This window comes from Prunus avium, chromosome 3 (assembly GCF_965620075.1).
Source record: "Prunus avium chromosome 3, drPruAviu1.hap1.1, whole genome shotgun sequence".
Lineage (NCBI taxonomy): Eukaryota > Viridiplantae > Streptophyta > Magnoliopsida > Rosales > Rosaceae > Prunus > Prunus avium.
This window is the reverse complement of record NC_142286.1, coordinates 33648945-33750124: the sequence shown is the minus strand read 5'-3', so window position 1 is coordinate 33750124 and position 101180 is coordinate 33648945. Positions and strand designations below refer to the sequence as shown.

The following is a 101180-nucleotide window of genomic DNA, read 5'->3' as shown; positions in this document are numbered from 1 at the left end:
AATTTACAGCCTTTGAAATCTGAGAGAGACAGAGAGATAATCAAAATTATAATTTAGGGCTCGTTTGTGAATGTTTTTGTACGGAACACTTTTGTTTATAAGTATTTTTTTTAGAAACGCTTTTATTGGAAGACCGTAAGTTGTTTCAAGCACTTGGAAATGGTGCTTCTCTAAAAAGCGCTTTTGATTGTCAAGAATGGCGTTCAGCCCTTTCAAAAGTACTTTCAAACATGCCTTTATTATGTCGTAAAGATGTAATTAACCATGAAATGGAAGTAGAAATCTTAATCTTACTGCAGATTAATTGCAGAGGAAATGAGATGTGGGGTTGTGGAGGTGGGTGTGGTCCACAGAGTGTAAGTGATCCAACTGGCTACGCATAAGGCATCCCACCAGCCTTTTGATGTACTGTTACTATATGTGCGCGTGTAAAATTTGCACTTATTTATTAGTTGAACAAATTATTACGTAGTTGAAAAAATTAGCCTAACATGATGGATATCAAGTCAATGGAAAAAAATGCAGCAAATGCTTACCCCACACACCAACTCAGAAGTCTAAGATGAATGTGTGTTTTTCCTTTTTGTGGGTTAAAAAAGTGTATTTGTCATCTGGAAATCAAAGTTATATAGCAAATAACTCAATAATTAAGTATGAAAAAGTTGTATGGTTTATGTGGCTGTTTGTGAAGATCATATTTGGGTTGACGTCAAATGAAAATGTGATTCAAGCTTTATGCGTCACGCGCACACGCACGACTGATGCTAGCATTTCTCGTTGAAACATTATAAGTTAGTAATAACTTACAAAATGTACGTAAATGACATAATGTGACATTAATCACTACATTATTGTTTGACAACTTGGTTTTTCGATAAGATTCGTAGTAGATAATAATCATTTTGTTTTGTTGAATTAATGACGATGGAAGTGGAATTATTCTACTCTTAATTATAATAATAGCACAGAAGAAACTTCATCTCCAAGTAAGAAATTAGAGGACACATTTGCTTATCTGCTTGCTGTGCAAGGAGACAGAATGCTCTAATCTGGTCAATGGGGGGATAGAAATTCTAGTTTATTTCAAAAGTAGCCGCTACACTTGACCAAGGCCACAAAACTTTACATTTTGTACGGTGATGACAACAAGTTTTATCACTCTCCTTAAATTTTGTTCTCTTTCATTCTTTGGCTTTTCTCACATATTTAAATCAAGATGATTGGTTCAATATCCTTTTTTCCCCTTAAATTAATTTGACTCCAATACCATATAATACTATAATACAATACATGATTTTTTTCTTCAGAGAATCTCGACGGTAGGAGGGAATGTTATATTTTTATGTTCTACGTGCTACAGAATTTCTATCGCTCAAAAAATTTATAAAGGAGCTACTGAAATGCAAATATACATGCCACACAAAATGAAATTTGGCAAAGAAGATTGATTTTTTTACGAAGTTCATAACTTTCCTTTTTGGTCAAACGTATCTCACACTGCCAAAACATTTATTCTCAAACTCAAATTCAAATTTGTTATCAAACTCAAATAACAATGGAGATTCATGACTTGTAGACTTAACTTTGATCCTCATGCAAACAAAATATAAATTTAAAAAAATGACTTCATACTTGATTGATAAGGCACAAACCAAACTATATATACAGAATTGTACTAAGCTGACATAGATAGATACTAAGCTGAGAAATCTAGTCACTGCTCAGCCACATAGCAACAATCTGACACTTTTTCAATTAGCTTTATCTTATACAGGGAATAAGAAGAAATGAGCTTTCTCGCGGGAAGACTAGCCGGGAAAGAGGCAGCATATTTTTTCCAGGAATCCAAACAGGCTGTGGGCCGTCTTGCATCCCAGAAAACCCCAACCCAGAAGAAGCTCCCATCGCCGCCTTCTGAAGCTTCCTCGGCTACTGAGCAGGAAGCCCAAGCTGACGTGCTTCCCGAGGTGCTGAGGCACTCTTTGCCCTCCAAGATTTTCCACCAACCCTCTGCAATGACGTCGTCCCTGGACACAGGCTCCAAATGGGTTCTTCAATCTGATCCCAAGGGTGGCTATTTTGTCTCTGCTGAGGCTCTCAACCCTCTAAGGGCTTATCTTTCACTGCCGCAGGTCACTTTTGGCCCCAAAAGGTCAGTTCTTTTTCGTTATCTTCTCCTTTTGTCTTCTTAATTGTTCAATTTTGAGTTTGGTTGGTTGCTAGAAAATGCGAACTGAGAAATTGAAGATTCTAGGACTCTTTTGGTGGAATTGGCTTTGTGGGTAATGCTCAAAATTGTTCAATATTTTGTGAATTTGCAAAATTTTGAAGCTTTATGATGAATATTCATGTGGAAATTGAATACCAAGTAGTGTCTGGAAGGAATGCATATGAAGGAGCTAATCAGTACATATATAGGGAGTTGAAATCAAGATGAATTTGCTTTGGTGCATACCGTGCATTGCTCTAGCTTTTATAATGTATCACATTGCTGAATGCAGGTGGCAACTGCCCGAATCAGAGAGCTCGGTGTCAGCCTCAACGGCTAATGAACTGCGCCGAGACAGGCACACCACCCCCATTAATCCGGAAAAGTTGAAGGCTGCAACTGAAGGGCTTACACAAAGTAGGTCCAATATTCTCTTTTATTCATATCGTAATGCCTGAACTAGATGTCTATGTTAACATGATCACTAATAAAACAGGGTTGATTGAAAGAAGGTCAAGAAGGTCTCTTGCTGAAGAAAATATCTTATTTCCGATATATCATTATACTACTTGTGGAAGCAAAATATCTACGGATACTAGGTCAAATAATTAAGCCAATCAATTTGGGAATTATTTGGCCTAATTGGGAGTTATTTGATTTAATTGGCAATTATTCGATTCTTACCCTAATTAGGGATTTGATTTAAATCAAATCTCTAATTACGTCAATCTCTCCAAATTGGGGAAGAATGATTCCCTTCCATCTGTGGAATTATTCTTCTGAAACTATAGCCTCCGAGGCTCCTATAAATACATGGCTACACCAAGACTTGAGGTAATTCAAAACCTACGTCTAAACTTCTGTCTGAAACTCTATAGAAATTCCATCTCACAAACCCCGCCATAACTCTCTCTCTCTCACAAGGCTCCGACCACCACACACGGCTCCGGCCACCCAGTTCACACCATACATACATCTTCGTACCCTTTAGTTAACTATTGTTTTCCTACAAACACTCGAACTAACTTAGGCATCGAAGGGCCTTTGGCCAACATCCCCGGATGTGGTCCTCTTATTCCAATTTGTTTTGCAGGGAGAAAGAGACGGCGAAGGGGAAGACGGAATCTTAGACGAGGATTTTCGCCCCATGAGAATATTCGTCTAAGATTCCGTCTTCCCCTTCGTCGTCTCTTTCTCCCTGCAAAACAAATCGGAATAAGAGAACCACACCCGGGGTGTTGGCCAAAGGCCCTCCGATGCCTAAGTTAGTTTGAGTGTTTGTGGGAAAACAATAGCTAACTAAAGGATACGGAGATGTATGTATGGTGTGAACCGGGTGGCCGGAGCCGTGTGTGGTGGTCGGAGCCTTGTGAGAGAGAGAGAGTTATGGCGGCTAGGGTTTGTGAGATGGAATTTCTATAGAGTTTCAGACAGAAGTTTAGACGTAGGTTTTGAATTACCTCAAGCCTTGGTGTAGCCATGTATTTATAGGAGTCTCGAAGGCTATGGTTTTGGAAGAATAATTCCACAGATGGAAAGGAATTATTCTTCCCCAATTTGGAGAGATTGACATAATTAGGGATTTGATTTAAATCAAATCCCTAATTAGGGTAAGAATCGAATAATTGCCCAGATAATATCTGGGAAACTTGTTGTTTTTGACATTGTGTTTGTATCCCTGCGTTTCAGTTCTTGTCTCGGTACCCTGAAAGACAATTCCCATATTTTCCTAATTCTGAAAAAATCAGGAGATTTGCTTGTTTTCTGTGAACAAAGTCCTAATGTGCAGTGTCTTCTGCTTCTCTGTAGTTGGAAAGGCATTCGCAGTTGCAACAGCAGTAGTATTTGGTGGTGCGACTTTGCTATTTGGAATGGCTGTCTCAAAATTACAGTTACATAATGTAAGTACAGATATGTTAAGTCTTGTTCCCCCTAATTTTCCAATTACTGTGTGGTATCCTTATTCTGTGATATGATGATGAAAGTTACAAAGACAGTCTTACTATGTGGTGACAATTTAACCTTAACTTGGAATTTGTATTAACAGAGTGAAGATATCCGAACAAAAGGGAGAGACCTTGTCGAGCCAAATTTAGAGATGATTCAGGAGCAACTGGCTCCCTTGAGAGCGTGGGTATGTCTTAAGTATTGAATGGGATTGCCTTCTCTTTCCTGCATGGATTTTCATTTGCACACGAACTAACTTACAGCTGCTAAATCCAGGCTGAAAAAACGTCGAGGAAATGGCGCTTGGAAAGGGAAGAAAATATACAAGAGAAGCCTATTATTAAGGCACTTTCTAAAATGTTGGGTGCAAAGACATCCAATTGACATTATCATTACTTATTTTTTGGGTTATAATCTTTGTAAATAGTTCTCAGTGGCATTGTGAATGGCCGTGGCTACGAAGTTTGGAGGGTGGCTGGACTGGCGGGGAAAGGAAAAATGATAGGAATAGTGCTGTATGAATAAAAGATGCCTTTCCTTGAGGGCATGATGTTGTATAAGTTATACTAGTTTGCCTGTATATACTTGTTTTGGGAAGACTCAACTCTTGAGAAGCCTTTTTTTTTTTTTTTACTTGGATTGTAATATTAAAAACCACTCTCCAGTACACAAGAATATGAATGTTTATTCAAAGAAACTGTAATTTGATGTGAATATAAGCATGGTTCCAATTACATTGTCTCAGTCCCCTGATGTTTCTTTTTCCTTTTAACATTCCTTTTTCTATTATCTTCTCCGTTCAACACCCATTGGTCCTGGCCAGTGAGCCGTCCCAAATTGAACTTTTATGAGGGAAGCCAGGTACCTATCCAAACGCAGCTGCTCCCTGTTTCCAGTACCTCATGACTTATAATCTAAGCCAGCGCCATATTTCCAAGCCTCAAGACGTCGCTTCCACTCATACTTCTCCTTGGATGGAAGTGTGCTTAAGAAAGGCCTTGAGAAATATGCAAACAGTGACAGTGAGATATATATTACATTATGTTAACATATTGACCATGATCGTCAAAAATTATTTACCTTACTACAGGATCAGCAAAAGATGAGAGAAACGTATAGTATCCCAGCATGAAAAAATGTCCAGACCAGTCAAGAAGCACAGGAATTCCAACCTGAAACACAACAAAAAATTTAACACTTTGTTGGTCTGAAAATTAGACCCGATGGATAAATTACAGAAAAATGAAAAAAAAAAAAAAAAAAGGATTCTTAACTCTTTTCTTTTTTTTGTCAGAACAGGAATTATTAACTCAGTGATTACCTGCTTGAATATTGATGGAATAATTTGAGGTTTAGTTAACATGACAAGGCCTAATGTCTTAGCAAGAGGTCCAAACTGCACAACATCCTGTCACAATACATGCTTCTATAGTTAAAAATTTGAAACCAAGCCTGCCATTACAGACATAAAGTTCAGCCAATTGATCAACTCATATCAAATCAAATGAACAAATAATAAAACAAGAAAATTACCTGAAGAAATGGTCTTAGCACTGGATCGCCGAGCCTCTGAAGAAAACATATTAATTTATAGGGAAACATGTAAAGGAGGTATATGCATGGGAAGCAAAATCAACAAAAACAGAAAGAAAAATAAATAGTCCTACCTGCATACTTCGGAAATTCGCATAAAGAAGCTCATTAATAAAATCTGGTGACACATTAGACTGTTGCTTTGCTGACATTGCTCTTTGAAACAACCATGAAGCACTTAAGTTGGGCTGCGCTACATAGATTTCAAATCTCAATTCAAATTCAGATATTCATGAAGAAAAAAAGAGACAAAAAGCCAGGGTTACCCTTTGGCCAGGGATCAGAAAGTCACCAACCATGTAAGGATTCAGCAGGGACAAGCTGTATGAATCAAGAAGATTGTCGCTCATTGCTTCATATATTCCTTTTCACCCATGCAAAAAGATAGATCCTGCTAAGTTTCATCCTCGTACTAACATTTGCACAGGTTATCAATGTTTGGACACAAACTAAAGAGAGTTCATCGTATTTTTCTTCCTCAATGTTAAGATAAGAGTTCCATCTGTGCTTTGGAGTCATTAAGTACATACCGGTTGACAGTCTCTTGAGGTGCCTAGTCAAGCTTCCGAAACCACCAAATGAAACAGGTGATTGTATTCCACTAGCATCACCAAACTGCAGAGAATTATTTTATCACACTTCATCTTTTTGGTATTCTACCATAATTTAGAGGTGGCTTTGTAAGTGTATAATTTATAACACCTGTAGAACACGATTAAAAGCTGCCGGCAGCGGGCTGTCAAGTTCACCATTCCCAGTTAAGAATTGAAAGGTGTCAGATAGAAAGAAAATAACTATCCACTGTATTTAACTTGCAGAAGGTATGAGAATATTTTGCATTCATGGAATAGTGATGACAGTCTTTTCTGTGATCAGATTTTGGATTGTGTTACAAGTTAAATTACAGATTTACCAGCTTCTTATCAAGTCAAATTTCAATTAGCATACCCTCTCCTCAATGGCTCACATTTGATAACCTAACATACTTTTAGCAACAAAAATAGACTCTCATTGCAGTTCAAGCAATACTTGCATCATTACCTGTCACAATATGTAGGGAAAATGCCATATAGAACCCTCTGTATCTCCAAGTCATCAAGAGAGACCCCCTGCATATTGGGCATTTGTGAATGGTTAAGAGTTGAGCTATAAGGCAAAATCAAAGTAACATCCGAACATTTATCAACTGGAACTTTTACTAACCTGATATTCTGGCATCAGTTTCCAATACTCTTCTAACAATTCTTCCAATTTCGGAGATTGGGGTTGAGGAGCAAGATAAGTGAACATATAAGTTGTACGATCTGCAGGACCTGAACCAGCTGGAAATGCCTGTGAAATGTTCAGAAAAAGGTTGATTCTGTAAAATTAAAAAAGGAAAAAAAAAAAAAATTCTCATTTTGACGTTACCAGCAAACTACAAAATCCAAGTTACCTCCCAAAACAATTGAGCTTCTGAGGCCCCGACCTTCTTTACCAATGAACTAGTATATATAACATCACCTGTAGAGTTATCCTTAAATCCACGAGCACAGGATCCAACAACAAGGCAAACACCATCTGGTTTCCTTCCGGATCTTATCTGTCAATTGAACCAACACTGAGTGTAAATTTCAGGCCCGATGGGGTTATGCATTAATTTGCTACCTAAGTTCAACAATGATCAATAGACACAAGATTGAATTTGTGAGTTTACTCTTTAACATCTTCAAATTCTAAGGATTAGTTGCTCACTTAAAAAATGCAAGCAACACACACAAACACACACAATACTGTAAGCCAAAATGTGTACTCATACAGCAACCAATTATGCAGAAAATAAAAAAAAACCACCTGTTTTACAATGGGAGAGAAATTCCCCATTGCATCAATGACGAGGCGAGATGACAAAATGTTTCCCTCATTGAGTTGTAAGACCTAATGAAAAGTGCGAGGAATTCATGTTAGTCAAATGATATAAAATTGTTTTATGTGGCTATACTATTGTCAAAATACATTCATCTCTCAAACAATAGTACAAAATTTTGTGACAATTCTTATATTTTCTAACATGCTAACTAGCATAAGTCAGATAGTCTTTTAAGAACCATAATTGGACTTTATTTTAAAAGACATCTTTTTCAAGCATACAAACATAATATTACAGGAATCCTTAGTTGTACAACTCATAAAAAGGCACAAGAATGAACTGCTTAGAAATTGTTAGAAACTCACAGCCGCATCTTCATAAATGGAAATGCTGGACACACTGTTGCCTTCAAATATGACTCCACCCAGTGAAATGAAACGATTCTTCACAACCTCTATAAGCTTTGCTGGTCTGTGGTTATACAAATGTGTGATTCAGGGTAAACAATTAGAGTTGCAATGAAATTACAATAGCCAAACAATTACAGTTGCAAACCATCATTCGTTTCCTGTCATTACTGATGAATCATGATCCTATCAGGCTATCAGTCCCTCTACTAGTTGGGGAGAGGAAAAGGTAAACCAGAAGATTTGTTTTCTGATAACAAAATAAATGCAACCAATAAGAAGAAAAGATAACTCACGAAACACCAAGATTAAGAATGTCTTCAACCCAGATATCACCCTTGCCCTCAAAGCCGCATCTGTTCTGTGCAGTTCATGACATGTCAAAAGAAATGGTTGAAGTAGGTAGCTTGCTAGTATTTTGCATGACTATGCAACTAAAATAGAAACTTCTGTGCATGAAAATTCCTTTGCAGCAAAATACCATGTTTGGTATTACAAGCAAATTGAGCTGTGAATATGTGGTTTATTATGCATTTATGAAAATTTGTTGGGTTAAATAACTTCTAGCATACTAATTACAAAAATAAGCACTTTTTATAATACGTAGGGAAGAGGCCCCTTTAAGTGAAAAAGATAAATTCACCTAATTATTAAAATGAACTTATTTGATCTTTAAAACTATTACAAATGTACTGTAGTCAAAGAACTTACAGGATTGAATTTAGCTGCAGTGACTAGTTCAATGTCATCTTCTACCAGAACTCCGATTTCTACAAGTTCCAAGAGCTCTTTCCTTGAGATATTCCATTCTTGTTCCCTCTGATCATTGATGATCAAACTATCATAGGCACAATTACTAGAAAAATTCTATAATTAAACAATTCTTACTCTAAAAGAAACTTCACAGAGCAGTTTCTTACCCCCTTGAGCACATTTCTCTCAACAATGCCTACCCGAAGACCTTTTGCACACAAGGCTGTAGCTATGAAGACTCCCAGAGTTCCACCACAAATTAACACATCAAATGTATCTACTGCTTTGTCAGCCAGATCAGAATTGCCAAAAAAACCAGGAACACTCGAAACCACTTTCTTTGGTTCCTCCACAACTACAAAGAGACATGTCAAAATAACCAAACTTTTCAAGAACTTTTCATACATTAATCACAATCCCATTACAGATAATCAATGAAATAGTGTGCACAGCACCTGTTTGAGCAGAACAAATACTAGACCAAAGTTGGTCTAACCTCTTCAAGGCACTATATGAGTATGCCCCACCAGCACCACCAACTTCCCCACTCACTGATAAACTCTCCATTATCCTCTGCAAAAAAGTATTAACTTAAAACACTCATTAACTCAGTTGACATATACAATGATGCAATTCAACCCTTCAGAAACAAGAAGAAGATGAAGAATATATGAACAACAAAGAAATGAAATGTGGGAAATTAAAGAAAAGGGTACCTGGGTTCTTGAGGGAGGGGCCTGTGTTTGCAAGCAGAGGCATCTGCCAGCTCTTGCTCTTCTCTGAGACAGTGGGCTCTGCTTTGGGCCCTGAAACAACCCATTAATGAGTTGAACGTGAAGCAACGCCATCACTTGTAAAATTATGAATACAAAGTGATTCTCACTTCTTCATACATACGTCTTAACATTCTCACATTGTTTCTCAGCCCCAAATCTATCCGTTCCCCAGGACTGGACACGTTAACAAATAACGACCAAAACTCACTTTATTTTCCTTTTTCCAAAAATAAATAAAATAAAATAGAAAGGTAACTGAATATCCGGTTCCCGGTAAAAAGTTAACTGCGGCTGAGAAAAATAGGTCACGGGTGCGTGATGTAATCAAAGCCCTTGTAAGTTGTAAACAATTGGTATTGGATAAACCTTGGACAAGGGGGTTTTAGTTTCAGAGCTGCCGCTGCTCAGTCTCACTCTTCTCCTCTCAACTTGAAGGTTCCGTTTAACAGGTAAACACCCACAACTTTCTTCTTCCCAAATTTTGTTTCTTAGGTTCTCCTTGGTTTCTGGGATTATCTTTTCCTGTTCATTTGTGGTGGGAAGGAATTGAAAATCATGAATTGAAATATCTATAAATGCTCTGTCTTGGGTTCCAGGAAATGGAGAACCTTTGACCCAATAAAACCCAGATAATCTTGCTTGTTCTCTTGGCTGGAGGATTTTCTTTTCCTGGTTGTCTCATAGTTGTGGAGGAAAAATCATTCTTAGAATCTAAGTTATATATTTGTCTGAAATGTAGGATTAGGGTTTCAGGGGATTAGTCCAAATATCTGTTCTCCTAATGTTTTCAAAATTTGGTGATTGAAAAATGTAAATGATGTAATGAACTGTCTGGATGTGGAAGGAGCTCTTGGAACTTTTGCACTTAGTAAGCTGCAACAGGACCATTTTCTATAAATATGATGTGGAAGAATAGCATTTTTTGTTTATTTGTACCGACTTTGCATTTGGGATTTGGCTACCCAGAGTGAATATCTTAAATTCAGAGATCATGATGTTGGTTTTGCTCTTGTGGTGATGAATTATGCAATGCCTCATTGTTTTCAATTCCTAGCAGGCAATCAAGGCAGAATAACACATTGTTATAAACATGGCAAGTGTGATCATGGCCCCAACCTTCAGCTCAATCTCAGTCAACAGAACCGGCGGAGATTGCAGTAAGTGGAGTAGTACTAACAGACAACGTCGTGGTATGAAATTAAAGGCAATGCGGATAGAGAAACCTCTGGAGGAATTGTACCAAGTGAGAGTGGAACGAAAGGTGTCACCGGAGAGACTAGCAGAGCTTGGAGTTTCAAGATGGTCAATGTGGAAGACTGGCAAGTGCAAGCTACCATGGGACTGGCAGGTGGACCAATTGGTTTACATCGAGGAAGGAGAGGTGAGAGTTGTGCCTGAAGGAAGCAAGCAATATATGCGATTTGTTGCTGGAGATCTTGTTCGTTACCCTAAGTGGTTGGAGGCTGACCTCTTCTTCAATGGTCCATACCAAGAGCGTTACAGATTCCGAGCCTATGGAGATGATTAATAGACTTTGAGTATGTATTTCGACAGTGACATGTATGCTCTTTTAGCTTGTTTGCCTGTTATGAGCTTTACCATGTCAAATGCTAGGGTGAACACTAGTTTGTCAAATCCTAGCCTACATGCCCAACTTTCAAGTATTCACCTGTATCGTATATGAGTTCTAATTCGTATATACTGCAAAATGAATTGGCTTCTGCATCAAGTTCATAACAAGCTTAAACAAGATTTTGGCAAGACCTATCTTCTGGAAATTCCTGATGCTCAAAGCAATTAGTCATGTGCTGGAAATCCATGAACAACGGTGTTGACCAAATTTATTCTATAAAAAGACCCTTGCCGTAGAACTATACTGCTGCCTTTTGGCACCTAAGCTATTTGTCTTGTTCAAGAGGCATATGGAGACTAGCCAAGGACAGGGTTTGGTCGCAAATCTCCTCCATACCCCTTGAAGAGAAGGGTAATAGAAGAGTAAATACTTACGACTAGAAAGCATAAATCACAGCAACAAAGATCCGATTTGGAATAGTTTTTTATTAAACAACAAAATCTACCATTTCTGGCTTGATACATTATGAAGATCCAAAATAAGTATCAAGGCTGCGGCTCCAGGAACACAGTCCATTAGCCTGGACAGTTGATCAAGCCTAAGGATTACAACATATACCCCAGAGAGATAATACATTGCTTGGGTTGAAACAGATCCAGAAAAATGTAGTTAAACTTTCGCACCATTATACAACAAATATTATCAGGAGTAATAATAATCATTCATCCTATAATAACGAATCCTTTATATTACACACATCTCAGTACAAAAGGAAGCGTGACCCGGGAGAAATTGCAAAATCCACAACAACCCCCCACCTCCGCGTTTATCAGCATACAGAGTTACAACAAGCCGGAGAGAAATGAGGCTGGGTCCTACCCACTTTTGTCCAATTACGGCTGATTTGGGTAAACTGTATCTGCAAATTGCACGGGGTCTCAACTCAACTACCTGAAGTAGCCCGTGGTTTTGGGTTAGTAGCAATGGCAACGGAGGAGGCAAATCTTGAAACAAGCACGGCCTCATTGCCCAAAGCCTTGGAGGCAGCCACATCTTCTAAACGCTTCCAGGTTGATTCACGTTTGTCCTGTGTTTCTTTCTCTTTAGATTCATCTTCTTGGAAACTGAGCAAGCACTCATCAAAGAGTTCTTGGTCGATATCTGAGAATATCTTTTTCACATTCAATGTCAAACTCTGCACAGCTTGGTTCCAATGACTCTGTGTGTTTTTTTCCAAAGCTGGAAAGATTATCGGCAGAATCACTTGGCGATTCTGTGTAATCAAAGTTCTTATGTGATCGTTGTTCCACAAAAACAAGGCACGCTCAGCTACCTGCCAGTAGAAAAGAAGTTAAGACATCTCATTACGTAAAACTAAAATAATAATCCAAAACTCAGATCATAGTTATAAAACCGTACTTCGACCAAATAACAAGAGTTATAAAACCATACATACACACTATCTTGCACCGAAAAACCATCTTTTCAGTTACGAAACGCTCAAGAGCATTGCATCTGAGTAAGAAAGGGTGCTTAAGTCAGAAATTCCCACATGAGGAACATTGAATCTGCATATCATGCTTACCTCTGAAAAGCAGAAATGCTTATCACCATCTGCCTCCCAAATTGTACACTAGCAAAACTCACCAACTAATGACACCTATAAGACTATCTTCATATAAACTGGCCTTAAGTGCAAATGCATCTTGGACAACTATTACATCAACACATCAACCCAGATTCCAATGAACCACAATCTTGAAGTATCCCAACAGATCTGATCAAGGGAATATTTTCACTCAACCAAGCAGCACAGATAAATATGCAAAGAAGCATCTTGTGAATAAGGAGACAAAAGCTTAATTTCACATTAAAAAAAGTGGAATATTTACAGATTTGTTAGAGACAAAAATCCCAATAAAACATTAAAAGCCTCAAGCTTTAACACATCCAATACATCTCACAAAACCAACTGGGTGTCAAGTTGAAAAGGCAACAATCTAGAAAACTCATCATTATGGAAAATCATTCACTGGAAGAAAGATAATGAAAATTGATAACTATTAGAAATATTAATAAATTATTGAAACATCGTGTCCATGTGCATCCACAGATAACACATGGTTGAAACAAGAAAGCCAGTAAAAGATAAATATATCGTTTGAATAGTACCTGAAAATGTGAGCTGTTGAGGCAGTGACCAATTTGACGGAATAGAGGGACCATACAGCGCTGAAATTCTGATGCCTGGGTAGCTTCCAGAACTTCTTCTAGTTCACCAAGGAACATAACTTCCTTCGAACTATTAGTTATGGGCCAATACTTCAGCAGTCCTCGAATCACGGTATCAGCCAGCTTGGCATCTTTCTCCACAAACTGACTGATGCAATATGAAAGTTGCTGATGGTACATAGATACACACTTGGGCTTATGAAGGGGAATCAAGGCACGGACAAGGAACAGCTTGTGCTCTTCCTTCAAAGGCAACGCGAAACCATTGATTATGCTGCCTAAAATTTCAAGCAATTCTGCAATCCCATTGTGCTTTTCAGTCTCAAAAATGAACCAAAAGAAGATATGGTTGATGGCCTTCCTAATGAATGGTCGATGCACCATGAACTTCCCATAAATGCGGTGGAGGATTGTCTTTAAGTATTCTCTCTCTCTTTGGTCCTCAGAGTCAAACAAATCAAGTAGTCTCAACACAAACGAATGGTCAATGTATCTTTTAGCAAGCTTGGCATCCGTCTCTGGCGAAGCCACAAATCTCAATAGAAATTCATACACAATCTGAAGATGAGGCCAAGCTGGTTCCATCATTTGGTCCTCTTCGTCTTGGTCATACATTTCAGGAAGCTTGTTATCAGGATTAGAAGATGAAAATGTACGAAACAAATTGGCTGCCACCATCTTTGTAATCTCCTGCATTGCCACCTCATTGAACTTTGAAGTTACGGATGAAATGTAATCAACAAGTTCAAGTAAAGTTTGCCGCTTGATGTCCTTCTCCTTGAGATTCTTCGAGGGATCATTAAAATCAAACACAACACAGCACATATTCAATTTCTTAATAAAATGATTCTGCCTTTCTGAACTGGGAACATCCCTGAAACTCGGCAAAGCCTCGTAGGCTCCAGAAGACAACAAAGGACCCAATTGGGCAGCAATGGGAGCTGATTTCTTCGAGTGGTTGGATTTAGTCGAGCTCGATGAGTGTGGGGCAAGAGTTCCATTGCTCGAGCGTGAAGCGCCTGAACCCAAGTTTGAAGATTTTGATGAAGACGAAGTAGATTTTGAGCTGTGAAATGAATTGGGCCCATTCCCATTGGCCCCTCCGTCATTATACGCATCGTTTTGCGATGATTTTGAGGGTTTCCGAGGTATTTTACCCAATATCTGTTTGATCATATCTACAAAAACCTTGACCCCAAACTCTTTCTAGCTCGGAAACTAATTCAAATCATTGGCATTCTCAAAATCAAATAATACAAGTCATACGAGGTGACAATTTATCAACAGAAATGAAAACCCTATCAGATGAACATGCCCTAGATGATTCTTCTGAGCACAAAATTCTCATAACTTTTGACAAAGAATTTAAATTGAATAACAAACAGCGGGTTCCGAAGAAATTGAAGATATACACAAGAGAAATTGACTTACATTGACTACATGAGCAAAGGGATCCGAGAAAGTGCGAGAAAGAAAACGAGAGAAAATGAGAGGTAAGAACTAGAAAAAGCCTGAACTGGAAGTCTGGAACTCGGGTCTTCAACTGATAAACCCTAATTAAATCTAATTGCGCACTTAATTTGAAGAGAGAGAGGCAAAAGCCTAAAGCAAAAAAGAATCAAAATTTGAATTAATTAAACAAAAAAGCGAAATGTCTGTTATAAATACAGGAGTATACCCTCTACATGTCTGTGCAATCTAAAAGCTCTTTGTAAAAGACTGTAACTTTGCTTTTATCGTTGTTTCGATTCGATGGAGAAAACGAAAATGGAAGGGAAACAAGGGAAATGGGAATGGGTGGCTCATTGTGTTGCCATTTACACAAACACCCTTTAAACAGTGTTGTCTTTGTTCATCTTTATTTATCTCTACAAAATAAATTTTGGATTTAAAAAAAAAAATTCTTCTTGTTAATAAAAATGAAAAAACATTGACAATAATGTTAAAGACATACAGTCCTCCAGTCTATTTGGATGAAAAATAAAATTAAGGATTTAGATATAAAAAGTTTTATATTATGCATATGTGAATTAGGTCAGTTGGTTAGGACAGTGAGTCCGCCCCCTTTGCACCTAAGTTCGAGTCTCACTCCCGGTTGCACCCAAGTTCAAGTGTCCCTACTCATAGATAAGATTAATTTAGAGTACTTTACAATGTCGCTTATATAAAAAAATGTTTTATATTATTAATTTTTTCTTCTTCTTTTTTTTTTCGGTCTGAATTATTAATTTTTTCATTATACTTTGAAATTCACATATAAATTTAATTTAATTATATAAAGATGATCCTTCTTTAAAGAAAATGGGTAACCACCCCATTCATTTTAGGCTTAATTTGTGGTAGAGAAGGGCTTGTTGGGGGAGGGAATGAGACGCACAGATACATTGATAAAAAAAAAAGGTAAAGACTCATATATAGATATACACAAAACATGTATAGAAAGAAATAGGATTAGGTCAATGCACTCAATGGTAGAAGTTGTCACGAGTATAACTGTAAAAGGTGAATTGCTTTCTTAATGATAGAAGCTGCAAACGTGCACAAGTTTGCACCAAAGGAAGATTGTATGGCATGGAGTTGGGGAACCTCTGCCACAGATTTTACACCCACTTATCAATTTTATGTTGAATAAAATGGAATTTACCTTCGTCCTCTCAATTATTTTTCCTTTGTAAGGATGCAATTTAGGCCTAAGGCTATAAGGAAGGTTGGGAATAAGATTTTAAAAATTTTAATGTTATCAATTTATTCTCTCTTTCACATGCCACATCATTATTTATTTATTTTTAATACAAATAATAGTCTCAACTTATAGAGAAGAGGGGTTTCTCTCACACACACACACAACTAAAATACCATGGGAATTCGAATGTGAGACCACTTGTCTGTAACTCAAAGCCTGTTTTCTTTTTCAAATAAATATGTGGAGATCCATTGGAAATGCAAAAGAACAAGTTAGGTCTAACAAATTAGTACAGTCAAAAGGGCCACTACAAAGTTGGCACCCGGGACCACTCTGAAACATATTTAAAACCAAACACATCCTATAATGAAGAGATGTACAACGAACAAAATTTTAGAATAAATAGAAATGTAAATTAAATAGTCTGGCTGGCCAAGATAGAAGATCCAATCATCAACTTGGAATATAGTAGAGCCATCCATAGCATTAGATCAAGATGCCCTCTTAGACATCTCATCTGTTTTCTGAGAACAGTCAATACTTGGGGTCCAATATCAGCAAATCAAACCACATAACCACAGAGAGAGAGAGATGTAGAAAGAGTCAGCAATACACAAATGATGTGAACATGTACCATGGTAGCATGGCTTAATTAAAATGACCATAAAGCTTTGTACTAAGAGCAAGATGTGACTCAACAAGAATCCAGGACATGATTCTTCAAAATCTGAGACATGCACAAATAACATACAACACCGGTTAACCATCATACAGTCAACAAAACCTGCTGTTATGATAATGACAATTCAAGATGATCTTCCGACAGGTGGTACGGTTGCACATTCACAGGTCTGTGTTGGTAGTAGATCTTGGGGGGAAATGGCATGAAAATTGGCTGGACCTCAAGCAGGCTGATAGAATAGAACACAGTTCCACCAGCCCGTAAGATCAACCCAGTGGCAAATGATGTGTTTAAAAAGACAAAGGCGGGAGCAAACCCATCAGTTAAGCCAAATGGGTGTTCTAGTTAATCCTGAAACTGCACCCGCCATGCCTCGGGTCGCACACACAGAACCCTATTCCAAAGCTGCATCTCTGGATCTTGATCCACAGATGCAGCTCTATCAAGAGCTGCTAAAGAACCCCTGCTTCCCCTACTTTTTCTCATCCCCAAAAACAGAAAGACAATGAAACAAGGGGGAAAAAGGGCTAAAAAAAACTAAATCAGTTGCCATTGCATGCATACTAAGTAATGCCAGCAATAAACACATCACAACAAATCCAAGGTTCCTCCTACATCTTTGATTTGGTGTGTTCTCATGTGTTCTGTGCTTAAATATGATTTTAATGTCTTGCAAGGACAACACAGATCTCAAAGTCATTGCCTAGGTCTAGCACACATACAAACATTGATAAAACTAAAAAAATCCTTTGGATTGTGCAAGCACAGTATCTTCTCTGCACTGTACATTTCCACAACACACAACACTGGAGCTAATGCCAAAGAAGTTGGATACCTCCTCGCTAAGCATCACAATCAATAGGTCATCTCTTCCTGCGCTTTGGCTCCACCTAAAATAAAATTTAAAACATAACACCGTCATGGTTAATCAGCCATGATCCTTCATTGAAGCAAGGAAACCTATAGAAAATTACATCAGAATCAGTCAAAACGTAATGCTCTGGTTAAGACTTCACAGAACAATATTGTGCAGTTTTAACAGCATTACCTAAAATTAATTCCAATAACCAGCACGATATCATCATGACTATAAATAGGACCTCTCTTTCTCTCAAAATTTTAATTTTTCTTTATCCACTATTATTCCATAGATTAGTCATAAAGTCATCCAACAAAGTCGAGCAAGGAAGTCCAAGTATTTTAGGTAAAGACAACATCTCCAACATCCACACAGGTAGAACTCAAGGTTCTGTAAACTAATTTCCAAATGAGCTTGCTTAGAAGATTGATGGTAACTCCTTTCCTAGCTTACAAAAGAGGTAGAAGCCTCATTTTTCCAATTTTAAATTGGCATCAATTGAGGAATAAACACCGACTACGAATTTAAGTCATTAAAATTCTCTATAATTCATCTTCTTCTTTTTTTTGGAAAAAAAAATTTCAATTGATTATGGCCAGTGATGCAACCTTCAAGCTTAAGAGGTGGGGCAAGGGTTATTCTATATCAAGAACGTCTTGGAATCATATGAACAAAACACACAGAATTCTCACCTTAGCCTCAACAGATGGTGATACTGGGAATGTATTCAAGGATCTTTTGGCATCATCATCAGATGAGCAGTCAGAACACAAAAAGTGCTCCAACTTTTTTGCATCTTCAATGGTCATACCCATACAAGAGGGATGAAACCTGCAAAATATGCACGCAAAAAAGGAAGCATATCTGTTATTACCATTTATACAAATCTTTAATTGTTAGTTTCAAATGAAATCACCAACAAATAATTATGTTGCCAAGGCAAAGGCATTGCCACAGTAAAAAAAAAACACCATTACATAGATTGTGAACATTAATGAGACTGTCAAAAAGAAATTATTCCACTATTTTCAAGAGTTTTAACAGCAACCAACCACTATTTTGTTCACAATTTGGTCCATCTGATCCTATATTAATTAAGCAATATGATGGGCTTTGACAAAAGTAACATAAGTAAAGCTTAACATAGAAAAAGAAAATCATAAAGCACCAATTCAAATTTCCAATCCAATTTCTCTTGATATTGATATTTTTATCAATATTTCCATAAAGAGTTCCCTAATTTCAAACCTTCAATATATCCACTACAATCAGTATTTAAAACCTTTCCTTACATCAAGCTCTCAAGAACCCGCCAAACAATCATCAAACTTAATAAACCAAAAGAAGACTGTGTGCAAGAGACGCACACTATATTAAGAAAACATTTATAGTCTTAAATTCTGCAAATTGATGGTTAGAGATTATTGGAAATGAAGGTAGAAAAGGAAATCAGATGAGCCCCCACTCACAATACAGCTCACTATTGTTCGTAAAGGAAAAAAGAGAAATAACTAACTTCCAAGTGTTGAGTGCTACTGAGAATGAACCAGTGCATAGGTTCTGAAACCCAAATATGGTCAATAAGACCTGAATATTTGCTGTTAATTAAATGTCGTCGTGAAACATTCCACATGTTTCACCAACTCCAATAAGATAAATGTGAAGCTCAATGTGTTTGCCATCAAGAGGATCTGAAATTTGGACAAACATCTTATCTCATAATCTGCAAAACCTCAGTAGCAAATGAATTTAACAATCATCACCTTCTACAAATGGAATCATATGGCACTAGCAGTCACAATTTCCATTTTCTATTCTACACGCTGCTAATTATGAAAGCTTATAAAACGATAATTGCCAAAGAACTCGATGATTAATGGAAAAAAGTGCATACAAACTTTGAAATGGATGAATAATACCAAGCATAAAAGAAACGAATGGTGTGCATTTACCAGTCCTTGCATCCCTCACACTGCACCATAAGGTCATCCGGATTGTATGGCATCTCACATTTACAATACCTTCAACACAAAAAGCAAAGTAACATAATTTCAAAATCCAACATCACCAATCAAATATACATGTGTGTTTTTCTGTGAGCAGGAAAATAGCCAACCAAAGCCAAAAGAACACATTGCTTACACAGCCACGCGGTCTGGGGTGAACCCTCCAGTGGAAGCCTTGTACTCAAACCTACAGAAGTAATCCTCGGCTCCCACATTCTCAAGCTTAGTGTAGTTCTTGAAGGAGTGCACCGTACACTTCCCTTCTATAGTGTGTGCACTCTGCACATCATAGTGGTCTGATAGAAACAGCTCCTTGGCTCCATGGAACTGTCTTCGCCCTCCGATGGACTCCTCAGGTCGATAATACCATCGAACCCGAACCTTCACGTTGTTGCGGTGGTCCGCTTCGATCTTCTCCACGCGTGCCACATATGGAGGCTTATCGGAGTCCGATGGTCGCATTAACACACAATCACCAGCTATGGCAAGCACAAATTCAATCGAAAATCAATGCCACGCATAGCAGAGAAACATGAACTGTATAAAATGTTAAACAAAATCGATTCTTCAGCACCAAAAAATTGAAAAAACTAAGATTAGTTATGGGTTTTCAGAGCTTAAAATTGAAATTTTGAATCTGGGTTTTACAGAAAACTTGTCTATATATGTAAAGATCGAAATTTTGGGTTTCTCAGAGCTAGATTTAATAAATATCAGACAATCTTGGGTTTTCAGAAGCTAAAACTGGAATCTAAATTCTGGGTTTTTTAGATAGAGAGAGATGTACTTCGAACGACTTTGGTGGTGCCCTTGATGGTGTATGAGTCCAGGTCCTTTTTTCCAGGTTTGGTCTTGGCCATGAATGTTGTGCAGCTCGAAGTTTTGCGATTTCAGAAAGGCAGACAGAGACAGAGACCAATAAGCTGATTTTAGGGAAAATGTGAGCCAAATGAGGCGAGATTGTTGTATAAAGTAAGGAGTTTAACTTAGGGTTTTGTCGATTAGATTGAGGGCTTTAGATGGTAAGGGTTTAATGAAGTAAAAAGGAAACCCTAGACGTGGAAGGTTTAAACAAACTGGGAAAGAGCGGAAGAGAAGAGTGCTCGGAGAGAGCGATAGAGAGAGAGAGCTTTTCCTTGGGCGGATGCGACTTGCGAGGATGAACACAATGTATGTCATATCATCATGTATCATCACCACCATCATCAACATCATCATCCATTCTTGCATACATTCATGCGCAATTATAATACTAAAACAAATGTGTTTCTTTGCTTTTCTTTTCTTTTTCTCTTTTGAGTCTATTCTTTTTTTCTCTTTTATATTTATTTTGTAAATTCATTTCTTTATTAAGAAAATATGTGGAATTTAAACTTTGGAGCTCTTTCAACATTCAGTTGGAAATTGATTACATATTTACTGGTTTCTTATTTTGTATTTAGGTAACTCTCTAGTTTCATTATTTAATGTGACATATATAGTACTCATGCACTCTTCTCTTCCTAGTTAAAGCATACCTTGACAAAAAAAAAAAAAGTTAAAGCATACCAATTTAATAAATTCAAAACTAGAATTCAAAGTTTAATGCTTAAGACTTAAGTAGAAAGCTACTTCTTACTTACAACTGTTATCATGAGTTGTATACATACAAGGTTACCAATCTATGACTTTTGACCAAACAGGTGATAATATTTTATTAGATCAATTAAAAATGTACATAGAAAGTCATCTCGATTAGCAATACAACAAACATGGGTAAAGCTTCCTAGTGACCAGAGTCACCTCTAGGGCTGAAATGATATGGAGAAAAAAATCGCAAAGAACTTGTTTAAAAACCCTTATCTATCATCTAAGTTGTCCTCTATCAAATCAGTTACATTGAGGATAAAACCTAGCCACTAACTGGCATAACTCTCTTAGGGAAACTAGACCACCTAGCAAATTCAATAATTTTCTGGGAATTACAAGAGAAAACCAAACAACTCATAGGGTTTTTGGAATTTAAACTACACCAAATATAAGAAACCAAACAACACTGACTAAAGGAGCAGCAACACTTTTCTCTATAAAATGATGCACAATCAAAGCCATCCATATCCATAACAGTGACAACCATATTTGCAATAGGAGAGAAGAGCGTCATGGTATGCCAAGGCACGGGAGAATACCAAAAATCCGACGGGGAATAAATTCCTAGATCAGAAGCTTTTGGTTCTAACTCTCCTCCACACTCTGTCACATGCCTTGGTGTGAAAATCGATGGGATTATAGCCAGCTACAACCAAGTCTGAAAAAATAAAAAATAAAATAAATAAAATAAATCAAAAGGAGCAAAAGGAAAGCAGGGGCAAGGAGGAAGGGAGGGGAGATGGGAAGCCACCAACCCCAAAGGGGGTGGCAGCCTTGGGGTCGGTGGCTCCGAGGGTTTCTTCGCTTGTCGCTTGTCGACTCCGAGGGAAAGTTATTATTTTGTTATCTATGACTTAGACTTTATAAACCTAAGTAACGAATGACAACATTTTTGTTACCCACAAAAAGTACTATAACTCACATACTAATAGCTACTTACCAAATATTATATTAATAGTTTTTCCTCTTTCTTATTCTCTTTTTGGCCAATTTATTTTATTATTTACTCTTTTGCAAACTTTCTTCCTTTAATACGATAAAATGTTAGAGGTGAAAGAGCTCAACCAATTAAGCTATAATCCATTGACAACAACCTATTACTTCATTAAATAAAAATATATTCACATTTCATACATGTATGTAAATAAGACAACACATATTTTTTTGTTAGTTGCATATTTACATAGCTTTAAACAAACTCATTTTTGAATTCGAAATGTGTTATTTAGAAGGAAAAAACTTGACTCCTTAAAACCGAGGAGGAGCTTCTCCTCAAAATAAATGAGATTTTGATTCAATTTCATTTAAGTTTTTCTTTAATTTTCTTTGTTTAAAAAAAAATTGGCAATTTTCCATTTACTTTTTTTGGTGAAAACCAAGGTATCCCCCGCGCGATTGCGGGGACTAACCCTCAAGGTACTGTCGGGCGCAAAGCGGGGACCTCTCCCAACAAAGTCTGCTCTATTCGCAAGCGCCTGAGATCGAACCCAGGACCTCTTGTTTAAAGGATCCAAGCCCCTTCCACTTGGACCAACTCCTGTTGGTATTTTCCATTTACTTTGAGGATAAGCTCCTTCTTAATTTTTCGGTAAGGAGCCGAGCTTTTTGGAATATGGTAGGTTTATTGCCATGTTCAATTGACATACAATTTTTTTTAATTTTAAAAGTTGGATAAGAGGTATGACCTCTACCATTATTAATAATATTTTGTGTTAATAGGCGAATATGGTATTAAGAGTGAAATTTGAGTTTACATAAATAAAGGTTGCGATAAGAATTGGTGCCCCTGTCATTATTGATGATAGATGAATATAGTATGTATCGTGCCATTCTAAACAATCATCATCAACATGAATTTGTTGATTTTATCTCAACTCAATAGGTCGCTAAATTAATTTATAGGTCGACTTTGCCTTAATTAATTGGAAGATTAAGTTATAAGTAAGGCCTAATTTGAAGAACTAGCTTCAATAATTAACATATCTTATCCGATTTAGATACAGAATTGAAATACAAAGCATGTAAGCAAAGTGGTAACAAAGTCAAACCAACACGTTAGTTTGTCATTTTCGTAAGCTTTTTTAAAACTTGTGTCTGGTGGTCTCAAATGTTTAATTTTTATTTTATTAATCTCACAATTTAATTTCAACACTATCTCCCAACACAAACAAGATATTTTAATTCTTATCTAAATTTTCACAAATTAACGTTAATAATCGAACTAAAAATGAAAAAAAAAAAAAAAAAAACCCATAGCGGGCAAGGTGGTGTGAAATATCACGTGTGATGTAGAAAAAGAAGACAAAACCATTTGTGCGTGCTTTGTTCCCCTTGTGCAAATGCTTGCATACCACTGGACCAAAACCATGCTTGGCCAAGCTGAAATTCTAAATGTTGGTAAAGAAATCAAGGTGCTGAGAATATATCAAAACCACATGCTTCTGCTAAAAGCACTTTGGAGAAGCTAGGGGTAGGACCACATTAGAAGACTGTGCCCACCTAATCAAATTAAGAGTGGTCTCAAAATGTCAACAAGTTAGAGATGTAAATTAATTAGGATACACCAAATTCTTAACATACATACATGCATCTAAGCCCAGTGATAATATCAAAGGGGAGTCGATGTGCTGTTCATGGGGAAGGTGAGATTGTTGTCCATGTAGAAGTGGGGATGATGATGAGGATGAGTTGGATCCATCACTGCAAATTGAATATCCTCCGAGGGCTTCCAATGGCGTTTCCTCTGATTGATGAACCAGTTATTTATCTGCTTCAGATCCAGACATGTAGACTCTGCCAGTGCTAGCTTCTGAGCTTCCTGCATATACAAATTACAATTGACCCTTCATAATATAACGTGTAATGTTCTCTTGTTAGAATTATGTTATGTAACAAAAATATAGATTAAGTACAATATATCGCATATCGCACTCTTGTAAGACTTAGGTTATCAAATAGATACTTATTTCGTCAGATTTGAAGTACAGTTTGGCAAGACAATGGACCAAAACGAAGATTAGTATAGACTGAGTATAAGGTGTACCGATGGATAGGGCCATTTGTAGTGTCTACTCCACCAGTCAAGCAACTGATGCCGGGCTTCCTTCGGCAACTTTCCATTCTTTTTCTTCTTCATAAACTCCTGCTTGAGGCTGCCCAGATATCCAGTGTATTTGCGCAAAAGCTTAGCTTTGATTTCCCTATCTTCAGCTCGAGGGTCTATGCAACTCCCATTCATGGTGGCATCAACCTCTTCTGGAGACCCACTTCTCCCAACAATATTATCACCACTGCTAGCTGATCACGCATGCCACAAAATCAGCGCAGAACAAAATTACTATAGATGAAAATATAAATATGCATATAGTAATTATTAAGTACTAATCAAGCCTAATCAAGCCACTGGCTATATACCCAAGTTAACACGAAAATGAGTAACCCTAATCACAGTAAAATCTTCCGAAAGACTTAATCTACCATAATTACCTCAAGCAGTCTTCCTGCTAAACTTTACAAGCAAACACCAAACACCAAACTCAAGTTTTGAATTTCAATTGCTACAGTTTTGAAATAAGCTTAGAAAGAAAGAGAAGAGAATCAGATCAGGACCGTTTGATTTATTTGATCAGATCCATTCTAAAACAGTTCAAGTTGCAGCTGAAGATGCAGGAAAGAAACATTGGAGGAATAATATGTATATAGATATAAGAAGGTGATGTTAATGACAACCAGAATCTGAGGAAGAATGAACTGTGAGAGCTCGGAGCTGGGAGTCGATTTTGGAGAGGAAAAGCATGGCTTCTTTGAAGGGTTTTGTGAGCTCTTCCTCGTACTTAGTCAGCATCTCGCAGTAGGCCTCCATGAACTGGTCCAGCGCTGGGTCTGGATCTCCTCCTCCTAAACATGCTGCCTCAGAATTGTGAGCAGCAGTACTGCAGGCCTGCTCTAACCTAGCCACCACTTCAGGAGGTGCCCCAACCTAATTAATTAATTAGAATTTCCCAAACAACATCAGACAACAAGGACATGCAGACAGAAAACAAACCAAAACCTACGAAAAATGAAAAATAATATATTTATTCCTTTCATGGACCACAAAACTCCCTCAATCCCTTTTGTAAACTGGGTATGTCTCTGAGTCAGAGAGAGAGAGAGAGAGAGAGAGAGAGAGAGAGAGAGAGAGTTTGAAGATCATGGGGTTTGAAAATGAATTAAACTAGTGATCACCTTTTGGCAACTGACATAGGAGGCCAAGAGACGAGGGAAGAGAGGATGAGCCATAATCTTGGCTTTCATGCTATCGCTGCAACTAACCATCATCTCCTGATCAGTCGTCTGATGATCACTTTGCAAGTTTGGATGGCTGCAACCCACCATCAAAGGTAGAGAAAGAAACTGTGCCTTACTACTACCAGTTCTACTAGTGTTGTTCCCAAACCCCATCATCAGACCACTATAAGTAACACCACTATTATTATTACAATTGGTTCCTCCTCTCTCCATCTCTCTCTCTCTCTCTCAGTGGCCCGGAAGTGGAACTTCTCTCTTTCTTTCTCTCTCAGTGGCCTGGAAGTGGAACTTCTCTCTTTCTTTCTTTCTTTCTCAGCAGAGGAATTGCCTCCCGGTTTTTAAGCTAAAACTCCATATGTGACAGTCTTTATGTGTACAGAAAAGCAAGGAAAGAAGGAAGCAAGCCTCTCCTCTAAATTACACACACGGACAAAGACACAGTGGAGATCTGTCAGAAATTTACATGACTGATATATATATATATATCTGTAAATTAAAAGGGTTGATAGATTTAGACCTCCCTCGGAAATGGCTACTTTTCTTTTCCTCCTTTCTGTACATAAACAGTACTCTCTCTCTCTAGACTCTAGTATAACTTCACAATTACATATAGTGTACTGACAAAAAGAGAGAGTTAGAGTTCTTAAAAAATGAACAGAAGGGTGCACGCGGAGTTAACGTGTACCTCTGCTCAGAATGGAGAAACCTGAGAACCTTTCCTTCCCGATGAGATTAATAATCAAAACTAATTTTTATTTTCATCTACATATATCTATCTCCTCGTTTATTGTACTGCCACTGGTGCTGCGCTGCAGACTGACTGAGTTTGAGACCGCCTTTTTCTCTTCAGTCCTCAGTGGGAACTTGGAAGAAGAGAGAATAATTAAAAAGAGAAAAAGGTCCTTAATTAATGTGTGCTTTTTTATAGTTAAAACTGTGAATCTAAATTTGACCCAAAAAATAAAATCTGTGAATCTAAATGAATAGTTTACAAATGCACAAGCAAAACAAACATTTTTTTCTCTTAGTTCTCTCCATGGAGAGAGCATGGTAATTTCTGACAATTCAGAAAAAAACAAACTTTTTTTTAACGGAGATGACACTGTTTTGTTATTTTCGACTGATAACACAATCACACATGAAAAAATTAATTTACACACCTTTATGCTATTGATATAAGATAGTAAAAAGTGTTATTCCTATTGCATGCTCCAATTAATGCAGAAAGATTAATGGCCGGCCTCTGGTGTTTGGTCCAACTATCTGCTCTCCTCGTGGCCTACTCTGATGTGTTTATGATTGATGGTAAATGATCAAGATGTCAACCGTCCATCTTGGTGATTGATGGTATTTCATAATCTATCCAAATATTTTAATATTCTCTGGTGATTTTGGATTGTCCAATACTCTCCCTGGCCCTATATGTATTTCTCTCTTTCTCTGTCTTTAATTAATTAATTTCAGTTCAGCCTTAAACTTCTCCCCATGACTTAATTATCTTCTCTCTAAGTAGAAATAATCCACTAATAATTAGCTGAGATTAAGATCATAGTCACACGTTTATATGCATTTGTTGTGACATGCATTCTTGCTAAGATTAAGATCATAGTCACACCGTATTCCTCTCTCTTAAAATTTTTTTTATAATTCAAGCGATAGTATAAACCACAAAAAGGAAACTATATATATCCCTTTGGCTTTCTCTCCATCTGAATATACAGAATGAAAGTAAAATATCGTCAGGGGCAGTCATATCGCACGGGTCTAATTCATAATAATTTTTAAGAACAAAAAGAAGTGGGCTTTGGGGAGCTGTGGAGAGGAGAGGAGAGAGGAAGATAAAGAGAAAGGTGATGAGAAAGTTAGTGGGACACACCAAACGTCCCTTCCATTTCTCCCTGGCTCCAATCTTCTTTCTAGTAACTTTTTGAGAGAAATGCTAGCAATTTCATGCCCACTGTGAAGTTAAATATTACGATATGGAGATGGCAATATTGCAAACAATGCCTAGCTAAGCAAAGTCCTTGTTGGCATACACAAAGAACCCTCATAGTACGTACCCCAATGGAGCAAGCAGCATATAATGTACTTTTCCTTACACTGTTGAGAGAAAAAGAGAAAGAAGAACTTACTGGGAGAATGGTATTTTGTGTTTGTATGTGTTTCTACACTAAAATTCAATGTTATACCAAAAGAAACAAGTTTGTTGAAAAGAAAATATTATCGCAAATGTGGATTATATTAGTTAGCAAGATAGTGTGCTTACAATCGAGTTTGAATTCCCCTTTTACGTAGATTATAGTAGTTTTAAATATGACTGTCAAAAGAAGAAAAACAAACATTTAAAGATAAAGATGCCAAGTCATGACTCATGACAGCTCATTTAGTTTGTTAAGCTGTTATGTTTGTTACAGCAGGTTGTTAGGGAAAGTTTTGTATAGTCTTGGTTATATATATACACCTCAAATGTAAATGTAATTAACAAGAAAAGTAAGTAAATGAGAAGAGGATTATTCAGTAAAATCATTCTTCTGTTTTCCTTTGTTTCTCTGGTTTCTTTGGTTTCATTATGGTATCAATCGCCACTGCCTCACGGCATTCTTCGATCCTAGTCTCTTCCGCTTCTGTGCTCCGATCTCTGGTTTGATCTCTGATCTGTAAGCAATTGTTTGTTGCTGTTCTTCGATCTTGTTCTCTGTCTCCTTCATCTCTGATGGCGTCACCTCTTGAATCCTCTTCTCCGATTCCGTCAATCCCCACTCAGAATCCCCATTCTTCCTTTTCAAACCCTAATTCGCCCCAAACCTACACTTCTCTTACGATTCAAAACATCGGTAGCATGGTGCCGATCAAGCTCAAGCGTTCGAATTATCTGCCTTGGTGTGCTCTGTTTGCCCCAATTCTTCGTCGCTACAAGCTTCTTGGACTTATTGATGGAACTGAGCCTTGTCCGGTGCCATTTTTACCAGATCGATCACTCAATCCTGCTTACGAGAGTTGGTATGAGAAGGATCAGAATCTTCTCATCTGGTTCAATTCAACACTCTCTGAGGAAGTCATTCCGTTTACTGTTGGTGTTTCTTCGTCCAGAGATCTGTGGCTCAAACTTGAGCAGCGCTTTGGTGGTGTTTCTGATGCTCATATTCATCAGCTTCGTTCTCGTCTTCAGAGTATTCAGAAAGGCTCCCAATCCATGGCTGATTATCTGCAACAGATCAAGGAAATTTCTGATTCCCTCACTGCAGCCGGAGCTTCGGTTTCGGATCGCGATCTTATTGCTGCTACACTGGCTGGGCTTCCTGATGAGTTTGAATCATTCATTGATTCTATCATGCTCCGTCTCTCTTCAACATCTCTTGATGAATTACATGGTTTATTACTCACAAAGGAGCTTTCCATGACTCGAAGGAAGAAAATTGCCTCCTCTGCAACCACTGAACCGTTTCATGCTCTCTCGGCCCAAGTCTCACCGCCTCTTCTTCCTACACCACCTCAGGCATTTGTTGCTCAACATCCACCACTTCAAAACTCTTTTCGATATAATTCCAATCGTGGCAGGAACAATCAATTTTCCAACAATCGGGGCAATTATGGCAATAATCGGGGCAACTACAATTCTGGCTCTCATCGGGGCAACCACAACTCTGGCCTCCCTTCTGGTTTCAATCGTGGTCATAATTCCAACTCTCGTGGTTCCTTTTTCTCTGGTGCTCGTGTTCCTTGCCAGATCTGTGGAAATACAAGTCATGAGGCCATAGACTGCTATGATCGCATGAATCCTGCAATTTCTGGTAAAATCCCTCCCACCAAGCTTGCTGCAATGTGTGCGCACTATACATCAAAGCCCTCTCCTTCCTGGCTCATTGACTCTGGCGCAACTTCTCACATTACCAATGACATCTCCAACATCTTTTCTCCATCTCCTTACACCGGTGAAGACAAAGTCTATATTGGTGATGGTAAAGGTCTGTCCATCAACCATATTGGTTCCTCTTTGTTACATACTCCCAGTACTTCCTTTAAATTGAAAAATGTACTTCATGTTCCTCAAATGAAGCACAACTTGTTGTCTGCTTTTCAATTTGTCAAAGACAATTCATGTTCATTGACACTTGATTCTGATGGATCCCTTGTCAAGGATCGTTTTACGGGGAAGATGCTTTTGCGGGGACCAGTTAGAGATGGATCCTATCCTTTGCAAAGCTCTCCTTCACCTGGTACTGCTTCTTCAATTTCTTCATCAGCATTTGTCAGTATTAAAGCTCCAGTGCAGATTTGGCATCGTAGATTGGGTCATCCCTCCTCCAATATTTTTCGAAAAGTGATTTCTGGTAATAAGCTTGCCCTGCAAGGTAAATCCTCAGTTGATTTCTTCTGTTCGGATTGTGCTATAGCTAAAAATCATAAACTGCCCTTTCACCCTGCTGGTTCATCTACTTCCCATAGTCTAGCTTTACTTCATTGTGATGTATGGGGACCTGCCCCTGTAACTTCTGTGAGTGGTTTTCAGTATTACCTGCTGTTAGTAGATGATTACACCCGATATAGCTGGTTCTTTCCTTTGAGAAGGAAATCTGAGGTGTATTCTACCTTTGTAACTTTCAAGACATATGTGGAAAATTATGTTGGTAATCAAATAAAGGCTATCCGTTCTGACTCAGGGGGTGAATTCACTAGTGCTTCTTTTCAGTCTTATCTTAATTTGCATGGTATTTCTCATCAGTTCAGTTGCCCACATACACCTGAACAGAATGGCTGTGTAGAACGAAAGCATAGGCATCTTGTCGAAACAGCCAGAACATTGTTCGTAGCTTCTAATGTTCCTAAAGTCTATTGGGTTGAAGCTCTATCCACTGCTACTTACTTGATCAACAGGTTGCCCATTTCTGGTCTTGCGCAATCTCCATGGGAGCTTTTATTTCATACATTACCAGATTATACTAGGCTAAAGGTTTTTGGATGTAGTTGTTACCCCTGGTTAAAACCTTATGTTTCCTCTAAACTTGATGGCAAGAGCAAGCAGTGTGTTTTCCTTGGATATAGTTTACAGCATAAGGGTTATAGGTGCTTAGACATGACCACTGACAGAGTTTATATCTCTCGACATGTCTTATTTGATGAGAAGTCATTTCCCTTTACTGCCAAGTCCGCATCACCCTCTGATTCTATCCCTCCTATATCTCCTGTTATTTACCTGCAATTTCCCATTCCCAACTCACACTCTGTCTTACCAAGTTCTCCCTACATCCATCCTTCTTCCCATACTCCTAATCCTAGTGAATTTGTATCACCTCACAATTTTAGCCCTTTGCAATCTCACTCCTCTTCTCCATCTTTACCAGGTCAAAATATTCATCCTATGGTTACTAGATCAAAGAATGTCATTTTTAAGCCTAAAGCTTATACTGCTACCAAACACCCTTTATCATCTTCTCTTGATTATGTACCAACAACCTATCATCAGGCCTCTAAATTTGCTTCATGGAGATCAGCCATGCAAGCTGAATTTAATGCCCTCCAATCAACTGGAACATGGATCTTGGTTCCTTCTTCTTCATCCCAGAATGTTGTAGGCTGTAAATGGGTCTTTAAAATCAAGAAAAAGCCTGATGGGACCATTGACAGGTATAAAGCTCGGCTTGTTGCCAAGGGATTTCATCAAAAAGAGGGCTTGGACTATCAAGAAACCTTTAGTCCTGTGGCAAAGCCTGTCACTATCCGAATTTTGTTAACTTTTGCTGTGCAATTCAATTGGTTTCTGCATCAACTCGATATTAGTAATGCCTTCCTTCATGGTGATTTAAAAGAAGAAGTATTCATGCATCAGCCACCTGGCTTCAGTGATCCAAACTTTCCAAATCATGTGTGTCAACTCAAAAAGTCCTTGTATGGCCTCAAACAAGCTCCCAGGGCATGGTTTGATAAATTGTTTCAAGCTCTCAAGTCTCTTGGTTTCACTCAATCATCATCTGACGCATCTCTCTTTGTTCTCAAGGTTCCAGTTCTTGTTATTGTCCTTGTCTATGTGGATGACATCTTGGTCAGTGGTCCAGATTCATCAGTGTGCAATCTTTTCATCCAGAAACTGAGCTCTTTGTTTCCTGTAAAGGACTTGGGTCCCTTACATTATTTCTTGGGTCTTGAAGTTCAACGAACCAACGAGGGACTCTTTCTCCATCAGGGTAAATATCTGATGGACTTGTTACAAAAGACAAAAATGGAGGGTGCTAAGCCTTGTTCTACACCTCTTGGAACTACCAAACTGGATCACGATGGTACACCTTTGGAAAATCCCACAGAGTATAGATCCATTGTGGGAGGCCTACAGTATTTAACTTGGACTCGACCTGATATCTCATTTGCAGTTAATCAAGTCTGCCAATTCATGCATGCTCCAACTGATTCACATATGCAGGCAGCCAAGCGAATACTTAGATTTCTCAAAGGTACATCTTCACATGGTATATGGTTTCATAAAGGTCCTCTCACTCTATCAGCCTACTCTGATGCAGACTAGGCTGGCTGCACTTTTGATAGGAGATCCACGGGTGGATTTTGTGTGTTTCTTGGCTCCAACTTGGTGAGCTGGAGTGCTAAAAAGCAGCCTACAGTCGCTCGTTCGTCTACTGAGGCTGAATATCGATCCCTGGCTCACACTGCTGCTGAAGTTACATGGATTTGCAAAGTCTTTCGCGATTTTGGTTTCTCCTCCTCTGTTAAACCTACCATTTGGTGTGATAACATTTCTGCTATCTCCCTTGCATCAAACCCTGTTTTTCACGCCAGAACCAAACATGTGGAAATTGATTATCATTATATCCGGGAGCTGGTTCTTGCAAATCTGGTTACAGTTCAGTATGTTTGCAGCCAAGACCAGATAGCTGATATTCATACTAAATCTTTGTCTAAGAATCGGTTTCTCTTTCTTCAATCCAAGCTTTCTCTTGGAACTCCTAGTCTTTCCACGCTCAGCTTGAGGGGGTGTAAAGATAAAGATGCCAAGTCATGACTCATGACAGCTCATTTAGTTTGTTAAGCTGTTATGTTTGTTACAGCAGGTTGTTAGGGAAAGTTTTGTATAGTCTTGGTTATATATATACACCTCAAATGTAAATGTAATTAACAAGAAAAGTAAGTAAATGAGAAGAGGATTATTCAGTAAAATCATTCTTCTGTTTTCCTTTGTTTCTCTGGTTTCTTTGGTTTCATTAACATTGTCATCCACAATCTCATATTTTGAAAAGAAAAATAGATTTCGTTTCCAAATAGTATAGATGCATGCCAAAAATTCCACTTATAATTGGCATGTTTACTTATCATGAATGAGTGCTAAAATGATCCTAACTCTTGCTCTTCATGTGTTTACTAACACATAGGTATCAAAATGATTCCAATCTTTGACGTCGCCTGCGTTTATTAACACATAAGGAATCAAAATTTATATGAATTCTACGTTAAAATCCGTAATAAAATTCTCTCAAAATTATAAATTGGATCATATAGGAGGGAGTAATTGTTCCTTAATTCCCATATCTAAGTTACCCGATCCATTGAGTCATCATGTTAAACCCTTCTAAGTGGTGCATAAACTGCGAATGCGGGTTGCAGCTATCACACATTTCGTGTAGTGTCAAAATATGATGTTTGTAGTGCCTTATTTTTGTTGGCCTAATACCATGACATTGGGTTTCGGCCAACCATAATTGTTAAACATCAAATCATTTGAAGAAAATACAAGAGTGAAAACAAAATAAACAGCATTAAAATGAAAGGCATCTCATCAAATGAAAACTCATACTCCCAAGTGATTTGATGATTTCAACAACAATCTACTTATCAAACTCTACTTCGTACGCTTTGCAAAAACAGATAGTCATTGCATCAAAAAGCATAAACCGGTTGAATGGTTTCATAGCTAATTTTTCAAATTCCTTAAATATAACATAAATTCATCACAGAAAATAGATCTGTGTTTAGGACACATGTACTTGAATATGGCTCTGGAATTGATCAGTGCAACCTCCTAGAGTTTTTGGATAATAACAGAATTGGCTATACCAGCCTGCTCTATTGTCTGGTCCAGATCAGAGAGCTGTTTCGGAGGGAACCCCATCGTCTGCAGTCGGTAACTTCTTGCCCCATCAGGTCTTGATGCATCAATAAAAGCATGGATGTCTCTAATTGTATGGTGGTAGTTGAAGCGAGATACCATACGCGTACCATCTGCTAACCTTAGCTGAATAGAGGTTGATGGTAATGACTGATCCACAGTTAAGCCCATTGAGGGCAATGGAGCAGCTCTTAGGGGAAGATCAGCAGCAATTGACTCAGAGGTAGCTGCAGCAGAGGTAGAGCTGCTCTCACCTAAAGTTCTTCCAACACCCTGAAAAGAAACATGCCGTTTCACTGGTTCCTGGAACAAAGCTAGAAAACATCAGAAAGAATGAACCAGATGCAGATTAGTAACATATATAAAAGTAGGAGAGAACTAAGAACAAACAGGGTATTCTTCCTCCCGCCTCATAAGATTAACATGAACAGCAGTCCTCCTATTGGCTGGTTCAAGTTCTTTTGGGCACTCAGACTTCTTGATGCTCTGCAATCATAACAATGAAACATTATCAGGACTCAGAAGAGAGATCAAACTAGAAAAAAATACAAAAGCAAGTAAAATGAAAACCTATAATTGCAAGAAAAGGTGAAAGGAGAGCGACTAATCAGAACTTAAGAAATTTGTACACATAACAATTAATTGCAATATTTTGAAAGTTTCATTTGGGACAAGCTCTAGTTTGGCTACCAACTGCGCTATTTTCAACCCACTTAACAAAATAATGAGATCAAAACTTGTGGAAGTAAATTTGAGAAAGATGTTTACTCATCCCAAAACCCCGGTCACGTGACAGCGGCACGTGCCTAGAGAATCCCGAGAATACAACGGCCAATCGCAAGATTGTCATACTCCCAAGTATTCCCGAAACACGTTAAGCCCTTTTCAGTTGATTTGAAACGGGTTGGATTAAAGTTTTATTTAGATTTACTCTACATACTAAAAATTCAAGTTCATATCAATGCACTAGGAAAAGAAGCTGGCAGACTCATACAAACGACCAAACCATTTTTTCTTTTTCAGAAAGAATCATAAAATTCAAGAATAATTCAACCCATTATAGAGAAGCTTCATTAAAACTTACTTCCAAGAAAGGTGCATTTTCAGGATCATCCAGCCTCCGCAACGGACCGTCATCTACAGAAAACCCATTCCTCCAGAAAGTAATGGTGTGAATAACAACTTCAGGTGGCTGAGGTGCAGCAGTTGGAACAGTCTCCCCTGAAAGCAGTCTAGCTGTCCCAGTAAAACTTTTTGAGCTTGAAGAAGGTTGATGGGAGTCTATAGGTCCCTGGGCGGCCGCTAACTGTCTAGCTTGACTGAAAATTGAATCCACATCACTGCTTTTGGTAGGGTCTTGGACAAGCATTCCGCTGGAACCAACAATAGGACAAATTAAAACTAACAAATATTAAATGAACAATTGCAAAGAACAAAACGTGGTAGCAGGTCAACAAAAGCAAGAATGTTGAACCAACTTGACAATGATTGGAATACATTTTAAGACAACTCCTTAACCACAAAACATTGATTCTTGGTAGTAAGACTACCTACAATTGGGTCCCTGTGAGGCTAATTTCCCTAGGGCGTTCTTCAGGCCGAGAATAATCTGCCTAGTTCAGATGCATTCCTATTTTCTTTTGTTATAGACAAAAGACAACAATTGGAATTTTCTTTATTTTACTGACCTTCATTTTTCTCAGCGACCAAACATAATTTTCAGCTTATCTGTTTTGGTTGCAAAGAAAACGAATTTTCAGCACACAAACACAAAGCATTACATTCCACATTATGCATTTTGTCGGTTCCCGAACATAGGGTTAGAGCAACTAACTATCCTTATTCCTTATTAGGAAAAAAACCAGTGATTTTCCTCGACATTCTCGGGAACCAAACAAGAACTCGCAAAAGAGAGTACCTTTTCTCGCCACCAGTGTAGTACTCCTGGGGCTCATCCGAATCACTGCCGGACCCACCCTTTGCCGGCCGATTCAGATCGGAAAGCGTACGTATGCCACGTGGACGAGTCGCAGAAGGCGGCTTGGTATCATCAGCCTTATCTTGGGCCCCACTGGAGGCGGCGCGCTTCGATCGAAGCTGGTAGGGAGCGCGAGAGGGAGTCGGAGACGGCGAGCGAGAGCGCGGCGGCGATTGTGAAGGAGAGTAGTTGGGCGAGTGTGAGGGCGATGGCGAGAGCGAGTGGGAGGCCGGGATTGGATACGAGCCGGCGTTGGTGGGCGCGTCGGCAGAGACGGCGACGGTGTTGTTGTCCAAGAATGTCGAAACGGCGGCATCGAGGTCCCAGTTGTGGCTTTCGAGGAAGAAGAGGGCTTCTTGTTTGGAGGCGGAGGTGATCTCGCAGAAGGAGTTGATTACGGCGTCGTTTTGGGGATTGGATTCTTGAGCTTCAGTTTCCATGGCGTTCCACTCTTGATCGGATTCTTTGATTGCTCTCCAAGACTTCGGAGTGCAGAGTGTGATGTGGGAGAGAAGGCATTTGTGCTATATGTTTTATATCTGTTCCTCGTTTCGCTTTATGAGTGAAACGACGCCGTGTTGCTTCTCATGTCTGTTTTCCGTCGAATAAGTGATTAACGGCATGTCGTTCCACAGGCATTATTTCATATATAAAACAAGAAAAATCCATAATAATTCCAAAATCCACAACGTGCGTGTCTAGAAGTTTAATTTGACCTAATAGCCATTCAAACGAAGTTTAATTTGTTATATTTCATTCACAACAAAAAGAAAAAGAAACTGTATGATTAAAGTAAAGAAACTAGTTTTATATTTTAAAAATAAAAATAAAAAACCAAGAAAACCTATCCGACGAATTTTCATTGGCACAGATCTAAGCCAGTAAATATTGGCCGAATTGGACCTCTCTCGACGAAAGTTTCATCTGTCGACAAATTTTCATCAGGAGAGGTCTAATCCGACAAACTTTGGCCGAGATAGATCCGTACCGACGACATTTAGTCGGGAGAGGTTTTTTTTTAATAATAAATATAAACTTAGTATCTTTATGTCAATAAATTTTTATTTTAAATTTTCTTTTTAGTAATTCAATAAAATCTTAGCCTTATTTAATTTCAGTAGTAATTATGTTTTAATTATTATTTATTTTGTGAATAATTAGTATTAAATATTTTAATTAACTTCAGAAATTATATTACTTAATAAATAGTAATTAGTATTAAAAAAAATTTAAATACTAATTATTCACTAAGTAAATAATAATTAAAATATAACTACTAATTAAAGTAATTAAAAAAGAGAAATTCAGATTATGACATTTCAAGGGTATAGCCGAACGGCTATACGTTTAAAATAATATGTTTATGGAGTCTAGCCGTCCAGCTGTAATTTTAAATATTCTTTTTATGACGTATAGCCGCGCGGCCATACTCTACTTTAAAATGTTCTATTTAAGTAGTACGGCCGAGCGGCTATACGTTTTAAATATTATATTTATGGAGTATAGCCCTGCGGCTATATGATTTTTTAAAATATTCTGGTTATGGAGTATAGCTGCGCGGCGATACTGTTAAAATATTCTTTTATGAAGTACAGCCGCGCGGCTGCACTGACTTTTAAAATATTCTGTTTATAAAGCATAGCCGCGCGGCTATACGTTTATAATATTCTATTTATGCAGTACAGCCGCCTGGCTATACCTTTAAAATATTCTGTTTATGGAGTATAGCCGCTCGGCGATACTGTTAAAATATTATTTTTACAACGCAGCTATACTCTCTTTTAAAATATTATGCTTAAGACGCAGCTATACTCTCTTTTAGAATATTTGAAGTAGCACAAAGCCCTGCTCCCTTACAAACAAATAATTTCATACATTCGTAGAGATATATGTATTCTTATAATGTGGCTCATTTCATTTGATCCTTGGCGTGAATTAACACAACTTGGTAAGAATTGAACTTTGACAAGATTCTTCAAGCACTTTATAAAATTTTCATTCGACCTGCAAACAGAAAACTCAGATGTTAAGGGAACTCCTAGAAGGCATTTAATGATGAAGAACGAGAAATGGGGTTTGTGTGTGTGCATTCACACATTTTAAGTTACAATTTTTAACCTACATAGTTGTTACTCTAAGGGGAAAAGAAAACTACCGGCTTTGAATGTTTAAAGACAGTCTAAAATGGGCCTCTTTTTATGCGGCACTTGTATGTGCATGTGAGCAAGCAGTAAGAGATGGATCATGACAGGAAACTTTAATTTCATTTTACTGTGGTGGCCGCCAATCTGGTTGCTGTAGTTTCTAAAACAGTTATATACTAGGATCTGGGGAAACAATGATCTGAGCTACATGCTTGGAAAAATCATTGCAACTGCAACTGTAATTCAAAGTACAGTTAAGATGTTTTAAGATGATTGAGTTCCCCTTAAAAATATGTTTTCATTAGACATGGCATAAAGCTTATGAACCATCTCTGGAATAATCAGTCAAAACAATTCAGTAAATTTCATTATTAAATAGATGGATTGATTGACCAATCAATAGTAATCATCCTCTTCATCCTGACAAGTAAAATAAATTACCACATGAGTTCATGTATATCGACTGTTAGCATCTCCACTGTCGGAAAGGCGAGGAACCACAACATGTCCGCCTCGAACTCTTTCTAGAGCATACGTAACCCTCAATGGCCGACCAAGCAATGCCTGCAAGCAGAACAGAACAACATCAATCAGAAGATGTTCTTAGACAACAAAATTGGGTAAATGACAATTATAACTTCTGCATCACCTTTCCATCCATGGCATCTCTTGCAACCTGGGCATCATCTTCCTTGGTGAAATTAACAAATCCAAAGCCTCTAGACCTTCCTGAGTCTCTGTCATACACTATCTTCACTACAATACAAACGTGCAGCTGATTTAGTTTATAGAATCGATTCTGTCAATTATTATATAAAAAATTCAACTTTGCAATGCGTAACTTCTAACTCATTGAAAAATAAGTGCTATCACTTGGACCTTTCATCGAACACATAGATGACTGATGAAGAATATGTAAATTGGGTAGCCAAGTTAGTTCATAAAGCAGGAAACTTTACCTTCAGTGACCTCCCCGAAGGAAGAGAAAGCGTCTTTCAAGGACTTCTCGTCCATCGACCATGACAAGCCTGCAAGACCCAAAAGCCATATCACCATAGAAACACACCAAAACGAAAATTACACGACTTCCAACGGGTATGAGAGTAGGGAGAGACCTCCAACGAAGAGCTTATTGTTCGGGCCAGTAGAGGAGGAAGAGGGTGGTGAACAGAAGAACCGCCAACGTAAATTTGGGTTTTGGGTTGTTGTTGTCGATGGTCGTCTAGCAAGGAATGTCAACAAAGTGTTGTTCCTCATTGCTCACTAGCTTCTCTGCCTCTGACTTGTTCCTTCTTTTTGTGCACCTTTGAGCTTCTGGGTTGGGCACTCTACGTAAATGATGTGTTTAAACCCAAAGCATTGGACTTGGACCCACAAATTTGGGTTTGGGGGCCTGGCTATATTCAGGTCCATGCCACGGAGGCATATACTTGGATGCCAGTGGGTACCGTCCGGTTTAATTAGTTGAGCTCTTCGTCCTCAAAAGAGTACTTAAATGGACATACGTGAATTAGGCCAGTTGACCAAGGCAGTTTAATTAGTTGAGCTCTTTGTCCTCAAAAGAGTACTTAAATGGACATACGTGAATTAGGCCAGTTGACCAAGGCAATGTGCCTCATTGTACCCGAATTCAATCCCCGTCCCGAACATCACTCTTTCAAAAAGAAAAAGGTACTTTGATGGACTCTCTAATTAATGAAAAACAATGTCTTTTTTATAGTGAGTAGTTTCTAAGCTTCTGTTGTTGAGATGATTATGTAACGATAAAAAACTTTGCAAATAGGCCTATCCATTTGTGCCCAAGCTTGAAAATGTTGCTCGATTTAATCTGAACAATATTTACAGTCAACTTTATTACTCCTCATTAACGAGGACAGGAAAGTGAACTATCTGTTCTTTTATAAGCCAGGTACAGTAAGGCAACAAAGAGAGTTAAGGCTACAGATAAAATAAGGAAAAAGAAAAGAAACCTATTAAGCAACTACAAGTCAAATGGATCCGAGTTCCAGTTGATACATGTTGGCTGAAGTTGTTATTGTGGTTTGATAAAACTGAAATATGACATTGATTTTCCTTGTTCCTATGCTTGTGCTCCGAGTTCCAGCAGAAGAGTGTTGTTGATAGCATTCGCTGCTGGACCAAGAAATTGAATCGGACCTGATCAAAAGTGAAAATGGAGTAATTCAGAAACCCGGCATTTATATTCCATAAACCTCCACGTCTAAGGCACAATCCATACTACTGAAATAGGAGCCAAGCTGGGATATGGCAAAAGAAGAAGGGTTATGACAAACCTGGATTAACATAACGATTCTTAAGCGCCCACTCGTCACGAAAAGATGCAAATTTTTTGAATGGAGCGCCTGAAATTCCACCAGGAAAGAAATTAAGAAAGTTTTAAGCAGTGTACCATGTTACTACAGAAGATAATTGCTGGCAGGAGGCATCTTCAATTTATAGAGGCAATAAGATAATAAAAGTTCAGAAAAATGTTTACCTTCAAGTTCCACCATTGCTTTCTTAATCACAGGCTTGAACTTCCCTGCAAAATTAAAACTCTCAAATTTTAAATATGCTTTGATTGGGTTCATGATAAGGGCATTTCTAGGTTCTTAACTCAAAATGCTTCAGTATCATGATGTGTCACTGAACATATCGGTGGTTCAGATCTTGGGGTGAAGAGTCTAGTAATAAACATTATATAAGAACATAACAGGTTTTGGAGGGAGTAGTTAGCCTAAATTGAATGGTGAAAAGGTGAGTGGCGATGTACCATGTCTCCGTTCCACATCCATTAAAGAAGTCAGTGCTGTTCCCCCAACTGTCCATTGCTCCACTGGAGCAGCCAAATTTCCCACCTGCATACACAATTTAAATTAGGCAAACACTTGGGAGTTACAAACACAGAAAGAAACTAACTTGATTAACTAAGAAAAATGAAAGAATAAATAGTTGATACTAAAACAATTATAACTTACAGAGGAAATCAACCCAGTCTTTCCAGAATGAAGGAGGGCTCCAGCACCAAAACCCAATGCATAGCAGTAGTTTGCATCAAAGTTCGTAGGCAAACCACATCTACCCTCATAACTACAAAGTAAAACATTAAGTATCATATAATATCTGATACCAGGAACAAAACATACGGCAATATGATCCACGGTATCTTCTATGAAACATTACAAAAAATGAGAACTGAAGGAACCAGAGGCACAAATATGTTGGTACCCGAAGAAGTGGGTCTTTCCTAAGAAGTCCCGCTTATATTTACCCTCCTGCTTCCGCTTGTCCAGTTCAGTTTCTACCATCTGAAGGAGCATCTTTTCTGTCTCTATTTTGGCAACCTAAATTCTTAACATTGTGTAAGACTTAGGAAAATGCAATATTCCAACAAAGTCCAACAGATATGGGGCAAAGATATGACAATAAATAGAATATACCTGCACATTCCCATGTGGATCTCTTTCAAGCAGTAGTTGCTCCTGAATTGTTGGAGGCAAAAACTCGAAAAGCTCATGAGATGGGGTCTGGAGTTTCTTTTTCCACACCCCTGCTTCATCAACAACATCATGAGCTAATATTTCATTAAGCTCTGCAATTAGTTGCTGTACCTGCAAGTTTTATGGTAACACCAAAAGAAAAAAACAACTATAAGAAATCCCCAGCTGTCAAAAATATGAGAATAAAGCAAGTTATATCATCTCACGTTATTCAAAATGATACCTCCGGAATAAAATCAATCAGGCCCTCTGGTATAAGTATGACACCATAATTAAATCCAAGTTCTGAGCGTTTGCAGATTATATCTGTTATATAGTCTGTTACACTCTTGAGTGTCTGCTTCTTGGCAGCAACCTGCCGTGAAACGAAACATTGTGAAGTCACAACAGTATAAGATATATAGAAACTAAAGGTTTAACCCTGCGTTCTTCTAATTATAAAATGGATGTATGGAAATGAAACCTAAAAAATTATCAGTAGCCCCTCAAAACTTCAAGATATTTTCTTCCATATCTCACTACATGTGAAGAAAAATTTGAGGACCCAGAAAAGGCAATATCAGCAGGCACATTTCTAGATGATAAGTCACTACCTCTCAGTTCGCATTTAATTAATCAACAAGTCAACAGAGAGCCAATAACTTTGGAGCATAATTTGAAAAGTGATTAAAAAGAATAAAAATATAAAAAGAGAGCTTGGCCTATCAAAAAGTTGGAAGTTGGCTAGAATCATTTTCAATTATATTGTAGCTAATTGGCAGAGAGAAAAGGATATTAGAAAATACTTCTTCCCCAATAATTGTAACGTTTGGATGAGTCTCCAGAGCACATTCCAAGGTTATATGAGAAGCTGCACGCCCCATAAGCCTTACAACTGCAGAAGTAGACAATTAGGAGAACAATCAAGAATAAACATTCATGGTATGAGTTCATATGCATGGCAGGGGGCTAAACACATCACATTACAAAAATCAGGTTGTGCAACAGAAGTGGCACTCCTATAATTGGATAAAAATAGAGAAAACCAGATTCTATATACTAATTCACCTAGCTATAGTTTAGGTAAAGATGGATACTTTTTATTATTATTTCTCCCCCAATTTAACCAATGGTTACTACTAAAATAGGACTTAAAAATCACAAATTTCAGGATTGGCTTGGAGAACCTGCTAGCTTTCCAATACAATGAACTTGTCTTGAAGTAGGTCACTTCAATGTTGAATTTCAAGTACTGTTTGCTAATACTCACCCTTAATCTATAAAAATAAATATGTAATGTGATTCCTAAAATTTAAAATAAAATTAAAAAAAGTAATGTGAAAAACTGATAATTTTGTAAAACATTTCCTCACAAAAACAACAAATAAAGCATGACATAGTCCGAACTTTATTCTTTTGCAACCAGAGCACTTACAATGGTAGTATTTCCCAGTTGAACGGGCATCTGTCATTACATTACCAATCATTTCTGAATATAACTGCATGTTAATTCACACACACAATTGTGAAAAATATTGCACTGACATAACAAAAAGGATACATTGTACAGCATAAAGTTGGTTGTATCACAACATCAAATGATAACCTAAGAAGTACCTTGCATGCAGTGTCAAATCCAAAACTGACAGGCACTTCTTTGCTTTTCAGATCACCATCAATGGTTTTTGGACATCCAATTACCCGTGTCTTGATATTTTTACCCCTAAAAGTTAATAGCATAAGAGATATATCTGGATGATTATACAAGTGTAAATACTAAAGCATATGAACATAATCTCTAAAGAAACTAAGGAATTGCATAAATGCATAGACATAGCAGATCATTAACTTGAGGAGGGATAACTTGTACCTGAAATGTTCAGCTAGAAGGCAAGCATTAGTATTTGAGTCATCCCCACCAATGACCACAAGCCCATCCAAATCAAGCGTCTTTGCTGTTTCTTCTGCTTGCTTAAACTGGAAGGCATACAACCAAACTTCATTACCATATATCTAAAATCTGATCCAGGAGAAGACAATCTGTACAGAAATGAATTTGATAAGCATGTGATCAATTTTGTAAGAGCAATTAAGTAACCTGTTCGGGAGTTTCGATCTTGTCTCTGCCGCTAGCAATCATGTCAAAGCCACCCTGTCAAAAGAGTCTGTGAGAAACAAATTTCTGAAAGTAAACTTGTCAAACATGCTGCAAACTAGATCAAAGTCTTTTACAAAGAACATATTATAGAAGAGCAACCTACTTGGCCAAATATTTCTTACCACACAAGAAAGGAAAGAGTGCAGAAGATTAATTGATAATCACAATACAGAAACAAAGACTACCTGATTTCTGTAAGGATACACAAATTCCGCAGACAATTCAACATATTTACCCTTCATGATACCTGCCGGACCACCCTTAAATCCATACACTGTACTTCCACTAGTGCGGTGCTGTAAGTAATCTAACCACAAATACGGGAAAAAATAAATTACTGAAATTATTTATTGCAACGTTTTAACTGAAGTTAAAAGTTGTCTAAAGCAAAGCCAGAGCCTGACCAAAAATCCCAGAAATGACATTGTGTCCACCAGGAGCCTGTCCTCCAGAGAGAACCACTCCAATCTTCAAACTTGTATCCTTTGAAAGTACTGAAGAACCACCTGGATTTAGCACTGCTGAGGGCTGTCCAAATAGGTTAGGAAACAACTTGGCTATCTCTTCTGAAATTACATTGAACAAAATCATATTTAAAAAACAATATGGAAATCCAATTATCACATTATAGACCAAGTCAAATTTCAGAAGAACAGTCCATGAACTATGATATATGACTTAGAGGGAATTTTAAAAAATCTCCCATATATCCCATTTTAAGAAAAAGTTCAGAACTTCGTATCAGTCTGGTTTTGGAAGACTGGCTGCATTAATTAACAAGTATTTTTTTAGCAATTGTAGTAATTGGGTCTTCAGGATGAAACCTGACAGACGTAAACAACATGTAAACCAACCGGACAGTCGCCGATCATATACATAAGCGAAACGTACATACATGCACAGTGCCCAAATAACATAGACAATAAGACATAGCTTGTGTAATAAATGAAGTGCATAAACAGTTGATAAAACATTAAAGAGGGACCTGGGTTTCCAGCAGCAGAGCTTTTAGGGCCATCGACGACGCTGAAGGAGCTTTTGAGAACAGAAGGGAGAGGAAGCGAAACGTCGAGACGACTGGCCTGGACCTCGCTGTACGAAGAGGTCAATCGACCAGGCACCGCCTTGAGGTTGACAGAGGACGAGGACATGATCGCCTTCAAACTGAGAGAGACTGTGAGAATGAAGAAACAGATAGATGGGTTTCGGAGCGGTGCTGGTTTTGGCTTTTGGCTTGTGAAGCGGAAAGTTGCTTTATGGATAATGGAATCTAGTATACAGCTTGGTATGTAGTCAAGCTTTTATTATTATTTTAGTACCCAAAGAAAAAAGTAATGTTGTGATCAATGACACTAGTAAACTGTTTGTTTTATTAATCTAAGATCATTTTTAAGTCCTTAAGTGGGCGGTATTATAGGATAGAAAAGCCGATTGACGCCTGAATGAATATGTATTGAATTTAGTTAAATGTGGGAAATTGGAGCAAAGAATCAATCATCTTATTGAGGAACTTGTGACTACTAATCTAAAACCACAAATTCTATTTGTGCATTTGGGATTGGTTGGCAACCTCCCAGGAAAGGGATGTCAATTGCTCAACTCTGTTTTGGTTTTACAGGCTGGTTAGTATTTGCCTTATTTCAAAAAGAAAAAAAAGAAGGTGAATATTGCATTGGGTTGGAAATATATGTTGGGCTTGGTGATAGACCCAAACAAAAAGGCCCCCAGTACCAGCTACGCCTACAGAGCAAAGGAGCTAAATCAACGTCACCACTCAGTCTTCTTCTACACAAGGAAAGGCGCTATCCCTCGCCGCCGTCATCACAGGTAACAACTCCGTCGAAAAACACAGTTGAGGTTATATATATATATATATTTTCTCTCTGTTTCTTCCTTATTTTGAGTTTGTTTATCTGCTCTTTTATATTTTTCTATGCTCTCGTTTTTTGTTTAAATTTAGTTATAGTTCGTCCATTGCTGGTAGACGTTGAATCTAACATTGAAAAATCTGATTTTGGGTGATATGAAGATGAAAAGGTTTGTTCTTGAGAAGATTGAGCTTAGTCGACAACGGGCTTAGTTTCCTTCCACCTTTAGAGATTATACAACATCGTAATTTGTTGCATTTGTTCAATTCTAGGATTAAGTGATCAGAGATTAGGATAATTTAATAATTTCAGTGGAAAGCATTAACTTTTTAAAACTGGGTACTAATCCAAGTTCATGAAAATTCAGCTTAGTCTCCATTTTTCCTTTTTTAATGGATCGTTACATGATGTGGTGGCTTTGTTTGAACCGTGAAGTGGGTTGTGGTAAAATGGAGAGAAATTAGTGTTTCAAGGTCACTGAGCTTGGTTTACAAGTGGGTCCTTGTTATGCTTTTTTTGTTCAATGATTTATCAACAAATGTTCGGAAATGCTAGAAAGAGGGGACGATAAATAAATGGATTCTAATGTAATCGAGGCAGATAATTTGCATTAGCCAGTTTTTAATATTTTGATGTTTATCTTTGCAATGCTGCTTTAATAGTGCTTGAAACCCTTTAAGCAAAGCTATACCATTTTCTAGTAAACTGGAAATCTTCTATAGATAAATAGTAAGCTATGTTTAACGGCACGATAGAACTTGTCTTCTTTTTGCATAGACTTTCTGTCTTCCCAATTTCTTATGATTATCTTCTTTTTGGACCTTTCTTCATTCTAATGCAGCCATGTATTAGTAAATTTTACATATATTGAAGTTATGGCTTAGGCACCACTTTGGGATGTGTAGGTCGGAGAAGAAATGAATGCTTTCAAGGCTTTTAAAGCCAGTGTCCCAATTGCATGGAGCCCTAATCTATATATAACTTTGGTAAGGGGAATCCCAGGAACCAGGAGACTTCACAGGCGTACTTTAGAGGCATTACGTCTCCGCAAGTGCAACCGAACTGTTATGCGATGGAACACTCCTACAGTTAGGGGAATGCTCCAACAGGTTTGATATAAGCTCACAGTGGATGCATTCATGGATTAAGGCATCTCTCCTGTCTGTAATTGATAATGTTAGCATGTTATGTTTTCACACAGGTTAAGAGATTGGTCGTGATTGAGACAGAAGAGATGTATAAGGCCCGCAAACAAAATTTGGAAAACCACCGAGCTCTACGTCCCCCTTTGGTCATAAATCACCTACCTGCTTCTGCAAGTGGTTCTTCTTAATAGCATATGTAATTGTTTAGAGGTCAGCTTTCAGCTTCTTAGATATGTGCCTCTTGATTGAGGGGACTAATTTTCCTATAGTGTATTTTTTATAAGCAGCCAAAGCTGGATCCAGTTGTTTATCAATTTCTATGTTTGGCTTTGTACCTCAAAATTTGCTGTGGTTCTGAACTAGTGAATTCATACTGAAGCAAGTACTATTGCAACTAAGCAGGGCTTCTATTTGCATATGCAGTACGGTGGATGGTTTGATTTGATGAATGGCTGATTTTCAGACTTGCGTCATGGATCTGTTGTTGTGCTGCATTTTTTTTTTTTTTGGGATAAATAAAAATCTATTATCACATTGCATTCTAGATCACACCGTATTTAAGTTTTAGACTGAGAGACTGCAGACCAAAATAGGATTAAATATCTAATAGGGATTAATAAGCATGATACAAATTATCTTATCTTTTTTTTTTTTCTTTTCTAGTTGTTTAGAACCAGTATTACACAAGATCCTTTTGGAAGCATACGTTCTAGGGTCCTTCCTTTGCCTCAATTCTTATTATCTCTGCCATCTCTTCAACTCTTATGTCATTTGAGCTCTTGTGCTCCTTTTTGAAACTATCGTTAGGGCTACCATGCTGCTGGCCTTTGTACTGGTGTCTCATTGCAAACGCAAGAAACGCTAAGAAATTTAAAGCTCCGAGCACTGCGAGCAGCAAGTAGAAGTAATCCACCCTTCCCTTGTTCAAGTTACTCCTCAGCCAGCTCTTCTTAGTCACTTTGTCCACCACAGTCACCAACAGAGTGCTAACATAGAACCCCATTGAGATGGTGCTTAAGAAAAGCCCTGTGCTCATGGACTTCATCCTGTCCGGTGCCTCTCTGATGAAAAATTCAAGTTGTCCAACATAGACAAAAGCTTCTCCAGCACCCACTAGGAAGTATTGTAGGACAAGCCAGAAAGCACTTATTTTGGTATTTTGGTGAACAGCGAATTCCCTTCTTTGTTTCTCTACTATTGCTGCAGCAATCATAGCAGCCATTGATAAAACGAGTCCAATTCCAATCCTCTGAAGGCTTGTTAATCCTTGGGCAGTGTTGGTGAGTTTTCGAGCAATGGGGACAAAGAGTTTCTCGTTTAAGGAAGTAAACAGGAGAATGGTGATGAAGAGAAAGGCAGAGAAAGAACCCGCAGGGATAACAAAGGAGCCTATTTTTCGGTTCATGAAGGTGGCTTGTTCAATGGTGAAGGTAGTCATTTGAGAGTAGACTGTCCAAAAGAGGATACATGTCGACCAGACTGGCATGAGCTTGAAAACCAGTTTCACCTCTTCAACTTGGTTCACTGTGGATACTATCCATGGGTTGCTTCTGTTTCCTTCAGCAGAAGCATATTCATCTAGGATTGCAGCTTTGTCTAGACACCTAACCATTCACGTGCATAGGGAAACAAAACCTTTGTCAATGGCAGTGAAGAACCTTAATGAGAAAGTGATGGTTTTAGTTGGATTTGATGCATGATATTACATGGTTCATGACTTTCTACATAAATCTTAGATACATTAGATGATTTACATAAACTTACTTGAGCCTGTGTGTGTGGGGGATCTTGGCTTCTTGGTATTGATTCAAAAGGCTTGGATGAGCAGGATAAGGATAAGCCCTCTTCTTCCAAGCCAAAAATATCACCCTCCATATGACAGTTAAAGGGCTGCCTTGAGGCTTATGGAATCTATAAAACGGCGTCCCGGAGAGCAACACAACAAGTGCAATGATCATCGCCCCTGCCGATATTCCATAACCCAAACCCCTGCCAACATTATCTTGTACATACACCAGCACAATAACAGCAAACAGAGAGCCAATGCTAATGCCAAAGTAGAACCTGTTGAAGAAGAAGATCATGGACTTCTCTTCCCTGGGGTCTCTGGCATCAAATTGATCAGACCCAAAACCTGAGACATTGGATTTTATACCACCACCACCTAGTGCTGTAGTATATAAAGCAGCATAGAGCAGAGCTAATTGCTTTCCATTGGCCTCAATACATTCATGGTGTTGCTTTCTGTAGTCATCACATGGAGGTGGTCTCATGCTAGGAATGGATGTTGCCAATGTCAACAAAATTATCCCCTAAAGCAAGAAAATTCAGATTTTTCTTTTCTTTTCAAAATAATACAGAATTGGACTTGTAAACCAAAGTGACTGAAAACTTACCAGACCAGTTATTGTTGCAGAAAGGGCAACAGTCAAGTACCTTCCCAGTTTAGCATCTGCTAGAAACCCACCAAGGAGGCCAAGGAGGTTCAAAGTGCCCATGAAATTGGTCACTATGGTCGCAGATTTTGCAGAAGATATATGCAAATTTCCAACCAAGTAAGTTACTAGATTCATAGATATGCCCATCACACAGATCCTCTCAGCCAGTTCAATTCCTGCAGCATGGTGATCGTTTAGTTAGCATTAAGCATGGGATTAAGAAGAGAAAGTTTGAGTGGAAGTTAGAATAAAGCACCCAAAATAAGCCCTGCAGCAAGCCATCCACCGGTTTTGGACTTGTCCACAGGGTTCCCTCTAAAATCCACCACAGCTCCATCACTTGCACCTTCTTTCTCACCATCCCTTGGTATCAAAACCTGTTGAAATGTAGGGAAAAAAAATTGTTTAAAAAATCCAAAAGAGGGAACTCATTGAAATTTCGAGTTTCTGGTATGATATTTGAGTTGTTTGAGTTAGTATGTAGCTACCATCTTTCAGCAGAGAGAGAGAGAGAGAGAGAGAGAGAGATTTTTCTCCTTTAGGATTTGCAGCAGAGCAGTAGAAGCATGACAGTGCGTGTATGATTGGGGTTATATATAGCACTGTAAGGACTGTGTTTTACTGGCTTTGTCATCGTCTCCACAATTTCTAGTGGTTAAGAGCAGCTGAGCTACACCACATTTTTGAAGCATGTGAACACTTTTAACATACGTATATATGTTTTGTGGTTTCTATGCTTGCAACCCAAAAAATGGAAAGTGACACTCCTTCTGTCCTTCCTTCCTCTCCATCATTGCGAAATTGAGAGTTGATAAATTCAAAACAAAAGCACCTAAGCTATACGACACACCTAAAGAGCAGTAGATTTTTGTACGGGACTCATCCACATGCTAAGGCTACTTTTTGTCGTATGGATAATCAAATGGTCCACACTTCGTATGTTTTCATGTAATCACTCATAAACTATACGTATCAAGTAAACTCGGATATTTTCACGTCGACAAAAATTAAAAAGTAATTTCTTTGAGGATTTGACAGTTGAATTCTGTTGGTGTAATGGTATAAACTACTATTTTTCACAATTTGGTATATCAGTATATTACGTGCTTGATTTGAATCCTTTTGCCTTTGCAAGCGTTCCAATCTTCTTGACACTTGACCGGTCATAATGTCACATCTGGGATGATCAATAAAACAAAAGCACCTCAATAATAATTTTAACTTTACAATCTTAGAGATATAGCGAAAAAGAATGAGCTACTTTTGTTGGACTGGCCAAAATCGTGTACAGGTGGAGTATCTTTTTCTCCAGATCATGTGACAGTAATGACTCATACCATTTCCTTCTTAGATATTGATTATGGGGGTCCGATTTACTAATTAGCATTGAGCAATCGGACTCAGTAGTGTCTAACTGTTTAAGTTGTCATTGAAGAGACCTTAGTGCTCCATAGGAGGGCTTCTCCAGTATCAGAGAACATCAAACATCGAATATATTAAGTTTAAAGACAATATCGGTGCAATATAAGAGCCGAACCATGTAATTTAGGATTGAACATAATCCGAACATAGTGTAAATTTATGTTCATGTATCAGCTTGAGAATCGGGTAGCTTCCATTTGAACATTACGTGAACCTTTGGCAAAATTTGGCAGCATGTGGTGGGTGTCTATGCATTTCCTGATAAACATGAAAGTCACATACGTTGATCAATGTCCATGGTCTAAAATTGAGAGGTAGCCTATAACATAATGACGGACAATAATATGTGAATCGTAGGGCTGTACTTTCTTTGTAATCTTGGTCTATCCAATCCCCATAGAAAGAAACTTTGGCCCACTTCAATTTCATAATCAATGAAGAGGTCAGATAGAGACACAACTGGAAGTACGAATTCCACCATGTCTTTTTGTGCTTTTGTTTTTAATATATAAGCGATATTCTCGACCATTCTAAATTACTCTAATTTACAAAAATGGGAATTCAAACAATTCGAACTTGGGATTTGAATTTTATACTTCCATTCCCATTTACAGTCTTACTTATTGAAGAATATAAGTTTCATATCGGAAACTTAACTAAATAAAATACTACATATAATAAATAATTTCACTACTAATATCACCGAGATCTTTTGTGATAAAACCTCACACTTATTGAGCTTTGTAGGTTTTATTTTTTTATTTTTTTAATGTGGAGCTTTATACTTAAAAGGTTATGCTATAAACACTTGCAACAATGAAGGGTACAAAATGGGCTAGAACACCTCTGTTCAGCCACCATTACAAAGCCAAAAAAAAAAGGGCTTATAACAAATAAACCCAGCACTCTGTTTCCCCAAACCATATTGTATATCTAATAAGAAGCAACCAAACCCATATTTTGATCCATCTTTTGGACCTCTACCTTTGAAAACTTAGCAAAAACACCAACCAATGGAGCTGTATTATATGTACAGGCCTCAGTCTGCATATAATTGTCCCTTTGGTCCACAAAATTATCTTGACAATCAGGCCCTCCAACCAAAGCCCCAACCAGAACATTTGGGTTAGGCTCTTCCCTGCCATACCAATTGTCATACCCTTGGGTGCACCCAATGAACCCCTTGTTCTCTCTATACGACTCAACAGAGGCTCCTCTGTGGTGCACCCTTTGAGGGTATTTTGGACCATACCCCACCAAGTAGCTCATGTTCATTGGGTTGGAGCCCAAAATGTAATCAATCTGTGATTTTGCAAAATCAAGAACTTCCTCATGGCCCACCATTCCTCCATGGCAGCTGAGCTTCTGGTTTGAGCTTTTGAGGAAATCAGAGTACACTGTTAGGAGGAAAGCAGCTGTTGAAACATACTGCATGTTGTTCCATTGCCTTATGTACAACAGCCCTGCTGGTGTGCGCTCCACATTTTTTGTGTCATTGTTTTTGTTTAGGCATGAGCAGATGTAGTGCTCTGCTTTTGATCTGTATAGCTCTAGAATGTGAGAGTGTCGCTTGTGTTTTTCTTCAATCAGCAACTGCAGATGAAACAATGAACTTGCTTAAGGAAAAAAAACATGATTAGCCCCTAAATATTAGGGTCAATTACTATGAAAATCCAAAATTAATGGGGTAGAGTTTAAAAGGGTCCCAGGGACAAAATATGCATGCATGATGCAACCCATTTGAATCATAGTTCTAGACCATCGCATGTGACCCATGTGTTACATTATTTTTCAGCCATTAACTATTTAGAACCATCTCCAACTGCAAAGAAAGGGATTCGAACGGACGGAATCACTGTTTTATCAAATTGACCTAACTCACGTTTACATCTCTAATTTGAGGGAATCGAACAGACGGAATCACTGTTTTATCAAACTGACCTAACTCACGTCTACATCTTTAATTTGGGTTTTTTTGATATGATGTGGGTCTTTTGATAATCAAACTGGAGAGGCTGTACCTCGTCCAACAGACGAAGAGCCTTAAATGAAAGGATTGTATCCACTCAGTTTCACAAGTAGGCCATCCACATGCAACGTTTTGGGCCCCATTTGCGGAAGGTTGAAGACAAAAACTGATTTAGATCCAGCGATCTTTACCACCATGATGACATCTACTAATCTGAATGCCCGTCGTCTCTACTCAGGGATCGTGGGATGACCTATGTGCGTTCTGTAACCGCTTAGGCTTTGCCACGTGGCACGCCTTTCCTCAGAACTTCCATGCAAAAAAAGCATCAATTTTGGCACATGGCTTTGTGGCAGAAGATTATTTCCTTTAATTTTGTTCTTGTTAAATCCTCGCTATGTGCCTTAATTCGGGCTCACTCCATGGACGAACTTTATAAAGTAAAAGCGTGATGTAAAGTTTCTTTTATTATTTCATGTTTGAATGGTGGAAAAGCCAAATCCCAAAAAGATTTGTGAGGGTAAAATTGAGGCACCTATGACCTAGACAACAACACTCAAATTGAAAATTTGAAAATTTGAAAAGCCAGAAAAATCAAAACTGGCTAGCAACTAGGATCAATTCTAACACTAGATATAAGTTATGGCGTAGTTATTGATCACATTGTTTATCGCATTATTCTCGAATTTTTGTGAGCTCTTAAGAAAAAGATGTGAGACCCACCAAAAATAGTAGACGCCGCACTAATTTTGTGGAAAACTAGAATACACCTCATTTTCATATATTTTAAAATAAAAATATGATTCGTAAATATGATACATAATGAGAAAGTTTACTTACCTTAGAGGCAACGAGTTGAAGACCAGCGTACTTAACGTCCCAACTGAACTCTGTAATTGCCCAGCCAATGCCACCAAAGCTATGAGCCTTGCTAATAACGTACTTCAAATACTTCTCATTGTCGGTGGCCTTGTATAGCCACAAAGCTGCCCACAACAACTCATCCTTGAACCCACTCACCGACGCGTAGTAGCTCTTCACTACTCCCAAGCTCCCATCATACTTGTCCCTATACTTGTCCCCAAACTCAAACAACTACACAACACCGTACAGACAAAAAAAAATATCTACTTAAGCGTTTCAAACCTCACTTAGTACACTATTATTTTAACCTAATTAATTGGACCAATTAGCTAGCTCAAAATTTTTAATTAGAGTACCTGTTGGGCATGGTGTAGGAGTAGGTGGGCATAATGTGGGTTAGTCTTCTTGAACACTAGGGCTGCTGCGGCCATTGCCGCAGCAGTCTCCCCGGCGAGATCTGACCCGGGATGGGTCTCGTCAATCTTGTAGGCTTGCCTTGATGTTGTCATGTCCTCCGGCCGTTGCCAACAGTAATGATCAGTGTCGCCATCACCCACCTAGGCATGTGACAACAATTGAATAATTAATTACATGTGCCCAAACAGAAGTTTAGGGCTAATTTAATTAATTAATTCAATGTGTGCTGCTAGGTAATTAAAGGAAAGTAGCAAAAATTAATAATTAGATGTACCTCAGCCCATAACACATTGGGACTGGTGTGAGCCTTGATGAAGTAATCGGTGCCCCACTTTATTGCCTCCATTGCATGCTCCAACTCACCGGCGGCGGCAATTTGTTGCCGGAATTCAATGACACTCCAAGAGAGCATCGTCACTGTAAATGCCATTGGAAGCCCAAACTTGACGTGGTCACCTGCATCATAATACCCTCCTACCAAGTCCACCTACACAAAATACACATATAATTAACCAGCCATAAATTAACACTTACCCTCTACCCTCATTCATACTTAATTTTTTAAGTAGGAAGTTAGTGAGCGGTTGAAATGACAATTTTGGGCATGCATACCCCTTGTTCTAGGCCATCTGTGAGGCCGGAATGGTCACGCCAGGTGACCCTCTGGTTATAGGGCAGGCGGCCGGAGCGCTGTGATTCGAAGTAGAGGAGGCTCTTTGAGAGGGCATCTGTGTAATTGAAGGCTTGGGAGGTGGTGGAAATGTTGAGGGTGATGAGCAGAAGAAGAAGAAGATACAATTGTACAACAAAAGTGTTTGATTCTTTTGAAGCTCCACAATGGTGCGGCTTCGTCTTCTTCTCCATCGTATCTGTCTCTCTCCCTCCCTCTCCTCTCCTAAAGACCCTTTTGTTGTGAAACAGTGAAACGGAAATGGGAAAAGCTCTCTCTCTCTCTCTCTCTCTGTCACTTCCAGAACTACTTTGTTTGTGTACTAAAATTGTGTGTAAGAGTTGATAGGTGTCCTGTGCATGTAGACTTTCACATGAGATGAGTGTGGCTTTTTATTAGTCCAGCACAACACAAAGCGTGATTTTTGCAACGGTTTGACACTCTTTTTCTGCTATACAAAATACAAAGAAGGGGCATGGATTGTGGAAGGCTTTATGTAATGAGTAATACTACTCAAGCCAACAACTTAATATCAAAATTTGTTAGATCTTAATTGATGTGACAGTATTTTATTTGTTTATTTTCGATTTTATTTGAAGTAATTATGTTATTATCTTAACTTTTTATATCTCGATTGATGTGACAATATTTTATTTGTTTATTTTCAATTTTATTTGAAGTAATTACATTATTATTTTAACTTTTTAGATCAAAATTGATGTGATTTCATTCTTTTGTTGTCAAAATATGTGATTTTTTTTATCTTTTCAAAATATATGATTTTATTCTAAGTATAACTATATATAAATGTTTTTTTCCCTTAATTTTTATTTTGAAGGACTACATAAACTAAAAATCGTGCTACTAGACAGCAAATTCATTAGTGGAGATGCACCAGATTGTCTTAATTTTGTTGTTCGACCGCTCCATTATTGTAATTGCCTTTTATGGCTAGTTTGTTTTGGCCCCTTGTGGCTAATGGCTTTTTTAGCTGAATTATGAATGCAATTCTAGAATTTCTCCACACAAAAAAAAAAAAAACAAATTCATGAACCATTACTCCAAATTGGCATATTATTGTTGTGGAATTTTGACAGATAGGCAGAGAACCATTGGGTTAAGTAGCCCAACACATGATTGAAGACTCATAAAAGTATGTTACAGTGGTTCAAAGGCCAATGAATTTTCTAAAGACCGATTATATTTTGTAAGATCCATACATTGATGCATAAATTGTTTGGTGTAAAATACTGGTGATGCAGGACCATGGGGTATAGCTTACAAGTTTCTTTCCGAGTATATAATTCTGGGTCCCGGACATCTTGGTCTCTAGGGGGAGGGGAGGTGCCAAGTTGTCTTCATAAATGCCTTGGGCAGGGTTCTTCTCAATGTTGTCTTGTAAATAACTAAATCTTCATCATCACATAGGTTGACAATAATTTATAGGGTCACGATTTGGTTTCGAGTTCGAATTAATAATCTCATAACATAACATAACAAACCGAATCATTTCATTAAGAAAAAGAATATATTTCTATGAAGGCAGGGCCATGGACTTTGTTATTGATTACAGCAATCAATCAAGAATGATGGTGGTGGTCTTTGTATGGTATCATATCATATCATAATCATGGTGTTTAGTAGAAAAGCTTACGAATTAGAGCAAAATTAAGGAAAGTGATTACTGTTTACATGAAAGCTATCGTCAGAAACCATAAACTGGCAGGTTGGAATGGGCGTGTTCCTAAAAAGCAGAGCAATTCCGGAAATCTGGTAGTGCTTAAATTGCTAATTTGATCATTAGCTCTGGTGGAATAATGTGCGATACGGCCGCGTTTTGACTCCGTAGATTATTTGTCGGTGCAACCTCCACGTGTAAGAAGTTGGACCGTACGGGCTGCAGTGCCCAGGTCCGGCTCCTCTTTTTGCGGTGGGACTGGAGGAGTGTCGAAAGCGAAACCGGCTGAGCCGGTCAAATGGAAGCACCGACTGGCAGTGGACCTGGGCGTGTTCCCTCGCCGACATCGCGGGAAAATTACGGAAACGGTGAGTGACGGACCAAATTTGATTTCAACTACAGCACAAAAAATGCGAAACTTCCCACCAAAACAATTGAAACGTGTCTTTAAAAGAAAAAACATTGGAAAGAAAAGTCAATAATTTTTACCCTTTGTGTTTCTTTCGAAATGCACATTTTCATGACTCGTGAGACTCTCTTGACTGATGACTCTATTTGACTCCCCTCTCCTCACGGCGCGACTATGCCAAAATAAGTTGACTTTAATTTGCTTTCATGTAGCATCTTGTTTGACTATTTATATTTGACTAAAATTAAAAGATTTCATTGTAATAGTTTCCCACAGTTATGGGCTATTTGATAACTATTCCATGTTAAGTTTTAAGTTTCACGTTTTTTTTGAAAAACTAAAAATTGAAAACATGTTTTGTAACATATTTTATTTTTCAGTTTTCAAAATCACCCTTATTTTTTAAAACAACTTGAATGTATTTTTTAATTTTGGTTTTTTTTTTTTTTTTGCAGCTCCTATTTCATTCATTAATTTTACATCACCACACATGAAATGCACTTCAATTACCAAAACTTGATATTTGGGACCTCCCGACTTAGATCGGCCTGCTCGATTCTTGCGTTTAGCCATGGACCCAATCCAAGCCTTGGGAACTCCATATTCAAACTTCACTGAAAAATCATCATAATTCCAAAATATTCACAGAAAAATACTATGAACTCTTTGTAACATACACTTGCAATTTATGATATCAAATTCACAATTTGACGCCAAAAAAAATAATTTCATTTCTGACTTTCATATAAAACTGAAAACATAAATAAGTTACCAAACAACTTTTGTTTAGTTTTCACTTTTTTTTAACTAAAATTAGTTACTAAACAAGTTTTAAGTTTTTGAAAATTGAAATGATTATCAAATGAGCCCTTAATAGTCCATGAAATATAGCCTAGCAAGTTAGTAATCCATTGTCCATTCCACAGGCCTATAATCCCTTAGCAAACATTGTTCATTCAAATGTAGCCTATATTAATTTGTTTGCTCAACTAAAAAATATTATCCCTCATTAAAAACTCATGACTTTGACTCTCTACCTTTTCTTATTTTCTCCCAATGTTTTCCTAATTTGTCATCAGTATTCATGTTAACGTCCATCATATCACCCTTTACAATTAGCTAGCCCTAGAGGTAGGTGCAGTGTGGTTCATATGGAGAATGAGTTTTTGGCATATTATATGATTGTGTACATTAAACAAGACTTGCTTACAATATCGATTCAGATGTAATAATAAAATATTTAATTCTCTCAAGAATCGTAGGGCACAATTTGAATAGATTCAATTTCAAATTTGTTGTTAAACATATTTCCATTTTGATAATATGTGTTTTTCTGTTGTTGCATTTAAGATGTATTTATTTTATGTTAAAACTTATTGAAAATTAGTAAATGAAACTATGCACTAACATAGTTTATACTTTTATTTATAGAAAAACTATAGAAATTGTAATTACAAAACAAACAAAAGAATCATTAGATTTTAAGCTAATAACTTTAGCTAGTCCATCCTTTGAAAAATTTATTATTCCATCCTCGAGAAAAATATACACCAATAACAGACATATTGCGATAATGGAAAATTGAACACATCACAGGGGAAAATTTTACAATTCATATAAAATGGGACTTGCTAGACAATTCAGTTGAGGCCGAGTGTGGCTCAACTTATTTAGTTGATTAATGGGCTGAGCTTGGGTTACTAGGCTAATCAGGACCCAATTGAAATACAAATAGAAAGCCCAGACAAGGGAAAATCAGTAGTCATTCAGTCGATCAATAAAATGGGTTGATTGATGGGCCCCTGTATTTATCCCTCCGAAGCTGAGGGACACATGGCGCTTGCTAGCTGACGAGGCAAATTTCTGTTGTGGGTCCCGCCCCCGCGCTTATTCCTCCTGTGGATCACATGCTGTGCATGTGGTGCATGTGGCATTAACAAAATATTTCTTCTGAAATCATCTCGATGATCGCGTTCCTCGAGAAATGAACTTCGTCTCACTCTGCCTACAGTGAACCGATGTGGGTGGCTACAGTACCCCACCAACCGGCGAGCCCGGTTCCGACAATCTTTACCGCCCGTCCAAACCCGAAACTCGTTTGTCAGTATCTTCCGAAACCGAAATCGTTTCGTTTCGGAGCTTTCGGTATCCGGCTCCGCCTTAACAAGTACAAAGTGTCGGCGGTGAAGAAGCAGCTCCCCGAGTTAGAGACTCAGAAACCAGGTCATCTATTCTCAACTCATGCAATTCATATTATGATAATTAGAATATTCACAGTAATTATTATAGTTTTTGGAATTTATGATAAAAAATATTGCAGATAGTGAGAAATTAAGGGTAGGAGAAGAGAAAGGTGAAGGTTTTGATTTGGGATGGTTACCTGCTTTTCCTCACGTGTTTATAGCTTCCATGTCCAATTTTCTGTTTGGTTATCACATTGGGTGAGTCTCTGTCTCTGTAACTTGCAATTACAAGCAAAAGATTCAGCTTTCTGATTAGTTTTAAGTTGGTGTGTGTGTGTGTGTTTTTTTTTTGCAGAGTGATGAATGGTCCTATTGTTTCAATTGCCCGCGAACTGGGTTTTGAAGGAAACTCGATTCTTGAGGGACTTGTAGTGAGCATATTCATTGTTGGTGCCTTCCTCGGAAGCATAGGCTGCGGTTTTATAGTTGATAAACTTGGCTGTAGGAGGACCTTTCAAATTGCTACAATTCCTCTGATTCTGGGTGCATTGATAAGGTAATTTTAACTTTGCTATTCGAATTAGGACTTGGCAGTTTTCCAAGTTCAACATTGTGTCCTTGTTGGTACACAACAATGTATTGTATTGGTGTTGTTCACTTACAGTTTTTTGATGATGGGTCCCTTTCATTTTGTGACAGTGCACAAGCTCATTCCTTGGATGAAGTAATTCTGGGCAGATTTCTTGTTGGCCTTGGCATAGGTGTTAACACTGTTCTTGTTCCAATCTATATCTCAGAGGTATGGGTTGTCTTTGCATACTTTGTTCATGCAAATTTCCAATACAATAATGCTATGTAGTCAAAACCAAGGATTCTGCTACTGCTAGATCTTCCATTTGTAGAGGCTATTAGATAAGAGGGGCGGGTGGGATAGTTAACTTGTTGTCAAATTGTATTTGCAAACCATTGGTTCTGGTCGATAGGGATGATGATCAAGTATGACATATGTAGAATTCTGGGAGAAAGTTATGTAAGTTGACCAAACTACTTCATTCTAGTATTTCGCACTACTAGCATATAGACTTTGCTGAACCTTCAGTAAGTGCTCATTGAGCTTTACCACCAAGCCACCAATACAGTCCCAAATTAGTACGCACTAGATTCATAATTTGACCGGTTAACTTGGATTTCATGCCCTGTGTTTGAGATTGAGATATTGAAGGTTATACCATGCCATACTTTTCCTCTGCATTATATCTACTATGTAGCTGAAGAGAAGTTTACTCATCTATTCCTATTGTATACCTTGCAGATTGCTCCAACAAAATATAGGGGTTCATTGGGAACCTTGTGTCAAATTGGTACATGTCTCGGGATTATATCATCACTGTTTCTTGGCATTCCCTCTGAAAGTGATCCACACTGGTGAGATTCTGTTGACTTATTTTTTCTGGTTTGTGCCTATGACTTGAATGACAAGTAACAGAGAGAGAGAGAGAGAGAGAGAGAGAGAGAGAGAGAGAGAGAGAGAGAGAGTCACTATATATCAGACATTAATAGCCTTCAAAACAATGGACAAAGTTTCTGAGAGATACTGGGATAAAGGAGCCAGAAATAGTTGGGTAGAGAGAGAGAGAGAGAGAGAGAGAGAGAGAGAGTCACTATATATCAGACGTTAATAGCCTTCAAAACAATGGACAAAGTTTCTGAGAGATACTGGGATAAAGGAGACAGAAATAGTTGGGTTTCAAGAGAGCGTACACAATTCTGCTTCCTTCCACAAAGAGTGATACATATGGAATTTGCTTATGTACGGATTTTTGAAGAACAAATTATTATTTCTGGCAATTATTGGAACATTTAGTGTATCAAGCATAAATTTAATCTCTGAACCTGTCAAGTGTCGACTAATATTTTGGCATATCTTGTTTAGGTGGAGGACGATGCTTTATATTGCAAGTATCCCTGGTTTTATCCTCGCTCTTGGAATGCAGTTTGCTGTAGATAGCCCCCGTTGGCTATGCAAGGTAAGATTTTTATCTTTGTAGAAATTATGGCGTTTTATTTTCAAGTGTGTTGTTCCTGAAGCTTTAATATGTTGTTTCTGCAGGTAGGGAGATTGAACGATGCTAAAGCAGTTATAAAAAATGTGTGGGGAGCATCTGAGGTTGAAAAGGCAATTGAAGAATTTCAGTCAGTTATCAAGAATGATGGTAGTGATTTGGACAGCAGCTGGTTGGAACTTTTGAAGGAGCCAAACTCTAGAGGTTGTATCAAGGTGGTGGACTTAGGATGCCAGCATGTAATGGCATCTTTGTGTTGAACATTGTATAAGACTTGCAGCAGTCGCCATTTAGTGTTGCCTTTTGCACATGAAAAATCATCAGAACTAAATTTGAAAACCTTGCCTTATCTTAATCAAAGAGCGATTAATAAGATGAAAAAAATTATAGGGAACTCCTTTGATTGGTCGATGTTATATGCCTCTCTTAATTATATGCAGTTTTTTTATAATCAATTTTCACAAACTTGGGAATTCTTACTTGTGGACTGAGATGATTTTTTCATGGTTGCAGTTGCATTCATTGGTGGTTCCCTTTTTGTACTTCAACAGTTTGCGGGTATAAATGGAGTTCTTTACTTTTCATCATTGACTTTTCAAGATGTGGGAATCACAAGTAGCGCTTTGGCAAGCTTGCTTATTGGAGTTACCAACTTTGCAGGTTTGAGATAGTCTATGTTTGTAAAATGAAAAATGTTTCTTGATCAACCTCTCATTCACATCAATTGTGGTCATTCAGGGGCACTTTGTGCTTTGTACTTGATTGATAAGCAAGGGAGGCAGAACCTCTTGATTGGAAGTTACTTGGGAATGGTGAGCTGTACTTGGTATTAATTCTTGGAGATGAATAGAACATTACTATGCATATAGTGCTGGTGTCTTTGTGAGCGCGATGTCGCTGTTGCATACATTGAACAAAGGAGGGCAACTCTATGTTTCATGAGTTTGAAAATGCAAACATGGAAAATATCAATCAAATGTATTTATTAATGCATATATTTTGTTTAGCAAGGACATGTCCGACTAAGAAATTCTGTCTATGTGCAGGCAGTTTCGATGTTTCTTGTGGTATGTGCTATCAGTTTTCCATTAGATGAGCAACTAAGTGACAACTTATCAATACTGGGAACTGTCATGTAAGCATTTGTTCTCTCTGCAGCATGTAAGATTTCACATATTACAGTTGCAATAAACCGGTAGCCCCTCTTTAACAAAAAATTGTCATTTGTTCTTACTCTTTCTTTTGGGATGGAGGGTAATGCTTTTCATTATCAGGATGGCTAACACCACCAAATACTATGAAGATTTGCTGATGTTTGAATTCTCTATTTATGCTTTCTGTTAAGCAGACACGTATTGTGCTTACTCTATTGATGTTCTTTCTCTTCACATGATTTCGTAGGTACATATTCACCTTTGCAATAGGTGCTGGCCCAGTTACTGGTCTTATCATACCCGAACTTAGCAGCAACCGGTCACGTGGGAAGATTATGGGATTCAGTTTTTCTGCTCATTGGGTAAGCCCTTGAGTTTTTTTCCTTGGCTAATTATTTAAAATAACTGTTATTTTTTCTTTTTGTTCTGTGATTGATTAAGTACAATAGTTGCTATATTTCCAATTTTCAATTGATATGTTGTCATGGCTGAGAGCTACCCAATTATTTACACACGTATTTTTTGGATGATAGTTTGCATTTGGTGCTATTTGTTATATTTATTTGGAACTTTTAATTCAGGTGTGCAACTTCTTAGTGGGTCTATTTTTCCTCGACTTAGTGGAGAAATTTGGAGTTGCTCCAGTTTATGGTACCTTCGGTGCAGTCTCCTTGTTAGCGGCAATATTTGCTACCTACTTTATAGTTGAAACTAAAGGCCGCTCCCTTGAGGAAATTGAAATGTCACTAAGCTCTGATTTCATGTCTAGAGACAAGTGATTGTATGTCGACGCCTGCTGTATCAAGATTACAGAGGACTGAAGTGTTCTGATAATCATAGCTGTCAGTGAAGTTTCTACAGTGGAGATTTTCAAGAGTGACTCTTGGTGTTTCATTCTCCACTCTCCAGGAGTCCAGGCTGCATGGGATAGTCATAACATATAGGAATTTCACATCCAGGCCATTAAAGGATGCCATTTCACTCTGTATCGTTCTTGTTCGGCATTCTGCAAATGTTGTATGGCGGTGTAAGGCTATATTATAATTAATTGTTCAATAGAAATGATTTGTTTCGGTGTTGATTGAAGGTCAGTTTTCATGGTTTCGCATTAACGTTTAAAATTGCATGGGATGTGCATACGCTTGTCACTCTCCGCGGACCACCAGCAACGTTATCAGCTCTGGTGCGATATAACTAGCAGAGGACATAAAGTTTGGGGGGGAAAAAGTCACTTCCTTAATTATTCTTAAATATGCTTTCCAAACATAAGAAGGCATCGGATTCCCACGACTTAAAATGTAAACGGTAAAGCTGCGCGGCTATACGATTTATATATAATTTTAAAAAAGGACGCACTCAGTGCTAGGCATCACGTGTCAAAACAGTAAAGCCGTTCGGCAGTACTATTTTTAAATAAATTAGGAAAAACGAGTATAGCCCTGCGGTGATACTATTTCTTTAAAAAAAATAAAAAAGAATCTAGTATAGCCGGCCGGCTATACTACATACATGTGAAGCCCAGGGCCTATGCGCCACGTGTCAAAAAGGTACAGCCGCCCAGCTGTAGTATTTTTAAGTAAATTAGGAAAAACCAGTATAGCCGTTCGGCTATACTATTTCTTAAAATAAAATTTAAAAAGAATCTAGTATAGCCCACCGGCTATACTATACACACACGAAGACCCACCCAGCGCCTATGCGTCACGTGTCAAAAAGGTACAGCCGACCATCTGTACTATTTTTTTAAAAAAGGAGTATAGCCGATGGCTATACGATTTTTAAAAAAACAGTTAGGAAAAACTGAGCATAGCCGTTCGGCTATACCATTTTTAAAAAAAAAAATATTTAAAAAAAAACCAATCTCTGCGAAAGTTTGCCGACATAGGTCATTTCTTGGTTAATTATTTAAAGTAACTGTTTATTTTTTTTGTTCTTTTTGTTCCCCGATTTAGTGGAACATAGGTCTATTTTTCCCCGATTTAGTGGAGAAATTCGGAGTTGCTCCAGTTTATGATGCAGTCTCCTTGTTAGCAGCAATATTCGCGACCTACTTTATAGTTGAAACTAAAGGGCGCTCCCTTGAGGAAATTGAAATGTCACTAAGCTCTGATTTCATGTCTAGAGACAAGTGACTGCATGTCTGACGCCTGCTGTATCAAGATTACTGAGGATTGAAGTGTCCTGATAATCATAGCTCCCGTTAGTATTCTATGGTGGAGATTTTCTAGAGTGACTCTTGATGTCTCAGTCCCCACTCTCCAGGCTGCATGGGATACTCAAAACATATATGGCATTTCACATCCAGGCCAACAAAGGATGCCATTTCGCTCGGTATCATTCTTGTTCGGCATTCTGCAAATGTTGTACGGTGAAGACTTGCATTATAATTAACCACTCAATATAATTTTTTTGTTTTTGTTTTGGTGTTGATTGAAGGTCAGTTTTCATGGTTTCACATTAAAGTTTAAAATTACATGGGATGTGCATACGCATGTCACTCTCTGCGGACCACCAGCAACGTTTCCAGCTCTGCTGCGATATAACTAAGCAGAGTAGGACGTAAAGTTTGGGGGGGAAAAGTCACTTTCTTAATTATTCTTAAATATGCTTTCCAAACATAAGAAGGCATCGGATTCCCATGAGTTAAAATGTCGACCTCTTAAGGCTGAAAGCATATACCAGCTTATAAAACACGAGCCATGATTTGCACCAATTGGTTGTCCCTTGAGTCCATTAAAGTAGCAACTAAAGTAGCATCAAATTATGAATTGTCACTATTTATATGGTTTGGTCAGCAAGTGTGAGTTAGGCTGGTTAGGGAAGGCAGTATTACCGTCCTCTTGCGTTCAAGTTTGATTTTTCTTTCCACGAGGATAGTTCAAGTTTAATTCCTTTCTCTATATATTAAAGTAGCTGAGTGTAATTTTATCGTAAGAAATTGTTTGTATTGCAATGACAAAAGAAATTAAAATCAAATGAAGAACATAAAAAATTTCGATTTTCAAGTTTTTGTGTATTTATATGAAATAAAAAAGTATTGGGTTAAAATTTCGGATTGGCATTTTTCTAGAAGCAAAGCTCTCATCCTCTGACCCAAAAAAGAAGAAGCAAATTTCTCATAATTAATTAAAAAGCTGATGGCGGGCGAAAACTTGACATTGCCCGGGAAATTACAACTGTCGATTGTGTCCAACTCAGCTGGGCGAAGAGTTCAGCTTCCCACTGCGGTCGCTCCACGTGGACAGTGACACCAACTTGACCGTTTACGCGTTGCTTTCCAACGAACCAACGCACGCACGCACACTGCATAAGACTAGCATTTGGCATTTTTTCTCCTCCGGGAGATTGAATTTTCAGCTGTTCCTTCCGAAGCAGACAAAGCTTTTCTAGGGTTTCTGGAGAAATTGGAAGCGCGCGAATGGCATCGTCCGCAGAGACCAGCGACGGAGAGAACGAGCTGGAGCTGATCGTGCGCGACGCATCAGGTTCCGATGATGGCAGCGTGGCCGCCACGGACGAGATAGCCCCTCTCTTAACGCCGCCTGAGAAGCCCAAAATCAACATATTCACCGTCTCTTATCCTCGAAAAGCACCTAGGGTAAGATTCCCTCACTTTAATTTAATCTAATATTTCCTTCTTTTTTTTCAATTTGTTACTGTTCACGACGAATTTGAATTGTATATAGATGATAATATTGCTAGGGTTTTATTTCTCTAGCTTTTGATAGTGTGGTGTGTTTTGCCCTTTCGGTTGCTGTGAAAATTGAAGAAGTCTCATTTTTAAATTTTGCACTTTCAGTTTTCTAGTACTCCAAATGCAAAAGGAGCTAAAATTTAGTTTAGTAACCAAAGCAGTGAAAAAATTGGTCATCATTAAATAGTTTAATGCCTTAGTGCCGGAGAGTGATCGTTCAGTTTTGGTTCTGTCTCAATTAAGTCTAGTGATTGCTTTGTCATTTTGGAGGGAAATGTAGAAGGAAAAGTAAATCAACGATTGAAGTCTGCAATGTTGTTTTTTTGTTGATTACATTGATGTTGTATATTTGTTTATAGGATCAGGTAAGGAAACCACTTGAAGCAGAGACATCCCCAGTAGCTCATTTTATTTCGTGGGTATGGAGTGGATCGAGATACTCTGGTCTAATGTGTATGGCCATCTCATCTACCATCTACTTTGTCATGGAAGTTTTTTCCGAAGTTTTTTCTGGTTAGTAAGTTTTGCATTCTATTTATGACTCAATTGCAAGTCTCATGGCATATGATGCACATAACTTGTTTCAGCCTTGTGTTCTCTCTCTCTCTCTCTCTCTCTCTCTCTCTCTCTCTCTCTATTTTATTCTTTCATTATATTTCACACTGTTTTATTATGGCAGCTCAGCCCATTCCTTTGCTTGAGGCTGCGTTTACAAGATGTACGATTATCTTGGTATTGTCATTTGTGTGGTTGAGAAAGAGCGGACAGCCAATATTTGGGCTGGCAAATGTGAAGAATCTTTTGATCTCAAGAGCCCTTATGGGATATCTCTCATTGATAAGTTTCATTTATTGGTGAGTATGCTTTTGACTGTTTGTTTGGTAGGAGGATTTACTCTCTCTGGTGTTAATGTATTCATGTCATGATACTTACCACGTGGATAGAAGCAGTTTCTGTACTGTATTCTACCAATATGCAAATTACAGTTTATTTACCCATAGGCATGTAAATGTAGTTTTGTAAACTGTGTACGAGCTGATCAAAATGAGGCTATGTTCCAAAAAAATATATGTTATCTTATAATGAAGAGCAGAAAATTAGGATACTGTAGGATCGGAAGAGATGAAATACTAATGCATCCATTGGCTCCAATGGAACAGCTATTGTTTTAGAGCAGTCCAAGTATTTGACTAACTTATATTTTTAAGTTTGTTTATCTGTCTGATGTTCTTCATGTCCGCTACAGTATGTTTGAAATGCTTTTAAGACAGCCTCTGAGCTCCGTGCTTTAAAACTTGTTTCTGTAATGTGTAAACACCACAGAAATAACTAGAATTGGTTTCATTTCAGCATTCAAAGGTTACCTTTGTCTCAGGCTATTGTATTGAGCTTTACCACTCCAATTATGGCTTCAATTGTGGCCAGAGTCATTCTACACGAGAAGTATAAAATTGCAGATGTTGGAGGTATGTAGTATATAATGTTTATAATTATTTATTCTTACTCTAGTTTGAAGATAATGTTGCATATATGAGTCCTTTATGAAGTTGTTAGAATTTGGAAGAATTTCTTAAACTACCTTTTGATGGTCAGGAAGTGATTCCAATGTCAATTGTCGTTCATTTTCCAGGTCTTGCATGCAGTTTCTTTGGTGTGCTCTTCATTTTTCGACAAATGCTTACTACACAAGGTACAGAAGTGAGTTAACATAATCTATATTATACACTAGATGTGGATGCTTTCAATATGTATAAAAGTGTATAGATAATTTTAGGTGTGACACATGCATGCATATCCTGCCTTTTCACTTTCTGCAAGGAAACAACTCTGAGACAGTAGTCCACTAAGTACATGTATACTTTATTACAAATCATGAAGAAAGTGTATATGTGTCTCACTCCCTCTATATGCCTTTTGAGAGAACGCTACGCATAAGATTCTTGACAAAAAAAGGTTTAGATTTGTATGCATGAGTGAGAGTTAGTAATATATGTGCATAGATCATATTTCAGTAAATTCTGTGAAACTAGTTCATTTTTGCCTATTAACCTTGAGCAGATTAATGCTTGTAAGAGAAATGGGCATGTAGAAGACACTAGCATGAAATAATGTAACATTTGGGTGTTTTCTACCACTATTCCTTGAACTCTGGAATACTAACTCTGGAATTATGCATGAGGATTAGATAAAAATGGAGGAAAGAATATAAGTGTCAAGGGAAGCAGCCATATATATGCAATCTTAGCCGGTATATTTTCATCAATAACCGGCGGAATCAGCTACTGCCTTACAAGGGCTGGAGCAAAAGCATCTGATCAGCCACTGTAAGATTGCTGATTGCTTCTTTGTAAATTTAAGTCCAGCATGAAAATGGTTTATAAGTATTCTCTGCGCTTTTCAATTATGTTTCACTTGATTAATGCTATAAACTTTAAGCAAATATGAAATTGATGATAATGTGCTATTTCTTTTTATCTTCAAAAGCATAAACATTGGAACATTGCCATACTATCCCATTATGTTCAAGACCGTTTATGTAGCTTAATTCTTTTTCAGTTTCAGATGGGGTTTATACAAAGAGCATAACCTTTAATTAAGATGTCTATAACTGTTTCAGTTCCATGATTATCAAGGCAAGAAAATATTAAAAGCATGTAAGAGATTATATGATATTATGTTGCATTTCTAAAATGTACATCATACAAGGGGGTAAACACAACATTCTATTGCATCCAAGTGCTATCTTGGAAATTTCAGAAAAATTATTTTTATGTAATAAAACTACCTAGATAAATTCTCTGTTCAATTTTCAGGTTGACAGTCTTTTCATTTGGTATACTGGCTAGTCCTGCTTCAGGAATTTGTCTTTTTGCCCTTGAGGTAAGTTGATGTCATGGTTGCAACGCTGTGCTTTATAAAGTTGTTATTTCGAGTCTGCCACACTCCTTGTTTAATATATCACTGATTGCCTAGCAACTTGAAACCCTCATTTACCTCTTTTTTTAATCTTTTATCTTTATTTTATTCAAGGGAGGGGGAGGGCAGATTCAAAATCTTGCCATTATGATGTTATCCAGATTTATTTTCTGTTACCAATTCATAGAGATCTATCTGATTATAAATTATTAACAGATGCTGACTTTTATGACAAATGAAGGATTATTATGGCGGTTATTATTTTCTTGTTGAATTTATGGTTATGAATTGATGCTGATTATGATATCTTTTTCTTACAAACAAGTGGGCTAACTGGAGAGGGGCTGTTTCTGGTGCATTTCCAGTGTTATCTAGTATAATTTGTTGAAGCCTTGGCTCAGTCTAGACAGATATCTCCTCTAGATTATTGTTATTAGTTTCTTTACAATTTTTTGGGTTGAATGCTTTGACTTCGTAATGGCTGTGAGTCATGCATTTGGCTTCAATGCTTTCTGGTTATTGTTCTTTTGATGTTATATGCAATTTTTAGGTGTGCTAAATATTTACTTTTTTTTCTTTTCTTTCAGGAGTTTGTTTTCCCGGATGTTTATTCATTTTCAGTTATGCTTGTACTTGGTGTTCTGGCCTTCTTTGCAGAGGTGCTGTTCTGAACTTTTCTTTTCCCTATCCTTTTCTGTCACACACAGAATTGTGATGCAATGAAGCATGCACTCAACTATAGACTTCTTTTTCTCTGATAATGCTCCAGCAGTTATGGACTTCTCAACTTGTGTGGTCAATTTCAGGTATTTTTAGCTCGTGGACTGCAGCTTGAGAAAACCGGCAAAGTTGCAAATGTTATATACATGGAGGTAACTTTCCTGTTTGAATGTAATTATCACTCGCATGATTTTGATTTTTAATTGGGATGGAAAGTGCATGTAAAATGTGATGGGAATGAGATCTTGTAAAAGTATGGGCTGTTTGGTATGAGGAAACAGAACACAATTGGAAAATCTAGAAAGTGGCAATAATTACTATATTAAATCAGATAAAGAAACAAAAGAAAATGCTTCATGAACATGAGAAGAAATTTTGGTTCAAATGTTAGCCACGATTCATCAACACTCTGGAGAACTTTTTAACCACAGAAAATGCTACCCAGTTTATTCTTGTTTTTCTTTGTTTCAGGCTGCCCTGTCACAATTATGGGGCATTGGTTCCTCAAGGATTGCTCTATCGTTTGGTCGAATTTTCGGATGTCTGCTTATTTTCGTTTCTGTTTGTTGCACCATGTATATTGGACCCGATAAAGAAATGGAATGAAAGATACAATTTCTTCTGATTTGTTAAAAGTTGGGCACCTAATTTGTTGTACTCAACCTGTTCATTTGTAGAGTTCTTAAAATTGTATACATTGTTACAATGCAAGATAGCAAGCAAATATAGAGCCTTCGTTTCTTGATTCACCTTTGATTCTTTTTACCACCTCTCTAATCTTGCAACAACAACTGATTGACAAGCTTATCCTTATAGATGCTAACAAATAGAGCCTTCATTTCTGGCAAATGGATCACAATTACAGGTATCTGGGAGCAGTCACCAACAGTGGACAATTTCTAGTCGTTGATGCATGTGAGCCCCGTATGCATTAATGACTGGGAATCGACCACTCCAATGTTGTCAACTGATCCAAGCACAACTCAAAAATATTTCTTCGTATAGGAAGAAGAGTTAATCAAGTGCATAACTGAAGTTTATAATTTGGAGAACAAACTTAAAAATCAAAGAGAGCATTATTGCCCAGAGGCAGAGATGTCCTTGCTGGATTAATTGATAGGGAGACCGGAGAGTGACAACTCAGTTGCAGAAAATTGAAATCCTGAGCAGCTGAGCTGACTTTATTCTCTTTTTGATATGCTGATATTTTCTTTCTCGGGCACATAATTGATGATAGTTGTTGCCATAAATGAGTAAGGAAGACAAGTCATTACATTACTCTCTTGATTGTGCCCCAAAAATTTGGAAAATAAAGAGAGAAAATATATCATCAAGTGAGACTGAAAACAATATAAGACGTCCTTACCTTACTAATATCACCTCATATGTTAAAAATAACAATATTATATCACGTGACCATATACTGTACTATTTTATAATCTCTTCACAATAACAGACATGTATGCACAATATACCATCCAACACTTGCATAGCAATGTAATTTTCAATAGTCTCTTACAATGGCAGGACTATTTTAACTGGTGGTGGAGGTGGTCCTCTTCTTTTTGGTTAAGTACAAGCAATCATACAGCATACAATCTGTCCTATTTGTTCGTAAACCTCAATTCAAGTGGTGTTACCAATAAAAGGACTTACAAATACCCAAAACATCGGGCCTATGTATTTTATTTTCTAATACAGCTTGCTTTCTTGATTGGAAGGAGATGCTCGTATTTTCTGCAAATTACAGTTTGGCACATGTACAACTTGTCTTTAGTCACGGTTAGATACATGTGCAAAACTAATTCATCAAAAATACAATAAGAAAAATTTATATACGCATGTTATACTGTCATTAGTAGGAATATAAAAGTTCCAGCTTACAGGAAAAGGAGGGAAATATTTTCCTTTTTTTATTTATTTGAAAAAAATCCAAAGCTGAAGGCCCCCTATATTTTAGGCTGGCAATGCATCCAAACCAAGCCAAATCGACAATAGAGGAAGAGAGAGAGAGAGAGAAAGGGGGGTTTTTTTAAGAGATTCTTATCTTGTAAGTTTGAAAACGAAAGAAAAGCTCAGATATGGTTTTGGTTAGAAATGGGTTGTGTTTGTTTTTTTTGTTTTTCAAATTCTTCCACGGGAATCGGATTTTTGTGGGGAATGGAATGTCATGCTCATGGTGGGAAACTGGGAAGTGGGAATAAAAAAGCAGAGAGAGAGAGAGAGAGAAGAGGCAAGTCTTCTTGGCCGAAAGCTCACTTACCCGCACGTGCAAACCTCGCAACCCTTCCTTCTTTGACTTTATGCTGACCCTTTATAAATTTGGTCCCCCTCCTGCCACATATTTACCTCCATTGCCCTTCTTTAGCAGGTCCAGCACATATATTCTCTCACTTTTTTTCTTTTTCTTTTTCCATCGCAAACGAAATAGAAGGGAAATATCCAAATTCAAAATCAAGAACAATTAATGTTATTAAATGCTTTTCAACTTCAATGGTAAATCATTCACCTGAAAATGAGCCATAATGCAGCTCAACAACTTGCTCTACCTACCTACAACCATCACTCACTCTGTATGTATTACCAACAATGACCTTCTCTTAACCAATAGTTGAAGCTCAACTAGAGAGCTCTAGTTGGTTTGTCAACTACTTTGTTAGTTATACGTAAATAATTGTTGATCGTTGATTAATGTAGAACTCAAATATACATGTGACGACTATATATAATTAGTATTTTTCATTTAATAATTACACTTGTTAATCTTTGATTGATGAATCCCGCCTCAATTGAAAGCCCCAAATCATTCGCGTACACGTGACAATTATGATTTTCTAACTTGTTCAAAAGAAAGTTGTGGGACAAGAAATGAAAAATTATATGTAACCCAATGCTTGCTCAGTCATAATTGGTAGAGTGATGAATGCTTATTGGAAAAAAAACATTGGAGGGTGATGTTATGGATGTACTCAACAGTCATAGAGTGACAGAAAATCCTTTCCTTGGGCCCCCAAAAACCTTATCAAAAGATTTGCCGTACAACAAAAAATGGGGATAAAAGCGTCTTTTTCGGAGTTATTCCATCAGAAAATTGTTGGAAGGAGCAATGGCCCAAATGGGAAGGGTAAATGTGTAATCTGAAAGACTGTTTAAAGGAGCAGGCTAGCCGACGACAGCAGAGAGAGCGTCACAGAGAGGCTTTGTGTTATGCTTTGCATGTTGTTCCTTCTTTCTTTTCTCTGTGCCTTTATTTATTTTTAGCTCACTTGCTTTTATTGTGTGCTCACTTTATATCTGCACTTTACTTTGTTATTCCTTCTTCTTCTTCTTCTTTTGATTCCTGGGTTGTGTGGAAAACACTCTAAGCTCATCTGCTTCACCAATGGCTGACATTACCCACCTTCCCATGGAACAGCTCCAAGACCTTGAGTATTGCATAGATTCCAACCCTCCTTGGGGTATGCTCTATCTCTCTCTGTCTCTTGTTTTCACTTTCTCTACACTAAGTATCTGAATAACAAATGGGCGTGTATGTTGCAGTAGCTATCTCTTCTCTCTCTCTCTCTCTCTCTCTCTCTCTCTCTGCCTCCATTTTTTGTAATCTGGTCATGGGGTTTTAGTGCCAAAGAACATTGTTTTAGAGATATGGGATTGTGGGTTTTAAAGATTTTGTTGTCAAGTTTGAAGCTTTAGTGCTTACTGAGATTGTAGTTACTGGTATTTGATATTTCTTCATCGACTATAATTTGAAGCAATGTGGCATTATTAACTTGACATTGTGTGTATGAGAAACATTTCTTTTCAAGAAAACCTTGTTTCTTTGCGTGTATTTCTATAAGTCATGAGAAAATCTTGGAATGTATCGCTTTCAAACTGGTGGGTCATGCAGTTTCATTATTTAGAACTTGGAACAGATTAGTTTATATGCTTTGTTTGGTTGCTGGGAATATTAAATTTGTAATTGGTTGGTGTAAGTTGATGTCACATCGTGCTTGACCGAAAATAAAAAGGTTAATGTGGCATCATTACAAGTTAAAAGGACTTGCGTCGTGAAGTGCAGCAACATATTAGGAAATTCTCAAGTTGAAGCTGTAGCTTAAAGTGCTACTGATGGTGTAATGAGTGTGTCTTCTCATTTCTTGGTTACCAAACAGAGGTTTGGTAGTCATCAGGGTCATACTTTATGTTAAGAATATAGTAATGTGTGGACTGTAGTTACCAATTTGCCCATCAGGGCAAAGCTTCTCCATTGCTTGTGGAACTGCTGCTGATTAGTACTTTTGTTATTGTGTATCATTAGTGGCAAGAAGGATGATGTTGGAATTGTGACTGGCACCCACGTGTTAATAATCATGCTTTAGACATAGCATCTAATGATAAATATGCGCATTCTTAAGGTTTAGTACTCAAGACCAATTGGCAAAATGAAAAAAGTAAAGAAATGTTTGTCCTGTAGGATAGATTATTGGGGGTATTGAGAAAGTATGCAAGTTGCTTATATGTATAATTTTTAAATTTTGTTTTGCAGTTGAAACCATAGTTCTAGCATTTCAAAACTACATCATGATGCTGGGTACAAGTGTAATGATTCCTTCAGCCCTTGTCCCTGCAATGGGTGGAAGCGATGTAAGCCCCTTCTTCTTGCAAACTAACGATTTTACTCTCGCAATCATGTTTAGTCACTGTGATAAAATTTTATTCTTTCTGTTATCTTAAACCATTTTCTCGTTCTCAACCAGGGTGATAAGGCACGAGTCATACAAACACTCCTCTTTGTAGCTGGAATTAACACACTTCTCCAAGCACTTTTTGGAACCAGGTTGCCTACTGTAGTTGGAGGCTCCTTTTCTTATGTCATTCCCATAGCTTATATTGTAAGCGACTCCAAACTGCAACGGATTATTGAACCCCATGAAGTAAGTAACTCTCCTAGTACTCCTCTTCACCCCCTTGGAAGTGTGTCTGGGAACCTCGTGGAAATAAATATATGCATCAACAATACCATGGCATTTTAATGCACCAATTAAGAAAGAATTCGTATACTGATTTACTATTAGCCGGCTTCGGAACGGCTAATACCTTTAGTATTAACCTCTTCTTAGAGGCGGACCCATGGTTTCACTGCTGGGAAGGACCTGCCTTTGAGAGGAATATGCAGAAAGGAAGCTTAATTACAAGCTTACCCTGCTAAATGTGATGACTTCCAGAAGTGAAATCATTTAAAATGCATGATATCAAGGAGCTTAACATTGGTTCAGGAATCTTTGCATAAGCCGTTGGCCTTTTTTTTCCTCTTCTTTTTACATGTATATCAGTCATTTCAAGACTGAATAGGAGGTTAGATAAGTTCATTTGATTCATAAGTTTTGTGACTCTGACATTACAATTCATGTAAAATGTAAACCTCAATCCCATCAGATATTTCTGCATTTATTTCCTATTCAGCAATTGTACTTAAGCACCTTTCTGATTTGGTAGGGTATTGAAAGAGATCTTCCCATGTCATTGGTTTGCAGAGATTTATTCAAACAATGCGTGCTATCCAAGGAGCTCTAATTGTAGCTTCAAGCATACAAATCATTCTGGGTTACAGCCAAGTTTGGGGTCTCTTCTCACGGTATGCTAATAGTAGAAGATATAGTGAAAAGTTTAAGCTTCTAAATCAAAATAGATTGACAGCATCATATGGGTTATTTTGCAGGTTTTTCAGTCCACTTGGCATGGCACCTGTAGTTGGATTGGTTGGCTTGGGATTGTTTGAGCGGGGGTTTCCTGCGGTAAGTTTTTCTATGACAATGTTTTGTTCCATTCAGTTGACCCCAAATGAGCTTACATGTCAAGTGGTTAGTGCCTCTTTAGGAGCAGCATTTCTTTTTCTGGACAATCACCATCGATTTGTTCTAGAATATTGTACAATTCCGGAAGCTAACTTCAAGAAGGCCAATCTGAGGATTTCAGCATATAAAATTTTCACCTTTTTCGATAGAGTATATACCCTCTCAATGAATTTTTCAATGAAATTTGAACATCCCATCTTTTCCTGCAGAATCTCTACGTAGTATTTTAATTTTCAACCGAATTATTAAACCTAATGAAAACTGAACATCATGATTTTCTAGATGAGCATACTTCATGTAGTTTGTTCTTTTTACCATATATCTGATGGATACCTCATATTCCACTTTTGCAAATTTTGTAGTTCCTTCTCTTTGGAAATTATGCTAGTATATAATTTCAATATTTGTTTCAGTTGGGAAATTGTGTGGAAATTGGAATTCCAATGCTGTTGTTGGTCATTGGTTTGTCCCAAGTAAGTGCTTTTGCATTTTGCATTATCATTTCATTGACACTTGTATTAATCATTTCTTTCCTTCATGAGAGTTTTTTTTGTTTATTCTCAGTATCTGAAGCATGTGAGACCATTTAGAGGTGTCCCTATTTTTGAGCGGTTTCCAGTATTGTTTTGTGTCGCAATCATTTGGATCTATTCCCTTACCTTAACTGCCGGTGGGGCTTACCGTGACAAACCTGTTAGAACTCAAATCAGCTGCCGTACAGACAGGGAAAATCTCATATCTACTGCCCCATGGTATGCCAAAGAAGAATTTGCCTTCTCATAATGTGCCTTCTGAATATTTTCTGGTTTTGAGATCTTTTCTTATTATGCCATATCAGGTTCAAGTTCCCATATCCTCTGCAGTGGGGTCCTCCTACATTTTCAGCTGGTCACTCATTTGCAATGATGTCAGCTGTTCTTGTTTCAGTGGTTGAGGTATTTATTATTATTATTATTATTATTATTATTTTTAATGATTTGCTACATTGCTTCACTAATCAACGACAAGCCTTTGTCTGCCATCTTTGTTATGTGGCTTAAGAGTTGGGAATATGTCAGCTTCCTCTTTTTACATGTCTCTGTAATAGGACTGACTGCCTCATCAAAAGCACTTTTTGAGTCCTGACAGTTACTTATATATTGCAGTCAACCGGTGCATACAAGGCAGCATCAAGATTGGCGATTGCCACTCCTCCTCCTGCTTATGTATTGAGCCGTGGTATTGGCTGGCAGGTGAACTAGTCTCAAACACTTGTGACTTTTGTGGCATACATCAGGCTAGCATCGTGAATATAATACAAAGATTGAAGATATAGAATATTGTTTAGGCAACTCTCATTTAACAATTTTTTTTTTTTTTTTCTGGGGATCTAATGGTGATTCTAATATGTTGACTTCTAAATCAATATGTGCATTGCTTAAAAGCTGACTGGTTTTTTATATGTATCATTTTCAGGGAATTGGCATTTTGCTTGATGGACTTTTTGGTACAGGCACTGGTTCTACTGTTTCTGTGTAAGACACCACAATAGAGTTCTGCAAAGCTTGTTCTGTGGTCTTCTCCCATTTAAAGGTTTTTTTGACTAAGATCTTGATCATCTGTACCAGGGAAAATGTAGGACTTCTTGGACTGACCCGAGTTGGAAGTCGTAGAGTTGTTGAAATTTCTGCTGGATTCATGATATTCTTCTCAATCTTAGGTCAGTATTATTAACCTTATGAGACTCAAGGAAGTTCAGGTCCTAATTGGGAGCAATGCAATTCTTAGCTGCTCAATGGATCTCCTTTTATATGGAACTTCCACATCTAATGGCTTGGTCTTGAAAGAAATCTAAGAAAGACTGTCATGTTCTTTTCCATTCAAAAGTTAAGGGTTTGAAGAGAAATCAAGTCTTTGCCATTGCATTTTTCTCTTCCCTTTCGATTTTAGCTATAGCATTCAGGTGTAAAGCTAAAGTTACATATAGTAGTCAGCCTTAATGGTTTCTCATTTGGGATTCAAAAGATAGTCCATGATTAATTTCCCTCTCTAATCCTTTTGCAGGTAAATTTGGGGCTGTATTTGCATCTATACCCTTCCCAATATATGCAGCACTATATTGTGTTGTCTTCGGCCTCGTGGGTATGTCACAACGCAAGCTTAAGTAAGATTACTTATTATTTTCTTCTTTCACTCACTTCACAAATACTCCTTGCCTGTTTGCAGGTTCAGTAGGATTGTCATTTCTTCAGTTCACAAACATGAACTCTATGAGAAACCTCATTATCACCGGGCTTTCCCTGTTCCTTGGGATATCTGTCCCTCGGTTCTTCAACGAATATTGGAATCCTTCGCACCATGGTCTCGTCCATACCAACGCTGGATGGGTGAGTAATATCCTAACAAAACTCTAGTATTCATTCCGGTTAAGGTCTAGGATATAACTGGATATCTGTAAATGAAGCACATGTTCATCTTGCTTGAACTAAAATACAGAATGGCTTTTGCAACTCTTTGGCCATTGATATTATAATCTTGTGTCTTTGCAGTTCAATGCATTTTTGAATACCATATTCTCCTCTCCTCCGACGGTGGGGTTGATTGTGGCGGTGTTTCTCGACAACACCTTAGAGGTGGAAAAATCAAAGAAAGATAGAGGAATGCCATGGTGGGTTAAGTTCAGAACGTTCAGAGGAGACAACAGAAATGAAGAGTTCTACACTTTGCCATTTAATCTCAACAGATTCTTCCCACCTACGTAGCAGGCAGGATTTGGATGAAAGTTGAGACCAACACTTGAGCCAAGCTATCCAATTCCAATATTCTAACAATGATTGGTTCATCTCCATTAGTGTAGTAGTAGTATTATCCAATCCAAGGATTATCTTAGCAAATGCGAATTTTTCTTCAGCTTCACTATTTTTTTTGTGGGCCTCTCTGTCCTTAGGTCCAGAATAGGAGATTGTAGAGCATTTCGTCCATGTCTTCTTCAACCCAAAATAATGAAATAATATAATTTCCTTCTTTCTCTAACAAAAGTTTAGAAAATTTGCAAAATACCTGTTAGAGCATCTCCAACCGATATGTCAAAAGTGCCACATAGACATTTAACAGCTAGAAATAACATCTCACCTCACTCCAACCGAATTGTCAAAGCTGATGTGGAATGAAGGCTGGAGGTTCAGCTGTTACTTTTGACATCCCAAAAGCAAGATGTCAAATGAATATTTTATTATTTTTTAAAGACAGCTGGTTGTTACTTTCATTTATTATCTTCCTTTTTTATTTTTTTTATTCTTTATCTTGAATGATTTGACAGTTACAATAATTATTTATTTGACATATCGAGTGGAGTGTAAAACTATGTAAATGTCAAATTGAATTTAGTATATTTTCACTCTCTCAATAAGAAAAGGTTTGGAAATAGTTCTGAATTGGCATTTTAGAAACACCATAGCTTGATCATCAAATGATTTTATATTTGATTTGTGTCCCAAGTAAAATTGATTTAGTTTGATTCAGAGGAAGATTGAACTAAAACTTCTGGTCTGCCATCATCACAACTAGTTTGTTCTTCCTGGTGAAAGGGTCAATTTTGATTTCACCTTGCCACTATATTTCACGATGCCAATCAGTTTAACCCATTCATTGACGCAATGCATAATTTAGTCATATTAAACATTAGATTTTATGTTGACGAAATTGAAACCTCGGAGCCAATTTTGATAATGATTCTAACCTCGGAGAGTAAAATGTAGTTAACCCAATTTTATATTTTAAATGATTATTTTTTTATAAGAATGCATTGAATGATTATATCACTAATTGGGTATGGTACAAGATTTTAGCCCAAAAAGCCATTTCTGTACAAACCTTGTGAAAATGGCAAAATAAATCACCCCAAAATCAAAAAAATTCTTTTCGTAAAAAGTTGGAAGCAAAAGGAATGCAATATATTTTTTTTTTGAAAAATGAAAAAAGTAAAAATAAATTTTCTGAAGCCTCAGAAAGCCAGTCGTTTTTCATCAAAGAATATTCAGTCGGTAATTCCAACTAAAACATAAATCCTCATTGGCTTCAATTACTCAATAAACAAAAATAAAAGACCAACAAAATTTATAAAAAAAATTAAAAAAAATGTAATCGCAGTAAATCGGCTCCGTGGACCAGAGTGTATTAGGATCCACAGGTTCCTATCAGAATGCGAAAGGGATCGCTGTTGGTTCAATGTAGCATCGTCGGTCAAGGCTATTTCAGCTACCGGCGACGTGGCATCGAACCTTCAAATTATCGGGAAAAGAAGACAAAATTGGAAATTAATCATTTCAAGAAAAATAATTTAGACCCTCAGAATCCCGTTCCAAATCACACACACGGCGGTACACCGGAGCCACCTGTTCCCGACCAATGAACCAATCATCGGCGGATGGGAACGAAGCGGCTCTTTCCGTGTAGCCGCCGCTGTTTAAAGTGTCATACGGCACTTCCTATCACTTTGGGCATTCTTCCTCATTGGTATCAATCAGGCTGCAACTACAAAAACCCTAACCCTAAAACATTATAACCATAAAGCCCTGAAACCCCAAATTGAGAATAGAGACCAGCGGCTGCAACAAGTTTAACCAATAGAGCGAGGAGTCGCCAATTCATGGAAGATACAAAGAGAGGGGGCTTTATATAGGAAAAAGTAATGATCTTTTGTAAACCCTAATTCCGAATATGGGCTATATTTTGGATCAATATAATAGGCCTTGTAAATTGGGCCTAAAGAACGGGTCTTACAGTTCGGTCCACTCGGCCGGCCCGAGCTCACCTTGCAAAGGTTTGAATTTTTTCAGCGCATTGCCGTCTCTGAAAGCAAGAAGAAAGTGGTGGTTGGAAGGCCAGAGCAATTGTGCTGGAAGGGCGTGTTTGGGTGTGTGGGAATGTCGATGGGGAGTGACAGCACTTGGGTTGGGAAGAAGCCTCTGAGACGCATCGGAGGCATGTCCGACGCTCTCTCCATTGCTTCGGATCTTGGCTTTTCTGTTGCCGCTCCTCCTACCCAGGTAAAGCCTCAGTCTCCTTTCTCTATGTCTTCCATGTCCAATTTCTCTTTTTTGCTCACTTTGGCTCATAATAAGCTCCACCCAGTTTAGCTTTTCCTACTTCTTTTGATATTTAAGCTTAATTTTAGACACCCAATTGAAATAAAATGAAAGAACCAAGTAGGGTGGTGTTGGTATGGGCATATAGGTGGAAATTAGTTTTTCTAAAGCTCTTACTGTAGCCAGTAGAGGGTATAGATGAATTATTTTGTCAAATGTTTCATGTTTGTGCCAGAGCAAAGCTGATCATTTGGTCAATTACAATGTGGACACTTCATGCTCCGAATTTCACTAAAGCTCAATCATATTTTTGATGTAGGAAGAGCTTCAGAACCTATCCACTACTACTGGTGAGAAGGGTGATGACTTGATAAAGGTTCTGAGGGAACTTACCTCTGTACAAAGAAAAATAGCAGATCTGCAAGTTGAACTTCAAGGGAGAAAAGTGAGCTATTAGAGTCTCTGCTTTACTGTTTTCAGTTTACTGCGTTATCTTATCTGTTGAACTGACTTGGTAATTATATTATCCTTAGGATGATAAGAACGTAGCACATTTGACACATGCGAGTGAAATGGAAAAGAAGTGTGAAACTTTAGCAAGGATTACAACCATATTGAAAGATGTGATTCAGAATAAGGTAAATTTTATGTGGTATGTTGTTGTGTTCTTGAAATGGATTTGCTGAAGTCTCTCATTCTGTATGTTAGATTTCCATTGTCTTTGTCGAACCATATAATGATTTAACATTAAGTATCATTTGCATATTCTGTACATTGTGCATGCTTCGATATCTGTAATAGTTCCTAACAAAGTCATCCTGGAGAATAATGAAATGGACTATAACATCTCTTTTGGAGTGGTTGCTGCGTTTCAATTTTTTTTTTTTTTTTTTTAAAAGATAATTTTATTTCAGAAAAGAACAAGCACCAACGGAACAAGAGGTGGCCAAGAAGGCCGCCACACAAAACAGAAAGGCTAAAAAAAAACTCTACATTACAAAACTACGGCTTTCCAATCTAGATGGATAAGCTGAAAGCTAATCTCCCTAAATTCTGCTGAAACAGACGCCGATAGCAATGCCCAGAATCGGATATGATCCCAAAGCTGCTCTACCTCATCCTCAAAAATTCTCCTATTCCTTTCCCCCCAAATTACCCAAAAAAATGCCACCATGGCACAATTTCCCAACACTGAACCCTTCCTCTTACCACCAAAGAAGTTCAATCTAGCTTCAAGCACCGCACTACACGATGCGAAGCTACCCCACGTTAGTCCTGCCACCTGAAACAAGTTAGCCCACAAGGAAGAGGCAACAGGACAAAGCAGAAACAGATGATCCACAGTCTCGCTGTCCCTTTTGCACATAACACACCAGTTAGGAGAAAAAACAGTTGCTGCGTTTCTTTTCAAGATTATGCTCTAGTGTCGAGGCTAGTAATATAGTGAACTGATGCTTTGGCTATCATGCTCTTTGAAAATTGAATTCTGGTGGACATAGAAGAACAAATTTACACACTGGGTTTCCTCTTTGGTACCACATACATATGTGTATATTATGGCATAAATAGTTGAATTCATTCACCTGTATCTTTGTCTCTCAATAATACCTCCTCATTTATATATATTTTTTCTAATCATTGGCAGGATCGCATCATAGCCCGTCTTCAACAACCATATTCACTCGATTGCATTCCAGTGGAAGCAGAGTATCAGGTCGGTTGCACTTTTTGTTCAGCAGTGTAAAATCCCTGTTGAATTTTTATTCTTATTCAAAGTTTGTGAATTTGTTAGTTGATTTGTATTAAAGATTCTAGGCTATGATTATATCAGAGCCATCTTATTTTGACGAGTCTAAAGAGTGTTTTTAACTAAATCCAAGTCATATTGTTGAATTGTAAGAGTGTAGATTCATCAAACAACTGTTTTGACAAACTTAAGGATTATGTGGGTATCTCATCAAGTGAAGACTGTTTTCTTAATGCTTATGGTATCTTTTGCTTGGGCCTGTGCAGAAACAATTCTCTGAATTACTGATGAAGGCTGCTAGTGATTATGGGGCCTTGACAGCATCAGTTGCAGATTTCCAGTGGAGTCAGACATTTAAGGAACCTCCTTCAGTTTGGGGGGTATGTATGCCAAAGCTTTTCATTTGTTTCCAAATTAACTGACCATGCATGTCGCGCATTTGGTTCTTCTATGTTTTCCAGTTGCATGATGTTGTTTGGTTTAGACCACATTTGATTGTTGGCAACTGCGTGAGTATGTTACTATTGCAATTTGCTGATAATAGCATTAAAGGAATTATTCGTCATATAAAATTTCTTTCCATGAAGATACAGAAGCCAAATATCAAAGATCTCATTAAGGGGTTCATGAGATTATATGATCACCCATGAAGTATTGCCCTGCCAACTCATTAATGTTGTAGAACTTTTAGTTTCATGGCATGGTATAGATCAAATAATTTCATCCCAATAAAATTTCCAGTGTCTCGTTGATTCAAGAAATTTGTTACATTGCATGGGAAGCTACTTCTGCATGATATGATCCTCATTTTGTTTAACTGATGCAGGAAATGCTTCGTCCAATTCCTGTTGCCTTAGCATCGTGCACTCGGTTCTTTGAAGCAATGTCTGCTATGAGGGAATCATTTTCAACACTTCAGCATCTCAGAGTTGGTCATAGTGACGCATCTTCACCGATAACACCAGGCAAGGATTCCTCCCGAAGAGTACCAGGGGATTCCGAATGTGTAACTCCACCGCCTTGGAGAACTGAACCAAGCTTTGATGACTTAGCTATCAGAAGCTCAAGGAGGCCAGAAGTCGAGCACCAAGAAGCAGACGATGAAAACAGTGAGGGGGATGGAACTAGCCACAGGAGATTATCATGGCCTCCTTCAGTTAAAAAGAGTGGTGTTTAGTCAATTTGCTGAATCTCGTTGCGTGTTACTCAATGTATGTTTTTGTGTGAAATAGTCATTGTAATAATAGAAGTATGCAAAAAAAAAAATCCAATACAATTATACACATTGAGACATTCATTAGTTTGTGCAGCTATCTATACATGTATTCTATTATGTCGAAATGTTTCAGTGATGCCATCTGACTTCTCCCATTTTAATCTTTCTGGGCCTGTACGTCAGATAACTGCTGGGTTTTGTACATTAGTTTGAAATGTATGCTTGAATGATAAGGCAGCTCATGCTTATGACAAAAAAAAAAAGATAAGGCAGCTCATGCTTGCTTTTATCGAGTATACTATGGAAGTGGATTTGATGGGATTTTCCCATCACGACTAGGTGTTGATTTGCTTTCGGCCTTTTCCTAGAGGACTTCAAGAAGACACCAGCAGCTTCTGATTAGTTCTATGCAAGTAGATGGTAGTCTCTCTGTTTTGAGGTAAAATTGATGATAGTCAATTTTTTTCCCTTTTTGGACCAATTTATTCGTTATTGTATAACTTCCGAGTCTGACAATAATTATCGTCTGAAAATTGATTCTTATCTTACCACACCTAATATCATATGCAACAATTTTTCCTTTTTGATTTCAACTATTTTCAAGTGGGCCTTGAGTGGCATTGAAGGACATGTATGCATAGAGCTTTAATGTGAAAATGAAAGGTCATACGCGTATGCACCCATCTCAATATGCTCTCTCTGGGAAACAACTTGCAAATTTCCATGCACCTTTCACATCTACGAGCCTTAAAAGGTGTACATATGCAGAAAAAATTGTTATCACGGGCCAAAAATGCAATGACACGTAGAAAAGTTATCATGCTTATCATTGCGTTATTGATTGGGAATGGGAAAAAATAATATCTCTCTTATTTGCATGAAAATCTCTCATACATACGATACGTTGTCAAACGAGGAGAGGGAAGGAGCTAATCAAAGAATTCACCAAACCAATTCAATCTGCAGTTATGATCTCAAAAGTCAACCTCCAGATGAAAATAAAAATACATCAATTTGAAAAAACCATCTTTATTTCAACATCAAACCATCAATCAATGTTATGTTACCTTCTCGGCTAAGGAACGAACTACCTAACATCTTAATAATAACCAAGTTTACCGCAAATTACAATCAACAGCCTGTCATGCCCATAGAAAGGAAATTTACATTCATAATACCATTCAAAGTTTCTAAAAACATCATCAAACTTTGCTTAGAGTCCCTGTAAAGCCTAAAAATTGTGGGATATGTTTCAATTGCTGTTCAATGTCATTAATGATTCATGTCATTTTTCTATTGTAACATAATATCTTTTTGGCAACATGAGGAGCTAGACAAATTGACCCTCAATCAATTAGTTTTTAATCAACAACTGTCAATCATCTACGCAAATATATGAACTTAGTATTTTCTCACGAGCCTATCCTGATAACGATGAAAAATTCAAAGCGTATTTTATTGGGCCCCACAGTGACAGATCAGGCTGCAAATTACAAGAATAAAGATGAATTATCATCCAACTCCGATAACATGCATCATCCATGGCCCTTTGGGTATTTTATTTTCCAGAGAGGTAGATCTAAATTCAAAATTATGAAACTGTCATATATCCATCCATCCACATGATGCACATCGTGCTATATACGCTGCTTCACTGTCCTCTTCTCTTATTTTTATGGACAGCCTTTTAGTTTTAGCCCCTTGCTAAATATAAGGTTCCGTTCCAACGGCTCCCTGGGCCCCACCGCCAAATCATAGTTGTTCGGCTCAGATGAGGCCAATGGCATCGTGGGTCCCACTGTTAATCATTGTAATTCCTGATCGTGGTGGGTCCTTGCACCATGAGAGAGCGTAGGGTTTGGGTGCGGCGACCCATAGGGTAGCTAACAACAGACGCCGCATGTCTAGCCAAAATACATTATGGTCTAACAAATTACCAAAGTGAAAGGAGTTTAATTAGCCTAAGATATTTATATTTATGTTTCTTTTAGCCTGAAAATTCATTCTTGTTGTGGACTCAACAAAAAATCTCATTAATTATGAGATTAGAGTTCGTATCAACTACGGATACAGGTAAATAATTTCAAAAGACAAAATTGATTATAAAAATGTTGATATCAAACCGCGTGAATCCAAGAGTGAGCAAAATTCAAGTTTTATATAGAAATAACTTCCACACCATACAATTCTCAACCAACAAGGCATGATAATCACTATAACTAATTCCATTCATAAAATTCTACAAGAGCCCTTGGCTCACACCACACCGGAATATAATTCATGTCAAAGTGAGAAGCTTCTTAATCTAGTATTTTATGATAATTAGTGAGTTAGTGTAATTAACTAACCTACAGCATGTTCCGGGTTAGTCCAGTGGATTCTTTTTCTTAGGACCACTCTACGCGCTTTTACTCCACCCTCCCTATCCCTAATCATTCAATGGGCACCTATTTCTCTGTGACACTGACTTTATCCACCCATTGCTTTCCAATTTCGTAATTAATACCCCGTTTTTTATTAATAATAAAACAAGAAGAACGGTAGATGATTTGATCATACGGTAAAGAGCGTGCGGACGAGCGCAGGGGATAATAGCCTGTGGAGATTGTGCACACAAGTGGCGCGGTTATTTCCCCAGGTTTCGGTTTCGTTGAGGTTTCCGGCATGTCTTCGTCTTCCGTTGGGAAATTTCAGACTTTATTATCCATCCACGCAACGCAAAACGACAATCTAGAGGAGAATAGTGGTGGCGGGAAGGAACCATATGAGATCCGGATATTCGAATTTACCATTTTGCCCTCCTCCCCCTTCCTCAATCTTCCTCATAAATTCCCTAGAGACGTGTCCCTGGCTCTCCCTCCGGACGCGACACCTCTCTCGTCTAGCCTTCCAATCCAAGCAAAGCAATTCATAAATACCGAATTTTCCAGAATTAATTAAACAAAAGCCCCAAAAATAAAAATGATGATGAAAGCTTTGCTCTGAAATGTGAACGCTTCCCTCCTCCGCCGTCCTCCAATCCGCGCCCTTGATTCGTCCAGGTGGACTCCCCATTCTCTCTGTCTCTCTTTCTTTCTCGGCGTGCCTTTGTCTCTGTTATGAAGTTCGCCGGTGATTGCTTTCTCTTCTTTCTATGGAATTTCGTTCTTCTTCATCAACAAGGTCTCTCTCTCTCTCTCTCTCTCTCTCTCTCTCTCTCTCTCTCTCTCTCGGGGTTAAATGCATACATACATACAACATATGCATGCATGATATACACATAGTATGTATTTATATGTTGGATTGTGTATTGTATTAATTGCATTTATGAATTCTGTGAAGCAGTGATTGGTGACAAATTGGGCGCAAAGCTTTATTGTGATGGGGAAAGGTGACGCTGGTCGCTGCATTTTCCCCCTCACCAATTTGCAAATTGGGTAACAATCTTAAATTTCTTATTTGTACTTCTTAAATTCTAATTATATTTGTTATTAATTTGCTTAATTTATTCTCGTTTTGAGGCAACAAGCATGTTTTAGTCTGTGCCAGAAGTGGTTTAGCAGCCTTGATTCTGAGTTTTATGGCATAAATTTTAATTTGCTTAACACTCACAACCAGGTCAATTTACAAGTGAAGTTGATGCTGGTTTCTAATTTTCAGCTCTAGTGTATGTATGTGTATTTTGTTGTGATACTGATTTAGTATTGCTAAATGCAGAGAAAACCTTGTGCTTTTTCACCTCTGGAAAACATATTATGTGCTGCTGTTTTTGCTTATTTTCTTTTTTGTGTAAATTATGAAGTGATGTGTTTTGTGCTATTTGATTGCAGAGACTTGCAGTCTTACGTTTCGGATCTTAGCCTTTTCCTGGCCCCTGAAAGCAAGAAATTCTATATCTTGGTTGACAATCGGCCATGGCTAGGCTCACGGTCAGCACACTTGTGGCAATTGATGGTTACCAAGGTCACTCACTAGTCACTACACCCCCCATAATGTTCAACGTATGATTTTTTATTTTTTCAATTCAATTTTATGGAGGACTAAAGTTTATATTTGTTTGATTTTCAGTCAAGGTTATCTCCTTTTGCCAACTCTAAAGCACGGAAGTTGAGAACAGAAGGAAAGGATGCTTGCTCCGGACCCAAGACTGCAAAACCAAAGAAGTTTGCTAGGTGGTTCTCGTTGATCAAGTCTCAGAAGAAGGTATTGCTACCTGTAAAGAAACTAAGGACTTCTTTGCTTCTAAGCCAGGAGTTGCATAGGACCTTGTATGGTTTTATTGTGTTTGAAGTTGCATGGAGCAATGTTCGAGGTATTAATTACGTCAATGAGCTTCAGGTATCACCCCCTTTCTATATCCTTAAATAGTTGTTTGCAGTTCTTTGTAAGTGTTGTTGTGTTATATGGTTTTGATGTCACGTGCAGACTGATACATCACTGGCTGTAGAGGCTAAATTCATGCAAAGATGGGAATTTGACAGTATTGCTCAAGCTGCAAGTTGTATATCTTCATGGTTCTCAGGAACAATCTCTGAGCAGCTACAATTGAAAGAGTATCTGAATTCTGCCATAGGTAGTCTCCACAAGGGTGTTTCTGTTGCACAGGACTCAGAAGGTAAATTCATGAAGCTCAGAACGAGAATTTCCTTTTGAAAATTTTTCCTTTGTTGGTTTATTAGAAAATTTGGATAAACATATAATTGGAGAATTTCTTTGTCTGGAAAAAGTGTTAGATTTTCATAGGTGCCACTATGCTACATGATGGCTGCTGACGCTACTGTATTTCTCTAATACAAATGAAAATGAGTATGCAATGGTCTTTTGTTTTTAAACTTTTCCAGGAGAGGTCTTCTTTGATGCCAAAGAATATCCAGATGCTGAAGAATATCCAGAAACTATGCCGGTTGTTGAAGAAAATCTCAATCTGTCTATGGAGGAAAACTCTCTCCACTGCCTCAGTAGCAACTATAGTGTACATCCGGAAACCAGTGAAAATGGGGCCAGTGTTGCACATACACCACCTCCACCTACTGGGCCTTATAAGAGACGGAAAATAACCACGTCCATCAGCACTGGAGTTGAACTAGATACTTATTCCGAGGAAATGCAAAATCCTGAGACCTATATCAGTGACTCTGAAGATTTTGAGACCTATTCCTGTTACTGCCAAGATGAAATGCAGAACTCTGAGGCTTATTCCTGTTACTGCCAAGATGAAATGCAAAACTCTGACGTCTATACCTGTGACTGTGAAGATGAAATGCAAAACTCCGAGACCTTTACCAGCTACTGTGAAGATGCTATACCAGAGACTGTGAAGACAACCTGTGATGATGCTTTTAAAGCTACCCAGTTCAGGGAAGATGCTATACCAGTAACTGTGGATACCTATACCAGTGACTCTGTAGATGCTGTTGAAGCTACCCAGTACAGGGATGTACTTATTTTGTTCAGGTTCAATGACCGCGACCTCCCATTTAAACTAAGAGAAATAATAATGTCTGATCTTCGGTTACTGACTTTGCTTGAGGCTGGGCTTCCATCTTGGGTTGTCTTCCTTCAGTCATACCCAGGGTTTTGCCATATCTATCGCCCATGGATGTGCCCTCTTGCAAGAGCATTATATGTGCTGATCTCAGTTGTCACTGTTCTAATAGGATTTTATGACCTATACAAAAATGTTCCAGTTCTCAAGGTAACTGCATCTCGTCTTTGTGGGCCTCTATTTGATTGGATAGAGACCTGGTCGATGATATCAAGGATCAAATACTTGGGAACAATGCTATTTCTACACAACTCTCAGAAAGCTGTTCAGTGGTTTCTGACAATCAGAAGCACCACTCGATCCTTTATTTCAGTTCTCGCTCAGCCATTGGCAGAACCTCTTTTGGAGTGTTTTGGATTCCTCATTCCAGTATGGAATGTGCTTATTGAAGTAATAGAAAGCCTCTGTTCAATCATTTGGATTCTGGTTGGATCTTCATGCAGTCTAGTGGGGAACCTGGTACAGATTTTACTAGTTCCAATATGGTTTCTCCTATCGGCCATCTGGAGCATTGGTAGGTCATCAAATTTTTTGGATCACCCATTTTTCTTAAGTTATATTATCAATGGCGTCATACAATTGACAAAAAATCTTGTATTAATTGCGTGTAGTCTTGTTTGCATTGTGTTGCAGGAACTTCCATTGTATACCCTATGTTGAGGATGCTATGGGAAATAGTCTATGCTCCGGTTCGCATGGTCGTTGCAGTAGCCAATGTCCTAGCTTTTATTTGTGCCTGTATATATGACACGCTTCGAGACATATGGCAGTTTACTAGCAGCATATTCCAGTTTGCTTCAGCCTCTCAGGCAACTGTGAGAACGGTTGAAGTTTCCATATGGCGTTCACTTTGGAATGACCTCTTTTCTCAGGTTTGGAAGAGAAAGTATAAAATTGCAGTTATGCCTTTTGACAATGTCAGGTAGATGGTTTTATTGATCACCATTCTTTTCTTTTTGGGTTTCAGGTTTTCCGTGCGATCCGGAGTATCTTAAATGGTTTTGTTGCATTCTTCATAGCTTGTAACAGGCATCGCCTTAGGTATGCTTATTCTTTTCTTTAGCACTACTTACATCTTGTTTAGTGATCTGCATTTTTCTGCTCTCTAGCTTTTTTTGATGCATAGACGTTTGTCATGGTTGCTTAAGCCATTGCTAAACTTTATTTGATAGCTAGGACAATATATGCTGATGGCTAATTTCGGCATCATTACAAAGTTTCATGGTAATATCTTGCACTATACCACTGTGATAATGTACATATTCAATTAGATATTTAGGCCAAAGTGGAAATCTGAAAATAGCAACTAAAAAGAAAAAGAAAAAAGGATAAATAAAGTTTTTCAGAATTGGGTTTATCAGACCATAGAACTCAGAACAGCCTCATTGTAGCTGTCCTCCCTGATTGTGGGGGTTGTGCTGGACATTTGCTTTGGAAAATATGCAAGATTTGAAGGGTTTTTGACTTGTGCAGTAGTGTTGGGGCAACTGCCCTTAAGAATCTTGGGAGATCACTTATAATGGAAAAATGGTGGTCAGTGGTGGCCTTGGAAGATACTATTAACCTTTTTATTTATTTATATATACATGTTCTTTTTAAACTTATTGTTTTGAACTTCTATTGCTGGCTTCCGGCTTATAGCATGACGAATAATAATCCGTTTCTTTCAGTCTGCATGCAAATAATTTCCTTTGCCTTGCTGATGGTTATTTTATGTGATGGTTACAGCATTTATAATCATATACAAGAGTTTATCCAAAGATTATTGGGTCGAACCCGGAGATCACGGCGTGAAGATTCACGATGTAGCAAGCCGACCGTTGAGACACGGAATCTGGTTAGTAGTCTAATGTGTGAATTTTAGATTATGGATTTCACTTCCCTGCACAAGATTGCAGCACAGAATACACTTGCTAGGCACATGTACAGTCATTTTGCACACACAATATGTGTTTCATAGTTGCTATCAACATAAGTTAACACATGTGTTTTCACTTTTTCTTTTCTTATTCCTGAGTCTGCATGCTCCTAAACATAAACCTATTATATTTTGGTTTTGGCTTTGCAGTCAGAATTAAGAAGGAAAATCAACCTTGAGTAGGGTTTGGATAGTTTTTGGAGGAACACAGTCAAGAGAGTACTTTGTTTGAGAAGTGCCAGCGACACCGTGTAAAAACACAACCTTGACTTGAACAATGTAAGAGATGCATTTGGCCAAAGAAGAATATGTAAGAGACGTAGCAATGACGACATGTTAATACCACAGGAAGAGCTTCGTGAGATGTAGTGACTGCGACATGTTAATACCACAGGAAGAGCTTCGTTTTTTTTTCTTTCATTCTTTTCAGTCTTTGTTTCCACTTGTTAATTGTTGGGGCAGACAATCTTTATATTTGTACATAATGTATCATAAGGAACTTTCTTCTACATAATCTGATTCGCATCATAATTGGACTATAAAATTGAAATCATCATTCTTTTTTTTATTAATCTGATTAGATTCAGGTCCCTATCTAATCTTTCAATTCGTATGCATATGTTAAACAATTGCAATCCATTGATGCTAACAAAAGATTTCATTAAATTATGGTAATCGTTTAGGCAGTCAAAATTTTTACGAAGAACGAAAAAACAGGAGAGCAAAAGGGATAACAATGGAAACACTATGTGAGTAGAAATTATATATCAAATTCTAATTGGATTAAAATACAGCCTTGCTACACAAGACTACGAAATTGAAAGGAAAACCATACTCAGATGCCAAGTTCCACATCAATTTACTTAATCAAAATACTACTACAAAAGGTCTTGTACAAAACTAAAAACCTAATGCTTGATACCCTAGATCCATAGAACACAGTGCTCTTCATCATAATAACAGCTTCCTTCCAATAAGAGCATATAGTATCAAATCTGTACGGCTCCTCCAGTTTGATGAAGCATTGCATCAATCTCATCACCATCCTCCATTTCCAGCTGAAACAAGGAAACAATACAAACAATTCATTATCTTGCAGAAAACATGAGTGACTGTGTACACAAGTGGTTCCAAGTGAACGCTCGTGTGTGTATGAGGAGACACATGTAAATTATGTAAATGTGATAGAAGAGAGAGGGACCTCATCAGGCGTCTGCTCTGCTCGTAGACGGCGACCATCAAACAAGAAGGCAATTGAATTCAGCTCCACAGACTGGCGATCACAATATGCATTCATAAGCTTCTTCAGTTGAGTGCTTCTTTTGATCCTGAAAAACACTTCATTCCCATCCTGCAAATGAAATACAAAATCATCATTCATCTGCTCACCAAAGTTTTCACGACAATAATCACTATCTTGAGAGCATAACACTCACAAACAAATTCGTAGATTATGATTCAATACTTTTGGAATCACCAACAAGAAAATCTCAAACTCTATTGCAAAAATGGAATTAAATTAACACAAGACAGTAAAGTTAAGGAATGGAGACATAAATAAATGGAACTAAATGCAACTCACCAAACAAATCACCCACTATCTTATTATCATGACAAAAGACAATATAGAACAATGACTAGCATACTGCAAGCAGATAAGAACACACACAATTCAATTACTTAGGAAGCAAAATCATCATAATGGGCAAGAATAAAAAACAATAGTATTACAAAATAATAAAAGGATAAATGAAATACAGCCGGAATTAGAAGAAGAGATGATGGACCACAGATATAAGCATAAAACAGCAACCAAACACAGCCTAATCAGGATCTAAATACCTTAAGCCAAACAAAAACTAGGCTGTGAGAATTGAAAAACAACAACCCTCTTATGCATTTTCTTTCCCGTGGTCAGCTTTCTCAGAAATCATACAATCTGAATCCTATTAAAATTAAACTGACAATCTTTATGAATAAAAAAGGATATACAAACATATGCAGGCATTTTGCGAAAAAGACCCCTAAAAAGGCCAAGAGACCATGCAGCATATCAACTTCAATTAATTCTTAAAAATCAAAACTTTAAGAACCTAAAACTACAATCAACAGAAGAAACATAAAAATTTAAAATTTAAAAAGAAAAAACAACCAAAGAACTCAGATGGGCGAAGTTCGGGATAAGAAATAAGGACCTGGCCTTTCACTTTGAGGTTGATGTGGGCAGCCTGATCGTTGGGCTTCTTGTCCTCTTCTTGCTGCGGAGTCGACATCTTCGTCTTCTGACTCTGAGTCTCTGTCTCTCTCGGTCTCTCTATAGTCTTTGTAAAACGAATGAAATTAGGGTTCTCTTCTCTCTCTCCTATTGGTTTTTATTTTCTTGGTTGTACCACCACGGCGCTACCACCGACGGCCTTTTGAGTGCCACAGTGCAATAGAGCTTGTACACGTGTCACAGTCTCATTCGTAAAATCATGGGTCTGGGCTAAAGTGCAAAAACTCAGATAACCCACTGAAAGTTTCTTCAGAAAAAAAAAAAACCCCACTCAACAAAATTGGCAAATTGGAATCAGCCCATTACATAAATAGGGCCTTCAAGGTCCCTCTAGGCCCAAAGATAAGTTTTTGGGTCAAGGTCAGGTAAATTACGACAACATTTTGTCTAGTCTTAGTGTTATATTCTTTCATTAATGCTTTGAGAAACAAACAAAGGAAAAGTTCTTCTCATGTTAGGGTATTTGTTTTTTTTTGCTTTATTTATTGATTGATGACAATTTGTTAGATGTGCTAACATGCATGTAATGTCTCTCTCATGGACAAGATCAAAAAATACCTTTGGGATGTAGCCAAAGGGAGGGAAAGCAACTTCTCTATAGATATATGCATAAGTTGGCTTTTTGGGGTGTAGTGGTGGTGTTATGACCTAATGGATGATAGTTTAGGGGGTAAAGGGTGGAGAATGTGTACAATAAGAAATTCAAAGGGAGAAATATTTTTGAAGTTCTGGCAAGGGAGAGATACTAAGACTTCCTTCATTAAAGAGATCTTAAGAATTTCTTTTTTTAAAGATACTAGCTCCTTGGGGAGGAGATCCGTTCATTGTACATCTCCACACACACAAAAATAAAAAAAATAAAAAAACCATCCGTGTTCCGTTCGTCACTATACTCATGAAGATCTAGACTTTAAGGAAAGTTTTGGATTCAACGTTTGCGTATTTGCTAATCTCAAATGTCCTAAACTCGACATAACGAATGCCTAAAGTTAAGTGGTTTCTCTTCAAAAACATTTTTCATGATGCCATTAGCCAATAAACACGCATTATTTTGGATATCATCATCTCCAATTGTTGGCTTGTTTACTTGACTTTTCTATGATTATTTCCGAATACACGTGTCAAGTGTTTGGAAGAGTGATGAGTAAAAATTTCCATATGATTATCTCCAATTGTTACTTGACTTTCCCGTGAAGACTTTTTCGGTCGATTTCCGGTTAAGACTAAGCGGTTCCATTGCTTGTAGTAGCAGCCAACGTTCGAAAACCAGTTAAATGATTAATAATAATAATAAAACATAAGATATTTATTTATTTATATATATAATATGATGGTGTAATTAAATTCATGATTATTCCCCAAACGTCCGAAGTCAAATGGACCCCATAGCATCCTATGTACAAATATCACTGTACAATTAATTAGATCCGTTGCATTCTTCCAGCTCATTTGATTGGACAGGTGGAAGCAATCCAAGCCAAACACTCAACAGTAGAAAATGAATATTCATCAACCCAAATACCCATAAAATTAAAAATAAATAATAAAAGTCCAATAATAAAACCACAATTTTGATGAACCCTAGGAGCGTAGCAGTGTTATTAATCCATGTTTATGTTATTATATCGTAAAATAAAACGGTCGATTTTGTGGGGGAACGTGAGGGCGGGCCCACGTAGGGCCCACAAGGCCTAGTGGAGAAAAGAAGAAGATAGTCGACTGGTCCGTTGGGAGTCTTTTTTTACCGTCCCTGTCAAGCACGTGGGTCCCGCATCTCGATCCCCACGTTATTCCTTTTAACTCCATAAAAGCACCATCCCTCTCCTCTTCCTCTGCCTCACTCTCCACACTCACTCCACTCTCCCATTAGCTGCATACAATACAAACCTGAAACAACAAAGAAGAAGAAGCAGCTCTCTCTCTGCAATGCTCTGTTTCTCCAAAAACCAGAGCATGGACCGCCACCTCCTCACTCTATCTCTCCTCCTTCTCTCCGTCTTATCATCTCATGCAGGTAACTAAAATGCTGAGCAAATTAAACTCTCTGTATCTTGAAATGGTGCTTGGGTTTTTCATTTTTTTTATATTTTGTCGTTTTGTGCTACATTTTGCAGATGCAGCTTCTGTAGGAGTGAACTACGGCAGAATCGCTGACGATCTTCCGTCGGCGTATAAGGTGGTGCAGCTTCTTAAGTCCCAGGGCTTGGAGCGGGTCAAGGTCTTCGACTCCGACCCGGCCGTACTCCGAGCTCTCGCCGGATCCAACATCAAGGCCACCGTCGACGTCCCTAACGAGCTCCTCTCCTCCGTCGCCAAGTCCCAGTCCTTCGCCACCAACTGGGTCCAGCGAAACGTCGTCGCTTACCACCCCAACACTCAAATCGAAGCCATTGCCGTCGGCAACGAGGTCTTCGTCGACACCCACAACACCACCAAGTTCCTCATCCCCGCCATGAAAAACATCCACACAGCTCTCATCCACTTCGACATCCACTCCGCCATCAAAGTTTCCTCCCCCATTGCCCTGAGCGCCCTTCAAAACTCCTACCCTGCTTCAGCCGGGTCGTTCCGACCCGAACTCGTCGAAACCGTTTTCAAGCCCATGCTCGAGTTCCTCCGTCAAACCGGGTCCTACCTCATGGTCAACGCCTACCCTTATTTCGCTTACGAGTCAAACGCCGACGTCATCTCACTGGACTATGCTCTCTTCCGTGAAAACCCTGGCGTAGTTGACGCCGGTAACGGTCTCCGTTACCTCAGTCTCTTCGACGCTCAGATCGACGCCGTTTTTGCTGCCATGTCGGCTTTAAAATACGACGACATTAACATGGTCGTATCAGAAACCGGCTGGCCTTCCAAGGGTGATGAGAACGAGGTAGGTGCTAGCTTGGAGAACGCAGCTGCCTACAACGGCAACCTCGTCCGGCGGATCTTAACCGGCGGTGGGACCCCCCTGAGGCCAAAGGCAGATTTGACCGTCTATCTCTTCGCTCTGTTTAACGAGGACAGGAAAAACGGACCCACATCAGAGAGAAACTACGGCCTCTTCTTCCCCAACGAACGCAAAGTTTACGATATACCGTTTACCGTGGAAGGGTTGAAGAACTACCACGACCACCGGTCGCCTGTCGCTGGAAACCAACACGTGACAGCACCGGTCAATGGGGGAGGTGACGTGTCGAAGAGTTTGACCGGGAACACGTGGTGCGTGGCGAATGGTGAGGCTGGGAAGGAGAAGCTGCAGGCGGCTCTAGACTACGCTTGCGGTGAGGGCGGGGCAAACTGCCATCAGATCCAGCCAGGCTCCGCGTGTTACGATCCTAACACACTGGAGGCCCACGCATCGTACGCTTTCAACAGTTACTATCAAAAGAAGGCACGTGGGGTCGGCACGTGTTATTTTGGCGGGGCGGCCTACGTGGTCTCTCAACCACCCAGTAAGTACTTTACTGACTGTAATTTTTCATTACGCACTGGTGCATGTTAGTGAAATAATATGGTTATGATACTAAAATGCGCTGCCGTGTGAAACCTTGACTCTTGGTCCACGAGATGTTGGGAAAATGGTGCACGCGTGGTCAAATGACATCACGTGATCATGATTTATTGGGGGTTGTGTTCATCTTTTACTGTTTACACATTGGTGTTACCGAGGGTAGATTGGAGAAAAGAGCATTGATTTTGCTTTATATTGATAATGCTTTTTTGGGTAAAATATAATGATGTTGTTTTTATGTTTTTGGTTGCAGAGTATGGGAAATGTGAGCTGCCCACTGGATACTGAACCCCACTGAAGAAGAAGGCAGGCAGGCAGGCAGGCAGGAGGGTTTTATTTAGCAATTTTGGGGGCAAAGGGGTTTTTAGCCTAATTGCTGAAGTAGTAGGGTTTATTGGTTTAAAATGAAATTCTTTGTGGTGGTTTCGTTTTGTATGTATTGTTGGGTAGTTTAGTATGCTACTTTTGTGTTTCAGACTATTTAACTTTGACTCTTATGTTCATAACTTTATATACTTAGTTATCAATCTCTGTTTTCTTTTTACTATATAAAAATAAGTTGTATTTAGATAATTTGATGAGTTGGAGTTGTGTGGAGGAGAAGTGGACAATGATTGTTTTGCACGGTGACAAAACAAGGTGATGGAGACTCTGAGTCTGAACTGGGCACGTGAAAAACAATTGGGACACAGATGGCTGTCAAGAGAGGGATTGCCACAAACTCAACTCTCTGAAACCAAACCCCTTGCACATTTTCGAGTGTGCCTGTTCCCGTCACCTTCACATAATGTTATTAAATAATAACAATTAAGCACGAACATGCCTTGCTTAAATCAGATTAGATTAGTGGGGGCAATGTGCATGGCGGCGCAGTACTCAAATTAGTGGCATGGTATTTCAGTGTAAGGGGGCCATTATCACCCTAAACATTACAAGTAACAATAAATTAAGAGTAATAATATATATATATAGCTGGCTATGAGACAAGTGACAACAAATTTGTACGATGCATCTTACTGAAAAGCAGGTACAATCGACGATGGACTTTCACGACTACCCAAAAGGTGTCCCAATTTTTCTTGTAATTTCTGGTTCTCCCATGTGATATAGGGACCACCCAACTCTATTTTCACGTTTCATCCCACTACCCACTGCGGTACATTATATTCTCTTTCTCTCTTCCTCCATTATTTAGGGTTGAAACCAAAAAAAAATACTAAACCAAACCAAACCAAAGTAAATTATTATTTAATTCAGCTCGGTTTAAGATTACACTTTCTATGTAAATCGCTCGGATTCGTTTAATTTCCCGGTTTAAGATTACACTTTTTTATTTATTTTGTAAATCCCTCGAATTCGTTTGATTTGGGCGGTTTGAACGACTCATACGGTCTCACTTCTGATATCAATGTGTTTGGGCTTTTTGCTGAGCGCATTGACTGGGCTTACTGGACCGCCATGAAGAAGACCAAGTGTCTTGAGTCCATATGAGCTTGGTTTGGTGGGTATGTGCTTGTGTTCGTAATGCTGGCCAGACATACTTCTTGAGGAGGTGGTTTGATCAAGAACTCTATAGTGAGGGGTTTCTTAACCGTCAAATCAAATTGGTTAGCCTGATCCCACGGTTAAGAGATAGAATCTCACCAAATTGCCATATATAAGGTCCTCACTATAGAATGATTCGTAGTTTGATGGCACGAGGGGGTTATAGTGAGGGCGTCCTTATTAGCCGTTCGATCCAATACAGAGTTATTATTGGATTGTTGGATTAAACTCCGTCGTATGTACCATTTAGTATTCGAAATAAACTATACGAAAGCAAAACATATCGTAGCCAAAAGGAAAGGAAATTAAAAAAAATAAAACTAGCATATTTAGACATAACCATCTCTCCGTTTTATGCTACAACTCAATCACTACCTCAATCTCCATGTGAAGTGAAGTAGGGATAGATCCAGGATTTCAAACTAGAGTGGGCTAAATTTACCTTACGTACAAACTTACTAAGAATATAAATGCGTGCAATGGCCAATCCATGAATATTTGTTAAAAAATATAAGGCTAAATGAAGTATTTATTTAGCATATTAAAATAAAGTAATTTAGTTATAACTAAAAATACAATAGAATAGGGAACTTATTTATTTATTTATTTTCATCACTTCAAATGTTCATAGCTTAGTAAGTGAAGCAACATTTACCTCAACAAGAGGACAATATTTATTTATTTATTTTCATCACTTCAAATGTTCATAGCTTAGTAAATTTAAGTTTCCATTATACATAGTTATTTATTCGAGCTTTCCATTGTTGATCACTTTTGCCTCATCCTTTTCCTCACTGATTTTGTTGTTGACAGTTAAAGCTCTTCGTTTCATCTGAGTCTCAGTAGGGAGCTTTACGTCTGTTGCCAAACCAATAGCTTCAAGAAATCTTATGACATACCAAGTAACATCAACTTGCCACCATTCCAGGCCGTGCCGAGCTGATTGTTCAAAAGCATGGTGATTATTGTGCCAACCTTCTCCATGTGCCATCAATCCAATTAACCTAAAACACTTTCAAATTCATTCATTATATTGACTAAGAGAACATCATATCTAAATTAATATAGAAGCTACTATACATATATACCAGTTGTTTCTGGACAAATCACCAGTATCCCACACCACTTGTCCCCATGTGTGGCAAATTGAATTGATCCCAAATGTAGCGTGGAGAAAAACTACCGACCTCACACCCTACAAACATCAAATGTGTAAGCCTTTTGATAAATTAGCACGTGGAAGAAACCCATTATTTACAAGAACCATTATTTTACCAGTCCCCAAACCAAAAAGGGTAGTCCTCCCACAGCATACAGCACAACACCAAAACCAATTGCATGAAGGGGGTACGTATAGTGAAGAAATATGTAGAACGGTTCCCTTTTCAAATCTCCAACGTTCTTTAGTCGTGCTTCATACTGCAAATTTTCAAACTAGGATGTCAATATTTTCCATGTTGGGTTACCCGGTTGTATACAACTATGTGTTTTGATCATTTTAATCACCTGATTAAGAATATTAATATTGTGTACAACTAGCGAGAGATAAAGAATTTCATACACTTCCAAATCGAGAACGATAATCGAAGATCCAACCCATGTGACTATACCAAAATCCCCGAACGGGACTATGAGGGTCTTTTAATGTGTCTGTAAATTGGTGGTGAGATCGGTGTATGCTCACCCATTCTAGTGGACTTCTCTGCAAACAGATTCAACAGGAAGAATGAGTCTATATATATATAAAAAAGAAAGTTTTGTTATACTAAAATTATATAGATAAATACACACCTGAAATGATAGAACAGCACAATAGGCAAACAAGTATTCAAGCCATTTGGGAAGCTTAAAACTCCGGTGAGAAAGCTGCCTATGGTAAGACAGATTCACACTAACACCTGTGACAAAGTAGAGAGCCACAGCCGCCCAAAATGCAGGCCAGTTGAAATGAAATGGAGCCAAAAGTGTAAGGCAATGCAGACCCAAAACCACAACCACTGAGCCTATGTCCACGAAGTTCCACTCCCTCCCCAAAAACTCCACCCTCCACTGCGCCACCCAATCTCCCATTTGGAGACACAACCGATGCTGCTTCTATTGCTTCTTCGTTGTGATGAGTAGCAAATTTTGGTTACAATACGGTTGTTATGACGAGATTGCATGGGAATGAATGATGGTGTTTGCGTATTATATAGACTAAACGGTGCTCATAGTCTGATCTGAAGTTGGGTGGGCCATGCAATTTCTTTCTTGATATCTTTTTTAATTCAGAATAATAATGCTAAGAGCGCCAAATTATGTGTGTGTTAGTTGGGCGTTGGTTTAGGTAGCGTTTGGGAGTACCGTGCTTTAAAAACAAGTGGCTTTAAAAATAATTTTTGCAACTGAAAGTGTTTGGTGAAAGAAATCAACTCAGCTTATTTTAAAATCTCAGGTCATCCAAAGCAGTTTTTCAAAGCAGGTTGGACCCAGTTTCTCAAAGCTACTTTGGAAAAAAAAAAAGACTGTTCCTTTTAATGATTTTTTCATTTTTCCCATAATGCCCTTATTGCTTTTTCAAAAGGTTTATTATCACAAAACGTCCCTGACCTTTGCGAAATTATCACATTGCGTCCTTAAAGTTTTTTTGTATCACTCATGGTCCCTAACGTTAATATAAGTACTCTTAAATAGTCCCTCCGTCAAAAAAACTGTTAAATCCAAGGATATAATCGTCAAATCAATCCAAAATTATATTTAAAAAATATTTTTTATTTCCTTCCCTTCTCTCTTTCTTTTCTTCTTTCTTCTTTCTCTCCGCCCGTTCTTTTCTTCTCTTCTTCTCTCTCGCTGTTTCTCTTTTTTTTCTTCTTTTTCTCCTTTTCTCTCTTTCCTCCTCTTTTCTTCTTCTTTTCCTTCGCATGGCCGTTTCTTTTTCTTCCTCTTTCCTTCTTTGTTCCTCATTTCTTCTTCTCTCCTCACTGGAATTGTTTTGTTTTCCCAAAGATAATGCTGCAAAAGTAAGCCCCACAACAAAAACGGCTCCTGCTACTCTAGCTCCCACAGTCCCTGTGAGCAAACTACTCCACAAGTGTCACTAGCCATACAGAGCAAAAGAGGTAAAAAGAAAACGGCAATCTATTCAAACAAGCATTACCTCCAAACCATTTCCTCCTCTGTGAATCCAATGCATCTTCTCCATTATCGGAATCGGACCACCCCTTAAACCCATCAGCAGTCGAGTTTGACCCGACCCACGAACTACAATTATGATGGGGTTCCAATCCATTCCCAGGCCTCTCTCTACCTTGAGCAACACAGAGCACTCGAGCCCGATGATCCAGCTTTCCCAGTTGCATCCGTACAAGAATGGGGAAGGTTTTAGTGCAATTTCCGTAATTTAAAGCCAAACGAAGCTAGAGTGAGCTCGGAGACCATCTTGCAGTCACAGTAGCTTTTGGAGAGAGAAGAAATGAGGAACAAAGAAGGAAAGAAAAAGAAAAAGAAACAGCCATGCGAAGGAAAAGAAGAAGAAAAGAGGAGGAAAGAGAGAAAAGGAGAAAAAGAAGAAAAAGAAGAAAAAAGAGAAACAGAGAGAGAGAAGAAGAGA

At 38.1% G+C, this 101180-nt stretch overlaps 20 protein-coding genes and 3 non-coding genes across 31 annotated transcripts; 9 read left to right on the top strand and 14 right to left on the bottom strand.

The window, feature by feature from the left end:
* The first annotated feature begins 1618 nt into the window (after window positions 1-1618).
* On the top strand, window positions 1619-4890 carry LOC110771450 (coiled-coil protein). Its single transcript, XM_021975754.2, has 5 exons — window positions 1619-2152; window positions 2502-2626; window positions 4019-4110; window positions 4257-4343; window positions 4433-4890. The coding sequence occupies exons 1-5, from the start codon at window positions 1788-1790 to the stop codon at window positions 4538-4540; spliced, it is 777 nt and encodes a 258-aa protein (XP_021831446.1). The 5' UTR covers window positions 1619-1787; the 3' UTR covers window positions 4541-4890.
* On the bottom strand, window positions 4822-9717 carry LOC110771448 (Lycopene beta/epsilon cyclase protein). 3 transcript variants are annotated; one of them, XM_021975745.2, is made up of 18 exons: window positions 9475-9717; window positions 9214-9331; window positions 8926-9113; window positions 8717-8824; window positions 8302-8366; window positions 7964-8069; window positions 7583-7666; window positions 7185-7331; window positions 6953-7081; window positions 6791-6858; window positions 6452-6485; window positions 6280-6364; window positions 6046-6113; window positions 5824-5937; window positions 5690-5725; window positions 5478-5564; window positions 5237-5328; window positions 4822-5153 (listed from the first exon to the last, which is right to left on the bottom strand). In XM_021975745.2, the coding sequence occupies exons 1-18, from the start codon at window positions 9604-9606 to the stop codon at window positions 5057-5059; spliced, it is 1758 nt and encodes a 585-aa protein (XP_021831437.1). In that variant the 5' UTR covers window positions 9607-9717; the 3' UTR covers window positions 4822-5056. The 3 variants fall into 3 exon arrangements, 2 of the variants coding, with proteins under 2 accessions (XP_021831437.1, XP_021831438.1); XM_021975746.2 differs by lacking the exon at window positions 5690-5725; XR_002528888.2 differs by lacking the exon at window positions 4822-5153 and having other exon boundaries at window positions 5478-5608.
* Window positions 9718-9846: 129 nt separating this feature from the next.
* Window positions 9847-11263, top strand: LOC110771451 (uncharacterized). The gene is made up of 2 exons (XM_021975755.2): window positions 9847-9983; window positions 10592-11263. Exon 2 carries the CDS (start codon window positions 10625-10627, stop codon window positions 11060-11062), a length of 438 nt encoding a protein of 145 aa, XP_021831447.1. The 5' UTR covers window positions 9847-9983; window positions 10592-10624; the 3' UTR covers window positions 11063-11263.
* A 314-nt stretch (window positions 11264-11577) lies between these two features.
* Window positions 11578-15139, bottom strand: LOC110771449 (serine/threonine protein phosphatase 2A 59 kDa regulatory subunit B' gamma isoform). Its single transcript, XM_021975752.2, has 2 exons — window positions 13280-15139; window positions 11578-12440 (listed from the first exon to the last, which is right to left on the bottom strand). The coding sequence occupies exons 1-2, from the start codon at window positions 14513-14515 to the stop codon at window positions 12051-12053; spliced, it is 1626 nt and encodes a 541-aa protein (XP_021831444.1). The 5' UTR covers window positions 14516-15139; the 3' UTR covers window positions 11578-12050.
* A 2093-nt stretch (window positions 15140-17232) lies between these two features.
* Window positions 17233-20806, bottom strand: LOC110771440 (chromatin remodeling protein EBS). Of its 3 annotated transcripts, none has more exons than XM_021975737.2 (5): window positions 20357-20806; window positions 19706-20106; window positions 19516-19584; window positions 18256-18394; window positions 17233-17594 (listed from the first exon to the last, which is right to left on the bottom strand). In XM_021975737.2, exons 2-5 carry the CDS (start codon window positions 20029-20031, stop codon window positions 17568-17570), a joined length of 561 nt encoding a protein of 186 aa, XP_021831429.1. In that variant the 5' UTR covers window positions 20032-20106; window positions 20357-20806; the 3' UTR covers window positions 17233-17567. The 3 variants fall into 3 exon arrangements, with proteins under 3 accessions (XP_021831429.1, XP_088107230.1, XP_021831427.1); XM_088251104.1 differs by having other exon boundaries at window positions 17233-17664; window positions 19706-20048; window positions 20357-20804; XM_021975735.2 differs by having other exon boundaries at window positions 19706-20048; window positions 20357-20800.
* Window positions 20807-23313: 2507 nt separating this feature from the next.
* LOC110771441 (homeobox protein SHOOT MERISTEMLESS-like) lies at window positions 23314-26164 on the bottom strand. 2 transcript variants are annotated; one of them, XM_021975739.2, is made up of 5 exons: window positions 25426-26164; window positions 24928-25177; window positions 24242-24495; window positions 23783-24016; window positions 23442-23697 (listed from the first exon to the last, which is right to left on the bottom strand). In XM_021975739.2, the coding sequence occupies exons 1-4, from the start codon at window positions 25699-25701 to the stop codon at window positions 23807-23809; spliced, it is 990 nt and encodes a 329-aa protein (XP_021831431.1). In that variant the 5' UTR covers window positions 25702-26164; the 3' UTR covers window positions 23442-23697; window positions 23783-23806. The 2 variants fall into 2 exon arrangements, with proteins under 2 accessions (XP_021831430.1, XP_021831431.1); XM_021975738.2 differs by having other exon boundaries at window positions 23314-24016.
* Window positions 26165-33371: 7207 nt separating this feature from the next.
* Window positions 33372-36101, bottom strand: LOC110771435 (plant UBX domain-containing protein 4). Its single transcript, XM_021975732.2, has 4 exons — window positions 35517-36101; window positions 34683-34971; window positions 33989-34084; window positions 33372-33901 (listed from the first exon to the last, which is right to left on the bottom strand). The coding sequence occupies exons 1-4, from the start codon at window positions 36014-36016 to the stop codon at window positions 33512-33514; spliced, it is 1275 nt and encodes a 424-aa protein (XP_021831424.1). The 5' UTR covers window positions 36017-36101; the 3' UTR covers window positions 33372-33511.
* A 1308-nt stretch (window positions 36102-37409) lies between these two features.
* Window positions 37410-39048, bottom strand: LOC110771429 (RNA-binding (RRM/RBD/RNP motifs) family protein). Its single transcript, XM_021975725.2, has 5 exons — window positions 38836-39048; window positions 38680-38748; window positions 38370-38476; window positions 38162-38284; window positions 37410-37580 (listed from the first exon to the last, which is right to left on the bottom strand). Exons 1-4 carry the CDS (start codon window positions 38975-38977, stop codon window positions 38171-38173), a joined length of 432 nt encoding a protein of 143 aa, XP_021831417.1. The 5' UTR covers window positions 38978-39048; the 3' UTR covers window positions 37410-37580; window positions 38162-38170.
* A 494-nt stretch (window positions 39049-39542) lies between these two features.
* On the bottom strand, window positions 39543-44646 carry LOC110771428 (pyrophosphate--fructose 6-phosphate 1-phosphotransferase subunit beta). 2 transcript variants are annotated; one of them, XM_021975724.2, is made up of 16 exons: window positions 44343-44646; window positions 43762-43875; window positions 43543-43664; window positions 43298-43351; window positions 43070-43176; window positions 42817-42922; window positions 42635-42698; window positions 42006-42094; window positions 41444-41575; window positions 41161-41331; window positions 40949-41064; window positions 40699-40810; window positions 40494-40578; window positions 40218-40262; window positions 40015-40083; window positions 39543-39877 (listed from the first exon to the last, which is right to left on the bottom strand). In XM_021975724.2, exons 1-16 carry the CDS (start codon window positions 44506-44508, stop codon window positions 39801-39803), a joined length of 1629 nt encoding a protein of 542 aa, XP_021831416.1. In that variant the 5' UTR covers window positions 44509-44646; the 3' UTR covers window positions 39543-39800. The 2 variants fall into 2 exon arrangements, with proteins under 2 accessions (XP_021831416.1, XP_021831415.1); XM_021975723.2 differs by having other exon boundaries at window positions 43762-43923; window positions 44343-44645.
* Window positions 44647-45026: 380 nt separating this feature from the next.
* Window positions 45027-46768, top strand: LOC110771444 (ribosomal protein L30 family protein). Its single transcript, XM_021975742.2, has 3 exons — window positions 45027-45184; window positions 46131-46334; window positions 46427-46768. Exons 2-3 carry the CDS (start codon window positions 46143-46145, stop codon window positions 46556-46558), a joined length of 324 nt encoding a protein of 107 aa, XP_021831434.1. The 5' UTR covers window positions 45027-45184; window positions 46131-46142; the 3' UTR covers window positions 46559-46768.
* Window positions 46769-46948: 180 nt separating this feature from the next.
* Window positions 46949-49491, bottom strand: LOC110771442 (Major facilitator superfamily protein). Its single transcript, XM_021975740.2, has 5 exons — window positions 49297-49491; window positions 49065-49185; window positions 48767-48984; window positions 48135-48682; window positions 46949-47974 (listed from the first exon to the last, which is right to left on the bottom strand). The coding sequence occupies exons 1-5, from the start codon at window positions 49297-49299 to the stop codon at window positions 47080-47082; spliced, it is 1785 nt and encodes a 594-aa protein (XP_021831432.2). The 5' UTR covers window positions 49300-49491; the 3' UTR covers window positions 46949-47079.
* A 1391-nt stretch (window positions 49492-50882) lies between these two features.
* GH9B8 (glycosyl hydrolase 9B8) lies at window positions 50883-54619 on the bottom strand. Its single transcript, XM_021975741.2, has 5 exons — window positions 54093-54619; window positions 53755-53967; window positions 53420-53620; window positions 53040-53294; window positions 50883-51823 (listed from the first exon to the last, which is right to left on the bottom strand). The coding sequence occupies exons 1-5, from the start codon at window positions 54342-54344 to the stop codon at window positions 51164-51166; spliced, it is 1581 nt and encodes a 526-aa protein (XP_021831433.2). The 5' UTR covers window positions 54345-54619; the 3' UTR covers window positions 50883-51163.
* A 3534-nt stretch (window positions 54620-58153) lies between these two features.
* On the top strand, window positions 58154-62723 carry LOC110771431 (Major facilitator superfamily protein). Its single transcript, XM_021975728.2, has 12 exons — window positions 58154-58460; window positions 58558-58678; window positions 58776-58976; window positions 59120-59219; window positions 59733-59845; window positions 60354-60447; window positions 60531-60687; window positions 60997-61143; window positions 61222-61295; window positions 61530-61618; window positions 61885-61999; window positions 62219-62723. Exons 1-12 carry the CDS (start codon window positions 58256-58258, stop codon window positions 62414-62416), a joined length of 1614 nt encoding a protein of 537 aa, XP_021831420.2. The 5' UTR covers window positions 58154-58255; the 3' UTR covers window positions 62417-62723.
* Window positions 62724-64716: 1993 nt separating this feature from the next.
* Window positions 64717-69716, top strand: LOC110771432 (Nodulin MtN21 /EamA-like transporter family protein). 3 transcript variants are annotated; one of them, XM_021975729.2, is made up of 10 exons: window positions 64717-65235; window positions 65691-65844; window positions 66011-66185; window positions 66682-66797; window positions 66962-67021; window positions 67517-67655; window positions 68145-68211; window positions 68835-68906; window positions 69054-69119; window positions 69439-69716. In XM_021975729.2, exons 1-10 carry the CDS (start codon window positions 65056-65058, stop codon window positions 69571-69573), a joined length of 1164 nt encoding a protein of 387 aa, XP_021831421.1. In that variant the 5' UTR covers window positions 64717-65055; the 3' UTR covers window positions 69574-69716. The 3 variants fall into 3 exon arrangements, with proteins under 3 accessions (XP_021831421.1, XP_088107320.1, XP_088107321.1); XM_088251194.1 differs by lacking the exon at window positions 64717-65235 and having other exon boundaries at window positions 65702-65844; window positions 66707-66797; XM_088251195.1 differs by lacking the exon at window positions 64717-65235 and having other exon boundaries at window positions 65703-65844; window positions 66016-66185; window positions 66707-66797.
* A 2427-nt stretch (window positions 69717-72143) lies between these two features.
* On the top strand, window positions 72144-77821 carry LOC110771425 (Xanthine/uracil permease family protein). The gene is made up of 14 exons (XM_021975721.2): window positions 72144-72425; window positions 73496-73593; window positions 73707-73883; window positions 74484-74584; window positions 74669-74744; window positions 75218-75277; window positions 75369-75556; window positions 75643-75739; window positions 75950-76036; window positions 76260-76318; window positions 76412-76503; window positions 76848-76925; window positions 77010-77170; window positions 77333-77821. The coding sequence occupies exons 1-14, from the start codon at window positions 72350-72352 to the stop codon at window positions 77543-77545; spliced, it is 1563 nt and encodes a 520-aa protein (XP_021831413.2). The 5' UTR covers window positions 72144-72349; the 3' UTR covers window positions 77546-77821.
* A 957-nt stretch (window positions 77822-78778) lies between these two features.
* LOC148295989 (small nucleolar RNA snoR77Y) lies at window positions 78779-78861 on the bottom strand. Its single transcript, XR_015834967.1, has one exon. It is a non-coding gene; the product is annotated as a small nucleolar RNA snoR77Y (small nucleolar RNA).
* Window positions 78862-78918: 57 nt separating this feature from the next.
* On the bottom strand, window positions 78919-79064 carry LOC148295988 (small nucleolar RNA snoR2/U65). The gene has a single exon (XR_015834947.1). It is a non-coding gene; the product is annotated as a small nucleolar RNA snoR2/U65 (small nucleolar RNA).
* A 170-nt stretch (window positions 79065-79234) lies between these two features.
* LOC148295987 (small nucleolar RNA U49) lies at window positions 79235-79301 on the bottom strand. The gene has a single exon (XR_015834948.1). It is a non-coding gene; the product is annotated as a small nucleolar RNA U49 (small nucleolar RNA).
* A 323-nt stretch (window positions 79302-79624) lies between these two features.
* AUG2 (HAUS augmin-like complex subunit) lies at window positions 79625-82958 on the top strand. Its single transcript, XM_021975717.2, has 6 exons — window positions 79625-79831; window positions 80190-80315; window positions 80404-80508; window positions 81516-81584; window positions 81884-81997; window positions 82444-82958. The coding sequence occupies exons 1-6, from the start codon at window positions 79709-79711 to the stop codon at window positions 82792-82794; spliced, it is 888 nt and encodes a 295-aa protein (XP_021831409.1). The 5' UTR covers window positions 79625-79708; the 3' UTR covers window positions 82795-82958.
* Window positions 82959-85525: 2567 nt separating this feature from the next.
* Window positions 85526-90867, top strand: LOC110771433 (G1/S-specific cyclin-E protein). The gene is made up of 10 exons (XM_021975730.2): window positions 85526-85995; window positions 86158-86249; window positions 86643-86775; window positions 86881-87150; window positions 87238-87427; window positions 87654-88871; window positions 88991-89229; window positions 89325-89398; window positions 90086-90194; window positions 90426-90867. The coding sequence occupies exons 2-10, from the start codon at window positions 86194-86196 to the stop codon at window positions 90456-90458; spliced, it is 2322 nt and encodes a 773-aa protein (XP_021831422.1). The 5' UTR covers window positions 85526-85995; window positions 86158-86193; the 3' UTR covers window positions 90459-90867.
* Window positions 90868-91025: 158 nt separating this feature from the next.
* Window positions 91026-92666, bottom strand: LOC110771462 (small ubiquitin-related modifier 1). The gene is made up of 3 exons (XM_021975766.2): window positions 92471-92666; window positions 91477-91626; window positions 91026-91333 (listed from the first exon to the last, which is right to left on the bottom strand). The coding sequence occupies exons 1-3, from the start codon at window positions 92546-92548 to the stop codon at window positions 91265-91267; spliced, it is 297 nt and encodes a 98-aa protein (XP_021831458.1). The 5' UTR covers window positions 92549-92666; the 3' UTR covers window positions 91026-91264.
* A 1704-nt stretch (window positions 92667-94370) lies between these two features.
* LOC110771430 (glucan endo-1,3-beta-glucosidase 13) lies at window positions 94371-96573 on the top strand. Its single transcript, XM_021975727.2, has 3 exons — window positions 94371-94564; window positions 94665-95987; window positions 96300-96573. The coding sequence occupies exons 1-3, from the start codon at window positions 94477-94479 to the stop codon at window positions 96332-96334; spliced, it is 1446 nt and encodes a 481-aa protein (XP_021831419.2). The 5' UTR covers window positions 94371-94476; the 3' UTR covers window positions 96335-96573.
* Window positions 96574-98217: 1644 nt separating this feature from the next.
* Window positions 98218-99721, bottom strand: LOC110771454 (palmitoyl-monogalactosyldiacylglycerol delta-7 desaturase, chloroplastic-like). The gene is made up of 5 exons (XM_021975757.2): window positions 99383-99721; window positions 99153-99293; window positions 98867-99010; window positions 98680-98786; window positions 98218-98595 (listed from the first exon to the last, which is right to left on the bottom strand). Exons 1-5 carry the CDS (start codon window positions 99659-99661, stop codon window positions 98337-98339), a joined length of 930 nt encoding a protein of 309 aa, XP_021831449.2. The 5' UTR covers window positions 99662-99721; the 3' UTR covers window positions 98218-98336.
* Window positions 99722-101180: the final 1459 nt, after the last annotated feature.

What these genes read in the sequence shown, in the direction of transcription:
- LOC110771450 (XM_021975754.2), top strand. Translation starts at nt 1,788, where the DNA reads ATGAGCTTTCTCGCGGGAAGACTAGCCGGGAAAGAGGCAGCATATTTT. An exon ending in AACTGAAGGGCTTACACAAA is followed by an intron (nt 2,627 to 4,018) that starts GTAGGTCCAATA and finishes GCTTCTCTGTAG; the next exon opens with TTGGAAAGGCATTCGCAGTT. An exon ending in CAAAATTACAGTTACATAAT is followed by an intron (nt 4,111 to 4,256) that starts GTAAGTACAGAT and finishes TTGTATTAACAG; the next exon opens with AGTGAAGATATCCGAACAAA.
- LOC110771448 (XM_021975745.2), bottom strand. Translation starts at nt 9,606, where the DNA reads ATGGCGTTGCTTCACGTTCAACTCATTAATGGGTTGTTTCAGGGCCCA. An exon ending in CCTCAAGAGACTGTCAACCG is followed by an intron (nt 6,114 to 6,279) that starts GTATGTACTTAA and finishes ATGGGTGAAAAG; the next exon opens with GAATATATGAAGCAATGAGC. An exon ending in TTCCATCAATATTCAAGCAG is followed by an intron (nt 5,329 to 5,477) that starts GTAATCACTGAG and finishes GTTGTGTTTCAG; the next exon opens with GTTGGAATTCCTGTGCTTCT.
- LOC110771451 (XM_021975755.2), top strand. Translation starts at nt 10,625, where the DNA reads ATGGCAAGTGTGATCATGGCCCCAACCTTCAGCTCAATCTCAGTCAAC.
- LOC110771449 (XM_021975752.2), bottom strand. Translation starts at nt 14,515, where the DNA reads ATGATCAAACAGATATTGGGTAAAATACCTCGGAAACCCTCAAAATCA. An exon ending in TCAACAGCTCACATTTTCAG is followed by an intron (nt 12,441 to 13,279) that starts GTACTATTCAAA and finishes TTCTACTGGCAG; the next exon opens with GTAGCTGAGCGTGCCTTGTT.
- LOC110771440 (XM_021975735.2), bottom strand. Translation starts at nt 20,429, where the DNA reads ATGGCCAAGACCAAACCTGGAAAAAAGGACCTGGACTCATACACCATC. An exon ending in TGTGAGGGATGCAAGGACTG is followed by an intron (nt 18,395 to 19,515) that starts GTAAATGCACAC and finishes CATATTTTGCAG; the next exon opens with GTTTCATCCCTCTTGTATGG. An exon ending in CACCATCTGTTGAGGCTAAG is followed by an intron (nt 17,595 to 18,255) that starts GTGAGAATTCTG and finishes ATTTTATTTTAG; the next exon opens with GTGGAGCCAAAGCGCAGGAA.
- LOC110771441 (XM_021975738.2), bottom strand. Translation starts at nt 25,701, where the DNA reads ATGGAGAGAGGAGGAACCAATTGTAATAATAATAGTGGTGTTACTTAT. An exon ending in TCATTCTTCCTCAGATTCTG is followed by an intron (nt 24,496 to 24,927) that starts GTTGTCATTAAC and finishes ATGCGTGATCAG; the next exon opens with CTAGCAGTGGTGATAATATT. An exon ending in ACAAATGGCCCTATCCATCG is followed by an intron (nt 24,017 to 24,241) that starts GTACACCTTATA and finishes TTGTATATGCAG; the next exon opens with GAAGCTCAGAAGCTAGCACT.
- LOC110771435 (XM_021975732.2), bottom strand. Translation starts at nt 36,016, where the DNA reads ATGGAAACTGAAGCTCAAGAATCCAATCCCCAAAACGACGCCGTAATC. An exon ending in TACACTGGTGGCGAGAAAAG is followed by an intron (nt 34,972 to 35,516) that starts GTACTCTCTTTT and finishes TGTTGGTTCCAG; the next exon opens with CGGAATGCTTGTCCAAGACC. An exon ending in GGCGGGAGGAAGAATACCCT is followed by an intron (nt 33,902 to 33,988) that starts GTTTGTTCTTAG and finishes GCTTTGTTCCAG; the next exon opens with GAACCAGTGAAACGGCATGT.
- LOC110771429 (XM_021975725.2), bottom strand. Translation starts at nt 38,977, where the DNA reads ATGAGGAACAACACTTTGTTGACATTCCTTGCTAGACGACCATCGACA. An exon ending in CAATAAGCTCTTCGTTGGAG is followed by an intron (nt 38,749 to 38,835) that starts GTCTCTCCCTAC and finishes TGGGTCTTGCAG; the next exon opens with GCTTGTCATGGTCGATGGAC. An exon ending in GAGATGCCATGGATGGAAAG is followed by an intron (nt 38,285 to 38,369) that starts GTGATGCAGAAG and finishes TTCTGCTTGCAG; the next exon opens with GCATTGCTTGGTCGGCCATT.
- LOC110771428 (XM_021975723.2), bottom strand. Translation starts at nt 44,508, where the DNA reads ATGTCCTCGTCCTCTGTCAACCTCAAGGCGGTGCCTGGTCGATTGACC. An exon ending in GGAAAGACCCACTTCTTCGG is followed by an intron (nt 40,811 to 40,948) that starts GTACCAACATAT and finishes TTTACTTTGTAG; the next exon opens with TTATGAGGGTAGATGTGGTT. An exon ending in GAATCGTTATGTTAATCCAG is followed by an intron (nt 39,878 to 40,014) that starts GTTTGTCATAAC and finishes ACTTTTGATCAG; the next exon opens with GTCCGATTCAATTTCTTGGT.
- LOC110771444 (XM_021975742.2), top strand. Translation starts at nt 46,143, where the DNA reads ATGAATGCTTTCAAGGCTTTTAAAGCCAGTGTCCCAATTGCATGGAGC. An exon ending in TTAGGGGAATGCTCCAACAG is followed by an intron (nt 46,335 to 46,426) that starts GTTTGATATAAG and finishes GTTTTCACACAG; the next exon opens with GTTAAGAGATTGGTCGTGAT.
- LOC110771442 (XM_021975740.2), bottom strand. An exon ending in CTGCAACAATAACTGGTCTG is followed by an intron (nt 48,683 to 48,766) that starts GTAAGTTTTCAG and finishes TTCTTGCTTTAG; the next exon opens with GGGATAATTTTGTTGACATT. An exon ending in CCCCACACACACAGGCTCAA is followed by an intron (nt 47,975 to 48,134) that starts GTAAGTTTATGT and finishes GTGAATGGTTAG; the next exon opens with GTGTCTAGACAAAGCTGCAA.
- GH9B8 (XM_021975741.2), bottom strand. Translation starts at nt 54,344, where the DNA reads ATGGAGAAGAAGACGAAGCCGCACCATTGTGGAGCTTCAAAAGAATCA. An exon ending in CAGATGGCCTAGAACAAGGG is followed by an intron (nt 53,968 to 54,092) that starts GTATGCATGCCC and finishes TATTTTGTGTAG; the next exon opens with GTGGACTTGGTAGGAGGGTA. An exon ending in TCCTACACCATGCCCAACAG is followed by an intron (nt 53,295 to 53,419) that starts GTACTCTAATTA and finishes GGTGTTGTGTAG; the next exon opens with TTGTTTGAGTTTGGGGACAA.
- LOC110771431 (XM_021975728.2), top strand. Translation starts at nt 58,256, where the DNA reads ATGTGGGTGGCTACAGTACCCCACCAACCGGCGAGCCCGGTTCCGACA. An exon ending in GTTAGAGACTCAGAAACCAG is followed by an intron (nt 58,461 to 58,557) that starts GTCATCTATTCT and finishes AAAATATTGCAG; the next exon opens with ATAGTGAGAAATTAAGGGTA. An exon ending in TGGAGTTACCAACTTTGCAG is followed by an intron (nt 61,144 to 61,221) that starts GTTTGAGATAGT and finishes GTGGTCATTCAG; the next exon opens with GGGCACTTTGTGCTTTGTAC.
- LOC110771432 (XM_021975729.2), top strand. Translation starts at nt 65,056, where the DNA reads ATGGCATCGTCCGCAGAGACCAGCGACGGAGAGAACGAGCTGGAGCTG. An exon ending in TTTTTCCGAAGTTTTTTCTG is followed by an intron (nt 65,845 to 66,010) that starts GTTAGTAAGTTT and finishes TTATTATGGCAG; the next exon opens with CTCAGCCCATTCCTTTGCTT. An exon ending in CAAATGTTATATACATGGAG is followed by an intron (nt 69,120 to 69,438) that starts GTAACTTTCCTG and finishes TCTTTGTTTCAG; the next exon opens with GCTGCCCTGTCACAATTATG.
- LOC110771425 (XM_021975721.2), top strand. Translation starts at nt 72,350, where the DNA reads ATGGCTGACATTACCCACCTTCCCATGGAACAGCTCCAAGACCTTGAG. An exon ending in GGATTATTGAACCCCATGAA is followed by an intron (nt 73,884 to 74,483) that starts GTAAGTAACTCT and finishes ATTGGTTTGCAG; the next exon opens with AGATTTATTCAAACAATGCG. An exon ending in TTCTTGTTTCAGTGGTTGAG is followed by an intron (nt 75,740 to 75,949) that starts GTATTTATTATT and finishes TATATATTGCAG; the next exon opens with TCAACCGGTGCATACAAGGC.
- AUG2 (XM_021975717.2), top strand. Translation starts at nt 79,709, where the DNA reads ATGTCGATGGGGAGTGACAGCACTTGGGTTGGGAAGAAGCCTCTGAGA. An exon ending in TTGAACTTCAAGGGAGAAAA is followed by an intron (nt 80,316 to 80,403) that starts GTGAGCTATTAG and finishes TATTATCCTTAG; the next exon opens with GATGATAAGAACGTAGCACA. An exon ending in AACCTCCTTCAGTTTGGGGG is followed by an intron (nt 81,998 to 82,443) that starts GTATGTATGCCA and finishes TAACTGATGCAG; the next exon opens with GAAATGCTTCGTCCAATTCC.
- LOC110771433 (XM_021975730.2), top strand. Translation starts at nt 86,194, where the DNA reads ATGGGGAAAGGTGACGCTGGTCGCTGCATTTTCCCCCTCACCAATTTG. An exon ending in ATCGGCCATCTGGAGCATTG is followed by an intron (nt 88,872 to 88,990) that starts GTAGGTCATCAA and finishes ATTGTGTTGCAG; the next exon opens with GAACTTCCATTGTATACCCT. An exon ending in TGTAACAGGCATCGCCTTAG is followed by an intron (nt 89,399 to 90,085) that starts GTATGCTTATTC and finishes TGATGGTTACAG; the next exon opens with CATTTATAATCATATACAAG.
- LOC110771462 (XM_021975766.2), bottom strand. Translation starts at nt 92,548, where the DNA reads ATGTCGACTCCGCAGCAAGAAGAGGACAAGAAGCCCAACGATCAGGCT. An exon ending in ACCTCAAAGTGAAAGGCCAG is followed by an intron (nt 91,627 to 92,470) that starts GTCCTTATTTCT and finishes TTTCATTTGCAG; the next exon opens with GATGGGAATGAAGTGTTTTT. An exon ending in CAGAGCAGACGCCTGATGAG is followed by an intron (nt 91,334 to 91,476) that starts GTCCCTCTCTCT and finishes TCCTTGTTTCAG; the next exon opens with CTGGAAATGGAGGATGGTGA.
- LOC110771430 (XM_021975727.2), top strand. Translation starts at nt 94,477, where the DNA reads ATGCTCTGTTTCTCCAAAAACCAGAGCATGGACCGCCACCTCCTCACT. An exon ending in CGTCTTATCATCTCATGCAG is followed by an intron (nt 94,565 to 94,664) that starts GTAACTAAAATG and finishes TACATTTTGCAG; the next exon opens with ATGCAGCTTCTGTAGGAGTG. An exon ending in CGTGGTCTCTCAACCACCCA is followed by an intron (nt 95,988 to 96,299) that starts GTAAGTACTTTA and finishes TTTTGGTTGCAG; the next exon opens with AGTATGGGAAATGTGAGCTG.
- LOC110771454 (XM_021975757.2), bottom strand. Translation starts at nt 99,661, where the DNA reads ATGGGAGATTGGGTGGCGCAGTGGAGGGTGGAGTTTTTGGGGAGGGAG. An exon ending in ATCGTTCTCGATTTGGAAGT is followed by an intron (nt 99,011 to 99,152) that starts GTATGAAATTCT and finishes GAAAATTTGCAG; the next exon opens with TATGAAGCACGACTAAAGAA. An exon ending in CCTTTTTGGTTTGGGGACTG is followed by an intron (nt 98,787 to 98,866) that starts GTAAAATAATGG and finishes TGATGTTTGTAG; the next exon opens with GGTGTGAGGTCGGTAGTTTT.